The 122,948-nt window shown below is 43.8% G+C and overlaps 3 protein-coding genes across 22 annotated transcripts; 2 read left to right on the top strand and 1 right to left on the bottom strand.

Annotated features, from left to right (window-relative positions):
* The first annotated feature begins 23,209 nt into the window (after positions 1-23,209).
* Positions 23,210-57,537, top strand: TMC4 (transmembrane channel like 4). Its single transcript, XM_077259608.1, has 16 exons — positions 23,210-23,528; positions 30,173-30,368; positions 31,670-31,818; positions 32,233-32,394; positions 36,966-37,048; positions 39,701-39,846; positions 41,794-41,941; positions 45,948-46,121; positions 47,114-47,271; positions 48,493-48,619; positions 49,656-49,753; positions 51,355-51,538; positions 51,630-51,760; positions 53,442-53,597; positions 53,688-53,766; positions 56,850-57,537. The coding sequence occupies exons 1-16, from the start codon at positions 23,474-23,476 to the stop codon at positions 56,889-56,891; spliced, it is 2,088 nt and encodes a 695-aa protein (XP_077115723.1). The 5' UTR covers positions 23,210-23,473; the 3' UTR covers positions 56,892-57,537.
* Positions 57,538-61,479: 3,942 nt separating this feature from the next.
* LENG1 (leukocyte receptor cluster member 1) lies at positions 61,480-65,381 on the top strand. The gene is made up of 4 exons (XM_077259607.1): positions 61,480-61,786; positions 62,547-62,732; positions 62,809-63,059; positions 64,132-65,381. Exons 1-4 carry the CDS (start codon positions 61,655-61,657, stop codon positions 64,334-64,336), a joined length of 774 nt encoding a protein of 257 aa, XP_077115722.1. The 5' UTR covers positions 61,480-61,654; the 3' UTR covers positions 64,337-65,381.
* A 1,643-nt stretch (positions 65,382-67,024) lies between these two features.
* On the bottom strand, positions 67,025-121,657 carry CNOT3 (CCR4-NOT transcription complex subunit 3). Of its 20 annotated transcripts, none has more exons than XM_077259587.1 (22): positions 121,255-121,657; positions 120,094-120,215; positions 110,561-110,623; positions 96,263-96,292; positions 96,084-96,150; positions 95,771-95,845; positions 94,815-94,882; positions 92,434-92,508; positions 92,109-92,198; positions 84,635-84,763; positions 81,869-81,964; positions 79,801-80,023; positions 77,102-77,235; positions 76,963-77,022; positions 74,297-74,627; positions 72,473-72,578; positions 71,588-71,768; positions 70,608-70,713; positions 70,297-70,495; positions 69,962-70,094; positions 69,057-69,182; positions 67,025-67,856 (listed from the first exon to the last, which is right to left on the bottom strand). In XM_077259587.1, the coding sequence occupies exons 6-22, from the start codon at positions 95,793-95,795 to the stop codon at positions 67,758-67,760; spliced, it is 2,181 nt and encodes a 726-aa protein (XP_077115702.1). In that variant the 5' UTR covers positions 95,796-95,845; positions 96,084-96,150; positions 96,263-96,292; positions 110,561-110,623; positions 120,094-120,215; positions 121,255-121,657; the 3' UTR covers positions 67,025-67,757. The 20 variants fall into 20 exon arrangements, with proteins under 20 accessions (XP_077115702.1, XP_077115703.1, XP_077115707.1 ...); XM_077259588.1 differs by having other exon boundaries at positions 120,094-120,212; positions 121,255-121,601; XM_077259592.1 differs by lacking the exon at positions 96,263-96,292 and adding an exon at positions 117,022-117,118 and having other exon boundaries at positions 120,094-120,212; positions 121,255-121,560.
* Between the last annotated feature and the right edge of the window lie 1,291 nt (positions 121,658-122,948).

The following is a 122,948-nucleotide window of genomic DNA, read 5'->3' as shown; positions in this document are numbered from 1 at the left end:
AAAAAAAAAAAAGCTGGCCTCTTCACGTAAGAAGACATTATGCAACGAGTGCATTAAGAAAGTCATCAGGGAAGAGCAACAATTCTTGATGGAAGAAATTAAGTTTATAATCCAACAGGAGATAAAAACCTCCCTGGCCGCTTTTTCCCAGTCCGCACCCTCTCCCAGTGTCCCTCCAGAAGCTAAAAGGAGAAAGCTTAAAATGCTGTATTCTGTCAAGGTGGCTCTTTTAGTTCGGGTCCCTGCCAACGCTGAAATGATCATTTTTAGAATTTGCCCCTCATACCTGCAGTTTGTCAGGGGGGCATGTCTTTTCCCCCCTGACACAAACGCCTCCCAGCCATCACTCAGGGCCTCTGTGTGCCGCCTCCATTTCCTTCCTGAACGTCCCCGACGCCTGCGCTGTAAGTTTTTTTTCTGGCATGGGCAGTTTGCGCTGCCCTTCGACTCCCATCACATGATGGGAACTTACAGCGCAGGCGCCGGGGATTTTCAGGAAGGAAATGGAGGCGGCGCACGGAGGCCCTGAGTGACGGCTGGGAGGTGTTTGTGTCAGGGGGGAAAAGACATGCCCCCTGACAAACTGCAGGTATGGGGTAGATTTCAGCTTTGGCAGGGACCGAACTAAAAGCTGCAGCGCCCCAGAGTCCTGGTCGTTGCAGTATTGTCGCTCTTCCACAAGGGGGAGTGATGGTACGTCTGATGGCACTAAAGGAGTTCACCTGACCAGGTATCAGTCACACACTACCCTTCACACTCCGGCCACCAGGGGGAGCAAAAGGTTCTATGTATTAGGCCACTCCTCACACTCTGGTAAAACTGGGAGTCGGATAGGAAGTTAGGGACAAGCTGACTGCGTTTTGCCCAGGTAACATCTAGTGAGAGAGAGAGTTGCTTGGGAAGACTCAGGGAGGTCCCTGTCAGGGGTGGGAACCTGACAGTGGCCTAGCACGAGACAGATCGTTACGGAGCCATGCCTGCACCTCATTGCGGTGGCATCCTAAGAAAGGACACGAAGCGAAGTATAGTATTCTAGGAATTTAGGACCCGAGAATGACGTCGCGGCTTGTGATTGGTCGCGTGGTGGTCACATGAGCGGCACGCGACCAATCAGAAGCCGTGACGTCATGGAAGGCCCTAAAGAGCTCATTTTAAGCAAAGAAGGCTGCCGGTTAACAGCAGTAAGGTGCAGGGGTCTCCGGAGAGGTGAGTATATCAATATTTTTTATTTTAATTCTTTATTTTACACATTAATATGGATCCCAGGGCCTGAAGGAGAGTTTCCTCTCCTTCAGACCCTGGGAACCATCAGGATACCTTCCGATACTTGGTGTCCCATTGACTTGTATTGGTATCGGGTATCGGTATCGGCGATATCCGATACTTTTCGGGTATCGGCCGATACTATCCGATACCGATACTTTCAAGTATCGGACGGTATCGCTCAACACTACATGGGCAGCTCCATTAGTCCTTGTTAGGAAGAAAGATGGAACAATGAGAATGTGTGTTGATTATAGGCAGCTAAATCGCATTACACGTAAGGATGCAAACCCACTGCCCAGGATAGAGGAGTCCTTGGCTGCTTTAAAATCTAACTACTTCTCCACCTTGGATCTCACCAGTGGGTACTGGCAGGTTCCCGTGGCAGAGGCGGACAAGGAAAAGACGGCCTTCACGACGCCGATGGGTCTCTGCGAGTTCAACTACATGCCCTTCGGACTGTGCAATGCCCCGGGAACGTTCCAGAGGATGATGGAGTGCTGTCTGGGACACAAGAATTTTGAAACCGTGTTGCTCTATCTGGACGATGTAATTGTCTTCTCCAAGACTTATGAGGACCATCTGAAGCACCTGGCCGAGGTGTTCAAAGCCCTGTCCAACTTTGGCTTTAAGGTAAAACCATCCAAATGCCATCTGCTAAAACCCAAGGTGCAGTACCTGGGCCATGTAGTGAGTGCCGAAGGGGTGGCCCCAGACCCTGACAAGGTCACTGTGATCAAAGACTGGCCGAAGCCTGGCAACCTCCATGAAGTCCGGCAGTTCCTCGGGTTGGTAGGCTACTACAGGAGGTTTATCAAGGACTTCACCAAGAAAGCCGCGCCACTGCAAGACCTGTTGGTGGGCCAATCCAAGAAAACCAAGGGTAAGAATACCCCATTTGATTGGAACGATGGACTGGAGGGATCCTTCACTTGCTTAAAGTTGGCGCTGACGGGAGAAGAGTTACTGGCCTACCCTGAATATGACCAACCGTTTGTGCTGTATACGGATGCCAGCAACATGGGACTGGGAGCCGTGTTGTCCCAGGTCCAGAAAGGCAAGGAGAGGGTAATTGCTTACGCCAGCAGGAAACTTCGTCCCACTGAAAGGAACCCGGACAACTACAGTTCCTTTAAGCTGGAATTCCTCGCCATCGTTTGGGCAGTGACGGAGAGGTTCAAGCACTACCTGGCCTCAGCAAAATTCACCATCTTCACGGATAATAATCCCCAACACACTTGGATACAGCAAAACTTGGTGCCTTGGAACAGCGGTGGATGGCCCGGTTGTCCAATTACGACTTCACCATTAAGTACCGGGCAGGGCACAAGAATGCGAATGCCGATGCATTGTCCAGGATGCCCAACTTGCCAGAAACGGGAGAAGACCCGGAAGCATTTGAAGAGATAGAGTTGCCCGCTTTCCATCGCCCCAAGACCACCCAGTGTTCCCATCATGTGGAGAGCAGGCGCAAGAACAAGCAGGACGCCATGCCGAATCCCCTGCCCCACCACGGATGGGCAGAGACCCAGGATGGTGACCCCGCGGTCCGTCGGGTGAAAGAGCTCCTGACGCAGGCAGGTTCGCATCCCGGTCCGGATGATCCAGAAGAGACACAACAACTGTGAAAGGGGAGAGGCAAACTGTTTATCCACGATGGTAAGCTGTGCCGAAGAAGCATCGACCCACGCGCTCATGAGTTGGTATGGCAGATAGTAGTCCCAAGGCAAGATGTGCCAATTGTTCTGGGAGCGTACCACGATAGGGCAGGACACTTCGGATGAAGGAAGTTGGAGAGTCTACTCCGTGGGAGGTTCTACTGGGTTGGCATGAAGAAAGCCATCGAAAAGTGGTGTCGAGAGTGTGGCCCATGTAGCCTGCGCAGGAAGGACCGTGACAGCCACAGGGCTCCCCTGCAGCCTATCATCACCAAACGGCCGCTTGAACTGGTCGCGCTAGATCATGTAAAGCTAACACCCAGGTGGTCAGGCTAAGTCTACGCACTCACCATCGTGGACCACTACTCTAGATTTCTGGTAGTTGTGCCTGTCAAAGATCTGACAGCCAGGACAGCCGCCAAAACCTTCCAGCAGTACTTCTGTAGACCACATGGGTACCCGGAGAAGGTACTGACCGATCAAGGGCCAGCATTTGAAGCGGAGGTGTTCCAGGAGTTCTGTAATTTATACGGGTGTAAGAAGATCAGAAAAACACCATATCACCCACAAACTAACGGGATGTGCGAGAAGATGAACCAAGTGGTAATCGACTTACTGAAGACCTTGCCTGTGGAGGAACGGAACTTGTGGCCAACAAAGTTGCCTGACTTGGTAGACATGTACAACCACATGCCAGTGAATTCCACCAACTGCACTCCAGCAAATCTGATGCGAGGGAGATCTAGTAAGTTACCTGTTGATCTAGACATGGGGGTCCTAACCCCCGAAGATACCTCGTCAGATGCAGATTGGGATACAGAAAGGCAGCAAAGGTACCGCAAAATGCAGGAATGCGTGGAAAGAAGTCTAGCCCAAGCCAGACAAATACAAGAAAGGGACTACAACCAGCATGCTCCTGCAATTCCCTTGTCGCCAGGTGAACAAGTACTCAAACGGAAGAGGAGACTACACAAACTTGACGACTAATGGGAAGCGGAACCCTATACCATCCTGCCATCCGACTTCGACAATACGAAGGTCTGTCTCATCAGCAAAGATGGTGGAGAAACTTCGACAGCAATATCCAGAGACCACCTCAAAATATGCCCTGATAAGTTGAAAGATAGGGAAACATATCCAGGAACATCTCCACCCGTAGAAGAGGAGATAATAATAATAATAATAATAATTTTATTTATATAGCGCCAACATATTCCGCAGCGCTTTACAACTTATAGAGGGGACTTATACAGACAACAGACATTACAGCATAACAGAAATCACAGTTCAAAACAGATACCAGGAGGAATGAGGGCCCTGCTGCTCGCAAGCTTACAATCTATGAGGAAAAGGGGAGACACAAGAGGAGATGATGATACACACTGTTCTTGGCAATTTCCCCCAGTCTTGGACTCGAATAAATCAGGCCATCGTGGTACCTGTCTTAACATTTCGTCAGCCGAAGCCGCCAGAACCAAATGTGATGCCAGATCATCTGGAGCCAAAAGAGACTCTGCACCAACAGATTCCCATAGCCGACGTGATTCCGGCTGTAACTCAACCACAGCAGATTCCAACAGAGGATGCCGTGCCAACGGTTGAATTGGCAAGTCCTCCCTCTGCTATCGGTGAATCTGCCATGCCCACAATTAGTAGCAGCGGTCCTGAGATCTCCAGCATACCAGTGCTACCCAGACTCACTAGAAGTGTAGGTAGAAGACAGTGCACTACACCAGCGATAGCAAGCACAGCGGGTCCTGTTAGGTCACTAGCAACCCCGGCACTGCGGAGGTCTACACGTAGCACCAAGAATCAAACCCCAATTCGCTGCAAAACTTGGAAATATTAACGGGTGCTGCTGTTTGGTTAAAAATGTTTGTATATATATCTTTGTTACAGATTTAAAATGGACAATGGAGTAATGGACAGTGAATTGCTCCAAAACTTTCAAAAGGGATCCCTTTGTTTACCCGGGATCCCTGCTGTTTCAAGTTGCACTCACTGAACTGAGTCATGAACTGTGCATGACCAAGATTTTCGCAACGTTAAAGTGTTCTCACCTCCCATAAAGGGAAGCACTGTTAAATTTACTTGTTTACAGCATTCCAAAAATTTTGTATGTCTTTTGCTAACATGTATTGTTGTTCTTCTTTTCCCAGTCCGGGAGTACTGGATTTAACGGGGGAAAGTGCAGCGCCCCAGAGTCCTGGTCGTTGCAGTATTGTCGCTCTTCCACAAGGGGAAGTGATGGTACATCTGATGGCACTAAAGGAGTTCACCTGACCAGGTATCACAGTCACACACTACACTTCACACTCCGGCCACCAGGGGGAGCAAAAGGTTCTATGTAGTAGGCCACTCCTCACACTCTGGTAAAACTGGGAGTCGGATAGGAAGTTAGGGAGAAGCTGACTGGGTTTTGCCCAGGTAACATCTAGTGAGAGAGAGAGTTGCTTAGGAAGACTCAGGGAGGTCCCTGTCAGGGGTGGGATCCTGACAGTGGCCTAGCACGAGACAGATCGTTACGGAGCCGTGCCTGCACCTCATTGCGGCGGCATCCTAAGAAAGGACACGAAGCGACGTATATTGTGGAGAAGTGAGAAACGAGATCACAGCACAAAGGAGATAGAACCAGGAGGAGTCGTGCCCCAAGATCGGCAACATCCTTCTGAGGCGCGTAGCCGGGGGCCGGAACGTCGAGGAAGTAATAGGCTCTACACCTAATGAAGACAACGGAGGCAATTGTGGGAGAGGGGCATCTCTAGGGTCCCTATAAAATAACTCCAGGCCTACCCCGTCATACGGGTGCGTCCTATCCATACCATCTGGGGGACGGAGAGAGAACAGAAACATACACGACAGTTGTGAGGACTATCCCGTGGTGCTCAGCAGGGAAGTACTACAACACACAGGCACTAGTAGGAAGGCTACTGATTTCCACCTGCAAAGGGAACTCTGGATGTGCCTTCGGACCGGCCGGTCTCAGCCAGCCCTGTTAGCAGTGCTCTGGATCGTGGATGCTGAAGCCTTCAGTAAAAAGGTAAAGAGACTGCAACCCTGTGTCGTCATTTACTGCGACCTACACCATTACCATCTACTCATCAAGGGAAGCCCTGGGGACATACTTCACCTGTGGGAAGTTACACCATCTAGCTGCCATTCCATCACCCCAGCGGACCCCTAGCAGCGTCGGTCACCCTGACCAAATACCACAGGTGGCGTCACGAACACTTGACAAACTCTCACCTACATCTTTATTTGGGCGCCCCTTAGCAGGGCCACAGACCGGATCGGGCCACCGTGACACCCCTCGAACCGAGACCGAGGGACCCGGTACCGAGTACCCCGCTGCCCTGCGTTTGGGGGCCGCTCCAGAGCCACCTTGACAGAATGCAGCATTAGTGCTGCACAAAGTGGCTCTTTTAGTTAAAAACACCTGGGGGAGGGGTGACAGGTTCCCTTTAAAGGGATTCTATCGCCCCAAAAATCGTATATGAGCTAAGGCCACCGGCATCAGGGGCTTCTCTACAGCATTCTGTAATGCTGTACATAAGCCCCCAATGTAACCTGAAAGGTAAGAAAAACAGGTTATATTATACTCACCCAGAGGCGGTCCCACTGCGGTCCAGTCCGATGGGCGTCGCGGTCCGGGTCCGGCACCTCCCATCTTCATACGATGATGTCCTCTTCTTGTCTTCCTGCTCCGGCGCAGGCGTACTTTGCCCTGTTGAAAGCAGAGCAAAGTACTGCAGTGCGCAGGCGCCGGGAAAGGTTAGAGAGACCCGATAAAGTACGCCTGCGCCGGACCTGAGGCAGGAAGACAAGAGGACGTCATCATATGAAGATAGGAGGCCCCGGACCGCGACGCCCATCGGACCCGAAATGAACCGGGACCGCCCCTGTGTGAGTATAATATAACCTGTTTTTCTTACCTTTCAGGTTACATCGGGGGCTTAGCTACAGCATTACAGAATGCCGTGGATAAGCCCCTGATGCCGGTGGCCTTAGCTCATATACAATTTTTGGGGTGACAGATTCCCTTTAATTTAGAGGAGGAAAGGGATGATGATTAGTGTTGAGCGATACCGTCCGATACTTGAAAGTATCGGTATCGGAAAGTATCGGCCGATACCGGCAAAGTATCGTATCCAATCCGATACCGATACCCGATACCAATACAAGTCAATGGGACTCAAGTATCGGACGGTATTCCTGATGGTTCCCAGGGTCTGAAGGAGAGGAAACTCTCCTTCAGGCCCTGGGATCCATATAAATGTGTAAAAGAAAGAATTAAAATAAAAAATATCGCTATACTCACCTCACCGACGCAGCCTGGACCTCAGCGAGGGAACCGGCAGCGTTGTTTGTTTAAAATTCGCGCTTTTACTTGGTTACGTGAAGTCCCGGCTTGTGATTGGTCAGGGCGGCCATGTTGCCGGGACGCGGACCAATCACAGCAAGCCGTGACGAAATTACGTCACGGCTTGCTGTGATTGGTCCGCGTCCCGGCAACATGGCCGCCATTAACCAATCACAAGCCGTGACGTCACGGGAGGCTGGACACGCGCGCTTTTTAAAAAGCGCGCGTGTCCAGCCTCCAGTGACGTCCCGGCTTATGATTGGTCACGGCGCCATGTTGCCGGGACGCGGACCAATCACAGCAAGCCGTGACGAAATTACGTCACGGCTTGCTGTGATTGGTCCGCGTCCCGGCAACATGGCCGCCATTAACCAATCACAAGCCGTGACGTCACGGGAGGCTGGACACGCGCGCTTTTTAAAATGGGCGCGTGTCCAGCCTCCCGTGACGTCCCGGCTTGTGATTGGTTGCGCCGCGGTCAACCAATCACAAGCCGGGAGGCTTGTATAATACATCAGCTGAGAGGTGATACATGGGAATGTGAGACACATCCTGCAAATTCGACCAAACTTATTATGCAACAATTGATGTTTTGACAACATTGGCAGTTTCCCCTTGTTTGGTTTAGTTCATCCTCACTCATTTTGTGCGCCGCGGTCAACCAATCACAAGCCGTGACGTCACGGGAGGCTGGACACGCGCGCTTTTTAAAATGGGCGCGTGTCCAGCCTCCCGTGACGTCCCGGCTTGTGATTGGTTGCGCCGCGGTCAACCAATCACAAGCCGGGAGGCTGGACACGCGCGCATTTTAAAATTTTAAAATGCGCGCGTGTCCAGCCTCCCGGCTTGTGATTGGTTGATCGCGGCACAACCAATCACAAGCCGGGACGTCACGGGAGGCTGGACACGCGCCCATTTTAAAATGCGCGCGTGTCCAGCCTCCCGTGACGTCACGGCTTGTGATTGGTTGCGTCTCCCATGTGACTGCGACGCAACCAATCACAAAGCCGGGACGTAATTTTAAAATCCTTAAGGACCTGAAATTACGTCACGGCTTGCTGTGATTGGTTGCGTCGCCCATGTGACTGCGACGCAACCAATCACAACGCCGGAACGTAATTTTAAAATCCTGAAGGACCTGAAATTACGTCACGGCTTGCTGTGATTGGTTGCGTCCCGGTCACATGGGCGGCACGCAACCAATCACAAGCCGGGACTCACGTAAAGGAAAGAAAAGCGCGAATTTTAAACAAAGAACGCTGCCGCTTCCCTCGGTAAGGTGCAGGCTGCGTCGGAGAGGTGAGTATAGCAATATTTTTTATTTTAATTCTCTCTTTTACACATTTTTACATTAATGTTGTTTCGATACCGATACCCGATATCACAAAAATATCGGATCTCGGTATCGGAATTCCGATACAGCAAGTATCGGCCGATACCCGATACTTGCAGTATCGGAATGCTCAACACTAATGATGATTCTTAGGAGGAAAAACGCCGATCCTACACGAACCTCTGGAAGAAGGCGAATTAATCCTGGACTTAGAGGTCTCCCAACAGGAGAGATATTATTTCTCCTCAGGTGATATAGACGAACTCCTCACGGCAGTAAGGAGGACCATGGAGATTGAGGAGAGAAGGCTGCCCAGACGGTACAGGAAGAAATGTTAGGGGGTCTGCGGTATTTCTCATTCATAAAAACATCCGGAACCTGGTCCTAGAAGAGTGGGAATCCCTAGAAAAGAGGCTGACCATTCTAGCGGAGATGAAGGACAGGTTCCCTGTGGACGACGAGACGGCATCATGCTGGTCAGAGATTCCAAAGGTCGACGTCCAGATTGCTCAGGTAGCTAAGAAGACCACACTACCATTTGAGGATGCCTCACAGTTGAAGGACCCTCTGGAACGCAAGATGGATAGGCTACTGAGGAAATCATGGGAAACCTCGGCATCTTTACTGAATACCAACGCCGTATCTACCTGTGTGGCCCGATCAATGTATCGTTGGCTGGGGCAGCTGGAGGAATACCTGTCCACATGTACTCCCAGAGAAGACATCCTGTTTTCTCTACCTCTCCTCCACAAGGCAACAGGGTCCCTAGCGGATGCCACTGCAGAATCCGGGAGAGTGGCAGCAAGATCGTCAGGGTCATCAAACTCTATGAGACCAGCGCTCTGGCTGAGATCTTGGAGCAGGGACATGACTTCAAAAATGAAGCTGTGTTCTATCCCCTTCAAAGGGAAATATATGTTTGGTCCTGCCCTCGAGCTGTTGGAGAAGGCTTCAGACAAAAAGACCTTACAGGAACCTAGGAATACAAAGAAAAGACCCTTTCGCCTCCAGCAAGAGGATACACCTCAGTATAAGGGGAAGGGCAAGTCAGGTCGCTGGAGCTAGCCGAAAGGAGGAAAAGACAGAAATCTTTTTCTTCCCCATTCCCAGAGACAAAAGAAACCATGACAGCAAAACACGGTAGGCGGTCGCATCTCAAACTTCCTTCCACAGTGGCACAAGATCTGTTCAGACCAATGGAGTCTAACATCAGTTAGGAAAGGAATAAAGATAGTTTGCCTCATATCCTCCAGAAATGATAGACAACACGACTCTCCTCTCCAGAGCTACAGCCCACCTTGATAGTGGGAGTAAAAGGCCTATTATCCACAAAGGTAGTCTCCATAGTCCCGGAAAGGGAAAGATTCGGGACATTATTCAAACCTGTTCCTCATAAAGAAACCAAATGGGTCCCATCGGTTTATAATCAATCTGAAACCCCTGAATCATTATATACGATACAGAAGATTCAAGATGGAATCTGTCAGGTCAACAGTAACTCTGATTGGACAGGATTTCGTCATAGCGACAATAGACCTACATGATGTATATTATCACATCCCAATCCATCCAACTTATTGGAGATTCTTAAGATTTGCAATTGCCCAGGGAGCACACATGCCATTATCAGTTCAATGTTCTCCCATTCGATCTATCCTCGGCCCCACGGATCTTCATAAAGATGTCTGAGGTCATGACATACATCAGAGGTCAGCACATATGCAAAGTTCCATACCTTGATGACCTCTTATTGGTGGCTCCTTCAGTTCCCATGCTACAGGAACATCTATAATAGATGAATGTGGATAAAATCCGCGCTGCTGCGACAAATGATGGATCCAGATATAGTTATAAGATGTTCGGGTGGTTTATTCAACGCGTTTCGAAGCTCATGGCTTGTGGAAAATGGAAATGTGTGCGAACTGACAGAAAAAAAATGGAAATGTGTTCTTGTCCCATCAGTTCGCACACATTTCCATTTTCCACAAGCCATGAGCTTCGAAACGCGTTAAATAAACCACCTGAACATCTTATAACTATATCTGGATCCATCATTTGTCGCAGCAGCGCGGATTTTATCCACATTCATCTATTATAACGGTTCTAAGAAGTCACAGTGCCGACCTGTGGATCTGCAGCAGCTGACAACTACACGCTTTTACTGTGTACCACCAGGTGAGCAGTTTTCTGATAATTGATTGGAAACAATCCTGGGGATAAGGCCCTATTTGCGCTTTTTTTTTGTCTCCTACCTTTCTATACTAACAGGAACATCTATAGATGACTATACAGATCTTATCGTCTCTAGGCTGGATAGTAAACCCAAAAAACATTCTTAGGAATCCTACTAGACTCACACAGCCAAGCATCTTTCTTGCCCAAACAAAAATAGATGTTGTTAAAATCAAAGCTAAAGATACTACAGAGCAAGAAAGTGGAGTTATTAACATAGGCCATGTCAGTTCTCGGATCCATGACATCCTGTATCCAGATGGTAGCATGGGCACAAGCACACACCAGAACACTTCAGACGCACATACCGGCAAACTAAGATTGATCTCCAGAATCCTTGGACAAGAAGATCTGGATACCGCCTCGTGGAAAGACCTCATTGACATGGTGGCTAAACTAAAAGGAACTTGAGCAGAGGAGTTCCCTGGACACAAGACCCAGCTATCACTATAAAAGTGGACACCAGCGGGAAAGGATGGGGAGCCATGGTGTCCCAATACGTATTCCAGGGATTCTGGTCAGACGAGATAAGCAGTCGATCCTCAAACTTCAGAGAACTGAAAGCGGTAGAGGAGGTCCTCAAGGCCCCAGTAACCCTAGTCCAGGATACCCATGTCAAAATATACTCATACAACATGACAACAGTTGCCCACCTTCGTCATCAAGGAAGTACAAGGCACGAGGACCTGAAGGCAATATCAGCCAGAATATTCTCGTGGTCCGAAGAACATCTCTCCCTTTCCGCTCTGCACATAAATGGTGCGGTAAACATACAAGCCAATTTTCTGAGCAGAACAGAAATCCATCCAGGGGAATGGAGTCTAGATCCCGAAGTCTTTCAGATACTGACCAGAAAGTGGGACCATCCAGAAGTAGATCTATTTGCAAGTGGACAGAACGCAAAAGATAGATATATGGATAGATCTGTAGATGGATAGATTTTTTGTCTTTATTTAACTCTTTATGTACCATTTTATTATGTTTATTACTAAAAATGGGGCTTGGTATTTATCTATCTATAGATCTATCTATCAATATAACTATATATTGATATATCTATCGATTATATATCTATATGTGAAGAAAAACAGCAGCACAACAAGCAGAAAGAGAGTCCGGGTGCAAAAAAGCTCCCAAAGGCAAAGACCAAACCTTGAATGCAGGAGTCCCAAAAATAGGAGCAGCACACTGTTGTTAGTGAAAAAGGAGCTGAAAAAGGTTCACTTTCTTGGACCAAAACGTCGCTGTCATGGGCTAAATAAAAGCAGCTCCTTTTTCACCAGCAATGGTGTGCTGCTCCTGTTTTTTGGATTCCTATCAATACATCTATCTATAGATCTATATCGATATATCTGTAATCTATAGATAGATATATCGATATAGATAGGTAGATTTATTGATAGATAGATCTATCGATAGATCTATAGATAGATAGTTATATCGATAGATCTATAGATAATAGTTAGATAATACCAAGTCTGATGTTTAGTAATAAACATAATGAAATGGTACATAGAGAGTTTAAAGACACACACAAAATCTGCGTTAGGCCGGGGTCACACTTGCGAGAAACTCGTACAAGTCTCGCACCTCAATTCCCGGCACTGCCGTCGGCACTCGGACCAGAGCGTTCAGCTGCATAGAAATACATGCAGCCGCACACTCTGGTCCCGAGTGCCGGCGGCAGTGCCGGGTATTGAGGTGGAAGTTTCTCGTAAGTCTGACCCCGGCCTTAAATGCAATATCTGTTTAATTTTTTTTTTAAATAATTTTGAAAAAAATGGAGTGGACTCCCGCTCAATTTTCTGCACCAGGGCTAATGTTTATAGCTTTGGAAGGGGTTAATACCTATGGATCTTCCCAAGCTATGACTATCAGTCCGCAGCTCTATATTTAGCCTTTACTGGCTATTAAAATAGGGGGACCCCCCTATAATTAATAGCCAGAAAAGGTTATGCAGACAGCTGCGGGCTGATTTTAATAGCCTAGGAAGGGGCCATGGATATTGCCCCCTCCGGCTACAAACACCAGCTCTCAGCCATCCCAGAAATGGCGCATCTCTAGGATGCACCAATTCCGGTACTTAGTCTCTCTCTTCCCACTGCCCTGTAACGGTGGCATATGGGGCAATATTTGTGGGGTTGATGTCACCATTGTTTTGTAAGGTGACATCAAGCCAGTTTAGTAATGGAGAGATGTCAATAAGACACTTATCCATTACTAATCCTATAGTTGGTAAAGGGTTGAATAAACACACAGCCAGAATGAAGTATTTTAATGAAATCAAACACAACACAGTTTGCCATCTTTATTGTTACTGCTAACACTGGTCAACAGCATTTTTGGTGCCAAAGATATTTCATCGAATTTAGGGTATTTTTGGGGTCCTGATTCTGAATATGTCATCAGTTTTGCCAGATTGGCTCAAGTTTTTGAGATTTTTGGTATCTTATTTATAGCACTTGTTGGTAAATGCGACGCATCATCTCATTAATTTCTTTGGATTAGTACTTGAACTGAGCAGTTCTCAATATAGTTTTGTGTTAATTAGTGTTCTAAAAGTTTGTTCATAGCTTGATTTTTGCACTAACTTTATGTTGTTGTCTGTTTTCCAGTGAAAAGCATGAACTCATCAAGAAGAAGTTGTCTTAACGATCCAGACTCATTCTGTTACATTTGTGGTGAATACACACTGCCAAAACATAGAAGAAACATAACAGACTTTGTAAAAAAAGTGTATTTTGCCTATTTTGGGGTTATGCTTGGGGACCAAGACAAGTTTTGGGCACCACACATAGTGTGCAAAGCATGTATCGAATTATTACGAAAATGGAGCAAAGGACAAAGAAAAAGCTTCAAATTTGGTGTTCCAATGGTGTGGAGAGAGCCAAAAAATCATCATGATGACTGTTATTTATGGTAAACACAGGTACAGGCACATCTTCACAATGAGGGACAGGCCTTCTTGCAGATTCCATGTTACTCCCATTTTCGTTTCTTATGCTTATTGAATCCTTGCACTTGCACTGCACAGAAATAACAGTCATCATGATGATTTTTTGGCTCTCTCCACACCATTGGAACACCAAATTTGAAGCTTTTTCTTTGTCCTTTGCTCCATTTTCGTAATAATTCGATACATGCTTTGCACACTATGTGTGGTGCTCAAAACTTGTCTTGGTCCCCAAGCATAACCCCAAAATAGGCAAAATACACTTTTTTTACGAAGTCTGTTATGTTTCTTCTATGTTTTGGCAGTGTGTATTCACCACAAATGTAACAGAATGAGTCTGGATCGTTAAGACAACTTCTTCTTGAAGAGTTCATGCTTTTCACTGGAAAACAGACAACAACATAAAGTTAGTGCAAAAATCAAGCTATGAACAAACTTTTAGAACACTAATTAACACAAAACTATATTGAGAACTGCTCAGTTTAAGTACTAATCCAAAGAAATTAATGAGATGATGCGTCGCATTTACCAACAAGTGCTATAAATAAGATACCAAAAATCTCAAAAACTTGAGCCAATCTGGCAAAACTGATAGCATATTCAGAATCAGCACCCCAAAAATACCCCAAATTCATTAAAATATTTTGGACACCAGAAAAAAAAATTTTTTTTGTTGACCTGTGTAATCTATGCAACACCCTCGATCACCTGTAAAAAAATAAATGAAAACACCAAGACAAATACTCCCTGGTCCGACATAATCCATTTAATAATGAATGTCACACGACAATCTCCCCTATAGAGCTGTCACATCACAAGATGTGACCGCTCTACTGGGCCTCCAGTGATACACTAACAGGAGATAATGGCTCCTGCAGTGTTATCACTGAGGGTTCACTGGAGTTCATGCTCTCACTTTACGGCACTGCTGCGTGAGAATTTTCCCATGCAGCGGTGCCACAAGTGACAGCTTGAACTCCAGTGACCTGACAGCGGAGTGATCCACTGCGAGAGGATCACCTCCGGTCATTGTATCACCGGAGCTCCTGGAGAGCGGTCACATCTCCTGATGTGACAGCTCTATACGGGAGATCGTCATGGGACAATCATTATTAAATGGATTACATCGGAACAGGGAGTATACTGTTGGTTTATTATTTTTTTTTTTTTACAGGTGATCGAGGGCGTCGGGGATTAGCTGTGTGGTGAGTATGTACTGTATATATGTGTATGTGTTTTTTTTTTACACAGCAGCCAGATGATGGGACTACTACTGTCCCATCATCGGCTAGCTGTCATTGTAGCAGGCATAGCCGGATTGGACTAGTAGTACCATCGGACGATGCCTGCCTACACACAGACCCCCCCCCCACAAACACACATGCATGCAGATACACATAGACACCTGCACATCTCCGCTCACACAGTCTCCGACCACATACACAGAGTCTCCGCCCACACACTCTTCCTCCTCCTGATCTGCAGCATTTCTCGCAGGCAACTGCAGCAAAACCGCAGATCTTTTTAAACCTGCGGTTTTGCTGCGTATTTGCCTGACTCAATGGTAGTCAATGGGTGCAGGAATGCTGCAGATCCGCAAAAAGAATTGACATGCTGCAAAAATAAAAAGCTGCAAATCCGCTCGTATTTTTCCTCAGCATGTGCACACCAATTCTCATTTTCCCTTTGACTAACATTGCTTGTGCACTACACTGCAGATTTGATGCATTCCGCAGCGTCCAAAAATGCTGCGGAAGCGCATCAAAATCCACAACGTGTGTACATAGCCTCAAGGTATGTCACTTATTCTGCTTAAAAAAATAAATTCAGATCTACTGCTGATTACTAACCCTCATTCTCTCCAAAAAGGTAAATACCTAAAATCATGGCATTAAAAAAAATATATAAAAACAAGCCCTACATCAGCAGAAAAGTAAAAATTTTGACTTTCACAATATGGAAATGAATAAAAAAAAAATACTGTTAAAAAAACAACAAAAAGCCTAAAACATGGCTGCATCCTTCGCAGGTTATAGAGCGTCTGCTTCCGCATCTGATCGATCTGCTTTAATGAATTCTTGTTTTCTTCCCTGCGCAGTCGGACACACAGGTCAGTATATAACCTTATACCCTCCGAGTCGTAATATGACGCCATCATCTCGGCGGCCTTCTGCACACGTCTCTATGGTCATTATACGGTATGTAGCCAGTGATGCTAAAATGTTGTTTTCTCATGGATTATTTTATTTTTGTGAGCTGATGATTGTATACATGTGTAGTTGTATTTTATAACTTTATATCTGTATATCTTTATTTATTATCTGTCGTGGCAAGCAGTCAGTCCTCACTACTAATCCTCATGATAACTATACTCTCTGGGATCAATGGCTGCCTTACAGACGGCCACCAGTAGTCACTAACTTCATGATCATGGGCTGTCAATGGGTATTAGTGATGAGCCAACGCGCTGGGATAAGGTGTTATCTGAGCATGCTCGGGTGCTAACCAAGTGTCTTCGGCGCTTTCGATTAACATGTTTGAGTCTCCGCTGCTGCATGTCTTGCAGCTGTTCGACAGCCACAACACATGCAGGGATTGTCTAACAAACATTTATTAAACCCTATTTTGTCCCATTAAATAATAAAAATAAATACACATTTGGTAACTAAGAGTCCGATCTATAAAAATATAAAGTAAAGTAATCCAATTGGTAAACGGTGTAACGAGAGAAAAAAAGTCAAAACGTCAGAATTTTTTTTTTTTTTTATACGCTGTAACCATGCAATAATATGCAGTGAGAAGAGATCAAAATATCATATTTGTCCCAAAATAGTATCCGTAAAAACATCAGCTCAAAGTGCAAGAAATAAGCCCCCCACACAGCCCCATATCCAGAAAAATGGTAACACAAGCAAAGTTGTTTCTTTTTTTTGTGTGTTTTTTTTCTTTTACAAGTGTCCGAATTTTTTTCACTATGTAAATAAAAAACTATACATGTTTGGTATGTGCGTACTCATACGGACCTGGAGAATCATATCGCCGAGTCAATTTTACTGTATAGTGAACATGATAAATTAAAAAAAAAAAATTGTGAAATTGCAATTTCAACACACTTGGAATTTTTTTCCCGCTTTTCACAGCAGCATATGATAAAACGAACGATGTCATTCAAAAGTACAAATCGTCCCGCAAAAAACAAGCCCTCATACCGCTATGTGGACAGAAAAATAAGAAAAAGTTACGGCTCTTGAAAGTAGGGGAAAGAAATATGAGAATGGAAAAAAAAAGGAAATTGCTCAGGAGCAAAGGGGTTAAAAGTAAAATAAGCATATTTGATGTTGCTGAATATGTAAAAATCTGATCGATTAAAAGATGATCTACAACTATTTATATTCAATAAATAATTCTTTGTTACATTAGAGACATAATGGTCAAAGGAAAAAACTGCACAAAAAAATACATTAAAAACACATGATGCGAGGATGTCTCATGATTACATCATTTCTGATATCTGGCGATAAGGCTTCACTCATCCGAGCGTATTAAAAATCGCTCCAATATTCATCCCAAAAAGTTGTCCGGCAAGTGTCATGCGTATATCATTCCGTGCGACATGTGTGTTTTTAAATTTGTCCCCTATTTTATGAATCCAGCAAAGATAAAGCAGACAGCTGAGAGCTGATATTATCAGACTGGGAAGGTCCCTGGTTATTGGGCACTTCTCAGTCTAAAGATGCTAGCCTGCAGATGCACCAATTTGCTTTGCCTTCGATCTTCCCAATTGCCTTGGTCCAGTGGCAATCGGGGTAATGGTAGTTGGGGTTGATAATCGCTGTGATTTGTCAAAAATCATAGCTGGCATCAAGTCCTGGGGTTAGTCATAGAGAGATGTCTATAAGACACCCTGATTACTAACCCAGTAATATAAAAAAACACACACACCAAAAAATACTGTACTTTTGAATAAACACCCCCAACACTTTCCCTGGTTAGCTAATTTATTTAAGCAAAACATGCAGGTCTGACGTCCAGGGAATCCGACAAAGTCCAGAAATGGAAACCTGAAAAACATAAAAAGAGAGACATGAAAACAAGACACTGTCCCTTGCTCACCAATTTATTAGAAAACAAGATCACACACAGGTCCAATGTAGTCCAGTGCTTCCCACAACGTTCCAGGAATCCGTTGATAAAAGCCTATTGAGACTCGCTCTCCGGCTATCACTGCTCTCCTCGAGATCCGGCCGCTCTGAAAAATGGTGACGTCAGTAACTATACCGCTCATCAAATCACAGCTGACATCAAACCTAAGCCCCATTATTCTGTTTGCTAACACACCAGGGCAATCGGGAAGAAACGAGCAAAGAGGCAGAATTGGCGCAACTAATGTGATACGCCACTTCTAGTGTGGCTGGGGGATGGTATTTTTAGGCTGGGAAGGGTCCAATAACCAGGGACGTTCTCAGCTTGATAATATCAGCTCAGAACTGTCTGCTTTACCTGTGCTGGTTTCATAAAATAGGTGGGTGGGGACCCCACAGCATTTTTTAAATGTATTTATTTAATCGGTTAAACCAAGCTAAACACTCTATAGTGCCACATGAATGGCACTGAAGGGTGCAAGTTTATTATATGTATGGGGCTTGTTAAATTATATGTCTACAGGATATATACTGTATATCTATACTATTTATCTGTTTATTCTGAGGGTTTTGCCTGTGAATTGACTGTACTTGGCTTATCCAAATAAATTTACAGATCAGCGCAAAATAGGGTCTTATCCGAGAAATATAGTGATCTTTACGCTCAGATTAAACTCACTTGTTTAATCCGTAAAAACAGCATATAGTGCAATATCAGCTGCAGCAGATCCACAGGTCAGCTAGTGACCATAAGACAGCAATAGGTTAGAAGGGGTTTGTGGATAGTCTCTGCGCTGCCGACAGGATTTAAAAGATACATCCCAGTGTAATAAAAATGATTGATTTATTTTGACGCGTTTCGAAGTACAAATCTACATCCAAACCAACAAGTAAAGATGAATTCAACACACATAAAGTATTTAATTTAATTTCACTTTAATTTAATTTATAGGAAAATAATACATTTTTAAAAGAATAATTTTTTTTCATTCATTTTCATCACAAAAGCTCTACCATGTGAGCTATTAATTAATAGAAATTCTTCTTCAGATGAGATAGCGTAATGGTCAATTACACTTTTTTAGCTGTCCAGTCTTCCTCAGAGTTCATCGTACATGGGTTCCCTTGGAAATCTCCTTTTGTTATATACGCAACACTTTCTTTTTTTCCTCTTTTTGTTGTTCCAACTATGATTCCTATTAACAAAATACATTTTAATATTACTGTATGGTTTTAAATAACATGTTTGTATTATAATGAATTACATAAAGGTCTGTCATTTGTCATGTGTCACATCATGTGGGACCCGTCTAAACTATGACATGTGGCTCACATTTGAAATTTCAACCTATATAAGTGATACCTCTGCTGTCTTGTTATACATTTGGTTTTCCTGAAGAAGTAGATTTGTACTTCGAAACGCGTCAAAATAAACCAATCGTTTTTATTACACTGGGATATATGTTTTAAATCCTGTCGGCAGCGCGGAGACTATCCACAAACCCCTTCTAATCTATTGATGTACTTGGTTTATGCAAGTCGCGACTGCGATGTCATTTCCGGTCTCTGCGCAATGCATCCTTGAGAACGGAGGCCGCCACTTGCACCGCTGAGAGCTGGGGGCCTTCGGAGGGTAAGTATATCCATATTTTTAATTTGTATTCTTTTTTTTTTTAACATAAATATGGATCCCAGGGCCTGAAAGAGAGTCTCCTCTCCTCCAGACCCTGGGAACCATCCAGGACAGCTCCCTGCACACGCAGTACCCAGCGTATAAGACGACCCCTGACTTTTGAGACGATTTTCAGGGGTTAAAAAGTAATCTTATACGCTGGAAAATACAGTACATAGAATAGCCATGATACTGTATATATTCTGATAACACCTAAGTGATGGAGTAAAGTGACATGTGAATACCAATGAATAAATAAATAAAAATTAAATCAGTTGCAGCCTATATGTCTATTAAGTTCATCAAGTAAACATATAGGTAAGCTCGGCATTATCAGTGATTAGAAAAACATGGTAAGTATAGACCCTACACCATGGGTGTTCAACCCCGACGCGCGTTTAGCCAGGGGGCTTTAAGAAGGGAATACGGGAGAGAGCTAACAATGGGTATTTAAACCCAAACCAACCAAGCGCTAGCAACTTAATAATAGATAAAATATATCAGCTGCTGTACCATGCACCACGTCCCCATGCATGGGTAGAACGCGCCGATGTCGCATCCTCCCTGGATAGCTCCCATGGTAAATGCTGTAAAGAGAAGAATATCCAAACTTCAGAGCTGCGTCACACGTATCCCAAGAAAAATTTCAACCTGCCTTACCAAAAAAAAAACAACCTCACCCTGCTTTATATGTAGAAGAATATTAAATAAACATAACATTTATGGATTTCGTCAAAAATGGCGACGCAAACCAAATTGTTTATTATTATTTTTCTTTCCCAAAAAATTTTCACCGCTTACCACATATTTATTTATTTTTTTTTAAATTGGTCTTAAACTTACTGACCCAGAGAATCATGTTGCCGGGTCATTTTTACTACACAATGAATGCGTAAAAAATAAAACACCAATAGTGGAGTTGTATTTTTTTTTTCACCCTGGATTTTTTCTCTCTTCCATGTTTTTCAGTACAGTATATTGAAAAATGAATAATATTAAATAATAATAATCTTTATTTTTATATAGCACTAGCATATTCTGCTGCGCTTTACAGTTTTAGGCTGCTTTCACACTAGCGTCGGTACGGGCCCGTCGCAGTGCGTCGGGCCGACATACCAACGCATGCTGTGAAAGAAAAGCACAACGGGGGCAGCGGAAGCAGTCTTACGACGCTTCCGCTGCCCCATTGTAAGGTCCGGGGAGGAGGGGGCGGAGTTTTGGATGCGCATGCGCGGTCGAAAATGGCGGACTAGACACACAAAAAAAGTTACATGTAACGTTTTTTTTGTGCCGGCGGACCGCCAAAACACGACGCAACCGTCTCACGACGGTTGCGATGTGTGGCAATACGTCGCAATGTGTCGGTAATGTAAGTCTATGGGGAAAAAACGCATCCTGCAGACAACTTTGCAGGATGCGTTTTTTCTCCTAAACAACGCATTGCAACGTCCGCCAAAAAACGCTAGTGTGAAAGTAGCCTTACACACATTACACAGGTCTGCGACTAAAAAAAAAGCTGTTTGATTATTTTCATCTAATTTCCATGTATTTTTGTGTGCTGAAAACGAAAAAAATATTGAAAAAAATCCTGGACGTCAGGATTTGCCACAAAATGCAAAATTCTCTTAAATTTAGTATATTTTTCTAAATTTTTGGTATTTTTTTTATCTTAGGGTTTTTAAAGTCAAAATTACTATTAATTAATTCGTATCAATGCATTGAAGATATACAAGACCCTGACTACAAAAAAATCGTCGGACGAATGCTGAAAGCATTTCAAGCTTTAGGTTGCCTGATGAGTTTGAAAGTGCATTTCCTCCATTCCCATAGTTACTTAAATTGTCAGAAAACGTGATGTCCTATGACAAAACGGAGGTCATTTTCAGATTCAGCGCACTTAAAAGCATAAAGATTACGTGGAATAACCAAAACAGCTCTTGAAAAAATTTTTTTTTGCAGACCTGTGCATCGCTGTCCCTATTAAGGCTGCCGTCACACGCTCAGTATTTTACATCAGTATTTTACCTCAGTATTTGTAAGCCAAAACCAGGAGTGGGTGATAAATGCAGAAGTGGTGCATATATTTATTATACTTTTCCTCTGATTGTTCCACTCCTGGTTTTGGCTTACAAATACTGAGGTAAAATACTGACCAAATACTGCTAGTGTGGCGGCAGCCTAAAAGGTACCTTCACACTAAACGACTTTGCAACGATAACGATAGCGATCCGTGACGTTGCAGCGTCCTGGATAGCGATATCGTTGAGTTTGACACGCAGCAGCGATCTGGATCCTGCTGTGATATCGCTGGTCGTTGCTGAAAGTCCAGAACTTTATTTGGTCGTCAGATCGGCGTGTATCGTCGTGTTTGACAGCAAAAGCAACGATGCCAGCAATGTTTTACAATGGTAACCAGGGTAAACATCGGGTTACTAAGCGCAGGGCCGTGCTTAGTAACCCGATGTTTACCCTGGTTACCATTGTAAATGTAAAAAAAAAAACAGTACATACTCACCTTCTGATGTCCGTCAGGTCCCTGGCCGTCTGCTTCCCGCACTGACTGTGAGCGCCGGCCGGCCGTAAAGCACAGCACAGCGGTGACGTCACCGCTGTGCTCTGCTTTTACTTTACGGCCGGCGCTCACAGTCAGTGCGGGAAGCAGACGGCCAGGGACCTGACGGACATCAGAAGGTGAGTATGTACTGTTTTTTTTTTTACATTTACAATGGTAACCAGGGTAAACATCGGGTTACTAAGCGCGGCCCTGCGCTTAGTAACCCGATGTTTACCCTGGTTACCCGGGGACTTCGGCATCGTTGGTCGCTGGAGAGCTGTCTGTGTGACAGCTCTCCAGCGACCACACAACGAGGAAACAGCGACGCTGCAGCGATCGGCATCGTTGTCGATATCGCTGCAGCGTCGCTTAATGTGACGGCAGCCTATGACTCACAATCTAGATTTCCTCTCAGTATGTCTTTGGAATGTGGGGGAAACTGGAGAACACGCATGCAAACACGGGGAGAACATACAAACTCCTTGCAGATGTCGTCCTTGGCGGGATTTGAACCCAGGACTCCAGTGCTGCAAGGCTGCAGTGCTAACCACTGAGCCACATAACCTAACTATTTCCATGCGGGCAGTGAAAAATTGCTGCCATGAAAGGTTCAGAAGGAAGCATTGATACATGAGTGAGACAGACTGGCCATTCAGGGGTGTGGAAAAAGCTGTCTGAGAATCCTGAGTAGTAATTACAGCAGCATTTTTTGTCAGTCAGTTTTCCAGAGAGCACATTGTCATCAAATTGTCCTCAATTTGAGGAAAGTAGATGACTCCAGGATGTTTAGAGCCGTCTGTGCAGTTGGTTGTGTTTGACTTCGTCTCTAGGTCACTTGTTGGCACCCTGGTACAATTACATTGTATCACGCCTAATCCTGATTCTCGCCCGACCACTTTTTTTTTTCCTCCATCTCCTCCAATAACTGTTAGTCAGTCTTCTCCGCTGCCCTGTCCTGAGGATGTCACTCAGGGGCCAACCCTGTTTTATAAGCTTTATAAATACCAACAAGAAATCATTAACCCACCACTATCACTGAGGTGACACATTGACTCCGGCACAGCTTCCTTATTTGTGACTTTACTGAACTATACAAGGAACTGAGGGAATTACCAGAATACTTTCTGAGCCTACGGACACAGCTGGATATTTCCTGACCCTACGGACACAGCTGGATATTTCCTGACCCTACGGCCACAGCTGGATAATTCCTGACCCTACGGACACAGCTGGATATTTCCTGACCCTACGGACACAGCTGGATATTTCCTGACCTTACGGCCACAGCTGGATAATTCCTTGCAAGATGGATCGTATTGAAGATGGGAATTCGGACTACAATTCACATCCATTTGGAACAGGTAGGAAAGGAGTTATTTGTCTGAGGATATACAGTACCTTTTTCCAGCCAGATCAGCAATCTCCAACCTGTGGCTCTCTAGTAGTGATGAGCGAACGAGCTCTGGCGCTAACAAAGTGACTTCGGCATGCTCGAAAACTATGGTCAAGGCCCCACGACTGCATGTTTCCTGGCTGTTCAATAGCTGCAACACATGCAGGAATTACCTAACAACAAACAGGAGATCCCTGCATGTGTTACGGCTGTCAAACAGACGTGGGGACTCGAATATGTTATTCGAGCACACCGGAGTCATTTGGTTAGCACCCGAGCATGGAGGATAACACCTTTTCCGATCACGTTCACTCATCACTACTCTCTAGGCATTGTGCAACGACAACACCAAGTGTGACCTGACAGAGCATGCTGAAAGTTATAGTTTTACAAAATTTGGAAGTTGGAGACCTTCGGTAGTCGCATAATTTGTTGGCTGGAAGCTGGATTAATGGGTCAAGTCATTGAGTTGGCGTTAGTTGGGGTTATGGTTGGTGTTGCTTCCCATTGTTTCATATGAAAATCAAGTGGTGAGTAAAGCTGGCCATATAAAATGCAAGTCCCGGGATTCATAGCTGCAGATGAGACCAGTTCAATGTTGGCTCAGGCCGGCTATTCCCAGCACCGCTGCAGTAGACTGACAGATGTTTTAAATTGTGCAGGGAGGGTACTGGACTACTCTCATCTGTCATTAATCTAGATTTTCTAACTGCATTTTCCCTGAAAATCCAAAGTGTTTAATTGACTGTAATCGTGTAGCCAGGCTCTGATTGATGCTGCCACGATGTGGACAATAGAAATTGACTGACACGTTCCCTTTTAATTTTTGCGATTTTGATTTTTTCCTTAACTTTTGAAGAGAGCCATAACTTTTTTATTTTTCCCCTGATATAGATGCATGATGGCTTGTTCTTTTGCAGGACGAGTTGTAGTTTTGAATAACACCATTCATTTTGCCATACAGAGTAAGGCCGGCCTCACACTCAGCGTATCAAAATACGGTCCGTATTTTACGGCCGTAATACGCAGAAAAGTCCCCAAAATAGTGATCCGTATGTCATCCGTAGGCAGGGTGTGTCAGCGTATTTTGCGCATGGCAACCTCCGTATGTAATCCGTATGGCATCCGTACTGCGATATTTTCTCGCAGGCTTGCAAAACCGACATCTAATGGATTTATGTGCTCAAATGTTCGTTAAAACATATATACAATATATATATATAATGTCATTGAGACACACATATATATATTCTGTATTTATATTTAATTCAGCGCGATATATGTGAAAAGCCGGTAATTCAATTGCCGGCTTTTCATTTCTCCTTCCCAAACCCGACAGGATATGAGACATGGTTTACATACAGTAAACTATCTCATATCCCCTTTTTTTTGCATATTCCACACTACTGTTAGTAGTGTGTATGTGCAAAATTTGGGCGCTGTAGCTGCTAAAATAAAGGGTTAAATGGCGGAAAAAATTGGCGTGGGCTCCCGCGCAATTTTCTCCGCCAGAGTGGTAAAGCCAGTGACTGAGGGCAGATATTAATAGCCTAGAGAGGGTCCATGGTTATTGCCCCCCCCCTGGCTACAAACATCTGCCCCCAGCCACCCCAGCAAAGGCACATCTGGAAGATGCGCTATTCTGGCACTTGGCCACTCTCTTCCCACTCCCGTGTAGCAGTGGGATATGGGGTAATGAAGGGTTAATGTTACCTTGCTATTGTAAGGTGACATTAAGCCAGATTAATAATGGAGAGGCGTCAATTATGACACCTATCCATTATTAATCCAATTGTATGAAAGGGTTAAAAAAACACACACACATTATTAAAAAGTATTTTAATGAAATAAACACACAGGTTGTTTTAATATTTTATTGCTCTCTCAATCCACCTGAAGACCCTCGCTCTGAAAAATAATAAACCAACAATATACATACCTTCAGATGATCTGTCATGTCCCACGAAGTAAATCCATCTGAAGGGGTTAAATCATTTTACAGCCAGGAGCTGTGCTAATGCACTCGCTGGTGCCTGTAAACCCCCGGGTACTGAAAGGAAAGCAGGATGATCTGTACTTACTTTGAGTTGCGGTGAGGCGCCCTCTGCTGGATGTCCTCATATGAACTCGAGCGTGGGAACTTTTCCAAGGCTCCAGTTCATGAGGACATCCAGCAGAGGGCACCTCACCGCAACTCAAGGTAAGTACAGATCATCCTGCTTTCCTTTCAGTACCCGCACGAGCGAGTGCATTAGCACAGCTCCTGGCTGTAAAATGATTTAACCCCTTCAGATGGATTTACTTCGTGGGACATGACAGATCATCTGAAGGTATGTATATTGTTGGTTTATTATTTTTCAGAGCGAGGGTCTTCAGGTGGATTGAGAGAGCAATAAAATATTAAAACAACCTGTGTGTTTATTTCATTAAAATACTTTTTAATAATGTGTGTGTGTTTTTTAACCCTTTCATACAATTGGATTAATAATGGATAGGTGTCATAATTGACGACTCTCCATTATTAATCTGGCTTAATGTCACCTTACAATAGCAAGGTGATATTAACCCTTCATTACCCCATATCCCACCGCTACACAGGAGTGGGAAGAGAGTGGCCAAGTGCCAGAATAGGCGCATCTTCCAGATGTGCCTTTTCTGGGGTGGCTGGGGGCAGATGTTTGTAGCCGGGGGGGGGGGGCAATAACCATGGACCCTCTCTAGGCTATTAATATCTGTCCTCAGTCACTGGCTTTACCACTCTGGCGGAGAAAATTGCTCGGGAGCCCACGCCAATTTTTTCCACCATTTAACCCTTTATTTTAGCAGCTACAGCGCCCAAATTTTGCATATAAACACTACTAACATTAGTAGTGTGGAATATGCAAAAAAAAAAAGGGATATGAGATGGTTTACTGTATGTAAACCATGTCTCATATCATGTCGGGTTTGTGAAGGAGAAATGAAAAGCCGGCAATTGAATTACCGGCTTTTCACTAACACTGCTGCGTATTTCTCGCAAGTCACACTGCTGGTCCGTGTGGAATCCGTATTTTTCTCGCCCTCATAGACTTTCATTGGCGATTTTCTTTGCGCAATACGGTGACAAACGCAGCATGCTGTGATTTTCTACGGCCGTACAATACCGTATATTACGGATGCGTAATATACGGCAGATAGGAGCTGGGCCATAGAGAATCATTGGGCCGTGTGTAATGCGTATTTTACGGACGTAGTTTATGCGCTCATACGTCCGTAAAACTCACTAGTGTGAGGCCAGCCTAAGAGAAAATGGCAAAAAAAAAAAAATCCAAGTGCAATGAAATTGTGAAAAATGCAATTCCGCCAATTTTTTTTTTTTGGGGGGGGTTGTGTTTTTAGGGCAGTAGAACTGACCTGACTGTATGATTATAGTGATACCAAACATATATACTAATTTGTTACTAATTTAGTGGCTTATAAAAATAATGGCATTCTGCCACCATTTTCCAAGACCCATAACTTTTTTTTCCCCAATCAATGGGCTTTGGTTTTTTTCTTGAAGAAAGTGTTTTTACTTATACCATTTTGGAGTACATGCAATGTTTTGATCTATTTATATTGCATTTTTATGGGAGTTGCAGCAACATAACATAAATTTTGCCGTTTTCAAATTTTTCGATTATTTTTGTGTAATATTTACCATGCGGATTAAACAACTTTAGATTTTCATAGATGAAACTTGGAACACCATGACGTCATACTAATATATAAAGAAGTGTAACGGGTCCTTTTCAAATATACTGCCCATGATGAGCACTGATCATTAATAGAGGAGGTTGATGGGAGCTTGTATTCTTCGGGTTTTCAATGATAGTGGGGGCTTAATCCCCCCTCACGTTCATTATTGCCGTCCAATACACCAACCAGCTATAATTTTAATGGACACATATAGAAGCGAGCTTATTGTCACTTTTTTTGTTTGATCGTAGAGCGGAATGTTTACACTGAGCAATGATCGGGAACAACAACGTTTGTAAATACAGTAGTTTGTAAGAGGATCTTAATGGAATCAATCCTAACTGGATAACAATCGGGGGATTTATTTACAGTTGCAAAACTTTGTTTTATTTGGATTTTTTTTTTTTTTTTTTTAAATCTTCTCATTTTTTTTACCAAACTTGCTTCTTTTTTAAGCGCCTCAGGTAATACAGCAGGACAATCCCAAGGTAAATGCTTATTCCATGGCTACTATCTATTCAAAACATCATCAACAGTAGCCTCTGTTGTCTTTCTATTGACATTATGTGCTGGCAGTGGGGAAAGGAGTACTGATATTTGATACTATCTTCTATCAAGGCCCATATACACACATGTACAGTACTGTGCAAAAGTTTTAGGCAGGTGCTGGGAAAAATGCTGCAAAGTAGGAATGGTTTAAAAAAAAATAGAAGGGTTAACAGTTTATTTTTATCAATTAACTAAATGTAAAGTGAATGAATGAAAGAGAAATCTAAATCAGATCAATATTTGCTGTGACTGTCTTTTCCCTTCAAAATGGCATAAATTTTGCTAGGTCCACTTGCACAAAGTCTTGGATTTTGTAAGACTATAGTCGGGTGCATGAGTAATCAATTATATCAAATGTGTGATAAAGATCATCATTTTCATATGTTAATAGAAACAGCTGTCTAGGAGGCTAAAAACTGGGCGAGGAACAGTTATACTCTGCTACAAAGGTGAGGTTGTAGAAGACGATCACAGGTCATACACCCGGGTTCGACTGAGCACAGCAATAAGACACAAGGTAGTTGTACTGTATCAGCAAGGTCTCTCTGAGGCAAAGATTTCAAAGCACTGAAGTTTCCAGCACCTTGTGTTGCCACATTAGTGTAACATATAATTAGGGGAATGCTGTACACTAAGCTGTATAGAGTCTCTGTAAATATCTACACACTCTATACAAATAGTTTTGTCACATACAAGAGGCCTAATACACTCACTTCTTCAAAAAAAGAGCAATCTGACAAAAAATGTTGGTTTGTACTTACCTGGTGAGATGGATTCTGTAAGCTGTAGGTCAGGGTGAGCAGTATGGACTGGAGGGGATGATGCAGCAGTGAACTTGCCGGACAGCACATGAATAAGCGAGGAGGAAGACAGCGGGGTATGCTGGACTGCAGATGGGCAAGCAAACGCATGGCTGCCTGGTCTGACTTTAAAAAACTTTGGGTGATGACATCTGAGATGCTTGTTGGGTTACCAGAGGGAGCTGACAATAAGAGAAAGGAGCAAAGCCTGGCACTGGAGCCAGGACAGGTGAGTGACAGTTTGTATATTTGGCAATGCCTCATATCTCCTTTCCTTCCCCAAAAAAATCTATTTAACCATGCATCCTCCATTTTATCATATGAAATGGATATCATTAGTGCACCCAGTCCAGAAAATCCAAAGATCATCGAGCCGGACTGCCCAAGTTGGGTAACATTTTGGCTTGTGGACCAAAACAATCCTGGCCCTGCTGTATAATATCCCTCAAATAAATGTAGACCTTATTTATGCAGATAGAGAATGGGGCACAAATTAGAACAAAGAAGGGCATGAGATGCCGGAGTCACAGAGGTTGGACCCCACTGATCAAAATTTGATGGGTTTCTTTAAATTGGATCGGTAGACAATATCATTCTTTATAATTCTATATAATCCTTTTTGAAAGTCCTCCACAATATCAAAAAGAGTATTTTAAAAGAATAAGCTGATAAAATCCTCAGTTTAACATCCAGTCTGACAGATCTTCAAACTAGGTACTTAGAGCATGCTATGGAGGCACACTGGGGTCAGCCCTGCCCCGCACGCGAGGCTAGATACAATCCACTTTCTGGAAATAGGAAAATTTGCAGAAAATTTTACAGTTTTCATTGGACTTCATGGGTTTTCTTGTAATATTTTTCTTTTTTTTTTTTATCATTAAAGATTTATTTTCGTCTTCTGTCTTCAGGAGCGCATTGCTCCCTAGCCTCCAGACTTACTGCTTGGTGGGAGTGGTGTGCTCCTGAAAATTAATAGTTCTGGCATGGTTGAGCAGCCGGCACAAATTGTGTGTTCTGTAGTGCTCCTTACAGTGGCAGCTTTACCTCTGTAGCATTCGAAAAAAGTAGTTACACTGAAGCTGGCTGGAGGCAGAGATCCGTCCAGCTTCAGAGCAGCACTTGCAAGCTCTATAGCAAAGAGCTTGTAAGCACTGCGCTCCTTGCCTGGAAAACCAGCCACCAATGATAGAAGGAGAGGTAGACGGTAATCTACAAGCTGTAAACAATAGGATTAAAAATTCTTCTCTTCTTGATTTTTTAATAAGAGGTAAATTCCAAAGTTGTCAGTCTTTATAAGAACATTGGAATTCTACACATTGACCAACATTTAAAAAAAAAAAAAAATTAGAAATGGTTTTATTAAAATATGGTCTTTAAATAAAAGTCAACTTAAGACTACAGAAAGTTAAAAAATGTATATCTGAGACCCACAGAACTGATTTGTCAGCCATTTTTTTTTCTCATTGATGACATGTATTTTTTATATTCCGTTACTCACAGTTATGGGGATAAATATTAACCACAAATGTATTAATATAATCGGCAGATGTGATGTGGAAGACAGATGAGCTGCCAGAGTCATCACTACGTTACCGGGGTCCTGAACAGCAGACATGGGATGAAACCTTCCCGCCAACAAGGGAGAATGTTCTAGAAGACAAGTGGGTGGATCTGTGGCTAGAGGATGAAAACAAGCCCATAAAAGACCTTTACTGCTCTATGCAGAAGAAGAGAGAAATAAGGTAACTTTTCCACTCGTGTTTTTATTAACATGATTTTTTTTTTAAATTTAGCCAATAATTATGAAAAAATCTTCCATTTTGTGTCTACAGCTCCTATTCAGGCCTATGAGTCTCCATGGTAACAGACCATGAACTCTTCATGGCCTGAATTTGCGCACTCTTATTAATCTTTTAGATCTAATTTAGCAAAAAGTAGGGACTAGATGAAAGGTGGAAGAAGGTAACACTTGACTTTACCATTAAAATACACGACTTGTTAGTTGTAACCATGGAGACACAAATCCGCATAGGAAATGCAGTCTTCATTCCTAGGAGATTCATAATTAAGATTACTTGTAGTGTTGCTTTATTTTTATGCATTGGAGCATTAAAGGTAAGCCGTCATCAAAAATTAATAATTGTTTAAAATCCAGTTTGTGTTTAATATATTTTAAAATATTTTTGGCAATTTATTTATTTATTTATTATTTTACATATCACAATCTGTATTAAAAATATTTTTTTAATTATTTAATAAAAAATAACACAAAATCTTATACTTTCCTCAGTTGCCACTTAGGTTTTTTTTTTAGACTCAACTTCCTGTTGTTTCAGGAAACAACACATGTACATAGCTACAATGGTAAGATCCTGATCCTATGTTTAGTACTGAAGGGTCTAATTAGCGTGTGAAAATGGCATTATGAAGGAAGGGGGAGCAGGGTCAGATTTGACATTGCCTTTTGTGATTGGTGGATCCTGGGTATAGAGGTGTTACTTGTCATTGTAATCCTGCCTCTGCTGATAAGGAGCCTGCTGAAAACTCTTACTGAAACAACAGGACTTATGAGTCTAAAACAGCGACACCCGACACTTCCTATGACCAGCTGTTCCTGGCGTCAGAACTGCTCAGTTGCGGAGCTGCACGGCACTGCTACATCTACAGAATAGTGGCTGCGGCTGGGTACTGCACATTCAGCCATTATTGAATAGGTGGCAGATGTGCAGTACTTGGCGGTGGCCACTGTACAGTCGAGAGAGCTGTGATGTGCAGCTCTGCAGCCATAATTGAGCAGTTTCAACTGACAACGGAAAAAATTGACTATCGAGGGTACTGGATCGCTCCCCCACAGATCAGACATTGATGACCTATCCTAAGAATAGGCCATCAATGTTAAAGTCCCGGCATCCCCTTTAAGGTTGGCTGCTGTTCATAAGCACAAGCCCAATTACAAGCTCACTACCCAGTGCACTTAAGGCTAAATTCACACATCCATTTTTCACGATCCGATTTCTTGAATATACCCAATCCGCTTATACAGAAAGAAACAGGAAAGAAAAATTGCAAAGAAGACAGGATGGGAGTCCTGGAGAGAAGAACGGAGAAGATCCAGCAGAAAATTCAAGAGTGTAACATCAGGTGGTCTACAGTACCTGGTTCTCTGGAAAGGCACCCTGCAAACTATAGGAGGTATGTGGGTAATAAGAGGGTGTAACGAATCCAAATATTGAGGCTGATGATGGCTGTAATAGCACCAACATCCCCATACATATCACCTGATCCACCGGCACTAATGACACCCTCTCTGCACAGTGACCTCTGCATAGGGCTCAGAGCATGCACACACCACTCTTCTATACAAATGAATAGACATCTCAGGACGATGGACTACTGTGGCCCCGGCCTCTGTTGTGTTATATCTTAATGCTTAGGCAAGGTAGACCGCCTTACATCTACCATGTATGATTGAGAAAGCTGATGTCCTCCTAGGTGACAGACGGTGCGGGTTGTGACTGCAGCTTACATCCCCGTATAGACGGCAATTATATAAATGGATAAAAATTAAAAACAGTCTTCATAAATATATTTTTCTATCTTCTACAGGACAATTTGGCACCGGGATCCAATCATACTTCAGTTTCCTAAGGTTCTTGGTGCTAATGAACTTCGTGACTTTCCTCCTGGTGACCGGATTCATTGTGATTCCTAACATCGTCTTTAATGAATCGGGTTTAGACCAGACTGTTATCGTTTCTAACGGAAGCGGTGAGTTTCTGTAAAGTCTATGAATGCACTGACATGATAATGTGAAGACCTGATTACATAGTATGTTATGGAGCAGAGATCAGGCTGGGCAGTGTTATTCGTAACCACCAGAGTTCAGTGTTCACTTTGGTTTATTGGTCATTGTGGTTTAATCAAATGTTAGATGTGATTTGTTGCTATTTGCAAAAGGCATTGGTGTATCTTATAAGGTAACGTGGGTTGAAACTGCTAGATCCCACAGCCCCGGGGGTTCATCTCCACTCAGACATTAGGTGCAGTCACTAATGACTATAGATGATAGAAGTAACATCAGTGGATTCCCGTACTGTAACATCACTGTGTGCATTATCCAATTGTTGACATCACTGTGTGCATTATCCAACTGTGACATCACTGTGTGCATTATCCATCTGTGACATCACTGTGTGCATTATCCAACTGTGACATCACTGTGTGCATTATCCATCTGTGACATCACTGTGTGCATTATCCAACTGTGGCATCACTGTGTGCATTATCCAACTGTGACATCACTGTGTGCATTACCCAACTGTGACATCACTGTGTGCATTATCCGTGACATCACTGTGTGCATTATTAACTGTTGACATCACTGTGTGCATTATCCAACTGTGACATCACTGTGTGCATTATCCAACTGTGACATCACTGTGTATTATCCATCTGTGACATCACTGTGTTCATTATCCATCTGTGACCTCACTGTGTGCACTTTCCAACTGTAAAATAGCAGAACATGGTGCTCCTATGGATGGTGCTCAAGTAGGAATCTATACCATGCAATATAATGTAGATATCTTGGCACTCAGATAGTAAATGAAGTAATCAGTTTTTATTTAGTGCAGACAATTCAAATAAATGTTTCCCCCTCAGTGTTCTTTGCTTTACAACAGTGCTGCCGTGCACATTTAACCTCTTACAATCCGTGTTACTGATGAAGGTCAATACAACAGAAATTTGTGCTGGTTCAGGACAGCAAAGGGAAAGGGTGATGGCTGGTGTGCACCAAAGCGGGAGCCTTATCTCACCTGGGCCTTGCGGGCAGCACCGCCTGTACTTCCCTGGTTGCAACTTTTATAGTTTTATTTGCATTAATATTTCACATGCTGTAGGTACTGTACATACTATTCTAGTTGCATAAAGACTTGTTCCTAACTACTGGCACCAAGTCGGGGCTGACACAAAGGATCATTGTATCCAGGAACTAAACCATTTATTCCAGGCAAACAAGATATTATGCAAATCTGTTTACAATAAAGTGACATTAAGTCATTTGGAAGTTTAAGGAAAGAAACCCTGTGCAAAAACTGATACAGGTTCTCACAACATTAGAATATCATCAACATGTTAATTTATTTCAGTTCTTCAATACAAATAGTGAATCTCATATATTTTATAGAGTCATTACAAACAGAGTGATTGATCTATTTCACGTGTTTACTTCTGTTAATGTTGATGATTATGGCTTACAGCTAATGAAAACCCAAAAGTCATTATCTCACTAAATTAGAACACTTTATAACACCAGCTTGAAAAATTATTTTAAAATCTGAAATGTTGGCCTACTGAAATGTATGTTCAGTAAATGCACTCAATACTAGGTCGGGGCTCCTTTTTCATCAATTACTGCATCAATGCGGCGTGGCATGGAGGCGATCAGTCTGTGGCACTGCTGAGGGGTTATGGAAGCCCAGGTTGCTTTGATAGCAGCCTTCAGCTCGTCTGCATTGCTGGATCTGGTGTCTCTCATCTTCCCCTTGACAATACTCCATAGATTCTCTATGGGGTTAAGGTCAGGCGAGTTTGCTGCCAATCACGCAGAGTGATACTGTTGTTTGTAAACCAGGTATTGGTACTTTTGGCAGTGTGGACGGGTGCCAAGTCCTGCTGGAGAATGAAATTTCCATCTCCAAAAAGCTTGGTGGCAGAGGGAAGCATGAAGTGCTCTAAAATGTCCTGGTAGACGGCTGCGCTGACTTTGCTCTTGATAAAACACAGTGGACCTACACCAGCAGATGACATGGCTCCCCAAACCATCACTGATGTGGAAACTTCACACTAGACCTCCAGCAGCTTGGATTGTGGCCTCTCCACTCTTCCTCCAGACTCTGGGACCTTGATTTCCAAATGAAATGCAAACTTTACTTTCATCTGAAAACAACACCTTGTACCACTGACAACAGTCCAGTTCTTCTCCTTGGCCCAAGTAAGACGCTTCTGGCGTTGTCTATTGGTCATGAGTGACTTGACACAAGGAATGCGACACTTGTAGTCCATGTCCTGGATAAGTCTGTGTGTGGTGGCTCTTGAAGCAATGACTCCAGCAGCAGTCCACTCCTTTTAAATCTCCCCCAAGTAATTGAATGGCCTTTTCTGAATAATCCTTTTAAGGCTGCAGTTTCCTGGTTGCTTGTGCACCTTTTTCTACCACACTTTTTCTTTTAATTCAACTTTCCATTAATATGCTTGGATACAGCACTCTGTGAACAGCCAGCTTCTTTAGCAATGACCTTTTGTGGCTTACCCTCCTTGTGGAGTGTGTCAATGACTACCTTCTGGACATCTGTCAAGTCAGCAGTCTTCCCCATGATTGTGGAGCTACTGAAACAGACTTAGGGTACCGTCTCACTATACGATTTACCAACGATCACGACCTGCGATACGACCTGGCCGTGATCGTTGGTAAGTCGTTGTGTGGTCGCTGGGGAGCTGTCACACAGACCGCTCTCCAGCGACCAACGATGCCGAGGTTCGCTTGTAACCAGGGTAAACATCGGGTTACTAAGCGCAGGGCCGCGCTTAGTAACCCGATGTTTACCGTAGTTACCAGCGTAAAAGTAAAAAAAAACAAACCGTACATACTCACCATCTGATGTCCGTCAGGTCCCTTGCCGTCTGCTTCCCGCTGACTGAGTGCCGCCGTAAAGTGAAAGCAGATCACAGCGGCGACGTCACTGCTGTGCTCTGCTCTCACTTTACGGCCGGCAGACAGTCAGAGCGGGAAGCAGACGGCAAGGGACCTGAAGGACATCAGATGGTGAGTATGTACGTTTTTTTTTTTTTTACTTTTACGCTGGTAACCACGGTAAACATCGGGTTACTAAGCGTGGCCCTGCGCTTAGTAACCCGCTGTTTACCCTGGTTACAAGCGAACGCATCGCTGGATCGCTGTCACACACAACGATCCAGCGATGACAGCGGGAGATCCAGCGACGAAAGAAAGTTTCAAACGATCTGCTACGACGTACGATTCTCAGCAGGGTCCCTGATCGCTGCTGCGTGTCAGACACTGCGAGATCGTAACTATATCGCTAGAACGTCACGAATCGTGCCGTCGTAGCGATGAAAATACCACTGTGTGACAGTACCCTAAGGGACCTTTATAAATGCTTAGGAAGCCTTTGCGGGTGTTTTTTGTTAATTATTCTAATTTACTGAGATAATGACTTTTGTAAATTGTTTGTTTCTTTTGAAAATGTGCTGGAAAAGGCTGGAAGGGACCCAGCATGGGGGACTTTGTTTTAGTATCAGGCCCAGGATGGGACATTATTACTGGGAGAGGCCAGGATGGGCGGCATGGTGGCTCAGTGGTTAGCACTACTGCATTAGGGGAGGTCCTGGATTCAAATAGCACAAAGGACAACATCTACAATGAGTTTGTATGTTCTCCCCATGTTTGGGTAGGTTTCCTCCCACACTCCAAAGAGATCCTGATAGGGAATCTAGATTGTGAGCCCCAATGGGGGCAGCAATGATAATGTCTGTAAAGCGCTGTGGAATTAAAGGGGCTATATAAGCAAAGCATAATATATACGTAAAGGGTGGAGGACATAATTATAGGAAGAGGCCCTAAAATACAGTGCCTAGGACAGAGGACATTATTACATGATGGGAACATTACACCAGGAAGGGGACCAGGATGGGGGGCATTATTACTGGAAGGAGCCATGATGAGGACATTATTACTGGAAGGGGCCCAGGATGGGGGACATTATTACTGAAAAGAGCCATTATGAGGAAATTATTACTGGAAAGGGCGCAGAATGGGGGACATTATTACTGGAAAGAGCTATGAAGGGGACATTATTAGAAGCGGCCCAGGATTGGGGACATTATTACTGGAAAGAGCTATGAAGGGGACATTATTACTGGAAGGGACCCAGGATGGGGGACATGGTTATAGCATGGGGCCCAGGACAGGGGGCATTATTACTGGAAGGGGCCCATGATGGGAGACATTATTGCTGCAAGGAACCAGGATGGGGGAAATTATTACTGGAAAGAGCCAGGATGGAGGACATTATTACTGGAAGGGGCTCAGGATGGGGACATGATTACATGGGGTGCGGATCTAGAACATTACAAGAGCCCATACAACTGACCAATGTGCAGGTGGGGGCTCATCAGACTCTAGTTAACGCCACTGGCTATGGGATCTATTTAGTAATGCAGTGCAGTTTCTATAGTGAAATCTAGTGCTAGATACAGGCTTCTGTGCACATTATATTTGTATCTGATGTATTTACAAGCAAGTTATTTTTTCTTTTTAGATCTTTGCTTTTACAAGTACAATCCAAATCCACAAGGATTAGAGAGATTTTACATCTTCATTATGGACATCCTGATGGGAACGGTGAGAGTAAAAACAAATGATATTTAAAGTGCTTCATGTGACATGGTGTCTATTTTTTTTCTATGTCAATTTTTAACCTTTTCCTGACACAGACAATTTGCATTTTTTCTTCTCCTTCCTCCAAGAGCCATAACCATATTTTTATTTTTTTTGCGGGACAAATTGTATTTTTGAAAGACCCCATACATTTTACACTACAATGTACTGGAGAACAGGAAAAGCATTCCAAGCGCTGTGAAATGGCATAATTTTTTTATTTATTTTTTTTTTTTTTTGGGGGGGGGGGGGGTTCACAACACCGTCGACTATGTGGTAAATGTGACCTTGTATTACGATTCTCCAGGTCAGTGCGATTACGATCATACAAAGCGTGTCTAGTATTTTTTTTTTATATAATTTTAGTGAAACTTGTAAAAAATATATACCGTATATATTTTTATTGTTTGTTGTCATTTTCTGAGACCTGTAATTTTTTTCATTTTTACAACAATTGAGCCATTTCCAAACTTTGTTTTTTTGTTTTTGGGTGGGGGGGGGAGAACAAGCTACCATTTTTATTGATATCACCATGCCTTCCATTGATGTTTTGATAAGTTTTTATTGTACATTCTGTCATTTTGATTTTTTTTTTCAACACAGTATTTAAACATGAGGCTTAAATTATTTTAGGTTTTGATAGATCGGACTTTTACGGATGCGTCAATACTAAATATGTTAATATTTTTAACAGTCATATATGGGTTGACTGTTGGCAGATCTTCAAGTATTTCACGTGGGTTACTGAGTAGATCTATACGTATTTTATGTGGGTTGACTTGGTAGATCTTCAAGAATTTCACTTGGGTTAACTGGGTAGATCTTCAAGTATTTCACAAGGGTTGATTGGGTAGATCTTCAAGTTTCACATGGGTTAACTGGGTAGATCTGCAAGTATTTCACGTGGGGTGACTGGGTAGATCTTCAAATATTTCACGTGGGGTGACTGGGTAGATCTTCAAGTATTTCCCTTTCCAAGTACCAAGTTGTGTTATGGAAATGTGTTTTCATTTTCTTCTGGACCTTAGAGGCAGGATGGCTTTGAAACTTTCCCATGCGCTGAAGAACTTTTCCCAATAGATAGGAACCTGTGGTGGTGCATGAGGGGTATCCAAGTCTGGAGGAACCCTTATTTTGCAGCCACTGAGATTAAAGCCCCCCCCCCCCCCCCCCCCCGTACACTCACAGTATTTTGGCCAGCAGCTGTCTATCCCAAACTCCTCCATTTAAAGGAAGCTAACTCTGCCATGCACTCCTGTGCTCTCTGTGAGAGAGCTGTTGTTGGGCTCCTCCCGGGAATGCCTATCTCAATATTCATCATAATCAACATAGTAAATAAAGGACACAGACTTTGGTGTAACCAGTCGTATTCCTCCAGGCAACAGCTGCCATGTGGAAGCAAAAGAGGCAGAGACGCTGTGAGATGAACGGAGGTCTGCACATGCGGCAACCTTTTGGAGTACGCCCCCTTCCTCAGACTTTCTTTTTGTGTCTTTTTGGGCGTTTTCCAAGCATTTTTGCTTGAAAAACTCCTAGTAGTTTCTTCGTTGTTGAATGTAGTTAAAAAAAACAGCTGGAAAACCCAAGTAAAAGACAAAACAAAACACTCAAGACTAGAGTTGAGCAAATTTTTCAAAATTCAGTTCTGATTACGATCAGCGGCCAAATTTTGCCAAACACAGCCGAACGTCATTGGAGTCAATGGGAGTAGAAATTACCAAATATGTTCAAAACCGATCAAACATAAATTCCGCACAAATAGGGTACCAATATGGTGAGAATATGGCAAATTCAGATTCAGTGACCGATTCTGAAAGTATTTGCTCAACTCTACTCAAGACCACTGGTGGCCAAAAACATTAGAAGAAAAAATTCAGGAAACAATCAAAAAGTGCTAAAGACAATGTTTTTGGAAAAATATGCCAGAGTTTTTTTCTTTAAAAACCTTATGGGCTCACCTGCCTGGACATGACATTGCGTGCACCTACCATAAGGATAGGACAGGGTCTAGTTTTAGGCCTGCCATTGGATAATTAATAAAGGATTCTTATTTATGGATGGTGGAAGATCTCCCTATGGAGTGAGCGATAGATTGGGTAAAGAGTTAGGCTGGGGTCATACAACTGTAGATTCTATTATCAGAGAGAATCGGGTCAATTATGCTGATCAGAGTGTGATCAGAGTTTCTTGGATATGGAGAATATGGCAAAAAAATCTCCATCTTCTCCATTCTATCAGTCCATGAAAATCGTACCGCACTCAGATGACATCTGGGTGCAGTATGACTATTTCTACATACTTATTGACTTACATGGCTGAGAGCAATCCGAATATCAGATCAAACTCAGCGATTTTTCTTCCTCGCCCAGGCTGAGCCCAAGGAAAAAATTGGACACATGCATGGCCCCAATAGGATAACGTTGGTCTGACTGCGATCTGATGTTTTGTCGGATCGCACTCACACCAAAAACAGTTGTCTGCACCTGCCGAGTATTATGGATCCCGCCACCTGACAGTAAAATAATGCAGATTGATGGAAATTTTAAAAAATCTAGTAATTTGTGTCTTTCTGGAGTTTCCGTACTTGTCACTCTCCTTTATTTTTCTTTCCTCCAGGGTTTTATGGAGTTCACGTACATGTTTTATGGATACTACAAGAACACGTCTGTAAATCTGGTTGCGTTTTCCTATAATATTCCTCTGGCTTATCTCGTAACAACACTGATTTACTTTCTTCTCAGTCTGTTGTGGATTGTGATCAGGTAAGAAAAGAAGAGGCGGCACCAAGAACACATTTAATTACCACGCACTCAAGTGTATGGGGCTAAGCTGCCATAGCAGACAACCCATATACAAGGCACTGTGAGGAAAAAAACGAGCCTCGTTCCTGTAATCCTGGAGAACCCATTTAATTACACATATATAATAAGACACAAATCATTTTATAACGCTCGATTGACAAAGGATGGGCTGCCACATCCACTGACTAAAGTCTGCCGGTCAGTCACTGGACCATTAGTGGCAGATTTTTACTGAAACATGGTATCCCTGCTCCTCAGCACTCGGCCCCCCGCTCTTTAATGTTACGGGGTCTCCACTTCGTAGCTGAATTGCTGCAGTTCCTCCCGCTTCTCAATAATATCACTCACAGGCAGGTATGGACTGGGACTGAAATTCAGTCCTGGCATTTGAAATCACACAGGCTTATGTTGTCCCCGTCCCCAAGCACCGTTGGATATATTACTAATATTACCCTGGATGGAGGAAAGCAAGATTTACTACAAGACCAATATTTCTAATGATACCGGTGGCCTGCTGGGGTAAGTGACGGAGGCAGTGACTTTGTGCTCCATCACAACTCTTAACAGTATGGGTGTCTTGACAACACCGATTCTGTTAACAACAAAGCAGACATGGCAGCCCACGACCAGACAGGCCCTTCTGGCATTTGCCAGATGGCCAGTCTGGCCCTGCTCACAGGTGAAGGGGGAAGATCCAGGAGGAAGAAATGTCATGAATGGACTTGTTACCTCAGTGGCTCCTATTACAGGACCGCCCTGGTATCGGTGAACTCTACACCACCGGCCGGTCTGAAACCTGTTAGTAAAGGCAGATGGCATGGCGAAGGGCCACAGGTTATGCAGTGGGGGTAATGAGGAGCTGGATATTATACACTAGGGGGGTGAGGAGCCAGATGTTATACACCTGGGGGTGTGAGGGGCTGGATGTGATACATTGGGGGGATGCAAGTGACATGTTATACACTAGGGAGGTGAGGGGCAGGATGTTATACAGCAGGGGGCCAAATGATAAACACTGAGTAGGCGAGAAGCAGAATGTTATACACTGTGGGAAGGTCAAGCACCTGGATGTTAAATGCCAGGAGAGCAAGGGGCCAGATGTTATACACTGGGAAGCATAAGGCCGGATGTTATTCCCCCCCCTGGGGGCGAGGAGCCGGATGTTATATACTGGGGAGGCAAGGGGCTGGATGTTATACACCAGAGGGAGGTGGCGAGGGGTCGGATGTTATACACTGGGAGGCGAGAAGCCAGACGTGATACATTGAGGGGGGCGAGAGGCCGGATGATACACATCTGAGGGGGTGAGGGGCCAGATGTGATTCATTTGGGTCAGGTGCCAGATGTTATACACTTTTGGAGGCTAGATGTTATACAGTGGGGCGGTGAGGGGCCTGCTGTTATACACCTGGGGGATGAGGGACCGGATATGATACATTGGGGGGGCAGGTGCTGGATGTTGTACACGGGGGCGAGGGGCCAGATATTATTCCGTGGAGGCAATGGGACTGAATGTAATTCTGAATTCACTGATTACGGGATGTGTGACAGAACTTTTCTCTTTGGTTCCAGAGATGTTCTACTTAACCCTTTGTGACTTCTGAGACTTCTATAAGTCCATTATTTCATACCCTACATAAACACACAGATTTTGCGTGAATCGGTGAAATCATGAAAGGCTCCAGAGTTTGGTTTCTCCTATCGTTTTTTTTTTTTTGTGGCAGGATTTCTTTTGGGAATACAGTGTAACCCACAACAATATGATGACACAGATTGCACACAGGCCGGTAATAAGGACCCACCGGGACCCCAAGTGCCATCTAGAAGGGTCCATACAGGAGGCAATGCCTGGGGCAAGAGCCCTTATGCTAATACTAAGTCTTATGTTTAATGTTCTTCTTTCTTCAGATCAGTGCAAGGTTTCAAGCAGAGTTTGGTAACAGAAGATTCATCGATGACTAATTACACACATAAGGTGCTGGCCGGTTGGGATTTCTGCATTAAAGATGAGAAGATTATAAAGCTGAAGCAGAGAAGTATTCGATACGAGTTAAAGGTCAGCGCATCCTACGGTCGCCCCTGTGACTGATCTGTGCTGAGTTTTTTGTTTTTTTTTTTAAATGTTCTTTATTAAAAGAAAAACTAAAATATTAATTCTTCATTTTCACACTGGCCACTGCGGCAATTTTAAACTCACACTTCCAACTTTTTCAGGAAGGGTTTTCAGCTGTCTCCTTTGTCAAAAAATACAAAGAAAATACAATTAACACAAAGAAATCCTGATTAATACAATAGGTGGTAATTTTCTGATAACACATTTCGTTTAAAGGAGTAAAATACAAAGAGCTGAGGTCTTCCTCTAGATTTTATGTCGTTGGTTGCATCCATCCAATGGAAAGAATTTTATCAATGTCCTCAGATAAACTGAATTTAATACTATTCTTATTCTAATCCCATTAAATGTACTATGCCCCAGCTACATTCATCCCCTATCTACAGCAAGCCTGGGTCCACAAGAATGAATGTCATGGTCTGAATACAGGTCTCAATGCCCGGACTGACTCCAGACCTGAATTTATAGACACATATAAGATCTGTATGTTCGGGTCAGAAGACCTGCAGTCAGTCCGGGCATTGTGGTCCGTATATGTGAAATATTCTCATATGAGCCCAGCCTAAATGATGATATAGGCACGAATGTGGGGCTTCAACTGCAGAGAGTAAGTTTTATTTCTTTTAACATTTCTTTGATTCTTTTTCATATTTTTTTGTCCCTGTCATGAACTGGGGGTGTTTGGTTGCCCCCAGTTCGACAGGGGATTTATTATATCCCACTTTCCAGTTCCGGTTTGGAACTTGTAGCTCTCTGGCGCCCCCTTACCCTCACATCAGTCAGGGAACTACACCTGGGAGAAGTAGTTGCCAGAAGGGCCGCCTTGCTGTGTTCTTGCTATTGGACACTCTGCAGTGAGAGCTATATAACTATTCGCAGATTATAAATCTCTGTCGGTCACTGCCAGAGTCTCCCAAAAAGCCCAGAACACTTCGCCGCCACCAGCCCCTGACAAAACTGTGGTGGCAGCGATACACGTGGGGCCTTCACCTCACCCCTCCTCTATCCTTGGATCTTAAAGCCCACCTGGCTTTAAGTGACTATCTTTCTAGGAACTGGCATTATGGCTACAACTATTGACAGCTCCTAGGCTATTATAGCCTCTTCATACCTCTATGCATCACGCCAAGTGACTACTTGTCAGGTTGTATGCTTAGGCCTTATTTCCCAGGTTTGCTATATAATTGTCATCTTGGCATTTCTCCCTTGTGTCCATTTGTCTGTATGGGATCCTAAATTTGTGGGAACTGATTCCCATAGTAACAAGAGAAACATACCTGAGTGTTGGGACTCATTACATATCATTGTATGTCTCCCATATCAGGCCAGATATAATTTTATTGCCATACTATTGATAATAATCATTGGTTCTTATACCAATTTAATGCATTTTGCCGTGACTATACTATAATCTTGATGCAACATGGGTTGTCATTAGCACGTGTTTTTCAACACATACACTCACTGGCCACTTTATTAGGTACACCTGTCCAACTTCTTGTTAACACTTAATTTCTAATCAGCCAATCACATGGCGGCAACTCAGTGCATTTAAGCATGTAGACATGGTCAAGACAATCTCCTGCAGTTCAAACCGAGCATCAGTATGGGGAAGAAAGGTGATTTGAGTGCCTTTGAACGTGGCATGGTTGTTGGTGCCAGAAGGGCTGGTCTGAGTATTTCAGAAACTGCTGATCTACTGGGATTTTCACGCACAACCATCTCTAGGGTTTACAGAGAATGGTCCGAAAAAGAAAAAAAATCCAGTGAGCGGCAGTTCTGTGGGCGGAAATGCCTTGTTGATGCCAGAGGTCAGAGGAGAATGGGCAGACTGGTTCGAGCTGATAGAAAGGCAACAGTGACTCAAATCGCCACCCGTTACAACCAAGGTAGGCCTAAGAGCATCTCTGAACGCACAGTGCGTCGAACTTTGAGGCAGATGGGCTACAGCAGCAGAAGACCACACCGGGTACCACTCCTTTCAGCTAAGAACAGGAAACTGAGGCTACAATTTGTACAAGCTCATCGAAATTGGACAGTAGAAGATTGGAAAAACGTTGCTTGGTCTGATGAGTCTCGATTTCCGCTGCGACATTCGGATGGTAGGGTCAGAATTTGGCGTAAACAACATGAAAGCATGGATCCATCCTGCCTTGTATGGAGCATCTTTGGGATGTGCAGCCGACAAATCTGCGGCAACTGTGTGATGCCATCATGTCAATATGGACCAAAATCTCTGAGGAATGCTTCCAGCACCTTGTTGAATCTATGCCACGAAGAATTGAGGCAGTTCTGAAGGCAAAAGGGGGTCCAACCCGTTACTAGCATGGTGTACCTAATAAAGTGGCCGGTGAGTGTATGTGTTCAATTCACTAAGTTTTATGGGTTATAACCTAGCGTTGACATGTGCTTGTACCCATAGCCATTTTACTATCCTATTTCTATACTGTTTTATTCTATGGCTTTTTCAGCCCGGAGGGGTGTTGGTCTATTGGTCATGTTTGTGTGGTTTTAAATAGTTTTATCATTGCCTTGTTTGAGGTGCAATAAAGTTTTTTTCATTTTTTTCACCATATTGTGGCTGTGCATACCATCATTAGTCTATTCTTTTTGGTTTTTTTGTTCAACTTGATTCCCCTGGCAAAAGACACCCTCCTAATTGCACTTCATAATCTTATACCCTATGTTCATGACCTCACTGAGTGTGCGGAGCTACAGAAGGTACTCCCCTTGTCCAGAAGATACCAAAACTTTATTAATTCCATATCTCTGGCTGGAAACCTCGCAAAGCGACGTCGGGTCCATCATTACTCTTGTTCTGGAATTAGTTTTCTATTAAGCCTAAACATGAAGTGGCTGTATGACCCAGTTAAGTAGAAATCCATTTCTCGGATTTTGCTGGTTCTGGAGCTTAGAAAACTCACAGGTGGTGGTTTTACCGATGGAGATGCCGAAAATGTGAGATTCACACCTATACCAATAATGGGGGCCATTATATTTCATCTTTAGTAATCCAGTCTCCGACAAAGAACATCCCGTGTGCTTGGGTCTGCTTTCAACCAGTTTTGGGGTCGTAAAACTACTCTCACGTTACAGTTATGTAGCAGGGGAAAGGGAGGGGGGAGGAATTTTAGCAGGGAGAGAGAGGGGGGCTCACAGCCATGTGCCTGTAAAGGGGCTTTGTGAGCGTACTCTACAGAAACCTAGTGGGGGAAGGGAAGCATGTGTGTGCTGAGCTGGCATGTCATTTAAAAACCAAGAAGATGTAGCAGAGCTATGTGTGTGTGGCTAGCACAATAATGAAAAAATAGGTCATATTTCCTGACAGTTCCATTAGTGGAATTGACCACTGGTATAGTATATCATAATAAATCTGTCCTAAAAGGAGTACAAAGATGACTTTAATAGGCCCCCATCTTCTAGGGAAACCATTGGCACCCTGCAATGGCATCACAGAGTGCTGAATAAGGGTGTCAATGTGCATCTTATGATTTTAACTACATAGCACCAGTGCTGAAAATATTTGACAGATGACGTTCAGTGACTAAAGTTCACCTACGCTCAGTTATTCACTTTTGTCAGACAACTCAGGTTGTATGAAACTTTTGAAAGCCTCAATAAGACAGTCCACTTCTATTTTTATTATGAGGGCATATAGCTTTGGAACATCCTCTACAAGCCAGACTTTTGCCAGAACGGCTTGTCAGTGAATTGTCGATCATGTAATTCTTCTTTACCCCTACAGCAGATGTTGCCCAAAGAACCTCGGGGGGTTGGATCATAGAAGTTCTTTTAAAAGCCAGATGTTAGAAAGTATTTATAATATATGTTATGGGGTGTAATGAAAACAAGGCTCCTATATCATAACTTATACCATTGCGTTTTTAATTTCTGATACACAGCCATATGGTGCTTCTTTCTTCATTGACTATGGTTATGGTTGATCCAGGTTGATCTTGAAGAAGCAGAAATGAAACGTCTCCATGCCCAGCGCACCATGAAACAAAGAATCGGGATTTACTCTCTCCGAATTTTCATCAATTTCATTGTGGTTGCCCTCATATGTGGCGCTTTCTATTGCATCTACCGCTCTACGCAAGAATCTCAGAAACTTCTTGAATTGGTGAGAACTGACATGTAATACTCCCTCCGCTCTTATTGGTGACCAGACCAGGTGTACAGAGGAACCAGTGTGTCATTAGAGGACTCAGGCCACTGAAAATCCTATATTGTTGACCAGTACAAAAACAAAAAAGTATACAAATTTTTAATCCCCGTGGGATGAGATAAGCCATTGTATGGTAAATGTTTGGTGCATATGCACCTAGACATGATATGAGAAGCGAACAACTGACCGTCACCGCATAGGCTCCCTATTCACAGGAGGTGTCCCCGCCGCCCCTGCTGCTGGTCTCTAGGGGATGTCTATGCATGCTACAATGGTAGTTACCCCACTGTCACTCTAGTATTTATACAAATTGTGGTTTTCCTTTGTGACCCATTGACCTCACTGCCCCAAATTTTCTCAGCTGGAGATTCACTCTAAGTATATGTTCTCATGAAGATTTTGACTTGAATTTTTCATGAAGAAAAATCCCCTTTAAAAAGGAGAGATAAATATATAAATCTCAGTTCCTAAAGGGAACTTAAAAAAAAATGCAAATTATGAATTTGGGCTTAAGTAACTTTTCTTTTTTTTTTTTTCTCTTGAAATGTGTGTTGTCTTTATTTTTTGCACTAAATTCTTTAAAATGGTGCACATTGTTAATGAATTTTCCCCAAAATGCTTTTTATTTTTCTCTGCCATTGTTTTTGTCGACTAGTTATTCTTCTAAAAGAAAAAAAAATTTGAGAAAATTTTCAGACATAAATAAAGTCTCTAAAATCCTTGCCAAAAAAACCTCTTGCGTTTTTTAGGTGAGTGGTTGATATTGTAGACTTTCTGCACCATTTCTGCACCCAATAAGTAAAATATTGCATTTTTCTTAATTATGCTGCATAACAAACTCCCCAATAACTCATTGTGGGAACGTGGCCTTAAGGTGTTTTGATAGAACCTCTTTGGAAGGAATTTGTAGAAATGGTGGACTAATGCGGGCCTTGTATATTTTATAGAACACAGTGAAGGGTAACTTCGTCCTGGAGCTGCTGACTGGCTATCTGCCTTCGATGGTCATCACCGCCGCCAACTTCCTTCTGCCATTGTTTTTCAATATCAGCATTAAGTGGGAGAAGTACATCCTCAGTGTGGAGATCAGACTGACGCTATTCAGGTCTGTACAGGACAGATGTCATCCATTGCTGTGATCAGTGGAGGAAAATCTTTAACAAAAATCATCATATTGTGTGGATAAGTCATAAAGTGGTTCCCATTTCAGCTTCCTTTTAACCCATAGTCGTGTACTAAGAAAAAAACCAAGATGAGCTTTCCTTGCCCTTCCTGAGTCCAGCGATGCCTCTCTCCATTGCCGCGGTCTTTGTGATGATGTCACGTAGACAGTGCTGCAGCCCATCACTGTGCAACCCCATTCATTTCTGAAGGGGGGAGGCTCCTGCTGCAGCCGATTGTCTTACCAGAGCCGAGCCAGACACAGGACAGTGTGGAGAAACATAAGGGATTTCATCATCTTGGAAATTTTTTTAATATATTTCTCAGTTTTAATTCTAATATAAGACTGTATAGAATCAGAGGAGAGGAGGCAATTAAAGGGTTTGTTCAGGTCACAAAAGACAGTTTCATATTACTTTTAATATTACTTGTAATTAATAGTGATATTATTAAAGGCAAATCTGTCACAAGGTTTTTGCTCGCAGCATGATGTAGGGGAAGGGATCCTAATTTCAGCAATGTATCATCTACTGGGCTGCTTGCTGTACTTCTGATAAAATCACAATTTTCTCTGCTGCAGATCTAGCAGTTCTCTAAATGCTGAGCTCTGTATAACCCCGCCCACACCACTGATTGGTAGCCTTCTGCCTGTGTACACAGAAAGCAGCCAATCAGTGGTGGGGGCGGAGTTGGACTACATGGCAGCAGGTTTACTAGTCCTTTAGTGATCATTTCCTAAAATTGTGATTTTATCAAAACTACAGCAAGTATAGCCCAGTAAGTGATATATCGTTGGAATTCGGGGGTCTGTCTCTACATCATCCTGCTCTGAGATTAGGGGGCAAAAACCTGGTGATGGATTTCCTTTAATTGGTAATAAATATTTATTATTGATATAAATGTTGATATTTGAGAGTGGTCCTTCAGAGTGTGGAGCAGTTACAAAGAGCATCCATCACATCGGGTCCTATACTGTTTGCCCATACAACCCATTGCTCTAAATGGGAACCGTGAAATGGAAACTTAGCAGAAACTCCAAGATTTTGAAGAGGTTTCCTCTCAAAATTCAGCAAAAAAACCCTCAGTGTGAACACACCTTTATAAAGTGCAACACGCAGGGTCAACAGCTCGCATCAGAATTCTTGTTGACCTTCCTTCTTTCCAGGTGTGTATTTCTGCGGCTCGCCAGTCTGGGGATGTTACTATACTCGCTGTGGAACAACATCACTTGTGGAGACACAGAAAATAAAACCCCCTGTGACCGGTGCGGATACAACTATGTGGACAACAAAGTAAGTTATAAGGACAACTCAATTTGTAAGGAATGGTTTTTCAAGTGACAACTACTTAAGGAAAAAGTTTTTTTCTTTTTTTTTTTTTTAAGAGCTTTTGAAGCAGTTTTTCTTCTTCGTAGAATGGATTTGAAGAGTTTTACAAGAGTTTTCCCATAATTTTTTTTTGCAGCCTTTTGATTGAATAGTGTTTAGGATCTGCAATGTGTTTCCACCAGGAATTTTAAAAAAAATCTAATCAGGCAAAAAAAAAAAAGCCCAGAAAAGTCCTCATGTGAAAAGAAAAGTGGATTTCTCGTATAAATAATAAGGCTATGTGCACACTAAGTTTTCAGAACAGAAATTTGAGTTGAAACACAAAGTTTTTGAGGAGTTTTAGTGTACGTGCACACGTTGCATTTTTGTCACTTTTTTCTGAGCAGTTTTGTCACAAAACCTGAAGAATTTGCTATTACCAGCCAAGTGAATTAGATTCCTGAAGTCTCATTCACCTTGGTAATTTTTTTCCTTGCAGATTAGGTGCAGATTTAAATTTGCAGCATGTCACTTCTTTCAGCATTTTTGCTGCAGATTTCATTCAAACTAATGAGTGGGGGAAAAATGTGCAACAAAAAGCATGCAAAAAAAAATGCACCCAAAAAAAAAAAAAAAAAAAGTGCGGCGTGCAGAGTTTTCCTGCCAATACATCAGGATTTGAAGCAAATTTTTCTACTGCAATCCTGAACTTGTGCACATACCCCTTAAGATTTCAAGGAGGATTTGGGGAGTTTCCACTGCTCCAAAAACTCTTCGAAAAGCTCTGTGTGCACATAGCCTAAGGAAGAGTTTTCTGAGCAATTTTTTTTTTAAAAGAGGATTTTGTAACAGATCTGTAACTAAAACCTCTGTGTAAACTTAGCCATATAGGGAATGCAGAAGGAAATCCATTTAGTACTTTTTCACATGTGAATGTTTGGCAGTACCTGCAAAGTCACATCACATTGCAAGGGAATCGACTTTAAAAGCTATGCAATTCTTTCTTCTCCTGCATTTTCAGTGCTGGGAGACCCGGGTCGGTCAGGAGATGTATAAACTACTGATCTTCGATTTCCTCACTGTTTTGGTGATGATACTACTGGTGGACTTCCCTCGGAGGTAAGAATAACTAAAACATAATTATTTATTATATGTGATGGTCTGCCTGGTTCCTGCCCTTCTTTAAATTATTTTCCCGAATTCCATTATACTAGTGTTCCGTATTTTGCAGGTTTTCCACAAAGCATCATTATTATATTATCCAGAAAATGCAATGTTTTATCCCTCTACTTGTGTGTGAATCAGTGAAGTTGTTTGGTGAGGTCTTTACATAACAGATCTACCATAGAGGTGACATCGTGGGACATTGTCCTTTTCTTTCCCTAATTCATACAATAATATTTCAGTAGAGATAGCAATGCAACATTTGTAAGAAAAGTATAGGTGATTGCTGAGTATTTATCCAAATTAGAGGATCTAAACTGCCTTCAATATCTTAGCTAACTGCTCCCATCGTAGTACGACCATTGGAGATCCAACGATTTATTTTATCTTAAAGGCCTTCAGCTCTATTTCAAGTCATGACGATTTAATGGGTGAATGCTCTGTAGGAAGATCAATCTTGTGCAAGCCTAGATAGGTCCACCAGGGTCTTCTCCATCTTGATAGTGTAAAACCATCAGGTTGCAGATTGCTGGTTTTCCTCTTCGCCTTGCTCCTTCTATTCTTCCCACCATGATGTCCTTCTCCAGTGATTGCTCTCTTCGTATGATGTGTCCAAAGTAGACAACTCGTAGCTTGATGATCCTTGCTTGGAGTGACATGTCTGACTTGATTTGATCAAGAATATCTAGATTGAAAAGGTTTTCTCTGGAATCTCTCTTACCGTGGAATACAAGGGTTTCAGCAAAGTTCCAGAATTTCGTGGCTCTATAACATCAAGCTAGAAGAAAGTGTCACCACCATTTTATTGTCCAGGGGAAATACATTCCAAACTTGAGTTGCTTGGAATTTATTTCCGCTGGACAACACATGGTGGCACGTGTTGGACATCTCCAAACCTCGACACTTTTCTATATTTTGGATTTGAGATTTTATCTCATTGAGCAGTGATTCGACCAAAGCTAAAGGATTGATGCAGCACCATATACCTATCTGGATTCTTAGCGATGGTGCAGTGGTTTGTCCTTAAGGGGGGCTGTGCCTGGTACTGCAACACAATCCCATTCACTCCTTCAGCTTTCAAATATCGATGGTCTATCCTAAAAAAATACTTTATTTGCCAACTCTCCTGGAAAATGTATAAAGCTTCTGGAAAAAGAGACCACCCAGACATCTGGCAGGGTTTGCAAATTTCTCTGCAATGGGAAATCTGCTTCTGGACAATTTGTGGGGACGAAAAATGAGAATGTACTGAAAAATAGTGTTTGGTTGTTGGGAGACCATTTTTAGGAATACGGTTCGTGCTGTTATTCTGAAGTCACTTTTTTGAAAGTCAGCTAGATTGTCCTAAAGAATAGGAACTAAATGTTTTGTTCTCGGAAAAGTAAAAGAACCATCAAAGGTTGACTGAAATCATATTTTGAGAGCAGTTACGACTCCATAAGGCTACGTGCACATGTTGAGTATTTGCAGTAGATTCTTCTGCAGCAAAAACACAGAATGTTGGCAGGAAAAATGTTGACCAAAATACATTGTCTTCTCACCTGCTGTTGTTTCAGGATGATTGTTGACTGCTGCTCGTGTAAGCCTGTCCAGTTATGGGGCCAGCAGGAATTTGTGGTCCCACAGTTTGTGCTGGACATTATCTATGGGCAGACGGTTTGCTGGATCGGGACCTTCTTCTGCCCTTTCCTTCCTCTGCTCAACACAATAAAATATTTCATCATATTCTATATGAAAAAGGTAAGAGAAATATTCTATTAGTGGAAGGAGGCAATAAAAAGGAGGCCAGGAACCACTAGTGATACCCACAATATACCGTATGTCTTTACAGTTAACGCTATTCAGCAACTGCAAACCGGCCGATCGCACATTTCGGGCGTCCAGTGCAAACTTCTTTTTCCTGCTGCTGCTCCTCCTTGGTCTTGCCATTTCTTGGGTGCCAGTCTTATATAGCATGTTTGGGTAAGTATAAGAAAAATAAACACTTACGTCTTTGAAGTTACAGGACCCGATCCTGAAATTCCGCTTTTTCTGTGTCCCTATGATAACATTTATAGTTCTGTACTCTGACACCGTTATCACAGGCGTATTGCAAAGATCCAAACCATCACACAAAATTCACTCCCTAGATGTTACCAAAGGGCAAAATGTCATCTTTAATGGTCTGTGATCAAAATATTTTTCTGTCGTTTATTTTGTTTCCCAAATAAGAACAGGGGAGAGGTAAAGTGACCGGAGGATAATTAGGAGAGCAAATATTGGAGTGACAAAATGACCATATAGGTTTAAAGGGAGAGTGGGTAAAGCGGTAAAAAATGTGGCCTGAAGGGGATGTTTAATAACTTTTGTCAAACTTTTATTTTCTCCCAGAGACATCACCGCTATTGTCCACATGTTGTGTCTGATACAGATCCCCATTCACTTCAAAATAGCTGAACTGCAGTATCATCCACAATGCATACCTACTGGCATTGAAAGTCAGGAGGGGTCCAGTATAGCAATTTTTTTTTAATTATGAGATCTCCATCAGTGCCCCCACCCAGTATGACACCTCCACAACGCCTCCCACACAGTATGATACCTCCACAGTGCCCCCATCCAGTATGATACCTCCACAGTGCCCCCACACAATATTACACCTCCGCAGTGCCCCCACCCAGTATGACACCTCCACTGTGCCTCCCACACAGTATGATACCTCCACTGTGCCCCACACAATGACACCTCCACAGTGTCTCCCACACAGTATGATACCTCCACAGATCCCCCACACAATGATACCTCCACAGTGCCTCCCACACAGTATGATACCTCCACAGTGCCCAGACACAGACACCTCCACAGTGCCCCCATACAATGACACCTCCACAGTGCCCCCCCCCCCACACAGTATGACACCTCCACAGTGCCCCCACACAATATACCTCCACAGTGCCCCCACACAGTATGACACCTCCACAGTGCCCCCACAAAGTATGATGCCCCAGTGTCACCCACAGAGTACAATGCCCACAGTTTCCCCTCCCATCCCCATATTATAATGCCCCTGTTGGCCTCTCCTCCTCCAGCATGGTGGCCATCCACTTTACTGGAACATAAAAAACAAAACAAAAACACCTTAACCAGCTCTATTCCCATGATGAGAGACACAGATGTCCGACCTGTTCTGTGTCGTTGCAGTGACATCATTGCTTCCCTTGCACCGAGCTTAGACTGCACATGTTGATCATGAAGATGCGAGCTGACGACTCTCTGTTCCACCGTCATATTCAGCTGTATATAAATAGTTGAAAGTGAGACATGCTACCTACTTCTTAGGACGGCGCCACAAACCAGGGAGTGTCCCACTGGATCCAGGATGGTTGGGAGGCATGACAATAGACAAGAGTGGTGCTATCTCTAGAAATAAAAGAAGACTCTTTCTTCTAATTCTTGACAATCTCTACATCAGACTTATGAGTTATTAACCATAACAGTAAAATGTAAATATTATAATAAAAGATTTATTGTATTTATATCTACATAATCAGGGAAATCCTTCCAGGTCGGCCACTTCTCACCAAGTATTTTTTGGCAAGCGATATTCATAGTAGCCTTCATCCATTATGTAAAATGCCGACATTGTTACCTTTTCTTTTTCTAGTATGACTCCATCAAAAGTCTGTGGTCCCTTTAGAAACCAGGTGCACATCTGGGACACAATCTCGGCATCAGTGCAAACACTGCCGGAAGTGGCAAAGGAGTTCTTCCAGTTTATTGGCTCGCAGGCGTTTGTGATACCATTGTTCTTCCTTTCGTGGTGAGATAAAAAATATTTGACATTCAAGACGATATCAGATGTTTCTGGTGTAACATCTACCTAACAGAATCCATGTTTTCTGCCTTACAGCATTGTCTTGTTCTACCTCATGGCACTCGGAAGTTCATATGGGAAGTTAGTGAACAGGCTCAAAGAACAACTGCAAATGGTGAGATGAGAGATAAAACATATGTATATAGAGACTGCTATATATACATCACAAAAGGATACACTGAGACTACTGTATCTACATTACATAGAATACACCGAGACAACTGTATATACATCACATATAAGACACTGGGACTGGTATATTTGCATCATATAGAATACACTGAGACTGCTGTATACAAAACATAGTAGACACATAGGATAGACAGACTTCTGTGTAAGATACACTGAGACTGCTGTATAGGATACACTGAGACTGCTGTATAAACATCACATAGGATACACTGAGACAGTTGTATATACATCACATAAGATATACTGAGGCTGTTGTATATTCATCCCATAGGATACAACGAGACTGATGTGTACATCACATAGGATACACTGGGACTGCAGCAGTATATACATCACATAGGATACACTGGAACTTCTGTATATACATCATACAGGATACACAGAGACTGCTGTGTACAACACATAGGAGACACTGGGACTGTTGTATAAGCGTCACATAGGAGACACTGAGACTGATGTATATACATCAAAGAGGATACACAGTTTTCAGTCTATACACCACATGGGATACATAGGCTGCTGTATAAATATTACATGGGATACACAGGCTGTTGTATGCATTATGAACAAGACACTGCAACTGCTGTTTTCATCATCAGAACAGGACTGCAGAGTCTGCTAACTCTGCCCACAAAGGAAGTAATAGTGAACATTTTGTGCTCACAGTATAGGGAGGAATTAAAGGGGCGGCCAAACGATTCCGGCAGCCCAATCACTGCGACCCCTGGAAATCTGACTGGGGTTGGAAGAAATGACATATGTGGCCGGAGATACACCACCCCTGCTATAAGTGATATTTGTCCATTTGTTGGCGCTGTTTGTAGTATATTGTTAAAAATAATTTATTCTCACAAAATCTTTTCTGACTAGTGATGAGCGAATATACTCGTTACTCGAGATTTCTCGAGCATGCTCGGGGGTCCTCCGAGTATTTTTTAGTGCTCGGAAATTTAGCTTTTATTGCCGCAGCTGAATGATTTACATCTGTTAGCCAGCATAAGTACATGTGGGGATTCCCTAGCAACCAGGCAACCCCCACATGTACTTATGTTGGCTATCAGATTTAAATCATTCAGCTGCGGCAAGAAAAACGAAATCTCCGAGCACTAAAAAATATTCGGAGGACCCCCGAGCGTGCTCGAGAACTCTTGAGTAACGAGTATATTCGCTCATCACTATTTCTGACCTTTTGGAAGACATATTATTAAAAAAAATGAAGCAAAAAAACCTAAATAAAAACATAAATAAACCCCTGGCAGTGGAATGTGTAGCTTGGCCCTGATATGAGCATGTTATATTTAAAATAAAAAATGAACCCCTTCATGGCATGGCAATTTTCCAATTTTTTTTCCTCCCATTCTTCACCGGAGCCATAACTATTTTATTTTTCCATCCCCATAGCTGTATCAAGGCTTGTTTTTTTACAGGACAACTTGTACTTTTGAATAACGCCATTGATTTTACCATATGGTGTACTGGAAAACGGGGAAAAAATCCAATTGCGTTTAAAATAAAAAGCGCAATTCCACAATTGTTTTTTGGGCTTTTATTTATAATATTCATAGTACGATAAAAATGACCTGGTAATATAATTCTCCAGGTCAGTATGAGAACGCCTATACCAAACATGTATAGTTTTTTTGTTATTTAAGTAGTGAAAATAAATTTGGAAATTTTGAAAAAAAAAAAAATGTATTTGCTTGTGTCGTCATTTTTCGAAACCCATAGCGTTTTCATTTTTGATTTTCTGAGGCTGGGTGAGGGCTCTTATATTCTGAACTGAGCTGACATTTTTACTGATAACATTTTGGGGTAGATACGATCTTTTGATCATCTCTTATTGTATTTTTTTGCACTGTTGCGGTGGCCAAAAAATGAAATTTTGGCTTTTTGATTTTTGTTCTCGTTACCCCGTTTACCGATCTGATTAATTTACTTTATATTTTGATAGTTTGGACATTTCTGAATGCAGCGATACCAAATATGTGAATTTTTCTATTGTTTTACTTTTAATAGAGCAAAAGGGGGGGTGATGTGAACTTGTCTTTTTTTTCGTATTTTAAAATACTTTTATTTTTCACTTTATACTGTTTCTGTTAGTTCCCTCATGAGACTTGAAGCTGCAATCTTTACTCCTTCCTTCTGTCATTTCACTCCCTGATATGCAGTTTGCCGCCTGATCCAAGTTTCAGATTTTTTACTTGCGGGAGTGTCTCTCTCAGTAATACAGGCTGGATGTGAGCTCTGTGTGTATCCTGGATACTGCTGTGCTTTCATGTATTAGCACGGCTCCAGAACTGAAGTAATAGCCTGTCCTCCTTGTCTATAGCATGTTTTCTGCCCCTTTGATGAGAACTCTTCTCCCCATCCATGGCATATCTGTATACTATACCCTCCATCCTGCTATCTTTTACCTCATTCAGGTATCTATTTTTTCCTGTTTTTCATGGATAGAACATATCTCCATTATATCCCAATTATAGACTGTGGAGCTGGGCACACATCTGTTTCTTTACTGACAGAATGTGCCCCCCAAAAACAGAGACATGGATCAATCTCAACATTGTAAATCAATGGGTCAGTGAAAAGCTCAGCTTCTACCCTGATAGCATCTAAGTGATCTCCATTTCTTACTGACTATTCATTACGAAAAGTTTTAGAAAGCTCCATTAAATATCACACACAAATATGGATGAGAAATCCTGAGGTTTTTTAATGAAAAACAGCCAATTTTTCAGACACTGAACATTGCTTTACACTGAGAGCGGGGGAGGGGGAGCAGACAGCTGAAGATTTCTGCTAGATAAAGGACTTAAAGCAGCAAAACGGCAGAAAAAAAAATAATGAAGGACTATTTAGAAAGTTGCTTAACTTTGCATTTACGAAGAACGTGAACAATAAAAATAATTCTGTCTAAAGGTGCAAGACAGTCCACATAATACACTTTCCGCACTTTTACAAAAATAATATAATTATTGTCTGTCCTTTTTTTTTTTTTTCTTCTAGGAAAGAAGCAGAACGATATTTCTGAATCAGGCGTACCAGTAAACAGCCATTTAGGATCTTCAGTGAGGACATTTTACAAGTTTCGACAATTAGAAATGGATGTTATTTTCCTGCAAGCCTTCATATATAGAACAGAAACTGGAAGCTATATGTTTGATATCAGAATAACCACAATGCACTCACAGCGAATAAGAATGTAAGAGGCTGTGATAGTCCCGCCCCTGAGGAGCCAACCTTGATTCTTGTACATTAAGTAACAATCGCCAATCACAATGACAACTGAATTATCTATTCTCCAGTGCCGTTGTAAATAGTAATCTTCTATATGTGATACTAGGGTCTAAGCCGATACACTCCCAAATATCTAGCCTTGAAAGGGGGTCTGTGTTGTTCTAATTTCCTAAATAGGTGACACTTTCATGGACATGAATGAGGCAGTAATGTGCAGGACTGGGAAGTGTCAGCCCCATAGACATGGAAATCTCTGAACCAATCCAGGGTTCACTCTGTGAGGGGGCTCAGTATGTGGCCCCCAACGTTATTATTTGTGAGAAGACATCTGAATCTTTACTTAATATTGAGAATGACATAATCCTTTCTACTGCTACATTTTCATGTGACAGAAAAGTGTATTGGATGTGATTTCGATTGATTCATACATTCATCACTCATTTTTGTAAAAAATTTTAAATAAATAAAAAAAATTAAAGGATTCGTAAAGTTTATTAAACGAAGCAAAGAAATCTTAAAACTAAGGTTGGTGCGAAGAGGATCGCGGGACCCGGTCCATCGACCACGGAAAACTACCTTGTACCTGATGCCATCCGCGGCTCTTCTCTTTCTTAGCGTGATGTCACATGTTCATTACGCCAGGCTGGTTAATTAAGAGAAGAGCCGCGAATGGCATCAGGTAAGTGGTGGTTCCCAGGGCTTGGCCAACAGTTATCTCGCCTGACTTCCTTATGCCCATGAAAGCTCAGCTCAGACAAATATTTGTGTTTTTGTGGGAGAATGAAGCGGCTTATCTACATTAACAATGAATGCATCAGGAGTAGTGATGAGCGAACATGCTGGGATAAGGTGTTATCTGAGCATGCTCGGGTGCTAACAGAGGGTCTTCGGCATGCTTGAAAAATATGATCAACAGCCGCAACACATGCAGGGATTGTCTGTTTGTTAGGTAATCACTGCATGGGTTGCAGCGGTCGAACAGCCCTGAGACATGCAGCCGCGTGGACTCGGACATATTATTTAAGCAGGCCGAAGACACTCTGTTAGCACCTGAGCATGCTCAGATATCACGTTATCAGAGCACATTCACTCTTCACTAATCAGAAACTTTAAGCAAACCACCACCTCAGGGCTGAAAAGTGACTATATACAGTACGGGTCAGAAATATTTGGTCAGAGACAAGGTTTGGCATATTAGCTGTTTACTAAGACACATACAAGGTACAGTTATGTAATCATTATGGGTTTAAAGTGCAGACTTAGCTTTAATTTGAGGGTTTTCACATCCTAATTGGAGTAAGGGTTTAGGACTTAAATCTTTTTATATGTAGACACCTATTTTTCAAGGGACCAAAGGTAATTGGATCTCAAAATCTCTTCAGTGGGCTGCATGGGCTACTCCTTCATTATTCCTGCAGGCAAAAGGTATGATGCTGATTCCAGGTGTGGCAGTAGCATTTGGAAGCTGCTGCTGTGAACCCACAACATGCGGTCAAAGGAGTTCTTAATGGAAAAGAATCAAATCATCAAGAGGCTGAAAAAAAATAAGAACTCCATCAGAGAGAGAGCAGAAATATCAGGAGTGGCCAAATCAACAGTTTAGTACATTCTGCAAAAAAAGAGCTCACTGAGGAGCATGGGAATCCAAAAAAGCCAGTGCGTCCATGGAAGCCACAGAAGGGAGGCGAATAGAAGGCACCAGGTAAGCTGACCATACAGGAAAGATGTGTAGTCACTTAACAGTCCTAGGTTCTGTTACTGTCCAAAGCTCTGCTGCTATGTAGACAGCGCTGCAGACAATCGGTGAGCTCAGGGGCTCTGAGCAACTTGTGCTGTCAACTTTGGCCGAACCTTTGAGCTCACTCATTGCAGCTCTAAGGGCATGTGCACACGCTGCGGATTTTGCTGTGGATCCGCAGCGGATTGGCCACTGCGGATTCGCAGCAGCTTTCCATGCGTTTACGGTAGAATGTAAACCTATGGAAAACAAAATCCGCAGTGCACATGCTGCGGAAAAAAATGCGGAAACATAGCGTTGTTTATGCCGCAGCATGTCAATTCTTTGTGCGGCTTCCGCAGCGGTTTACACCTGCTCGATAATAGGAATCCGCAGGTGTAAAACCGCACAAAATACGCGGTAATTCCGCAGGTAATCCGCAGTGCGGTTTACCTGCGGATTTACCAAAACAGGTGCAGAAAAATCTGCAGAGGTTCCATCTACGTGTGCACTTACCCTAACACCGTGAGCAATAGCAGAGACTCAGTGCTGGACCGGGGAAGGGTGAGTACAGCTCAGTTTGTTTATTAAAAATGAACTGCATATGGGGAACCAAGATGCCAACTTCTGATGGTTTACATCTGGGATGTGGTGGTTTTGTGATGTTAAGCAGATGGCTGCAAAGTGTGACGAATAGCTGCTCCCCCTGGTGTAACGCCCTCTATATGTAGTATATAATGTGGCAGGAAGAGACGTGTATTTATATTTCTGTGCATATCTCTGACGTTTGCCATCAGTCTATGAACATCTTTGTGATCACGTCACGTTTTCTTCCTAGTAACAGAGCACTGACATCCACCATTAATAGGAAAATTATCCTGCGCTTTTGCTTCCATTCTAAAAATGGACTCATAACAGAACCAAGACGGACTCTAGGATAGTCAAGGTGTGTGCAGAGGGCATTGGTTATCTATATCTCCGTTCTCTCCCCATTCAGGGACTGCATGTATTCAGGGATCTGCATAAGGCAGTATTTTTCCTGGGGTATTTGTGAAGGAGGGCGAGGGTTACGATGCTGAAGTCGGATTCTTAGGTCTTTTTTTTTTTTTTTTTTTTTTTTAAGGTTTAACATAAAAAAAAAATCACAAAATTCAATGAAAGAAGCTACAAAAATGCAGGGGGCAGTGCCCACCTTGATGCCCATTTTTGTGCCAGTTTTACAATTTTTCTAGTTGCTCTTTAGTGTATTCAAATTAGGCCCCCTTGCTGCATTGTCATTGTATTTTATTAGTGTGATTTTTGCTGTTAAACGTGTAAAAAAAATAAATTAAAAAAAGTTGAATAAAAAAAACAAATTCAGATAAAATTGGATGAATAAGAAACCAACCTCAGCATCGTGCGAGTGTCTGCATACTAAGTGTCTTGCAATTTCTGATATTGCTTCGACTCCAAAGGGCAAAACTCCCAATAACTGAATGGTGCAAATTCTATACCCTAGAAGTGAATGGGACACAGCTTGCAGTACCTGCCACGGCCACAGCACTGTGCAATTCTACATGGCTTGCAGTACCGGTCACGGCCACAGCATGGCGCTGGGCAATTCTAAACGGCTTGCAGTACAGATCACGTCCAGAGCACGGCGCTGTGCAATTCTACACGGCTTTCAGCACCTGTGATGGCCACAGCATGGCGCTGTGCAATTCTAAACGGCTAGCAGTACAGATCACGTCCACAGCACGGCACTGTGAAATTCTACAAAGTTTGCAGTACCGGTCACGGGCACAGCACGGCGCTGTGCAGTTTTACATGGCTTGCAGTACTGGTCACGGCCACAGCATGGCGCTGCACAATTCTACACGGCTTGCAGTTCCGGGCACAGCCACAGCATGGTGCTGTGCAGTTTTACACGGCTTGCAGTACCGGACACGGCCTCAGCGTGGCGCTGTGCAATTCTACACGGCTTGCAGTACCGGTCACGGCCACAGCATGGCACTGTACAATTCTACAAAGTTTGCAGTACCGGTCAAGGGCACAGCACGGCGCTGTGCAGTTTTACATGGCTTGCAGTACCGGTCACAGCCACAGCATGGCGCTGTGCAATTCTACACGGCCTGCAGTACAGGTCACGGCCACGGCATGGCGCTGCGCAGTTCTACGCGGCTTGCAGTACCGATCACGGCCACAGCACGGCCCTGTGCAGTTCTACACAGCTTGCAGTACTGGTCCCAGCCACAGCACGGCGCTATGCAATTTTACACGGCTTGCAGTACAGGTCACAGCCACAGCACGGCGCTGTGCAACTTTACATAGCAGTACAAGTTACGGCCACAGCACGGCGCTGTGCAACTTTACATAGGTTGCAGTACAAGTTACGGCCACAGCACGGCGCTGTGCAATTGAACTGTACCTTTGCTAAGAGTCAGATCCGCCCTGCACTGCTTCCCAGCATCCTCCATATTTCCCAGTCGGCATTTCATCGTTACGCCCAGTTCATGCTTTGTGTACCACGCTGAGAATTGCATTTATCCCAGGACTTCCGCCATTAATTCCGAAAACAAATATGGCCGACACAGGAAAACGCTATTTCAACCCACGTGACACACTGCCTCCACGTGACTTTTTTAATCAGCCAATGATAAAGAGGCGCGTTATTATGACGTAGTTGCTGCTTAGCCAATCGTTGCTATATCGCGCTGCTAAGTACGCGACGACCATGTAAACAAGAACCGGATTTACTGCAGCAGCAGAACAGAGAGAAGCGTGAGACTACGGAGACACCGGGAAGAAAGCGTCCGTCACTGTGTGAGGAAGGAGGACAGGGGCGGGGCCTACAGATCGGCAGCCACGTGACTTCAGGATGAATATTCTGCCGAAAAAGAGCTGGCACGTGCGCAATAAGGACAACGTTGCGCGGGTGCGGAGGGATGAAGCCCAGGCCGCGGAGGAGGAGCGACAGCGCAGGAAGAGGGCGGAGCTAGCAGAGCAGGAGGTGCGCAAGAGGCAGGCTGACTGGGATTATCTAGTTCTCCTAATTGTCCATAGCGGAGCTTTTTTTATTTAGCTCCTCATTAACTAATACTAGTCCTGCCCCAGAGCAGTCGGGGAGGGCCCTGTAAGCAGCATAGTGGTTGTGCTCCATGCTGGCGGTTCTCAGGGCTCACTGACCTGGCTGCGGGACCTACTCTATTGGGACCCCTGCTCTAGTGGATGGATGGAGGTCCCCCACAGTCATACATGTAATACCCATCCTGTCCTGTAGGATCCCGGCCACTTACTGATACCCGTGGGTTCTCTATAATGTCTCGTTTTCCCTGTGGGGATAAAAAACTTTGTGTCTAGCAGCAGTGGTCGGTGTCCAAGGCAACGAGATGTAATCAAAGGTTTTAATGTCAAGAAAAGCTGAAAATGTTAATGCTTGTATGTGCACCCTCTATCCCACAATGCCTAATTATGGGATTAACCCTTTACGCCAGTTTCTCCCACTGCTGTGGGTTCAGTATCTCAGTGCCCACATTGGCATCGGTCCTTGACCACAGATGAACCCAGGGTCAGGGGTAATGGGATGGCGGCTTCCGGTGCACCACCACTGCTGCTCCGTGCTCAGAAACCTGCATGGAATGAAGCTGGATTCCCGCTTTCCGAAATATTAGGCCTGATTGTAAGCCATGGCGGTAATAATAACATAGGTGATGATGTAGAAAGTGGAAGAGTCGCACTGTCCCATAATTTGTCTCCATTTCCCATTTTAGGCTCGTACTGATTTTCTGCGTAAAAAATCCCGCCTGTCCTTACCAGAGGCGTCATCCACCGAGGGGTCAGCAGTGGTGGAGCTGAGCGAGGAGTCCGGCCACATCAATTTCTTTCAAGATGTGGACGAGGGAAAGGGAACCACCCGCGGAAACAAGGAGTACGAGGAGGAGAAGCGCAGAGAGAAGGTAAGTTATTCTGCTCCATTACACTACGCTCATCATGGACAGGAAATCCCACCATGGTCACTATCGATTGTCATAGGAACGTCAAGAAAAAGCTTTGGGGATTCTGACCTATTTGGGACAAAGTGCAGCTGAAGCCCAGACGTCTCGTCCCTGGTACCAGGAGGTTCCTGCCCGGCCCAAGGAAAAAGAGGAAACGGCAAAGGATGAAAAGCTGAAGGGGATTCTGGACCCGATGAATGAAATGGAGAAATACCTTCGTAAGAAAACCGGCGAGAAAAAGAGGCACAAGGAGCATAAGAAAGCAAAGGAGAAAGGAAATGAGAAGGGGTGAGTGAGGAGCCATAGCGCACCTTGTACGTGTGTCCACTTCCTTTACACGTCAAGGAGTTACTTGCTCCTGTCAGGTTAGCGATGAAGTCATGTTCCCCTTTATTGTCCTTCCATAATGCATGTGTATAGAATAAGTAGTGACTAGAACTATCCAGCTTAGATCTGCACAGCAGAGAAGTTCCAATCCTACTCCTTAGTTACTGGTTTCATATCTCGCACTGGTGAGGGCTGAGAAGTCAGAATGTAAACAGCTTTTCCTGTTGTATATGCCTAAGGGGTTAACCCACTGCTCTTCTTTAATCCACTGCCAAGGGTATAGCTAGAAAATTATGTATACAATTTCCTAAAAGGGGGTGTTCACATTTACCTTAGTGCTGTTCCAGCGGTGTCAGTACTGTTCCCAGGGATCGCGTGACATTACGTCACGCAATCACTGCTGCCAATCAGCACTGGCTTCAGTCTCCTCCTATGGATGTAATGGAGACCTGGAGGAAGTGGGATTTGTGGCTGCTCTCTCCAGATACTTTGATTTAGTCTGAGAGAAGAGTGAAGCCAGCACTGACTTGCCGCAGAGATCCAGTGACAATGTCACGTGAGCCCCGGGAGAGCCAGTGCTGACACGGCTGGAATATCGCCCTCATCGAAGGGGAGTAGAGGTGATTATTTTACTGGGTGGAAACATAGGGATTGAGAAGGGGTTGTCAGAGTAGTGGACAACTCCTTCAAAATAAAAGTTGCTAGAAACCTTTTGGCAAGGAAGGTCCCTCTCTTAAGAGTAACAAAAAGAAAAGAGAACCATTCTGTACAGGGAGAGTATTTGGTGGAGACCCCCGGGCCACGTGCCCACCCTGTACTCCAACCCTGGGAATATGTTTCTTGTGGATGTATTCAGCTTGGAACAAATATGACTAAATGCCTGGCAGAAAAAAAATAAAGAGACAAATGTAGGAAATAAAGGGTGTTCTGGATAAGACGCCCCCTTCCATCTATCGGTAACCAAACTAAGGACTCATCGGGGGTACCTGCTAGTATCACTCAGATGTCTAACGTCCCGTCTTCCTCCGTGTAGGGCGTCCAAGCCGTCAATCGAGCAGCTGCGACAGGAGCGGCTGAAGAGAGAGGCTGCAGAGAGGGTGCGCGCTGCCGCTCTGATGGCTGGTAAAAAGGAGCAGTCCGCTCCAGAGCAGGAGATGGATGACAGAAAGAGACGATATAACTCCCAATTCAACCCTCAGTTGGCGCGAAAACCGAAAGTGCGGGAAGAACAATGGTGAAATGTGAACAGAGATACAGAAACTGGGTTCTGTGCCACTCCTGCTGCTAATCAGGGGGCCGGATTAGCAGGTGGATTGACCACATGGAAGAGATATGTATACTTGGGGTGATGCGAGATGGGTTTGGCTGCTCACAATCCACCTGTGTATCCAGCGAATGATCGGGAGTATGCAAGTCATATACAGGCGGTCACACTGGGGAACATGTGAGTGTACGGTGTGTAAATCCTCATTTATGGGTGTCAAACATGGACATGGTTTACTTTTAGCCAGTAGTCGCTTTGTTTAAAAGGGACTCAGTTTAAACAGTCATTCTGTGCTGTCAAAGTACAGGCGCTTGGTTCATCATGGCGAGGCCAACCATTTAAAGAGGTAGTCATGGTCCAATATGTGGTAGGTGTAATATTAGGAAATACCTCCAAATAGAAATGTAGTATAGTTCTTCTGATGTGCTACGTTGCTTGCCCCATGTGCACGGCATTGCAGTAGCTTAGGTTTCCATGGTTATGACCACTCAGTGACAGCTGTTAGTGGTCGCAACCATGGAAATCTAAACACAGCAATGCCCTGCACATGGGGTAAGCGACATGGTGAATCAGAAGAACTATTGACATTTCTAATATTACACCTACTACAAATTGGGATAGGATCTTGGAATACCCCTTTAACTGCACCTTCCCACCTGCTTGGTTTCCATCTATCTCCAGCCTTCTCTGGCTCTATGAAGCTAAAGCTGTCAAAGAAGAGGGTGGAGGTGGAGATAGATGTGCACTTCAATGTTGGCCCATGCCATGATGCACTGAGCGCTTGTGCTTTGTTTGAACAGTTATTGTGTGCTGACAAGAGTGTCTTTAATATGTCTGCCAGGTTTGGGGGGGGGCCCTCTGCTCTGAAGATAGATCGGGAACCTGCACCCGGTTAGACATGTACGGCCTGTCCTTTTGCATATGTTGTAACTCAGAGACAATCCATTTAATGTAAAATTAAAACAGGACACTGACCAAGATATACGCTGTACTAAGCTATTAAAGTGTCTTTTCAAATCATTGTAGTCCAGGTCTTTTATGGTGGGGATCTTAGGGTAGTAGAGGACCTTTCACCAAGTGTGTCATGCTCAGCTGGACACTTAAGTAACAGCAGCTGCAAAGCAGACTATTATTTTTTGCCTCGAGGTATTAGCAATCAAGTATTTGGCACCTAATGAGTTAACTAAAGCCAATTCCAAGTGCTATATTGTTCACCGTGGGCGTGTACTTCTACCTCCTCTATGACATTGACCTATCTATCATAAGCAAGAAGCAACATAGAGGTGTAGAAGGTCATGTGACGAAGTCATCATGGGTCACATAACCAGCGTCTACAGCTCCTGCCAGCCAGAATGTGCAGCCTACATAAGCACTGAAGAGATTACACAGCAAAGAGATAGTCTACCTGATAAGCAAATGCTCACAAACACCTGAATCTGAGGGTATGTGCACACGTCCGGATTACTTGCAGAAATTTCCTGAAGAAAAACGGAAATTTTCTGCAAGAAATCCGCATTTTTTTTTTTTTGCGTTTTTTTAGCATTCTGCAAGCGTAATTAGCTTGCAGAATGCTAAAGTTTTCCAAGCGATCTGTAGCATCGCTTGGAAAACTGACTGACAGGTTGGTCACACTTGTCAAACAGTGTTTGACAAGTGTGACCATCTTTTTACTATAGATGCTGCTTATGCAGCATCTACAGTAAAAGATAGAATGTTTAAAAAAAATAAAAAAAAAATGTTTATACTCACCTGCAGGCGTCCGTTCCTATAGATGCTGTGTGTGTTCAGGACCTTCCATGACGTCGCGGTCACATGACCGGTCTCGACCAATCACAAGACCGCGACGTCATCGCAGGTCCTTCACCGCACACCAGCTATAGAAACCGAAGCGGCAGCATGCAGCGGAGAGGCAGGAAGACTCCGGAGGCCATCGAAGGCGAGTATATGACTTTTTTAATTCTTTTTTTTTGACCAATTATATGGTGCCCAGTGCGTGGAGGAGAGTCTCCTCTCCTCCACCCTGGGTACCAACCGCACATAATCTGCTTACTTCCCGCATGGTGTGAACAGCCCCGTGCGGGAAGTAAGCAGATCAATGCACTCCTAGGTGTGCGGAATCCCCGCAATTCCGCATTTTAATGAACATGTTGCTTTTTTTTCCGCGATGCGATTTTTTTCGCGGAAAAAATTTTTCGCGGAAAAAAAGGCTACATTTGCACAAAAAATGCGGAATACACTGAAAATAATGGGAGGCATATGTTAGCGTTTTTATAGCGAAAAATACTGAACGTGTGCACATGGCCTGAGACTAGATAGGAGGAGGGGTTTATTTTTTTTGTATACTTTTCTAACAAAAGCTTCTGTGCCGTTTGCCCTATCATCTTGGGGTTATAGTCCCCAAACACCCCCCCCCCCCCCATTCAGCAGGCTGGACCCATGTTTGTTTGTTTTTTGCACGTGTCAGCTTCTACAATCTAGTGTTCCTTTATTTAAAAAAAAAAAAAAAAAGTGTCCTAGCTCTTCAAACCCATTAAACTAGGGCTATGTTAAATGTAGTGCCTAAATGATGGATTGTGCGTTTTTTAGTCTTCTGGACACATATTCCCTTTGCAAAAAAACAGAAAGAACTGGAGCCACATTAATATTCTTGCATGAGAAGACATCATATAAAACTATTTATTCATAAATATTTTCCAAAATGAAAATAGGTTACGAAAAATATTTTAAACCAGCTTTCCATACCATTAATTCCATCGGTACAGATACGTGTATCGAGGATGGGAGGGGGAGGGTAAGTGGCAAAGGGAGGGTGGAAAATAAAAAATAAAACACTTTAAATTTTGATGTACTTGTTATCAAAAACAAAAAGATCCAGTATCTGCCAAAAAAAAGGACAAAATGATAGAAAACAAGTGTTTTTTTTTTGTTATTTAAAGAGGAAAAAAACGGATGGCAGCCAGTAGAAACCCGTCTGGGTAGAGAGACAAGAACTTCCCACCTGCAGCAATATCCAGGAGGGGAAGAATAGCTTTTCCTTCCTCTTTTCAAAAGACTTTTATGCAATTTGTTCATTTAGTTTGTTTTTTTTTACATTTCAACCAAATACGTTAAAAATGTTTTACTCTACTTCTTGTCCTTTAATTCTTCTGAAAAGTCAAGAGGGTGTTGAGATGTTGGGTGTTGATCACGTTGTTCTCCTGTCTCCACCACCACGCACAATCTAATCCCATTTAATAGATTTTTTTTTTGTAACTGCATGCATTAAAGTGTTTGTCCGAATTTCCCCTCCTCCCAACTCTTCTTGGGAATGAGACTTGAAGTCTTCTGCCCTCCCCTCTATTTCCCCGGTCACGGATTGCCCATGTGAAACTGGAAGGCTGAGCGTGTTCAAGAGGTCACTGTAAGTCACGGTCTTCCAGGTAGCGGTATTCGAACGTGAACCCTTCCTTCTTCCTCTGGCCCCATTTTTCATAGTCAAAGTAAATATATGTCCCCTGTAGGAAAGGAAAAAAAATAAAAAATTTAGAACATTATTGGAGCAGTGCTGTAGATATTTTCAGACTAAAGTTGAGAAATGCTGACCAAGGCCTACTATAGAAATTATCTCCAAATGGATCATGGTTTTACCCCTACATAGAGCACAAACTAATAAAGGGCGCCAATGAGGGGGGACACGTCCTGTCAAACTTCCTCAGGGCCGTTGTTGTGACCGATGGCAACTAAGCATCTAAAAGGCAGGGACCAGAGTCATGCCTGACCCCCCCCAGAGTCATGCCTGACCCACACCACTGCAACGGGAACCTGACAGATCAGTGATGGTCACGCAGGACATTTTGCAGAGAGCAGATCGTCCTCCACATAGAAATCACTTAGTGTTCTCCAGTTTGAAAAATTATCCACAGCTTAGGGAATAATTTTTCGACCACCATGGCTCCTGGCAATCCCAGTGCATATGATCGATGTCCACTTTGGTTCTCATGGCAGTCAGAAAATTATCCCCTTATTCATAGGAGAGGGGATGCCTTTCAAAATAACCCTTTAAGGGGTTAACAGTTTTTTTTCCCCTTCTCCCATGGGGCAGGAAAATTTAGCATTTAAAAACTCTGCAGCCTTTGTTTATTCTGAAAGGCTCACTATTGTGAAGGAAAGTCCTTCTGCACGACAAGCCTGGTCATGGATGGTCATGTGAACATACGACCAGGGCATATGTGCTGCGACTACAGGAGGAGCCACCGAAACTGGTAGGCACACTGCCGTAAGTTCAGCCACCATCATTCCGGACAATCATGAGCACATGCAGCACAAGATCGGTGGGGAGAAGGTACAGACTAGTGATGAGCGAGTATACTCATTGCTGGGGTTTTCCAGAGAACGCTCGGGTGATCTCCGAGTATGTTAGTGTTCAGAGATTTCGTTTTCCTTGCCGCAGCTAGATGATGTGACTACTAGCCAGCTTGATTACATGTGGGGATTCCCTAGCAACCAGGCAACCCCCACGTGTAATTAGGCTGGCTAGCAGCTGAAACAAAAACTAAATCTCCGAACACAAATACTCGAGACCACCCGAGGGCCCAGGGGAAAACTCGAGCCATGAGTACACGCGCTCATCACTAGTACAAACCTATACTGTGCTATCCCAACACCAACTATAGTCCTAAGCATTGACTGTCAAGGAGCACAATAATGTCACAAACCTGCTCGAATTCATCAGTTATTGTCTTGGGCTCCTCGTGTCTTTGGAACCACATCATGTATTTGGTGTGAAACCTCCACGACTGCTTTTTCAAAGCTTTAGCAGCTAAATACTGTGCTTTAGTGCCCTGGAAAACAAACAGGAAACACTGACCCGAGATTCTGCCGCATTTGTGGTACATGACCATATCTGAAATTAAACCGGCTGGTTGTCAAGTCAGCCAAAATGTGTAAATGAACAAGACAGAACTTTACAGCTGACTTCCCCAGTGCTCCTCCGTTCACTCCTCGGCAGGAATCACATCCATCATCTCAGCAGAAAGACACCATTAAGCAGTTTTACTTCATGGTCTTTGCTTCATTGTTCTTGTCCTTGGAATTTAGCAACTAGGGAGCTAATGACCAAAAATTCTCAGCGAACAATTACATAGCTTTAACCCCTTTCCGACATCGGGAGTAACAGTACACTAATGTCAGACCAACTCCATTTGACATGGGCTTCGGCGCTGAGCCCACATCTTTTCCGGCACGTCAGCTGTTTCACCTGCGGCTGTTAACTAGTTAAATGCCACTGTCAAACTTTGACAGCAGCATTTAACATGTGCTTCCTTCAAACGCACCATTCAAAAAACATTAAAATGTCCAGAGATCACGCAAAAAGGCACAAGGGGCGAACAGATCAGAGGGCGCTCATCATAATATGGAGTTATAATTAAGATGGTATGTCATCACTATCAGATCAGTAGGGGTCTGACATCCGGCAGCCCCACCGATCGGCAGTCATCACATCTAGCAACGGAGTAGAACACACTGTGTAAATGCGGTGATTATTTGACGCTCTAGCCTCTGAAATTTATATAAAAAAATATATCGGATAACGTAGGCAAAGTGAACAAATGGATCATACCTCCAAATAGTAAAAGATAAAGAAGAGTGTCTCTGTGGAAAGTCGCTGGTAGAATTCTACTGTGTCCGAATGAGGCGGTGGCATCTGGTGGTGATACTGCGGCGTCGGGCATGGATTCCGGGGGAGGTATTGCCTTTTAAAGATTAGCAGACAAAGTTCTAATACACGACTAAACAAATTGCCGCAGCTATAAAAAGTAAAGATGTAAATACAGTCATTAATGCACATTTAATATTTATGGCATCGTCACCAAAATTCTTAAGCCAGTTACAAAATACAGATCTTAGTCTTCTAAAAAGGCAACATTTTTTTCCCATATAAACATGAAGACGCACCGTATCCTTTCTGAATCTGAGGGGTGAGGCATGTGATGCCACGCTGCATCTTCCATTGCTTGCTGGTAAAGCTGATCTGTTGTAAGGGGAACAGGACCCAACGGGCACACACCCAGTGAAAGAGGGATGTTTACTTCTGAAACCTGGGTTGAAGGCTGAGTTGCGGGAGGCTGCGTTGTGGTTGTAGTGAGAAGAATTTCTGGGGGAAAAAAAATATATAAAAATCTACCTGTTCATGGGTTTTTATTTTGAAATATTATGTTTTTACTTTGGAATACTATATTTATTAGCAGTAAATATCAGACATTAACCTTTAGCTCGATCACCCATAAGGATAGTAGGCACTGGATCTTCCAAGTTCGTTCCAATAGCTGCACGTTCTGCCATGGATTTAAGTGTACTTAAAGGCTCAGGTGCCTAAAGGAGGGAGAAAAATAAATGAATAAGTTTAATCTCTCTTATTTTTTAAATTAGAATAAATAAGTCCACGGTCACAAAATGAATGAGTGTTTCACAAGTGTGAGTATATACATATATTTATGGATTACAGCCCAAATACCACTTATAGATATATAGAGTCATGGGAAAACGAGGGTTAGGCAGGGCTTAGTTTCTCATAGCTAGCACGCTCCGAGTGTGCTCTCCAGCAGTGAGAAGACAGTGGGTATGCTGTGTTGCAGTACCGCCATATCACTGGAAGGACAACGTAAAAGTCATTTTCCTCAAGGGTATGTTTAAAAGGAATCTGTCAGAATGACTCATCCAGTGTTGAGGCTTGGGAAGTACTTTGATGAACCCCAGCGCACTTAAAGGAGTTTTCCAACCTTAGGCTACAAGTTTGCAGCTGCTATGTGACTGCAGATTTGTGAATCCTTACATGTAGGTGATTTGCATACATGCGGTCATGTGCTGACTAGACTAGCTCAATGCAAGTGTATTTAGTGAGGCCAGACACGTCTAGTCGGAATATGGCCAGAAGTATGCAAATCACATACAGTACTTGCCGAGAGCCATGTGACCCTCAAGTCTGCAGTCAGATAGTGACTCCAAACTTGTAGCCCAAGGCTGGACAACCCCTTTACAGTTTTATTTGAATATAAATTAAGAACATTGATATTTTAGTCATGGAGCAAAAGATTACAACAGTAAAAGGTGTGAACATCTTTCAGAGAGAACACCATATAAACAGTTTTTCAGGAGTGTAGATTGTGCTACAAATTACCTCTAAGGGCGTATGTAATTGGTAGAAGCACGTTCCCTTTAGTTTTGTCAGCTTGGCTGATTGTTTTACCTTGATTTCTGGTGTGGAGCTGAACTGAGGAGGCCCGTTTAGTAGTGGCTGGCTGGGTTTGGGGTCACTGAAGCTCGGTGTTGGCGAACTAGGAGGGTTTACATTTAAGGGTAATAGTAAGCTGGGCCCAGTGCTGGTACTACTGCTGCTGGCTGGGAGCGATACACTGTTCGTCTCTTTTCTAAAGCAAAAAAAAAAGTACAACTTATAGACAAGACAGTGACATCATTACTACAGACATCGCTCATTTCCCCTTCAAATGGTGCATTAACAATTTGAGCTCTACAGGCCTCTCTGACTTTACGACAGCCAGTTAAAACAATTAAGGCTTTGTTCACACTACACCCCATTGGGAAGATTCCCCAGTGTTAACCTCTGACACATATCGCTCAACGGGCATTCGCATTCCTCCACTAGAAAACCTATGGATTCATTCAGCATTTGCTCATACAACCAAAAAAAAAAAAAAAAAAAAAAAAAAAGGAAAAGGGGTGCAGCGAACAAGGACTATATTCACACAGACCGGAGCCAAGTACTAAAATCTGCATCAAAACAGGCCAGTTTAATGAAGCCATGAAATACTAAGTTTACAACATGCGGCAAGTGCATAAAGGAGCCTTAATACTTGGCAGATCACAAGGATTCTGATTCCAGATTGATTGTTCCAAGAAATCTGCTCAGTCCTCAGGATCTGAAGTCTAAAGCTGGGGCTTTTAAAGGCATTAAAAATCCTGCCCGTAGACTGCAATCATAACACATATATAATACAACGCATATATAACATGACAAATGCACACGCCAAAAATATAAGGGTCACAAGCACATATACAATACGACGAATACACACAGGAAACATAAGGGTCACAAGCACTTTTTGGTACTCACGCAGTGCTGGTCGGTGGGTTGTGAATCACAGACTGGCTGGATTGTGACTGACTGCTATTACTTAGTGCAGTATCCGCTGAATTTTCTGCTACAACCGAGCTATAACCTGGAGAAAAAAAAAAACAAAATGGCAAACTTTGTAAGTGGCAAAACTATTTTCTTCCACTTGTTAAGCCTGAAGGTTACATTTTTCCCTCCTACACATGGACAGCCGGATACTGAACCAGGAACACTGACAATTTACAAGTCTCCTCTGCTCATTAGGCAGACTAGCTCAACCTGTGATTGAAGGGCGGGACCCCCTAATCACAGGTCAGGCTGAGCTAGATGGAGGCAGATCCTACACTGATATTTGTAGGTTACAAACTGCATGGCAGGAGGTTTACTTTCTATAGGGATAGTCCCCCACTGATAAAATATCTGTTTTAGGCTATGTTCACACGATGCGGTTTTCGCTGCGGATCTGCAGCGGATTTGCAGCTGCGGATCCGCAGACGTTTTCCATGCAGGGTACAGTACAATGTTACCCTATGGAAAACGAAATCCGCTGTGCCCACTATCCTTTTTTCGGCTTGAAAATCAGCGCGGATTTTCAGCGGGAAAAAAAGAAGTAGCATGTCAATTCTTTCTGCGGATTCCGCAGCGGGTTTCCACCTGCACCAATAGGAAAATGCAGCTGGAAACCCGCAGTGGAATCCGCAGTAGAAAAAGGACTGAAAACCGCAGTGAAAACCACCGCAGGTTTTGCACTGCGGTTTTCACAAATCAGGACCTGAAAAATCCGCAGCGAAAAAAGGATCGTGTGAACAAGCCCTTAGGGTATGTGCACACGCTGCAGATTACTCTGCGGATTTTGCCAGACTGATTTTGGTAAATCCGCACTGCAGATTTACTGCGGATTTAGGCTTTTCACACTAGCGTCGGTACGGGGCCGTCGCCATGCGTCGGCCCGACGGACGTTGTGAAAGAAATGAACAACGGGGGCAGCGGATGCAGTTTTTCAACGCATCCGCTGTCCCATTGTAATGTCCGGGGAGGAGTTCCTGCCGCGCATGCACGGTCGGAAATGGCAGCCACGACGCACAAAAAAAAGTTACATGTAGCGTTTTTTTTGTGCCGACGGTCCGCCAAAACACGACGCATCCGTCGCACGACAGATGCGACGTGTGGCCATACGTCGCTAATGCAAGTCTAAAAAAAAAACGCATCCTGGGGGCAACTTTGCAGGGTGCATTTTTTTCTCAAACGATGCATTGCGATGTACGTCACACAACGCAAGTGTGAAAGTAGCCTTACTGCGATTTTTTGGCGGATTCCCATTATGGAGCAGGTGTAAAAAGCTGCGGAATCCGCACAAAGAATTCACATGCTGCGGAATAAACGCTACGTTTCCGCGCACTTTTTTCCGCAGCATGTCCACTGCGGATTTTGGTTTCCATAGGTTTACATGGTACTGCAAACTCATGGAAAACTGCTGCAGATCCCCAGCAAAATCCGCAACGTGTGGACATAGCCTTGTCAGAACTACAGCAAGCAGGCCATGCATAGACTTGCATCATCTGAACCCACTGATCACTGCTAGTGTAGGGAGCGGCAAGTTTATTAAGTGTACATTCTGAATTTTCAAAAAAATTTGCACCACATGGTGCAGATCTTTCTGGATTTGAAGAAGAACCCATTCAACAATCCGTTATATTATACACACATTTAAATTTTTTTGTTGTGTGTTATTACAGATTGTTGAGTAGGAGGAATGAATGGTTCCGATTTTTGGCACATAATGGCAGATCTACACTGAATACATGCGGGGGGACTGAGCCTTACTTGTTGCTCCATTTTGCTTGCTTGTGTTTTGCTGGGTGCTGGGGGGCCTCGGCTGGGAGGTATTTGTACTAGATGGAGGAGGAGCCACCGCCTGCGCGTACGGTGTGGGTGTACCAGCCGTGTGTCCACTGGACGGGTTGTTTTTGCTGTTGGTGCTGCTGTTGCTGCTCGTACTGCTGCTGTTTGATACCGCTCCGTTGCTGTTTGTACCCGGCCCGTTTCCCAGAGATGACGTGCTGGAACTGCTTCCTATTTGGTAACTTGGTGTCACTGCGGGGGACTGCGGATGATGGTTGTTATGGAGACTTTTAGAACCGTTCTTCGCTGGTGACTAAAAAGAAAAGGAAAAACCCCGCTACACTTTAAAGGAAATACATATATACGCCGTAATGCTAGGAGGACGACAAAACTCCCTGCATGAACTGAAATGCAGTTCTGCAAAAGAAAACCACAAGAGAATATAGACTTAGTGGCACAATAAACCTTTTACAGAGGAAAAAAGGTCCTGGAAGTAACTTGTTCAGACATTGTTGATATTCTGCGCAGCTTTCCGGATGGAAAGTCTACAGCAGCAGTAAAGTGTACGGCCTTTTTTGCAATCTACTGCTTTGATTTTCAGTATGGAAACGGACCAGTTTTCACAGTATGCAAATTAGATATCACCATAGAAGCCTAGAATAAGAGGAATCACCAGCAGAGGTGCGCATTATGTTTTCTTGTTAAAAAAAAAAAAAAACGCCAAAGTAAAGTCTGCAAAATCGTGTGTGTGTCGCCGTGCACTATGAAGTGGTTTAAGGCATGTGGAAATAATAAAATGGATAGATCAAGCCAGGACATGTACAGATCCATTTATATAACCTATAAAATTGTCCACATGGCCAGGTGGGACACACCGCTAGGCCAAAACATCAAAACCAAATAAAATTATGATCTCTAGGTCAATAGTCTCAAGCATGATAACTGATAAATTCTAAAAGATAACGTATAAGAAAAGGGTTCTTTTGCACAGAAATGTTGTTTTATTATACATAAATAACAGACAGATTGGGAATCAGACTGGTTGACCTCTGACAAGCTGCTGTTCTCATCTTATTTATGGACCCTTCAATTAGTTATCGCCATCAATCTCTCTGCTGCCAAACAGGATTTTTGTGGACGTCTAATACCGCATTGTATGGCTGATTTATTCCTTATGGCATTAATTACTTACATCAACTATTGCATATTCTTATTATTGCATATTTAATTTAATTATAATTTCTTTTGTATAATTATACTTTGGTTACATTAGCATGTTATTTATATTTTTATTCTAATGTACGTATATGGGTATATACATTTTTCGTGTGCTCTCAGATCCACTATTGACTGTAGGATATATTTACTTTATACTTTTCTCCCCGGGTGATTACATCATCAGCACCCTTTTTCATCATACAGTCACCTTGATACATTTGGCAGCATGTAATGTCATATACTTTCTCCAATTTGCAAGTGTAATTCTTTTAGACACTTTATGCTGCGATGCACATGATTCTTTGATATTTCTTGCCACCTAATGGTCATTTCATCAACGATAGCCACAGACCTATCCACATACCAGTTTTTGCTTTTTGCATGTTTAGGACACAGATTCATCTAAATTACTTACGGAAATACTAGCATGCTTCTTCTATACTTTGCGCAGACGCACCTCACGCATGCGCTGCACCTCTGCTGTAGCATCGCGGGTCGAGCACGATGCCATGGAGATGGGAGAGGGATGACGCACATTCTCCTTCCCATCATTCGTGGCACACGCCAACCAGCCCCGGCACGGGGGAGGAGCATCATGCTGGGCTGAACATCGAATCGCTAAGGGTCCCTACTTCCATACATAAATATTCCCTGCCCTTTTATTTAACCATGCCTCCTAATGAAGCCAAGGCGGTGAAACGCGCGTCGAGACTCCTGGGTGCCCCATCTGCACTCCCGCACTTTGAATACGACATGTCTCAAGGTAATGTCACTTCATATTATCTCTGCATCTAGAGAACCTCTTACCCTAGGGCATCCATGCCGGTGTCCTGACATTCAGCCAGTAACCACAGGCAGATATAGCACCTTATTCACATTGTCCCGTATTAGGGAAACATCAGGCTATTATGCCTGAACCTGTTGCCCAGATTATCAACAATACTCATTGGCCAACTCATTTATTTTTGCATTTTGTATATACCGGCTTAATCTTTTACATATGTGCGGTTGTTGCTAAGGGACACGTGTTTCTCTTTCCAGTGTTTTTCATATTTTCTTGCATCGGTTTCCTTTAGCTGTTATTTCCTCACCTGATTACCCATCTTTGACAGCTGCATATTTTGCGAATATTTGCTCTTTTTCTGGTTGAAAACTTCATAAAGGATTTATTTTAAAGTCTTGATGTACCAGTAAAAGGTTAAAAAGCTCAGTTTACACACTTGAAATGGAGCAAGGCCAAATCCAAACATCTGTGTATGGACCATGGTGCACACACTGTCCGCCGGTCTCCTAACTTACACCTGACAGCCTTATATATGCTTAGGGGGCCACCCCAGCCAGACTAGGCATCGGGGACTGTACTTCACGTAAGACAATCAACAGATATGGGAGATGACATGACAAGCGAGAAATGTGAGGCTCCCACTCACCTGGCTGACCTCGCTGTCTGTAGACCGGCCTCGGATTTTCTTGTCATCTTCAGAGTTTTCCTGCAATATTTAGACATTATAAAAAATGGTAGAAAACACAGCGATTTGTGGTACGATCAGTACTGGTGAAGGAACTTACTGTGGTGCAATTGGCAGGACTGGGTGGAATTGGGGAACTTGATGTGGTGGAGGTGGGAGTGCTGCTAGACTGGTTGAAGATCTCATCCTCCATGTGACTGTGGGTTGGTGGGGAAGTAGCTGCCAGCGCCTGTGCTGGAAGTGTAGAAAAACAAGTCACGTGAGAATTCGGCATAAGGATGACCCATGTGTTTCTACAGGACGAAAGCCTGCCTGGAGACTCCGGCTGCCCTGCACATGGCAATATGCTCAGGGATTAACGAGGATGCATGGTGTCCACCAACGAGCACAGCTGTGGAGACTCAATCACAATCCTGCTCATCTACATTCAGTCGCTAATTAGATTTTTTTTTTCTACAAAAGACCTGAAGAGCTTTATTAACGCTTCGCATCCATGATGCTTTTTCAGCTGCAGTTTAAAAAAAAAAAAAAAAAAAAAAAAAAAAAGATTGCAGCAAAGCCTAAGGCTACGTTCACACGTTCAGTTTTTTCATCAGTTTTTTTTCCTGTCCTGTTTTGAAAATCCGCAGCTAAAATTCAGCGCTGATTTTAGCTGCGGATTTTGATCCTTTTTCTTCTGCGGATTCCACTGCGGGTTTCCAAATGCAGTTTCCTATTGGTGCTGCTGGAAACCCGCAGCGGAATCCGGAGAAAGAATTGACATGGTACTTCTTTTTTCCGCAGGCAAATCCGCGCGGATTTTCCTGGGGAAAAAAGGATCGTCGGCACAGCGGATTTTGTTTTCCATTGGGTTACATTGTACTGTAACCTACATGGAAAACGGATGCGGATCCGCAGCTGAAATTCCACTCCGGATCCGCACCAAAAAACGCACCGTGTGAACATAGCCTTAGGCCACGTACCCACGTGTGAAAACACTGCACGCTTAGGGTATGTGCACAAGTTGCGGATTTTGCTGCGGATCTGCAGCGGATTGGCCGCTGCGGATTAGCAGCAGTTTTCCCTGAATTTACAGTACCATGTAAACCTATGGAAAACAAAATCCGCAGTGCACGTATTGTGGAAAAAACGCACGGAAACGTAATAGGAATTCCTATTACGCGGTAATAAAAACGCGCGGAATAATAGGAATCCGCAGTTGTAAAACCGCAGGTGGAATCCGCACAAAAATCACGGTAAATCCGCAGTAATTCCACAGTGCGGTTTACCTGCGGATTTACCATCATTCCTGAGGGTTTCCTCACCAGCAATCTTTTCTGATTATTGCAGAGTTTTTCTTTTTTTATGCAGTATTTTTTTTTTTTAAGTACATCACATGCATTTTTTCAGACTTCCCATAGAAGCGTATAAGGAGACTGTGCACACACTGGAAATGTTAGGGTATGTTTCCACGTTCAGGAAACGCTGCGTGAAACGCTGCGTGTTTGACGCGTCCAAAGCGCCGGCCATCCTGAACGTGGACACGTACCCTTAAAGTTTCAATGCAAGTAATAATGATTTTACCACTTTTTTCCCCTACTGACATTCAGAAATCTCATCCACACACAGTGTTAAGATATCCAAGCAGAAACTGACTCGTGGTGCAAATTTCAAATTTGCGGCTTTTTTTTCTTCTACCTAAATTTCCGTCCAGTGTGAACAGAAGCCAAAAGCTGTATAAGGCCGGTTTCACACGTCAGTGGCTCCGGTACGTGAGGTGACAGTTTCCTCACGTACCGGAGCCACTGACACACGTAGACACATTAAAATCAATGCATCTGTGCAGATGTCATTGATTTTTTGCGGACCGTGTCTCCGTGTGCCAAACACATGTCAGTGTTCGTGGGAGCGCACGTATTACACGGACCCATTAAAGTCAATGGGTCCGTGTAAAACACGTACCGCACACGGACGTTCTCCGTGTGCCGTGCAGGAGACAGCGCTCCAGTAAGCGCTGTCCCCCCCCATTTGGTGCTGAAGCCGCGATTCATATCTTCTGTGCAGCAGCGTTTGCTGTAAAGAAGATATGAATAATCCATTTTTTTAGTGGTATTTCGTGTTTAAAATAAAGCTCCATGTCCCCACCCCGTGCGCCCCCCCCCGCTGTTCTGAAAATACTCACCCGGCTCCCTCGTTGGCTGTCGCTGCTTCCTGTCCTGGCCGCAGCTTCTACTGTATGCGGTCACGTGGGGCTGCCGATTACAGTCATGAATATGCGGCTCCAACTCCCATAGGGGTGGAGCCGCATATTCATTACTGTAAATGAGCGGCCCCACGTGACCGCATACAGTAGAAGGTGCGGCCAGGACAGGAAGCAGCGACAGCCAACGAGGGAGCCGGGTGAGTATTTTCAGAACAGCGGGGGGGCGCACAGGGGGTGGGGACATGGAGCTTTATTTTAAACACGAAATACCACTAAAAAAATGGATTATTCATATCTTCTTTACAGCAAACGCTGCTGCACAGAAGATATGAATCGCGGCTTCAGCACGATGCAGGGGACAGCGCTAAACTTTAGCGCTGTCTCCTGCACGGTGCGTGTGGTACCCAGTGGGCACACGGGAGGCACACGTGTGCCACACTGATGTGCCACAGAAACGCAGGGGCACACGGACACGGATAACTCCGGTACCGATTTTTTCCGGTACCGGAATTATCTGGACGTGTGGGACAGGCCTTAGGCTAAATTGAGCCTCCATTGGTTAAAACGAGCAGCTGAACTAGACGAGCACAAGTCTGCCATCTATTCAAGCCACTTACGAATGTCTTCTAAATCAAGGTCGTCATACAGGAACTCGTTCTCTTCAAAGTCTGGATCTTGCGAAGAGTCCACGTAGTATTCTACGTCATCTTTAATCTTCCTGATGGCATCCACATTGATCGAATCGTTGTCCAACATTCGCAGAATGGTTTCCAGCATTCGGATGTGGTACCGATGTTTTTCTATGTGCTTTTTCAGTCCCTCGATCCTGTCCTGCTTCTGCTACAGGTCACAGACGGTGCCACAGAAATAAAAAAAAAAAAAAAAAGTGCACACAACAGACGTAAATACCCTTCCTCTACTTTTCATAAGAGAGATTATATATATATATTTCTATTAAAAATAAATACAGGCCTCATTCAGAAGTCTGTCTCTAAGGCCGGTTTCACACGTCAGTGATTCCGGTACGTGAGGTGACAGTTTCCTCACGTACCGGAGATACTGACACACGTAGACCCATAAAAATCAATGCATCTGTTCAGATGTCATTGATTTTTTGCGGACCGTGTCTCCGTGTGCCAAACACGGAGACATGTCAGTGTTCGTGGGAGCGCACGTTTTACACGGACCCAATAGAGTCAATGGGTCCGCATAAAACACGGACCTCACACGGACATTCTCCGTCTGGTGTCCGTGTGCGTGCAGGAGACAGCGCTACAGTAAGCGCTGTCCCCCCCACATGGTGCTGAAGCCGGTATTCATATCCTCTCTGCAGCAGCGTTTGCTGTAGAGAAAATATGAAGAATAGTGTTAAAAATAAAGATTTAGGTGTCCGCCGCCCTCCCACCCCCTGTGCGCCCCCCCGCTGGTCAGAAAATACTTACCCGCTCCCTCGCTCCTTCCTGGTCTGGCCACGCCTCCTACTGTATGCGGTCACGTGGGGCCAATCATTTACAATCATGAATAGTCGGCTCCGCCCCTATGGGAGGTGGAGCCACATATTCATGACTGTAAATGATCGGCCCCACGTGACCGCATGCAGGAGAAGCCGCGGCCAGACCAGGAAGCAGCGAGGGAGGCGGGTAAGTATTTTCTGACCAGCGGGGGGGGGGCGCACAGGGGGTGGGGGGGCGGCGGACACATGGATCTTTATTTTTAACACTATTCTTCATATTTTCTCTGCAGCAAACGCTGCTGGAGAGAAGATATGAATCGCGGCTTCAGCATGATGCAGAGTGGGTACCACACGCTCCGTGTGGTACCCACTCGCCATACGGGCGGCACACGTGTGCCGCACGTATGGCCTCCGTGAGTTCCCAGGCACACGGACACGGATAACTCCGGTACCGATTTATTCCGGTACCGGAATTATCTGGACGTGTGGGACAGCCCTCACAGATAGAACACGCTCACCCATTATAATCTATGATGCTGGCCATTTGTCTGTATGCCCGCAAAAAAACACAAAAAAACTATATATATATTTAATAATAATAATTACAAAGTGTTAGGCCGGGATCACACACAGCGAGATACGGCCAAGTCTCACAGGTCAAAACCAAGCTCTGGCACCGGCACTCCAGAGCGGAGCGTGCGGCCGCATAGCAATACATGGAGCTGCACGCTCCGCTCTGGAGTGCTGGTGCCAGAGCTTGGTTTTAACCTGCGAGACTCGGCTGTATCTCGCTGTAGTGTGACTCCGGCCTTACAGATCAAAATGACCCATACAGGTCAATAGGTCTGTGAAAGCCATGGAGAGCACACGGGTGGGCATCCGTGTACGTACAGTCCCGTGTGATGTCTGATTAACATTGGAATTTATTTTTTCATCTGTGAAAAATCGCTGATGAAACATTGATGGTAAGAACTGACACACTGATGAAATTCTGATCCACAACATCCTTGTTTTTACATACAAGAAAATCAAGCACGTCTGAATGAAGCCTAAGGCCGCGTTCACTTGTTCAGTATTTGGTCAGTATTACATCAGTATTTGTAAGCCAAAGCCATGAGTGGGTGACATACAGAAGAGGTGACGTGTTTCTATCATACTTTTCCTCTGTGTGTGAACAGTCACAGAATCTGTAAAGAAACTCGTTTTTTTTTTGTTCCATGAAGTGAACTCACATCTTTGTCCCCTTTCTTTTTCCGCGTTTGTACCGACAAAGACTCCACCTCGCTTTCGAACTGATCCACGCCCATGTTCAAGGTGTCTATCGTATTCTGTGAAGGACAGAAAATAAAATGCTGCTTCAGACTTTAACCACTCGCCTATTCTATAGATGATTTTTACATCATATATTCGGTCTGAAGGATATATAATCAAACTATGGACCCAGAGTCATCTTTTGTGTTTTCTTTCTTCTTCTTTTTTTTTTTTTAAGTCCCCCATTCATTTACGTTTTTTGTGCCATATTCTTCAAAATGGAACAATGTGGTTCATGAATTGTGCACAGTATAAAACAAGGCTTGTTATTTCAGTATTGAACCATTTTTTTTTTGCTACTATGCAGATCAAAGAGTTTCAGGTTCTTCTAAAATAAAGCAGAATTTGAGCAAAAATTTGAGATGTACTCACTGATGTACATTTCTCATGTACCGCACCATGGAATTAATGGTGCTATATAAATAATAATAATGTACAGTAAAATCACGCCAAAAAGGGGACTGGAGTATATTTGTGTAAAAATGTTATGACTTTCTAAAAAGTTGCAATTGATTAATCAGCCGAAGACATTTGCTATTTGGGCAGGTTTGGGGTTTTCAAATAACAGTAGGATGAGAAAAGAATTCTCATTAAAGGGAACCTGTCACCCCGTTTTTTCCGTATGAGATAAAAATACTGTTAAATATGGCCTGAGCTGTGCATTACAATAGTGTATTTTGTGGACCCCAATTCCCCACCTATGCTGCCGAAATAAGTTACCAAAGTCACCGTTTTCGCCTGTCAATCAGGCTGGTCTGGTCAGATGGGCGTGGTGTCTTCCCCCAGATCTTGCTTATTTTTCCGTTGGTGGCGTAGTGGTTTGCGCATGCCCAAGTCCAGAATCCACTGCACAGGGGAGGGAAAAGAGCGCGATCTGCGCTATTCCCCTGGTGATCGGTGGGGGCGGCCATCTTCCTGTGGCCGCACGTGCGCAGATGGAGCGCTCTGCTGCCCGGGGCTTCAGGAAAATGGCTGCGGGATGCCGCGCGTGCGCAGATGGAGATCGCGGCGGCCATTTTCCTGAAGCCGAGATGCGAACTCTGCTTCAGGAAAATGGCCGCCGCGATCTCCATCTGCGCACGCGCGGCATCCCGCGGCCATTTTCCTGAAGCCCCGGGCAGCAGAGCGCTCCATCTGCGCACGCGCGGCCACAGGAAGATGGCCGCCCCCACCGATCACCAGGGGAATAGCGCAGATCTCGCTCTTTTCCCTCCCCTGTGCAGTGGATTCTGGACTTGGGCATGCGCAAACCACTACGCCACCAACGGAAAAATAAGCAAGATCTGGGGGAAGACACCACGCCCATCTGACCAGACCAGCCTGATTGACAGGCGAAAACGGCTGCTTTGGTAACGTATTTCGGCAGCATAGGTGGGGAATTGGGGTCCACAAAATACACTATTGTAATGCACAGCTCAGGCCCTATTTAACAGTATTTTTATCTCATACGGAAAAAACAGGGTGACAGGTTCCCTTTAAAGAGTTTTTCCCCGTCTCTAATGTCCTATCCCAATATGTAATAGGTGTAATAATAATATATTAGCAAATACCTCCAATTTGAAATGTAGTTTAGTTCTTCCGATTCACTGTTTCTTACCCCATGTGCATTGCAGTAGTTTAAGTATCCATGGTTGTGACCACTCATTCTGACAGTTGTTAGTGGTCATAATCATGAATACCTAAGCTACTGCAATGCCCTTAACATGGGGTAAGCGACGTAGCTAAATCAGAAGAACTATAGTAACATTTCTAATGGGAAGTATTTGCTAATATTATTATTACACCAACTACATATATTGGGATAGGATCTTGGGAAATGGGAATGTCCCTTTAAGTTTATGTAATCACAAACCTATTGCCCGCTATTAGGCTATGTGTACACGTAGGAAAAGAGGTGCAGAATTTTCTGCACAAAATCCGCATCTCCTGGCAGAATCCACAGAAGCGGATTTGCTGCGGTTTTTATGTGGATTTTGTGCGGTTTTTATGCGGAATTGATGCGGATTTTCTGCGTTTTTTGCCACTGCGGATTTTTAACATGGAGGGTTGCAGAAAAGATGCAGATCCGCACAAAAGAAGTGACATGCACTTCTTTGAAATCCGCAGCAACTCCGCACTGTTTTTCCATACCATCTACACAGCTTTTTTTTCCTATTGAAGAACATTGTACTGTACATCACAGTGCGGATCTGCAGCGTTTCTGAGCGGAAAAATCCGCTGCGGATCCGCAGCAAATCCGCACCGTGTGCACATAGCCTTAAAAGTGATAAAAAGCATGGCCAGCAATGCGCATGAGCAATATCAGAAATAGTGGTAATAAAAAAAATCATGTCATAAGTCACATTTGCATAAATATTTTACCATGCTCCTCCTTTAAGGGTCCAAGAAAACAAGTTTTAGATTGCTAGTTGAATCCGGGATACATTAAAAATGTGAATGGTTGTTTGAAAGATCTCACAATGTATCATCTCGTTGTAATATGATTTGCATAAACTATTCTCAAGGAAAGGGGCTCATGTTCACACAAATCTATTGAGCCACATTGCGCTGACTTTTTTTCCCTTAATGATGGCAATCAAGGCACGGCGCATCGGAGCCAATTGGGATATGGCGCTGTATGACAACTCCACATACAGGAGCTTTGGATGGCGCCATAGCGGGTCCATCACCACCCTGCAGAATCTTACCGTTAACCACTGTCCAACCTCCTCTTTCTCCTTCTGAGCTGGGTCAACCTTCTGTGCAAGGCCAAGACCTTCCTTAGAGTATGCCTTCGTTTTTGTTTCACGTTCTACCACTTTGAACCTCTCCATTTGCTATAAATAAGAAGAGCGCCCATATCAGCCACGTAACACAGTAATGAGGAATTTCAGAGCCTTTCAGGTTTTAGGGTAAGTTCACACAGGGCATTTTTGCTGCATTTTTTTTCTGCAGCAAAACCTGATCATCTTGGCAGGAAAGAAGCTGTGCCAAAAATGCAGGTTTTTTTGGTGCGTTTCTTTGCGCGTTTTTGGTGCGTTTTTTTTCTCTTTGCGCATGCCAATAAAGTTGAGTGCACGCAGAGAATTAAAAAAAAAACAACTTCCTGTAGATAGATAGAATGAATGAATGAATAGATAGATTGATAGAATAGATAATAGATTGATAGAATAGGTACATTACCTGCGGTATCCTCTTCCCGGCATTTTCCCACAGTGCAAAGGTTACCTCCGATCAGGCTGTGAGCGGGCGCAGGCTCGTTGACGTCACCGCTCGTGACTGAGCCTGCGCCCGCTGCATCTCATTCATTCCCCAGCAGCTTACAGCCGGGAGCGGTCGCACTAGCAGAGGTCGCATTAGCAGCGCTCCCGGTTGTAAGCTTTATCTCCCCCAGATACTGCGTGGGACACTCGTTATATTGGACGACAGATCAGGGAGTATACTTTTTTTATTTTATTTTTATTTCAGAAGATCGATGGCTTCGCTTTGGAATGGCAGAACAATAAAAAGATTGCAAAACTGTGTAGCGTTTTATTTAATTAAAAGACTTTTTTCTGCATGTGTGTGTGTTTATTTAACCCTTTAACTACTATAGGATTAGTAATGGATAGGTGTCTTATTGACGCCTCTCCATTACGAAGCAGGCTTATTGTCACCGGGAAATGCCGGGCAAAGCGCCAGAATTGGCGCATCTAATAAATGCGCCTTTTCCGGGTAGCTGCGGGCTGCTATTTTTAGGCTGGGGGGGCCTATATCAATGGCCCCTTACCAGGTTGAGAATACCAGCCCAAGATGTGAGCTTTAGCAAGGCTGGTTGTCAAAAATGGGGGGGACCCCACGCCGTTTTTTAAAATTATTTAAATAATTTTTCTTTTAACCCCTTCCTGACATCTGACGTACTATCCCGTCGAGGTGGGGTGGGCCCGTATGACCACCGACGGGATAGTACGTCATACGCGATCGGCCGCGCTCACGGGGGGAGAGCGCGGCCGATCGCGGCCGGGTGTCAGCTGCATATCGCAGCTGACATCCGGCACTATGTGCCAGGAGCGGTCACGGACCGCCCCCGGCACATTAACCCCCGGCACACCGTGATCAAACATGATCGCGGTGTACCGGCGGTATAGGGAAGCATCGCGCAGGGAGGGGGCTCCCTGCGGGCTTCCCTGAGACCCCCGGAGCAACGCGATGTGATCGCGTTGCTCCGAGGGTCTCCTACCTCCCTCCTCGCCGCAGATCCCGGATCCAAGATGGCCGCGGCATCCGGGTCCTGCAGGGAGGGAGGTGGCTTACCGAGTGTCTGCTCAGAGCAGACACTTGGTAAGCCTGCAGCCCTGCACAGCAGATCGCAGATCTGGCAGAGTGCTGTGCACACTGCCAGATCAATGATCTGTGATGTCCCCCCCTGGGACAAAGGAAAAAAGGTTAAAAAAAAATTCCCCACATGTGTAAAAAAATAAATAAAAAAAATATCCTAAATAAAGAAAAAAAAAAAATATATTATTCCCATAAATACATTTCTTTTGCTAAATAAAATAAAAAAAACAATAAGTACACATATTTAGTATCGCCGCGTCCGTAACGACCCAACCTATAAAACTGCCCCACTAGTTAACCCCTTCAGTAAACACCGTAAGAAAAAAAAAAAAAAAACGAGGCAAAAAACAACGCTTTATTATCATACCGCCGAACAAAAAGTGGAATAACACGCGATCAAAAAGACTGATATAAATAACCATGGTACCGATGAAAACGTCATCTTGTCCCGCAAAAAACGAGCCGCCATACAGCATCATCAGCAAAAAAATAAAAAAGTTATAGTCCTGAGAATAAAGCGATACCAAAATAATTATTTTTTCTATAAAATAGTTTTTATCGTATAAAAGCGCCAAAACATAAAAAAAATGATATAAATGAGATATCGCTGTAATCGTACTGACCCGACGAATAAAACTGCTTTATCAATTTTACCAAACGCAGAACGGTATAAACGCCTCCCCCAAAAGAAATTCATGAATAGCTGGTTTTTGATCACTCTGCCTCACAAAAATCGGAATAAAAAGCGATCAAAAAATGTCACGTGTCCGAAAATGTTACCAATAAAAACGTCAACTCGTCCCACAAAAAACAAGATCTCACATGACTCTGTGGACTCAAATATGGAAAAATTACAGCTCTCAAAATGTGGTAACGCAAAAAATATTTTTTGCAATGAAAAGCGTCTTTCAGTGTGTGACGGCTGCCAATCATAAAAATCCGCTAAAAAACCCGCTATAAAAGTAAATCAAACCCCCCTTCATCACCCCCTTAGTTAGGGAAAAATAAAAAAAATAAAAATGTATTTATTTCCATTTTCCCATTACGGCTAGAGTTAGGGCTAGAGTTAGGGCTAGAGTTAGGGCTAGAGTTAGGGCTAGAGTTAGGGCTAGAGTTAGGGCTAGAGTTAGGGCTAGAGTTAGGGCTAGAGTTAGGGCTAGAGTTAGGGCTAGAGTTAGGGCTAGAGTTGGGGCTAGAGTTGGGGCTAGAGTTGGGGCTAGAGTTGGGGCTAGAGTTGGGGCTAGAGTTGGGGCTAGGGTTGGGGCTAGGGTTGGGGCTACAGTTAGGGTTGGGGCTAAAGATAGGGTTAGGGTTTGGATTACATTTATGGTTGGGAATAGGGTTGGGTGTGTCTGGGTTAGAGGAGTGATTAGGGTTACTGTTGGGATTAGGGTAAGGGGTGTGTTTGGATTAGGGTTTCAGTTATAATTGGGGGGTTTCCACTGTTTAGGCACATCAGGGGCTCTCCAAACGGGACATGGCATCCGATCTGAATTCCAGCCAATTCTGCGTTGAAAAAGGAAAACAGTGCTCCTTCCCTTCAGAGCTCTCCCGTGTGCCCAAACAGGGGTTTACCCCAACATATGGGGTATCAGCGTACTCAGGACAAATTGGACATCATCTTTTGGGGTCCAAGTTCTCCTGCTACCCTTGGGAAAATACAAAACTGGGGGCCAAAAAATAAGTTTTGTGGGAAAAAAAAGATTTTTTATTTTCACGGCTCTGCGTTATAAACTGTAGTGAAACACTTGGGGGTTCAAAGCTCTCAAAACACATCTAGATAAGTTCCTTAGGGGGTCTACTTTCCAAAATGGTGTCACTTGTGGGGGTTTTTAATGTTTAGGCACATCAGGGGCTCTCCAAACGCAACATGGCATCCCATCTTAATTCCAGTCAATTTTGCATTGAAAAGTAAAATAGCGCTCCTTCCCTTCCGAGCTCTGCTATGCGCCCAAACAGTGGTTCCCCCCCACATATGGGGTATCAGCGTACTCAGGACAAATTGGACAACAACTTTTGGGGTCCAATTTATCCTGATACCCTTGTAAAAATACAAAACTGGGGGCTAAAAATCATTTTTGTGAAAAAAAAAAAAGAATTTTTATTTTCACGGCTCTGCGTTATAAACTGTAGTGAAACACTTGGGGGTTCAAAGCTCTCAAATCACATCTAGATAAGTTCCTTAGGGGGTCTACTTTCCAAAATGGTGTCACTTGTGGGGGTTTTTAATGTTTAGGCACATCAGGGGCTCTCCAAACGCAACATGGCATCCCATCTTAATTCCAGTCAATTTTGCATTGAAAAGTAAAATAGCGCTCCTTCCCTTCCGAGCTCTGCTATGCGCCCAAACAGTGGTTTACCCCCACATATGGGGTATCGTCATACTCAGGACAAATTGCACAACAACTTTTGTGGTCTAATTTCTTCTCTTACCCTTGGGGAAATAAAAAAATGGGGGCGAAAAGATCATTTTTGTGAAAAAATATGATTTTTTATTTTTACGGCTCTGCATTATAAACTTCTGTGAAGCACTTGTTGGGTCAAAGTGCTCACCACACATCTAGATAAGATCCTTAGGGGGTCTACTTTCCAAAATGGTGTCACTTGTAGGGGGTTTCAGTGTTTAGGCACATCAGGGGCTCTCCAAACGCAACATGGCGTCCCATCTCAATTCCAGTCAATTTTGCATTGAAAAGTCAAATGGCGCTCCTTCCCTTCCGAGCTCTGCCCTGTGCCCAAACAATGGTTTACACCCACATATGGGGTATCAGCGTACTCAGGACAAATTGCACAACAATTTTTCGGGTCCAATTTCTTCTCTTACCCTTGGGAAAATAAAAAATTGGGGGCGAAAAGATCATTTTTGTGAAAAAATATGATTTTTTATTTTTACAGCTCTGCATTATAAACTTCTGTGAAGCACTTGTTGGGTCAAAGTGCTCACCACACATCTAGATAAGATCCTTAGGGGGTCTACTTTCCAAAATGGTGTCACTTGTGGGGGGTTTCAATGTTTAGGCACATCAGGGGCTCTCCTAATGCAACATGGCATCCCATCTCAATTCCAGTCAATTTTGCATTGAAAAGTCAAATGGTGCTCCTTTCCTTCCGAGCTCTGCCATGCGCCCAAACAGTGGTTTACCCCCACATATGGAGTATCAGCGTACTCAGGACAAATTGTACAACAAATTTTGGGGTCTATTTTCTCCTGTTACCCTTGGTAAAATAAGACAAATTGGAGCTGAAATAAATTTTGTGTGAAAAAAAGTTAAATGTTTATTTTTATTTAAACATTCCAAAAATTCCTGTGAAACACCTGAAGGGTTAATAAACTTTTTGAAAGTGGTTTTGAGTACCTTGAGGGGTGCAGTTTTTAGAATGGTGTCACACTTGGGTATTTTCTATCATATAGACCCCTCAAAATGACTTCAAATGAGATGTGGTCCCTAAAAAAAAACGGTGTTGTAAAAATGAGAAATTGCTGGTCAACTTTTAACCCTTATAACTCTGTCAAAAAAAAAATTTTGGTTCCAAAATTGTGCTGATGTAAAGTAGACATGTGGGAAATGTTACTTATTAAGTATTTTGCGTGACATATGTCTGTGATTTAAGGGCATAAAAATTCAGTTGGAAAAAGTTGGAAAATTGCGAAATTTTCAAAATTTTCGCCAAATATTCGTTTTTTTCACAAATAAACGCAAGTTATATCGAAGAAATTTTACCACTATCATGAAGTACAATATGTCACGAGAAAACAATGTCTGAATCGCCAAGATCCGTTGAAGCGTTCTAGAGTTATAACCTCATAAAGGGACAGTGGTCAGAATTGTAAAAATTGGCCCGGTCATTAACGTGCAAACCACCCTTGGGGGTGAAGGGGTTAAAGCGCGAGGACCCCTCTATTCTTGACAACTAGCCTTGCTGAAGCTCACAGCTGGGGGCTGCAGTCCCTAGCTGTGAGTTTTGTCAGGCTGGCTATCAAAATTATAGGGGGACCCATGCTGTTTTTTTTTTATTATTATTTATTTATAGCGCAGGAGCGGAAGATGAATACTCCCATCCGCCGCTCCTGCTCTCACTGTAATTAGCGGCAGTATGTGTCAGATGATGGGATCAGTAGTACCATCAGCTGACACCAGTGATTGGAGGTGAAGTTTATACCTCCGATCACAGCTGGGCGCTCCCTGCTGTCTTCTGACAGCGGGGAGCCGCGGCTCTCTGACCGGCGGGGAGGATTTCCCCGCCGATCAGAAGCGGTGTTTGCCGCGCTGTCATGCATATGACAGCGTGTCAAACACTGTATTGTCGGATCCCCCATTCAAGTGAATGGGGATTGGGTCCGCTCTGCTGGATGACAGGCTGCATGGACGCATCATGCAGCCTGCCATCTAGATGTAGCAGAGCCGAGTGTGACATCACATCTGGCTGTCCTTGACTTTTCTGCAGCAAATACGCTGCAAGAAAGGTCAACCTGCATATTTGAAGATTTTTTCACCATCCATTCAAGTCAATGGGTGAAAAACGCTGAAAGAAGTGACATGCACCATGTCCAAAAAAACGCAGCAAGGCACAAAATACTGATCACACAAAAACCCAATGTGTGTGCATGAGATTTCTGAAATCTCATAGGCTTTGCTGGTACTGTAAAAAGCAGCTGAAAATTAGCATAAAAAAGCAGCAAAAACGCCCTGTGTGAACTTACCCTTACTGTACCAGAAACAAAACGCTAACAACCCATTGGAGCTCTTGACGTGTCTACCTTAGTAAATGTGTGTATTGCTCATAAAGCAACAATTCTGACACATCCTATCTTAGAACTCTACATTGTGCTTCAGAATTGTTACTTTGTGGAAATATAAAACCTTTTGAAAAGCTTTAAGATTACAATAAACTAAAAAAAACAGACTGACATTGGGCAGCGGACTGACATGGGGTATGCCCCAACGTGTTCCGTTCAATTTGATAGAGGTAGTTTAAGATCCACGGCACACCCTTTGTGGAGTATCTTTCAGAAAATGCAAATTTATTCAAATTACATACAAAGTCGATCAAATTAACACTGGATAACACAGATAACTATGCGACACAGATAATGGACGTTTCGACCCCTCCCGGGTCTTAATCATAGGTCGCTTAATCCAGGTGTAGTGTAGGACTCAAGATTAAAGAAGTGAAATCCCTGCAACATCCAGGGGCCCAGAGAAGTTTCTGATCCTGAGAAATAATAGGCTGCCTGATGAGGCTTGGAAACCTTAGTGGCTAGCGTGGACGAGCGGCGCTCCTGCGTCTTGCTCTGTGGTACCTGTGTGGCAGGAGCGCCGCTCGTCCACGCTAGCCACTAAGGTTTCCAAGCCTCATCAGGCAGCCTATTATTTCTCAGGATCAGAAACTTCTCTGGGCCCCTGGATATTACAGGGATTTCACTTCTTTAATCTTGAGTCCTACACTGCACCTGGATTAAGCGACCTATGACTAAGACCCCGGAGGGGTCGAAACATGAATATTTGTTTTGCAGCCAAGTTTTGAGCACCACTCCAGCATTTTTCTTTCTATTTTACCGCTGGAGTGGTGCTTCTAACCTAAGGTCTCTGACTTGACTCTCCTACTTACATGCCGCCATCCTTCCCTTCTATCGCCGCTGCTCACGTCATTCTCCTGCAGTTTGTGACCTGCTGGCAGCTCCAGTGTTTGATGGAGGATGCTTGGAGGTCACAATGCAATATGATTCTTTGACAGCCTCGTTCTGCCATGTCAGTAGACCCTCTACATTTCACTATGGCGCAACATATCTTAAAATACATCAAGAGGGTCACATAAGGTCTCGGACAGGTACAAATCTTAATTCACATCACAGCTTTTCTTTACCGTTTCTATTAATTTTCGATTTTCAATAAGCTGCCTCTTGTCTTTGATCTCGTTGGATGCCACCCACGTCTTTATTTGGTCCCGCAATCTCTGCAATAAAGGATTGAAACATCAGCAGTTTGTGATTTTGGAAAGGGGGTTTACAGTATGTAGGCAGCCATCTGACCAATACAGGGAAGCTCAAAGCTTTCACCTCGTATTAAAAAAAAACACAAAACAAAACATTTGATGGTCATTGACACGCCACATGGCACACCTCCAGTGCTGAACAGGAAACGTGTAGCCTGCTACAAAATCTGCAGTCTGCTCAGTGCAATAAACCAACCTGTAGCTTCTTGATCTCTTTCTTCAAGTCGGCTTCATACTTTTCCTTCTGATTGGCATTTGCAGCATTGTGTAACTATAAGAAAAAGGGAACAAAATTAAAATTCAACTTCCAAAAAGTTAACGAACCTGGAGTAAAAATTTCTAGGAGCTGCACAATAATGAGGTGACGTTTCAAATTTTTTACCCCAGAAGTCTGGTGAAAACTGTTGATGACTCGAGGCCTGGGTGACTGATGCATTATTCCCAAATTTCCACTAGCAAAAATTATTCCACCATTTGCCACGGTGGCAGCGGCATGTGGGGAAAAGTCAAAACCGTGCCTCCCCTGCAAGGTGGAAACAGCACAGTTGTCATCGGAACTGGTCCATCCCAAAGTAGAAAGTCAAGGTTCACCCCCCCAAGACTCTGCCGTGCCCAGATTGGAGATGAAGACGGGACATCAATTCGGAGACAATGGCAGCATGATGGAGTGTATTAGGTACAGTCTGTACATCAGAAATGTATAGTCAATTTTAGCTAACAGATTAATGGTTCGTTCACTTTTGGGAAGCTATTTTTTCCTTCACCTAAATATATGTATTTTTTACTAAAAATATTTTTTTGCAATTGGTTTTAAATTAAAAATGTTGCACGGTTTTCTTTCTATTGCCTCTGTGTTCCATGGTCTATTACTGGCTGCAGAATGAGTTAACTAAGAATCCAATAGTAAGCCTGTTTTGATCATTTTTACTGTAGGGGTCCAAAAACTAATTTGTGTCAACGTAGTTCAATGTATTTTTAATTTTATACTTTTAAAGGGCCACTGTCACCCCCCCCCCCAGCCGTTATAAACTAAAAGAGCCACCTTGTGCAGCAGTAATGCTGCAGTCTAACATGGTGGCTCTTTTAGTTTTTGATTCATTTATTACCTCAAGAAAGCGTTTTAAAAATTGGCCACACATACCAGATATTATACCTGGAGCGTCCTGTATGAAGCTCCCAACTGCCGTCACTCTTCTCTTCAGGGGCGATGGTACCCGCCCCCTGAGCGCTGTTATCTTCTGAAATCCGGCGCCTGCGCTGTGCGTGCCTGCCTGGGGCCTGCGCAGTGTTCATTGTCAGTGCGGCCACACTGTTGCTGAATCCCCCGCCCCGCACTGTTATTCATTATGCACAGTGCGGGGGCTGGGGTTCCTGGGCATGCGCACTGCGCTGTTTAGATGCTCCCCAGCACCGACGCTCCCCAGCTCCCCCGCCTTCCCAGGAACCCACGCACAGCGCAGGCGCCGGATTTCAGAAGATAACAGCGCTCAGGGGGCGGGGACCATCGGCCCTGAAGAGAAGAGTGACGGCAGTTGGGAGCTTCATACAGGACGCTTCGGACCGCCTCCAGGTACAATATCTGGTATGTGTGGCCAATTTTTAAAACGCTTTTTTGAGGTAATAAATGAATCAAAAACTAAAAGCCACCTTGTTAGACTGCAGCATTACTGCTGCACAAGGTGGCTCTTTTAGTTTATAACGGCTGGGGGGGGGGTGACAGTGGCCCTTTAATTTGTGTATGTATGTATGCGTGTGTATATAATAATATATATATATATATATATATATATATATATATATATATATATATATATATATATATATAATTTTTTATTTTTAAAGTTTCACATGGGGATTTTTCATCTTAATATTTCGATATTTCCAGTACGCTGGCATACACACGTCATTGTGTCGTGACCTACATTTTCTATGGTGGGACTGGAAAGTGTTTATTATATAACATTTAGTTACTGTAAAATGATCAGGATCAGGAGGTCTCCATTCCTGGTTGTTAGTGCAGATGTCAGTCAGAGCTGCTCTGCCGCTGGTGATGCGGTGGGGCCTCAACTGCTATGTACGACCAAATACCAGGGGCGTACATATACTGTGGAAATGGGTAAAAATGAAACTCCGGTAAGAAAACCATTTCCACTTGTATTTACATGACGTAGTTCAGTGCTTTTTTCGATAAACACGACTCTAATTACAGTGACATTAAAGGGAACCGGTCACCAGGTTTTCCCCATATAAAGTACGACCAGCACCTTTAAACCCTCTTACAGCATACTAGCATATATATCCCCAATCCACTCTGCAAGGAGCAAAAAAGCTTTTTTTTGTGCCTTGCAGAGGGGATAGGAGACATGCAGAAAGCATTCTAGTAGGCTGCATATAATAACAGAGGGCTTAAAGGTGCTGGCTGTACCTTATAGTAGGAAAACCCACCCATAACTGCCAGCTCTCCAATACATTATTACCATTTGTTATCCCCATCTGCAGCAGAAATATTGTAAAGTGCTACTATATGGAGATTAGGAAGCATATAACAATTTTTTTTTATTTTTATTTTTTTTATACCTTTTGCCAAATGTCTTCAAACTGCTCCACCCCTTCTGACACTTTTTTCAAACACCGATCAATCTCGCCTAAAATAAATAAAAAAAATAAAAAAAAGAGTGATATAGGATTTTGATTAAAACAATTTTCATGACTTCCCAAAGGCCGAAATTATACATCGCCGACAATCCCACCATGGAAATTCACATTTCTTACAGGTGGATTTGCTGTGGAATTTGCTGCAGATTTTACCTTTTACAACAGGTGAAATCCTCTGCATTTCCGTGGCAAATCTGCATCTAAAATGTGAGAAATGCAGATTTTATGGCATGTGTAGTCACCCTACTTTCTTCCAAGATGGGCCATCGTGGAACAGGAACTGCCCATAGAGGGAAAGGGGTCCCGATTCCCTCTTTTTCGGTAGTATTTTGATCCAGATCTCCATCGCAGGGGCCATAGTAAATCAAAACCACACCTCCCCTGCTTTTTCTGTCCCACAGCACAGGAAAGCCCGGGAAGGTGTGGTTTCCACTTACACCGCACTCCCTATGCAACTTAGGTGGATATCTTGGAAGCAGGAGGAACGGAATAGCAAACTGAGCAGAGGAGGCGCATGGAGTGCTCCAGGTAGGGAGGCTAAACAGGACTGCATTTTCCCATAGACTTGTATTGCTGACGGATCGCGACGTATGGCCACACGTTGCGTCCGTCGTGCACTGGATTGCCTCGGGTTTTGGCGGACCGTCGTCACAGAAAAACGTTCAAGGGAACTTTTTTCTGTATGTCGCATCCAGTTTTCCCGTCTGCGCATGCCCGGCAGGAAATGTCTCTCTGACTCTTTCCTGCTCGGCAATGCAGACGGAAATGTGAAAGCAAACACTTCCGTCGGTACGTTGCGCAGACGCTTTGTAACGGGCGACTACCGACGGAAGTGTGAAAGAAGCCTAATCCACCATCCATGAAACCAAGTGACTTACCCTGTAGTTTTCTCTTATCCGCCATGTTTCCTTCACTAGAGATGGGTTTTCTTCATACTTTATAAAGGCAGGATGCTGTAAATACAAGATAAGTCGGGATTAAAGGACAGCATCCAAGAAATATAAAAATAAATGAAAAAAAAATAAAATTTGTGTTCAGCAAACTTTCGAGTTATCTTTTGCACAGCCTTTGCAATGCTAATATTCACTTATTATTTACAGCGGGGCTACAATTTGCTTCTATTAATTTTGCAAATAGCTGACAAGTGACCAAATCTGAACGCCGGCTCATTATTGGCTGCTGGGCTTTTACCTTTCCACTTGCTCAGCAGAAGCCGGGTGACTTGATCACACAGACCTGAGAGATACACGATGATGGCCTAACAAAAAGAGAGAGACAAGGATCCTACTTAGCTTTTCCTTTCATAATAAGTGGATAGTGTTCATTGTGCAAGGTCTGGGGAGTAGAAGCACCTGCAGAGACATACCTACCTACTTAGCAGGCAGATCCTACACTTGAAGCTGCAAGCAAGAGAAAATAGCTATCAGCTGCGTTCATTTCTGGTTACTAGGTTTCTGGAAAAGTACTGGTTAATCGGTAATGAGCAGGCATGCTCGGGTGCTAATTGAGTGTCTTCAGCGTGCTCAAAAACTATGTTCGAGTTTTCGCGGCTGCATGTCTTGAGGCTGTTCGACAGACGCAACACATACAGATATCGTCTAACAAACAGACAATCCCTGCATGTGTTGCAGCTGTCTAACAGCCGCGAGACATACAACATTTTTTGAGCATGCCGAAGACACTCGGTAAGCACCCAAGCATGGAGGATAACACCTTATCCCAGCACGTTCACTCATCACTAATAATGATGCTACTGCCATAGATGAGATGTAGGTCAGAGGTGTCAAACTGCATTCCTCGAGGGCCGCCAACAGGTCATGTTTTCAGGATTTCCTTAGCATTCCACAAGGTGCTGGAATCATTCTGTGCAGGTGATTAAATTATCACCTGTGCAATACAAGGAAATCCTGAAAACATGACCTGTTGGCGGCCCTCGAGAAATGCAGTTTGACACCTCTGATGTAGGTACACCTATTGGGAGCTAGCTGAATGTCACGCAGAAGAAATTTTAGGGTATGTGCACACGTTCAGGTTTTTTCGCAATAAAAAACGCTATAAAAACGCATACATTATGCATCCTATCATTTAGAATGCATTCTGCATGTTTCGTGCACATGGTGCGTTTTTTCCGCGAAAAAAACGCATCGCGGTAAAAAAAAAAAAGCAGCATGTTCATTAATTTTGCAGATTTTCCACATTTTTCCCGCAATTCTATGCATTTGGGAAAAAAAGCACAAAAAAACGCATGAAAAAACGCATGCGGATTTCTGGCAGAAATGTCCGGTTTTTGTCAGGAAAACTTCTGCAAGAAATCCTGACGTGTGCACATAGCCTTAAAGAGAAGGGGGAAAAAAATATCAAGATCACTTTATCTTAGGGTACCGTCACACAGTGCAATTTTGATCGCTACGACGGCACGATCCGTGACGTCGCAGCGATCGTATGATTATCGCTCCAGCGTCGTAGACTGCGGTCACACGTTGCAATCACGGCGCTGGAGCGATGCCGAAGTCCCCGGGTAACCAGGGTAAACATCGGGTTACTAAGCGCAGGGCCGCGCTTAGTAACCCGATGTTTACCGTAGTTACCAGCGTAAAAGTAAAAAAAAAAAAAAAACCATACATGCTCACCATCTGATGTCCGTCCGGTCCCTTGCCGTCCGCTTCCTGCTCTGACAGATCCGGCCGTACAGTGAGAGCAGAGTGCAGCGGTGACGTCACCGCTGTGATCTGCTCTCACTTTCCGGCCGGCAGACAGTCAGAGCGGGAAGCGGACGGCAAGGGACCGGACGGACATCAGATGGTGAGTATGTACGGTTTTTTTTTTTTTACTTTTACGCTGGTAACCACGGTAAACATCGGGTTACTAAGCGCGGCCCTGCGCTTAGTTACCCGATGTTTACCCTGGTTACCAGCGAACGCATCGCTGGATCGCTGTCACACACAACGATCCAGCGATGTCAGCGGGTGATCAAGCGACGAAAGAAAGTTCCAAACGATCTGCTACGACGTACGATTCTCAGCAGGATCCCTGATCGCTGCTGCGTGTCAGACACTGCGATATCGTAACGATATCGCTAGAACGTTACGAATCGTACCGTCGTAGCGATCAAAATTGCACTGTGTGACGGTACCCTTACAGAAGAGCTACAGATATTAAGATAAGGTTTACATAACGGAACTAAGAACCATGGATCGCAATACCGGCCCAACTGCGGGGTCTGCATATAGGAAGCAGCTAACGGAAGTAAGGAGGCCCAGCGGTCGGAGCAGGGTCCACGTTTCATTCTCCTTTCTTGAGCCCGTAGAAGACGTTTTAATGAGGTTATGTGCACACAACGGCCCAAATTCATCAAGGCTTTTATGCCACTACTCTGTCACAAAAAGCTTTGAAAAGTTGTAAAATCTTTGCATTGCGCAGATTTTGAGACTTGACTTTTTTGCGCCCCAAATCTACAGGTTCTAACTGGAGTAAGATTTATTATAAGGCGCACGCCATTTTGCACCTCGCCTGATTCATGAAGATTACAACCTGCCCCCTCATCAAGAAGGATACCGGACTTGATGAAGTGGGGCTGATGTTTTTTTAACCCCTTCACCCCCAAGGGTGGTTTGCACGTTAATGACCAGGCCAATTTTTACAATTCTGACCACTGTCCCTTTATGAGGTTATAACTCTGGAACGCTTCAACGGATCTTGGCGATTCTGACATTGTTTTCTCGTGACATATTGTACTTCATGATAGTGGTAAAATTTCTTCGATATAACTTGCGTTTATTTGTGAAAAAAACGAATATTTGGCGAAAATTTTGCGATTTTCCAACTTTTAATTTTTATGCCCTTAAATCACAGACATATGTCACGCAAAATACTTAATAAGTAACATTTCCCACACGTCTACTTTACATCAGCCCAATTTTGGAACCAAAATTTTTTTTTTGTTAGGGAGTTAAGGGTTAAAAGTTGACCAGAAATTTCTCATTTTTACACCATTTTTTTTTAGGGACCACATCTCATTTGAAGTCATTTTGAGGGGTCTATATGATAGAAAATACCCAAGTGTGACACCTTTCTAAAAACTGCACCCCTCAAGGTACTCAAAACCCAATTCAAGAAGTTTATTAACCCTTCAGGTGTTTCACAGGAATTTTTGGAATGTTTAAATAAAAATGAACATTTTACTTTTTTTCACACACAAACTTATTTCAGCTCCAATTTGTTTTATTTTACCAAGGGTAACAGGAGAAAATGGACCCCAAAAGTTGTTGTACAATTTGTCCTGAGTACGCTGATACCCCATATGTGGGTGTAAACCACTGTTTGGGCGCAGGGCAGAGCTCGGAAGGGAAGGAGCGCCATTTGACTTTTCAATGCAAAATTGACTGGAATTGAGATGGGACGCCATGTTGCGTTTGGAGAGCCCATGATGTGCCTAAACATTGAAACCCCCCACAAGTGACACCATTTTGGAAAGTAGACCCCTTAAGGAACTTATCTAGATGTGTGTTGAGCACTTTGACCCAACAAGTGCTTTACAAAAGTTTATAATGCAGAGCCGTAAAAATAAAAAAATCATATTTTTTCACAAAAATGATCTTTTCGCCCCCATTTTTTTTATTTCCCCAAGGGTAAGAGAAGAAATTGGACCACAAAAGTTGTTGTGCAATTTGTCCTGAGTACGAAGATACCCCATATGTGGGGGTAAACCACTGTTTGGGCGCATAGCAGAGCTCGGAAAGGAAGGAGCGCTATTTTACTTTTCAATGCAAAATTGACTGGAATTAAGATGGGACGCCATGTTGCGTTTGGAGAGCCCCTGATGTGCTAAACATTAAAAACCCCCACAAGTGACACCATTTTGGAAAGTAGACCCCCTAAGGAACTTATCTAGATGTGCTTTGAGAGCTTTGAACCCCCAAGTGTTTCACTACAGTTTATAACGCAGAGCCGTGAAAATAAAAATTATTTTTTTTCTTTCACAAAAATGATTTTTTAGCCCCCAGTTTTTTTTTTTCACAAGGGTATCAGGATAAATTGGACCCCAAAAGTTGTTGTCCAATTTGTCCTGAGTACGCTGATACCCCATATGTTGGGGTAAACCCCTGTTTGGGCACACGGGAGAGCTCTGAAGGGAAGGAGCACTGTTTTACTTTTTCAACGCAGAATTGGCTGGAATTGAGATCGGATGCCATGTCCCGTTTGGAGCCCCTGATGTGCCTGAACAGTGGAAACCCCCCAATTATAACTGATACCCTAATCCAAACACACCCCTTACCCTAATCCCAACAGTAACCCTAACCACACCTCTAACACAGACACGCCCAACCCTATTCCCAACCGTAAATGTAATCCTAACCCTAACTTTAGCCCCAACCCTAGCCCTAACCCTAGCAATAACCCTAGCCCTAACCCTAGCCCTAACCCTAGCAATAACCCTAGCCCTAACCCTAGCCCTAATGGGAAAATGGAAATAAATAATTTTTTTTTATTTTTCCCTAACTAAGGGGGTGATGAAGGGGGGTTTGATTTACTTTTATAGCGGGTTATTTAGCGGATTTTTATGATTGGCAGCCGTCACACACTGAAAGACGCTTTTTATTGCAAAAAATATTTTTTGCGTTACCACATTTTGAGAGCTATAATTTTTCCATATTTGAGTCCACAGAGTCATGTGAGGTCTTGTTTTCTGCGGGACGAGTTGACGATTTTATTGGTAACATTTTGGGGCACGTGACATTTTTTGATCGCTTTTTATTCCGATTTTTGTGAGGCAGAATGATCAAAAACCAGCTATTCATGAATTTCTTTTGGGGGAGGCGTTTATACCGTTCCGCGTTTGGTAAAATTGATAAAGCAGTTTTATTCTTCGGGTCAGTACGATTACAGCGATACATCATTTATATAATTTTTTTTATGTTTTGGCGCTTTTATACGATAAAAACTATTTTATAGAAAAAATAATTATTTTGGTATCGCTTTATTCTCAGGACTAACTTTTTTATTTTTTTGCTGATGATGCTGTATGGCGGCTTGTTCTTTGCGGGACAAGATAATGTTTTCAGCGGTACCATGGTTATTTAGATCTGTCTTTTTGATCAAGTGTTATTCCACTTTTTGTTTCGCGGTATGGTAATAAAGCGTTGTTTTTTGCCTCTTTTTTTTTTCTCTTACGGTGTTTACTGAAGGGGTTAACTAGTGGGGCAGTTTTATAGGTTGGGTCGTTACGGACGCGGCGATACTAAATATGTGTACTTTTATTGTTTTGGTTTTTTTTATTTAGATAAAGAAATGTATTTATGGGAATATTTTTTATTTTTTTTCTTTATTTAGGATTTTTTTTTTTTTTTTTTTACACGTGGGAATTTTTTTTTTAACTTTTTTACTTTGTCCCAGGGGGGGACATTACAGATCGGTGATCTGTCAGTGTGCACAGCACTCTGTCAGATCACCGATCTGCCTCACAGCACTGCAGGCTTACCAGCGCCTGCTCTGAGCAGGCACTTGGCAAGCCACCTCCCTTCCCTGCAGGACCCGGATGCCGCGGCCATCTTGGATCCGGGACCTGCAGCGAGGAAGGAGACCCTCGGAGCAACGCGATCACATCGCGTTGCTCCGGGGGTCTCAGGGAAGCCCGCAGGGAGCCCCCTCCCTGCGCGATGCTTCCCTATACCGCCGGCACACCGCAATCATGTTTGATCGCGGTGTGCCGGGGGTTAATGTGCCGGGGGCGGTCCGTGACCGCTCCTGGCATATAGTGCCGGATGTCAGCTGCGATATGCAGCTGACACCCGGCCGCGATCCCCCCGTGAGCTCGACCGATCGCGTATGACGTACTATCCCGTCGGTGGTCATACGGGCCCACCCCACCTCGACGCTTTTGTGGTGGCTGTGCTGCCAGCGTCACAATCATCTTCAGGTACATAACAGTCAAGGGTGGTCCAGTAACTTGCTTAACGCTGCTTCACTGCTTTCAAAGCTCAAAAAGACACATCTACATTATTTTTCTATAACCTACATTTTCACCAGTTTTCCCCTCTGCAGGATCTATCCGTAAGGCCGGAGTCACACAAGGGCGTAATACGGACGAGTGCTAGGCCATAAAAAAAAAAAAAAAAAAAAAAAAAATCGCATAGCACTCGGACCAATGTTAATCTATGGGGCAGCTCCTATCATCGGTTGTTTTCTCTGCCGTATTATACATGCGAGCGAAATCGTGGCATGCTGCGATTGTCACCGTATTACGCCCAAAATCCGCCAAGTCTATGGGTGCGAGAAAAACTCGCACACCACCAGCTAACGCTTGGCATGCTCATTGCTATCTAATTATCGCTGCTAGTGATAAAGTAAATAATGACAACATTCAATAGCGCTTACGTAGGTGGTAAATTAACTTAAAATGAAGTTAATAACAATAATAATAATTAAAAATCAGAATAATACTAATACATTTTATTCACAGTGTAAAATCAAAAACAAACTGGATTCGTGTGGTAATGTGGAGGGACGGAGCCTCGTGTGGTAATGTGGAGGGACGGAGCCTCGTGTGGTAATGTGGAGGGACGGAGCCTCGTGTGGTAATGTGGAGGGACGGAGCCTCGTGTGGTAATGTGGAGGGACGGAGCCTCGTGTGGTAATGTGGAGGGACGGAGCCTCGTGTGGTAATGTGGAGGGACGGAGCCTCGTGTGGTAATGTGGAGGGACGGAGCCTCGTGTGGTAATGTGGAGGGACGGAGCCTCGTGTGGTAATGTGGAGGGACGGAGCCTCGTGTGGTAATGTGGAGGGACGGAGCCTCGTGTGGTAATGTGTGGGGACGGAGCCTCGTGTGGTAATGTGTGGGGACGGAGCGTCATGTGGTAATGTGGGGGGGGGGCGGGATTATGTGTGGTAATGTGGTGGGGGGAGGGATTGTGTGGGGTAATTGTGGTGGGGGCCGGGATTGTGTGTGGTAATGTAGTGGGGGGAAGAGGTTGTGTGTGGTAATGGGGTGGGGGGCGGGATTGTGTGGTGATGTGTGGGGGGCGGTATTAGCGAATAATCACGATGCCTCATATGGAGATATATACATATACATAGAATATATATATATGAATGAGAGAGAGAGAGATATTTCATACAGAGCTAGATAGCAGAAGAGCCGGTAATTCAATTGTCGGCTTTTGCTAAATCATTACCGAACCCGACATGATAGGAGACATGGTTTGCATACAGTAAATCATTGCATAGCCGTTAAATTTTTATCCCTCCCTAATAATGTTAGTAGTGTGTGTGTGTGTGTGTGTGTGTGTGTGTGTGTGTGTGTGTGTGTGTGTGTGTGTGTGTGTGTGTGTGTGTGTGTGTGTAAAATTTAGGAGCTCTAGGTGTTAAATTAAAGAATTCATGGAAAAAACTGGTGTGGGAAATTTTCTCCGCCAGAGTGGAAAAGCCAGTGACTGAGGGCAGATCTTAGTAGCCTAGAGAGGGACCATGGTTATTGCTCCCCCCCCCCCCCCCCCCGGCTAAAAACATCTGCCCCCAGCCACCCCAGAAAAGGCACATCTGTAAGATGCCCCTATTCCGGCACTTAGCCACTCTTCCCACTGCCCTGTAGCATTGGCATATGGGGTAACAAAGGGTTAGTGTCACCTTGCTATTGTAAAGTGACATTAACCCCTTCATGACCTTGGGATTTTCCATTTTTCAGTGTTAGTTTTTCGCTCCCCTCCTTCCCAGAGCCATAACTTTTTTATTTTTCCATCAATTTGGCCATGTGAGAGCTTATTTTTTGCGGGACGAGTTGTACTTTTGAACGACATCATTGGTTTTACCATGTCACGATGCGCTCATTTCCGGCCGGTAGCACCGGTTAAATGCCGCTGTCTGTGTTTGACAGCGGCATTTAACTAGTTAATAGCGGTGGGTGAATCACGATTTCACCCGCCGCTATTGCGGGCACATGTCAGCTGTACAAAACAGCTGACGTGTCCCGGCTTTGATGCGGGCTCACCGGAGCCCTGCATCAAAGCAGGGGATCTGACCTCGGACATACTATCCCGTCCGAGGTCAGAAAGGGGTTAAGCCTGGTTAATAACGGAGAGGTGTCAATAATGGCGAAGAACAGGAATGTCTGAGGGGAAAATCGGAATATGGAGGAAAACATCCCGTTGTCGATGGATGCTAGAAACGCCCCTCTTATCGAGGAGTTTGCATAATCCTTGGTGGGATCCGGCGCTGCAAGGCTGTGGTGCTAACCACTGAACCAACGTGCTGCATTAGAGATGGAGGAATCATCCGAGTCAGGCTGGCGGAGACCCTGACTGATAGAGGAAGGATCATGAAGGGACTGTATCGCTGTGACCAGTGACGCCATGGGCTACGAAACCCACTCAGGGGGAGAGGGGGTATAGTGCAGTCCAGATCCCAGCCCCAGCAAAATGTGGCTGTACCACAGAATAACCCATGACACGCTGCGGAGGAAATTTGTTCTGAACCAGCTTCACTCTAAATAAACGGCCTCTGGTAAGGAAGAGATGTCAGAGACTTTATGCACATAGTCCGTTTTCTATTCACTGAGCCATAATGTCCTTCTGAACGTGATGGCATTTGCCGCTGATAGTGCAACGCAGCTAACCGCATCCAAAGAGGCATCCAGGAGACCATGGCTTTAGTTACCCTCGCCGCGGAAATCAATGGATAGTGCTGAACCAGAGGCCTCAAAGACGGAGCGAGTCAGATTCTCTGACGGTCCATGTGTGATGATCCATCCGGCCAGGATAGAAGGATTCTGAATACCGGACAAAATACTGGCAGGTTCACAGCAGGACATTCAGCTAAATCTTTCCACAGATCAGCTGATACAGGGGGGTACCTCGCACGAGAGGCTTCTGACCTGTGAGGCGTTTATCAAGACGCTCTCAGCGCCGGTTAAATATAACCCGGACCTCCGGGTGAATGGTAAATTCTGTATGAGAGTGATTTGTCCTCTTGAAGGGACTGTGTGTTCCGGGACAGAACCGGAATCCCTGTCAACCTTTAGAGTCCCCCATTTTCTGGAACTCTGCTGAGTGCAGATCCGGGGAAACATCCAATTCAAACTCAGTCTTGTTCTGCAAATCTCTGGTGAGGGAGAGCGAGAAACACAGCTCACAGACGCCAAGGCCCGAGATTGCTCGGGTAATCGTACCACGGATCCAATGGCTAGACGCCTGTACGTTTCTAGAATACTTGCGGCCCCTGCTAGCCGATGACTCCCGTGTAGGAGAGGATCTATTTATATCAGACCTGCTAACGCTCCGATCCACAGAGGAATCACGGAGGGATTCAATCTCTTTGGCCAGAGAAGCCATGGATTGCTACAGTGACGCAGCCCACTCAGGGGAACTAGGTACACTGGGGATGGGCGGTGGAGGGCTCCTGAATGCATTTGAGGTCGCTACTTTGCAAATTAAATAGGACTAATAGTCTTATTAGACCCTTTGGGAGCTTGGACCTTGACAAGGTGTCATGGCACCTTTAAGACCAGGAAATACTACAGGGGGAAACTGCAGGGGAAGAGAGCAGTGCTTCCTTACCCGGGCACTGATGTCCCTGGAGTTCGCATTGGATTAGCGCTATGTTTTTGCACTAAGAGTCGCCTGCGAGGTCCTGTGAAGAGTCGTTGTGCCCCTTTAATGCAAAGCCATCGCCCCTATGTGAGCCAGCCGGGTGGACCAAGATGGCCACCGGGATGTGCAGAGGCGGTGAAGTCGCGCAGAGAGCGAGAGGCACCACAGCCCTGATGTGTGTGTGGAGCCTCGTAACTTCCATGAATAGGCCCAAGCCGGGGCCTCAATTTCTGCAGCCGCTGGGAGCAATGCTAGGGGTAGAGGTGGGGGGGCCGACGAGAAAAGAGAGCACTCCCATCCTAGGAGGAGCCGCCTTAGCGCGGGCGTGGCTTCCGGGATGCGGCCTACACATTGGCCGAAGCCGGGGGACTAAATTTTTGCGGCCGGCCAGCGCGTTACCTCAGGGAGGTGGGACCACAGGGAAGCCATGGCTGAGGCTGCCTGTCAGCATGTGATTATCCCACTGCAGAGGCCCACCGCTGACTGGATCCACTCACCATCGGCGCACGCACTCTATTGTTATGCTGCAGGTCAGGTATTGCAGCGTGGACGGTGTATCGATAAAGGGGTAAACCTCAATCCACCATCCCTTTGTTAGGGAGGTGGAGAGGAACCGTCCGCCTACTTGTGCCATCCGCTTTAACAGTGGTGGGACAGTGGGGGCCGCTCGGACGCCAAAGAGAGGGGCCTCTGTACATCCACGGAATTCAGCCCCCGGGTGGACAGGGCCAGTTGTCCAGCAATAGGTCTGGCTGCAGAAGAGGGTACGTGGAGGCGACACTATGTTCAGGGTGCGGGGAGATCGGTGCCCTTAAAGGGACCCGTCGCCCCTAAGAATCAGCTCAGGTGTGGCACATCGCAGGAGAGGATACGGAGAGGCGACACACTCCATGCTCGCCTGTTGATGGTTCAGGGAGATCGGAACCTTGAAAGGATCCGTCGCCCCATTCGTCCATGGAAAGAATAAAAATCAAAAAGGTAAAGAGTCAAAATTGAAAAGTAAAATAATAAGAGTTTTGGGCCTGAATAGCAGACCCGTTCGTGTGCCTCCTACGGACACTAAGCAAGAACTGGTTAGCTGAGAGCCAGCAGGAGGGTGTATACTGCAGGGGAGGAGCGAACTTTCTTTATATCACTTAGTGTCAGCCACGAATATTTGAGCCCATGAATCCATTTTCCAAGCCGGCACGAAAATCTCGCGATACGGATGACACATGGATACTTTTTGGAGAAAAAAAAAAAAAAATCACATCCTCACATTGAATGCGGATCACTGTTCATGAACATTTCTGCGTATCTCGGTCGCTGCCTGCTCTTCGCTCACAGACACAAGCCTCAGGAACATAGGACGTTATACAGCAGAGCGGAGCTGTCTTGATCTGAATCAACCCCTGACACGAGGTAAAGCACTTGGTACATTAGGTTCAGTTCTTGTAGGTGGATACAAAATCATACTGCACCATGCTATCGAAACTAGAAAAGGTGGACTATGCTGAAAGAGGCCAGGTGGAGCACAAAGTGACTCAGTCTCATTATGGTGAAGAGCTCTGATGGGAGCATGGCCCAGTTTTTGGAGTTTCAGATGGAACTCAATGGAGTTACGACCATGAGGCACAAATATGATGTAAGCAGGGCCTAAAAATGTGGAACAGAAACGGCACTTGTTGTTCCAGCCTAAGGCTATGTTCACATGTTGCGTTTTTTTATGCAAATAAAAAAACTTTTTTACAGTACCAGTAAAAGCTAAGATTTCAGAAATCTCATGTACATGCTTTTTTCTTTTACAGATTGATATGGAAAAATAACTGTTTTTTTTTTTACCCATAAAAAGCAATGAGAAAGGGCAAAAATGCACAGCCTTGCATTTTTGCCAAATAAAACTAAACGTCATTTAACACATACTGTAGACAAACCACACATAAAATCCGCACTAAAAAAGACAGTCAATTAAAAAGCTGAAAAAACATAGCAAAATCTACTTTTTGGTAGCAGCTTCTTCACTGCAATGAGAGCAAGTTTCGACTGCAGAAAAAAAATCTGCATGAACATAATGTGTAAACATAGCCTGAGGGTATGTGCACACAACATCTTTTTCCTAGCAGATTCCGCCTGGAACTTGCAAGAGAGCAAAAAAAAGAAATCACAACGCACAGCAATGTGAAAATGACTTTTGTCCACATGTTTGGTTTTTTTGGTAAAGAGGTGAACAAAATACAGAAATTTTGGTATTCATTTTTGTATTTTTATTTTCTTTACGAAAAATTAGTGGTTGTTTTGTGGTATGGGTTGCTAAGGGTACTTTCACACATCAGGTTTTCAGTGTCAGGCTAAGGCCATGTTCACACGCTGCGGTTTTTACCGCGGAACCGCCGCGATTTTGATGCTGCGGGTCCGCAGCAGTTTCCATAGCTTTTACATTAACATGTAAACCCTATGGAAACCGCAAACCGCAGTGCACATGCTGCGGGAAAAACCGCGCAGAAACGCAGCGGTTTACAACCCGCAGCATGTCACTTCTTTGTGCAGAATCGCTGCGATTCTGCACCCATAGGAATGCATTGAACCGCTTACTTCCCGCATGGGGCTGTGCCCACGTTGCGGGAAGTAAGCGGATAATGTGCGGGTGGTACCCGGGGTGGAGGAGAGGAGACTCTCCTCCAGGCCCTGGGAACCATAAAATAGTGTAAAAAAAAGAATTAAAATAAAAAATGAAGCTATACTCACCTCTCAGCGCTGCCCGCAGCCGTCCGGTCTCAGTTGCTGTGCCGAACAGGACCTGTGGTGACGTCGCGGTCACATGACCGTGATGACGCCGCGGTCACATGACCGTGACGTCACGAAGGTCCTTGTCGGCACAGCCGCTTGCAGCGCCGGGGAGATCGCGACGTCAGAGGGTGAGTATAGCCAATTTTTATTATTTTTTACATTACTATTGATGCTGCATATTGCTGCATATGCAGCATCAATAGTACAGCAGTAATCCCGCAGCGGAAACCGCGGAACAAACCGCGATAAATCTGCAGGGATAACCACAGCGGTTTTGCCCTGCAGATTTTCAATTCCGCTGCGGGATTAACCCGCAGAGGAACCCGCAGCGTGTGAACATGGCCTAAATCCGGCGAATGTTGGAAAAACTGGATGCGGAGCAGATTGTGAAAAACTGATGCGACGGATCCGTTTTTTTTTTTTAAAGATCCAGCTAGCATATCTAGATTATTGGATTAAAAAAATTGGAGCATGCTCAGTTTAAAAAACCGGATCAGGCCGCTGGACCCACCTTTTTCCAGATCCGACACCTTTCGGCTCCCATATGCTTCCATTCTAGCAAACAGTCGGAAGCGCCGGATCCGGCGCTTCAGGCTTTTTCGCCGGAGACAAAAAACGTTGCTATGGACGTTTTTTCAAGAAACCGAAAGCGGCAGATTTGCCGAATCCGGCGAAAACCGGACGAAACGCAATGTCATCCGCTGCAATCCAGCACTAATACAAGTCTATGGGGAAAAAACCTGATCCGGCGGCAACATTCGCCTGATCCGGTTTTTTGAAAATTAGCCGGATTTAGCCTGACACTGAAAACCTGATGTGTGAAAGTAGCCTAAGGACAAGGAGATACCAAATACATGTCCTACTTTGACAAATGCCTTCTTTTTTCACATTTTCATTGTGAAAACTGGCCTCCTTTTTCCCTGTTGGGGTGAAGCTAGTATATGCTGAAGATTTTTTTTTATTTCAATATTTTGTGATTCTCCCCTCCCTATGCTCTATGCACTTGCCTTTCAGTTTACATTTTGATATAGTAAAGCTCGTGTGACCCCTCCATAATACTTGAATGCTTTTCTCCCTCTCCATACACTGATCTATCTTATACAATCTCACCCCTCCTCCTATATGAACTATTTTGCATACTCATCTGTTCCTGACCTTATAGATGAGAGTATACAAAATAGTTCCTTTTTCATCCAGAAAACCAGACTATTTTTCTTCTCTATTGTCATATGCAATACATTTATTTTTTTATTTTTACATCCATTAGATAAATAGTCAAAATACAGTTGCTTAATAACTATTGATGAGCGAACGTGCTCGGATAAGGTGTTAGCACTCGAGCTTGCTCGGATAACGAGTGTCTTTGGCGTGCTCGAATATCTTGGATTCCCCGCACCTGCAATACATGCAGGGATTGCCTGACAAACAGGAAATCCTTTCATGTGTTGCAGCTGTCGAACAGTCACGAGATATATAGCCGTGGGAACGTGAACATATTTTTCGAGACACGGTTAGCACCCGAGCATGCTCAGATAACACCTTATCCCAGCACGTTTGCTTCTCACTATTCATAACTGCAATGGATCCCTAAAAAAAGAAAAAAAAAAAACAGTATGTGATCTGGGTTTTTTTTACGCACCCATTGACTTATAAAAGAGCGAGTCTGATCCACAAAACAAAATAGTGCAGGCTGTGATTTTTGGCAGACTATGGTTTCATCGGTAAACAAACCACATCTACTCACATTGGTTAGTGTGCTGTCTTTATGCTTGAAATTTTGTATACAGACAGCACAAGGTCTGAATGAGCCCCAAAACTGACAGGAGAGAGATGGAGGGCAAGAGGGAGCTAGGAGCAGAGTACTGTTAGAAGTAGCAGGACAGCTAGCTATGTGAAGGAGTTACACAGACTATACAGAAGAAAAAAAGCTAGAATTTTTTAATGAAGACTATTCAAAAATTTGCATTCAGGAAACAAAAACAACTAAAAGTGAAGCCGTTACTGGGACTGAAGTCACTCACTAACCAGTGTGTCATTAAGCAGCTGGGGTTTAGCTTTCCAAACACAATGACTCTGAAACTGGTAGTTTTTGTATTAGGGTGTAAAAGAACTCAATCAATCACCTAAAATGAGTCCACGACTGTAGTCTAGCGCCATCAAGGGGTGGAAGGGGGTAGTGCATAAACATTGCTCAAATCAAATGGAAGAAGGTATGCCCCACCAGATGCACTGGCCAAAGGCTACTTGCATTTATTACAACAAAGTTCTCATTTATCAAAACTAAAATGGCAAACAGAGCAAAAATGAAACCGCAAACTCACCGTTTGTTGTGATTTTAGGCTCATGGACAACAATTCTCCCAAGTGCATTGGTACACCACCTGCCTACAGAAGAGAAACAGCATTATTGGACTTTACTTCGAAAAGCATGATATAACGCAACGCTGTGCAAAGAGGGTAGTAATCCAAGTAAAAAAGTAGTGACTAATCCCAAATCTAGTATTTAACGATTTACACACTCTCGATTGCAGCCAGCAATGGATATGAAGGACATTTTTATCCCGATTTCTAAGGGTACAACCAGGAACATGTAGTCTGATCATATATATTATCTGGCAATACTGTGAATCGATTTGCAGGACTCAGTCCATGTCCATTGGCCAGGTCAGTAACCTGTGTCTGGACGGCAGCCCTCTGCACCGCCTCTCACCTGACTCAATCCTCGGCTCTTCTATTGATTAGCTGGCCTGGTGAGATGCCACACTGCAACGATGGCCAACCAATCAAAGTAAGAGCCACGGATGCCGGGAGGTAGTTCTCAAGGGTCTTGTATGGCAGCCAAAGACTACTGACGCACCATACAAGTGCAATTAGAAAGTCTGCACTAAATACATAACTAATGAAAAAAATACCTTAGAAAGCAACTAAGCAAAATAGTAACTTATGGGAGGACAGCAGAAAAACTTCTTGAACTGACAACCCCTTCAAAATGTCGCAATATTGAGGATGGTGGGGGGGTGTTGCACTCCTGCCGACTATGACAGCGCTTTTAATGGTTGACTATTGACGGAAAAATGAAAGGATGTCTTTTTGTTTCCTTCTGGACCACAAAAAAGAAAGAAAGATGGAATAGCTTAGTAAAATACGCTTTTGCATCTTGCATGATCCAGTAAAAAACATCAGTTAAACAATATTTTTTTTATATGAAAGTCTATGGATGACCGATGCCATTGTTGGCATAAGTCAGAGCCTTAATTTACCAGGCAAGTCGGGAGCTTTTCCCGACATATACTGTACGTTATAAGGTAACCTTAAAATATGATGCGAAAATAGCCTTAAAAGGCATTCTCCAGGCTACATAAAAAACTGTAACCAAGAGACTGGATATGTAAAAAAATATATATAAAATCCCACTTGCATCCAGCGCAAGCGGCTTCATTTCCTGCACAGAGACCGCAAGCAGCGATATCACTATGCCACCAGCCATGGGACACCTGTGGCCTGTGAATCAGGTGATTGAGCAGAACATAAAACATCCAAAGTCACCTGACTGCTGCACACAATCACTGGCCACAATTTTCAGATAAAGTCAAGGTTTCCAATCTCTGCACAGATCAGAGCAGTTTGCGCTGGATCTAGGTGGGTGCTGATAGCTTAGTGTGGCGGAGTTTATTTTTTTACATATGGGCAGAGTTCTCGTTTGCCGGCACAACCCCTTTAAGATCCATGTGCACTGGGTTTTCTTAGTGGGAGTCCTGTGGATTCTTTAAATATCAGTAACCCCAGAAAAAAGGCCTTGAGTAAACTGGCACTTCCAATTCGATAACCAAACCTACACATAAACAGAAGTTTTTGCTATATATATATAATAAGAAAAAAGGAACAGCACAACATAGGTACTTATCTTCGGGTGCAAAGCCCCAGGTAATCAGTCCAACGATTACTGCAAATTCACAGAGACTCAAAAAAGAGGCAGCACTCCATACTCATGGTGAAACATGTGGCAGGTTTAATCGACCCACATAGCCGGGCGACGTTTCAGCTCAAACTGAGCCTTTATCAAGCTTGATAAAGGCTCAGTTTGAGCTGAAACGTAGCCCGGCTATGTGGGTCGATTAAACCTGCCACATGTTTCACCATGAGTATGGAGTGCTGCCTCTTTTTTGAGTATATATATATATATATATATATATATATATATATATATATATATATATATATATATATATATATATATATATATATATATATATATATATATATATATATATATATATATATTCCAGCATTATTTAAAAAAAAATAAAATACAAATGGGGAAAATAAATGCAGACAACAGCTGCAGGATATGTTATCACTCATAGATGTACTGTTTTCTCATACCCACAAAATTGTTACATTCTTGTATATTACAATACCTATGGGTTGAAAACAACAACATATGCAATAAATAAATAAATCAATCTTTCTAAATTTACATGCATCTCCCACATGAAAGTAACTATTTTTGGGGTATGAGAAAACAGTACATCTATGAGTGATAACATGTCCTGCAGGTGTTGTCTGCATTTATTTTCCCTATTTTTATTTGTTTTTTTAAATAATGTTTTTTTCTAAATAAAGCTGGAATATTTTTCTTAAATATTTGTGGCAAAAACTTCTGTTTAAATGTAGGTTTGGTCTTTAAATACCAGGCAGCAAAGCCAAATGAGATGCCAAAATGACAGAAGAACAACTCCTAATATATATTTCTGTATGCAATTCAACCAACCTGTGTGACCTCATTAAAAATTACTACAATTATAAGATTCTAGCTCTAAATAATTATTTCACCCTCATCTTTTATGGTTTAAATATACAAAATTGAGCATGCATGGCTTAGAAGTCTCCCCACTGTGACATGCCAGGCCTAGCTTGTCACTCTCCACAAGGAGAAACGTTACTCCTTAGACCCCATGATACAACTTTGTCATTCACCATGTCGGTCCATCTGTCATTCGGCTAAATTGTCAAACGCTTCCTTTCCTTCCTCCCTGATAGTTGCCAAAACAGATACTTGTCTGTGATCACATACGAATACGATGCAATACAGACGTTTACAGACTGTGCCCTGAGCCACTGCTCATTGTGGTGCTGCTATCAGACGTGTGTGTGGCCTCAGCCTGTTTCCCTCTCCATGCTTGCTCATTTCTAACATGCATATTTATGGGGAATCAAAGTCTGCACTCCCTCCGACAGCAATGACAAAATTCTACAATAGGGCCTCAAAACCCACACTCATTTTTATCTACACCTAAACAATAGGGTTTTCCAAAACAGAGGCCGAAAGTGGCCATTCATGCTTCTCATACCATGAATCTGGAGCCATAGAAAAGGAATGACATTTTCAGAGTAAAATATCATTTAGACACATGAGCGGAGAGAATACCATCGGGGCCAGGGCTGTGGAGTCGGTAAACCACCTGCTAGCTTCTCCTTCCCCAGCTTAGCTTGATTGACATGTCTCTTTCAACATAAAAAACGGACACCCTGATGGAAATACTGATGGTGTTTGTTTTGTTTAACTTTGTTTCAGGTGACAAGGGTCTTCAGGTGGATTACCAGTATAATAAAATATTAAAACACCCTGTGTCTTTATTTCATTAAAATACTTTTAAATAATGTGTGTGTGTGTTTTATTAACCATTTCGTACTATTGGATTAATAATGGATAGGTGTCATAATTGACGCCTCTCCATTATTAACCTGGCTTAATGTCATCTTACAATAGCAAGGTGACATTAACCCTTTATTACCCCATATCCCACCGTTACACGGGAGTGGGAAGAGAGAGGCCAAGTGCCAGAATAGGCGCATCTTCCAGATGTACCTTTTCTGGGGTGGCTGGGGGCAGATGTTTTTAGCCAGGGGGGGCCCATAACCATGGACCCTCTCTAGGCTATTAATATCTGCCCTCAGTCACTGACTTTACCACTCTGGCGGAGAAAATTGTGCGGGAGCCCACGCCAATTTTTTCCGCGATTTAACCCTTTACTTTACAAGCTACAGTACCCAAATTTTGCACATACACACTACTAACATCAGTAGTGTGGAATATGCAAAAAAAAAAAAAAGGGATATGAGATGGTTTACTGTATGTAAACCATGTCTCATATCATGTCGGGTTTGTGAAGGAGAAAGAAAAAGCCGGCAATTGAATTGCCGGCTTTTCTATTGAACACCGCTGCGTATTTCTCGCAAGTCACACTGCTGGTCCGTGTGTAATCCGTATTTTTCTCGCCCCCATAGACTTTCATTGGCGATTTTTTTGCGCAATACGGTGACAAACGCAGCATGCTGCGATTTTCTATGGCCGTACAAGACCGAATAATACGGATCAGTAAAATACGGCAGATAGGAGCTGGGCCATAGAGAATCATTGTACCGTATGCAATCCGTATTTTCTGCACCTCTCATACGTCCGTAAAACTTGCTAGTGTGACGCCGGCCTGAGGCTTACTTATAGTTTTTCTCATAAAAAAAATCACATGTAATCCACACATGTACATGACAGTATCAATAAAGTTTTGTCAAAGCCAAATTCCAGGAAGTGTATAAAAAAATTAAAAAAGCAGCTTAATTGAACATGACAACCCAAAAAGACTAGAAAAAAAAAAAGAACACGAGGGAAAAAAAAACTCCACAAGTGACATAATTTACTTAAAAGGTGCAGAAAATCTGCAACATCAAAAGGCCACTGTGAGAACACAGTCTTAGTGAATTCACCAGGACACCTTCGTCTGGCAGGGAGTTCAGACCAGCTCCATTCTTAGGGTAAGCGCACACGATCAGGAACTGCTGTGGGTTTGACGCTGAGCATTTATGCAGCATCCAATCAGCAGCGTCTTGATGTGACCGCATACAGGATGGGATTACAAGAAATCATATGTCCAGTATGAGTGCACAGAGGCTTGCGGATCATCTGCGGAGACTGACATGCGGCACATTTTTCCAGACTGCAGCATGTCAATGTCTCCGCAAGAGCAATGTCACCAATACAATGTATTGGACGCGGTGAATCCGAACGGTTCAGTGATCACATGCGGATTCACTTGCGTTAAATAGACGGCAGCGCTTTTGTACGCAACGAACAACGCTACGTCCAAAGTTCCGGATCATGGGCACCCGGCCTTGATGTAAAGAATCTCATTTTGTGCGGGTGAAGAAACTGCTTTCCTCTTGATGTAGAAGAAGCCTCTGTTATAATTTAAGTCCTTAATATAAGAAGGTGATGAGAGAAGTCTGTGTACTAACCCTTGGTGTAATTAGTTACTAGGGTCACTCCCTATCCATCTTTGTCTAAGCTATCCCCAATACTGCAGACCCCCATTCTATAGCTCTCTTTAGTTTCCTGCCTTTGAACTCACTCTCTTTTCTAAGAAAAATCCTATTTGAAACAGCTGGATCAGTCTCAGCCAAGATATATATGAACACACCCTGGGAATAAAGACTATCAGGAAGGTGCAAGTTATTTATCAGCTATGTTAGGACACATTCACTCTTCCCCCCCCCCCCCGATCCTTCATCCATTTTTAAAAGAAACAAAAAAGGAACAATCTGTCCATTGCTTTACAATAGCAAAGCACAAAACACACTGCATGGTGTCCGTTTTTCTCGGATGAGAAACAAACTAAGGCCACGTTCACACGTTCATTATTTTACAGTACATCGGTATTTGTAAGCCAAAACTAGCAGTGGGTGACGTGTTTCTATTTTACTTTTCTTCTGATTGTTCCACTCCTGGTTTTGGGTTACAAATACTGACCATGGCCTCCTAGGTAGGAGTGCTATGCACATAAAATGATTGGATAGTACTACCAAAATGGGGGCCTTAACAATCAGTGGGGGTCATTGATGGACAAAAAGAACTGCGCACCTCTAAGGGAGATTTTGATGATGGGGGGTCTCAGGACCATCACAAATGTGCTTGCAATTAATAAAATGACAGATGTTTGGTTTACAATTTTCTCCCAATTTTTACAAAACTGGTGGTAAAAGAAATCTTTTTTTTTATTACATGCCTGTTTGCATTCAGCTCCAGTCTCCTATTTCTCCTGCCAGTCATAAGTCTGGTATTAACAAGGGCCCGGGCTGCAAAATACTGACATGGGGTTAGGTACTAATGTGAGGGTAGATTACAGTGTGTCACTTTACAATAATCATGTTCGTGCTGTTCGCAGAGGCCAAGTTGTCACACAAAGTATTAGCACTTAATGATACTTTGTGACACATTTACACACAGGACAACTGTTGCATTAAAGTTACAGAATCAGAGCAAAAATATGAACAATGTGTACAAATATAAATGTTATAAAAGTAACAGCAAGAAAGCGATGCCAATTAAAGGGTTGTCAGAACATGACCCTGCTTAAATCAGGTTATGTTGCCAAACACATGTGATCATTTTCGACACCACTGAAAAAATAAGGGTTGTTTTTAACACCATTTTCACACCACCGTATTTTACAGTCTGTATTCGGGCTGCAATGCCTGACTCATGAGTCTCCTGAACTGACATATACCTCCTGACCATCGGTATTTAGCCTAATATGTGCCAATGAAGCAGTTGGGTCAGGAGACCTCCATTCAGACCTGGAAAAGCAGCCCGAAATTACAGTAAAATAAAAGGGTGCATTCACATGACTTTAAAGCTTGTTCAGTAGCGATCACTTCTCAGTAGTCATCAAAGACAAGATTATATTGACAGAATCCATCACAGTTTACTATAGGTGGTCACAGCTCACCTCCTCTCCCTCTCTGTAAAATGACCTCTGCAGAGCATGCCTAGAGAACCCTGCCACAGACGTCAATCAACATCTCCAGTCTAAGTCCACATGGCAACTAAAATCGACATTTCAATGCAGTTAACACAAGGCCAGGCAAGAATATGGCTTCACAAATAATAACGGACCAATCATAGAATGAAAAATAAAATCTACAATAAGAACACAAACACATTAGAAAATAGTACATGTTCTCTAATATATAAAAAGTGATCAGTTCATTTTAATATATACAAACGTTTTGGTTTGGTTTTTTTTAAAGTCCCTGACCTGACATCAGCAATGTTCAGTAATTCAGCACGGATGCCTGTGTTGTGGTTTAATGATGACTCCTCTCAAAATGTTTATCTACCCATTCCATCAGAAGACATCATCTGGGTACAGGGAGGGGTGAACCATCAGGTGGTTTTCTAACCTCATCCAAATGAACCCACAGCCGTGTTATTTAGGGACAGACATTGTGGGATACAGTTACAAGAAAGATTAGGCAGATTTTCCCTGAATCTCTGCCATTTTGCTCTGTACTTGTCTGTTTTTACAGGTCAGACCTGCATGATAACGGTGTCTCACCCACATGACCACTAGCTGTATCACAAAAAGGGGCAAATTGCAGTTATACCACAAGTGGTTTTTCATACATGTGAAAGCACCCAACTTGCATTTGTTACAAACTTTATAAAACGTGTAAAGCCGGTTTCACACGTCTGTAAAATACAGACCGATCTTACATCGCCTCATTCGGGTCGACCACCTAATCCAAGCTGATTTACTCGTATGCCTATTATGGGGGTTGTCCAGGCTGGGGGCTCAAGTCTGCACTCATTCTATGTGACTGCAGACTTGTGAATCCTCACAGAGCACAGCGCGCGCAGTCAGGATTCTCCAGTGCTGAGAGCAAATTGTCATGTGACCATTGCATACTTCCAGCCACATTCCAACTAGACGTGTCCAACTCACTTGCATTAAGCGAGGATGCGCACCTCTAGTTGGCAGGTGACTGCATGAATGCAAACTGCATACTCACAGTCACACGCCCTCCCGCTCCAAGAATTCTGACAGCATGCACACTGGGCATTGTGAGGAGTCAAATCTGAGGTCACATAGGGTGACTGCAGATATGAACCCCAAGCGGGGACAACTCCTTTAAGCATATGTGCCCATGATGAGTTTTTGATGCTGTGTATTTTACACTTATACCTCCAGCAAGGTGGATGGGAATTATAGAAATCTCCTGCCCACAAAGTTTTTTTTATATGCAGCGTAAACTGACTTGCGGTGCAGGTTTCAAATCTGCCACATGTCAATTTTTCATGCAGATAAACTGAGCTTTATGTGCAGAAAAACATCAAAAACTCATGTAATCAGCACATCACTACACAAATAAAGTTTTGTCAAAACCAAATACTAGGAAGCATCAAAAAGAAAGCAGCTTCGTTTAATACACAACACACCACCAAGAGACAAAAAACACGAAAAAATTACTTAAAATACAAAAAAAAAATCACTGAAAAACAGAATGAAAAAACAAGTGACCTAATTTACACAATAGGTGCAGAAATTCTGCATCATCAAAAGCTCATCGTGGGAACGTAGACTAAGGCAATTAGGTGAGGAAACCCAGCTTTGGGTCTTGGTGTTGTATGTTTCCTGAACATATGAAACCGGCCTGATGTATATATTTGGGGTTTAAAAAAAAGCATTTTTGCAATTGGGTTTCATTACATATTGTGCACCGATTGGCTTTTACGGTCTCTTATTTTCCAGTTTAGACAAGCCGACAGCTTCCAGAACGATCTGTAGTAGATTGCCATTGCTCTCGCAAGCACGTCTTTGCACAGGACGCTGTGCTGCAGAGACTGATGATTAAAAAGTAATTTCACCTGACGAACAAGCATATTATTCGTTCGTGGCGTGATCGGCAGCCAATTTACACTGGCCAATTATCACAAAACTAGCGTTCCACCCTTTATCTTAATGAGAAGAGATGGAGTGGGAAATTGGGGTGATCTACACCCACCCACACCTGCATGTTGAAGTTTCCTCCATATCACACACCTATAGATTCAGAGTGGTAATAATAAGTACATGATAGTCTATAAAAACCGTAGACTTCCCCATAATATTGCAGTTAAGGACCAAATTGCATCTGGCGCCGCGCTTACTTTGGAGTTTATGGAAGGGTCACTTACATTCTTGTGTAGTACGGCACAATCCCTAAAGGATAACGAACCTCTAATGGCTTGAAACGCGTAAGGGTGGTTTTGTGGACAAGTGTTTTTCAACAAAATTAATTCTCCTTTCTTCATTCAAACATATTAGTCCATGACCAAACCATCCTCCAGAAACCTGCGGTACTCCAGCTGCTGGGGACTACACAATGGAGCATGCTGAGAGTTGCAGTTCCTCAGCAGCAGGCGCGCCGCAGGATGCTCTATTCTGTCTGTTGGCTCCATAGTGTGAGACACTGATGGCTTTTTCTGGGCCGAAATTGCAAATCTGCGACAATAAGAGAATGTGTATTTTAAGAAGCCTCGCTATAAAATTAGTAGAGCACATCATAAGGATTCCTACTAGCGATACAAGTGACGTACCCAATCACAACAGCACTGGGGTATAAAGAGAAATCATATGGCGCCTGCGGGTGAGGTCACAAAGGTTAATTAGACTAATTGCCCAGCCGGTGATAATGGCCCGGGAGGAGTCAACCTGGTCTTGTGGGAGGAGTCAGAGAGGTATAAATGGCTGCCCATCAGTGGCCTGGTGGCTTTACGCCCAGACAATAACGTAAGTGGAGCTGGCATGACTACTCATCAAGAAGAAAAACCTCCTGGAAAGAAGTTCTTCCTGCCATACTGAGCTGTCCGGCACATCTGAGGACTGTAAGATTTGGGGTCATTTTGCACTGGATTGGGGTAAAAAAAAAAAAAATAAAAGCTATGAATCCCTAACCAATATGCCCTAAAATGCAAAAAGTCCCAGGATCAGGACAGGCAACGTCTGGCACTCCCAGCTGCTGCAAATCCCCAACATTACCTGATGGCTTGTGTTTCGTGTTGGATGATGGGAGTTGTAGTTTCACAGCAGCTCGGAGCGCCAGAGGTCGCTGATCCCTACTTATGCGACTTGCTTTCCCTTCCTTCTCATCTCCAGTCCTGCTAATGGTCAAAAAAAGCACAGAAGAAAATGCGATATTAGATTTTTTTTTTTCCCCCCCCACAACCAATGAATGGTGCAGCAAACCCTATGTGAACTATTAAACTAGATCATAAGACGACTGCCCCTGTGGATGGGGGAATCTTTCCAGCTGTTGCATCAACTCAGTCCTTCTGCTGCTGCCACAGCTGGGGAATTCTCCATGTAAGTATCAAAGCGATATGCAGACACAGGTAGGACTGCGAGGGCCACCATGTGCAAGCGACGGGTCCTTAATATCATATATATGCATGGCAATAGGCGGGCTAACACTCGCCACCTGCACCCTCTTTGTGCAGCAATTTCCCTTAGATCCCACGTTGGGAATGACCGTCCTATGGGCTAAAATTATTGATGAACTATGGTGGCCCATAGCATTCAAAATCCAATTTCTAACTATACAACGGTGGCCCATAGGGCTCAGTATCAGATTCATAAGTACATACAGTAGTACAGTAGTCCATAGGGCTTTATATCACTCATAACTATAGTACGGTGGCCCACAGGGTTCAATATCCAAATTCATAAACTGTACTACGGTGGCTCATAGGACTCAATATCCAATACATAACTACACTACGGCGGCCCATAGGACTCAATATCAGAATTCCCCCCCATTATTGAGAACGATTACAGCCGGCAATCATACACATCCCCGGCATAACCTGCCCGTTACATAGGCCTGAGTGCAGAGGAGGCAGCAATTTCACACTTTTTGGGATTTTTCACCTTGCGTTGGCCATTAGGTGGCGACATTTCATACAAGTGATGGATCTACATAGGAAATGGCATGTCGGTGACCAGGGGAAGCACGAAGAGCGCGCTCTAGCGCCATGTCTGCCATATTGGAGCGCGCACAGCTCTGCCCCCTGCCCCAGCTCTGCCCTCTGCCCCCTGCCCTGTGCCCCCTCAGCCACAGCTCAGGCCTATGGAGTGAGCAGCAGACAACACACACACACACACACACACACACAAGCAAAGTGCTGAAGGAGAAGCTCTCACCGCCCCCGGGAGGATGCACAAAGGTGGGGGACGCCGCTTCCGGTTTGAGGGTTGTTTGGGGTCTATTTTTTATCCAACGTTACTGGGTTTGTACCAAGGCTATTGTAAAAAAAAAATAAAAAAATAAAAAACAAAACCCAAAGGCGCTCGTCACCCGAAAGCCGGGCCGAGAACTCGGCTTATTTTCGTCACACAGGCTTCCGGAGCTTATTTATTGCCTCTTTCGCTCTCCGTCCACAGCTCGGTGGGACCCAAAATGGCGGCGACGGGCTCGGCCTCCCCCCTTCTCTCGCTCGTTTGCTCTCTTCCCCTGTCTTTCACTCTCCTCCGCGGTGGAACCCAACGACACGCCCCCTCCACACGTGTTTTGAGATGCTATTAGACAGTACGAGTGTCAGTCAACGAAACGCAGCGCTTTGATTGGACGATTTTAAGGTCATTCAAGAGCGCCCGCCCTATGTTTGGCTTCTATTGGGCCAGACGGAAGGCGAGGGAGGCGGTGACTGTGATCCTGTTGGGCATTGGTCTGTCAATCACGATGACGCTAGGATGAAGGGCTGTCTGGGAGGTGGGACTTGTGAGGGAGACTATGATTGGATATTGGGAGGAGGGGATGTCAGTCGGTGCCGGGACTGACAGGAAGAGTTGCTGGTTTGTACACTCGTCTGTCAATCCCGACCAGCAGAAAAAGGAAGAGGAGTGATTGGCGAGAGCTGCGTATAGGAGCACCGGGCACACCGAGCAGTGTGCAGGCAGGCGGTACGAAAGCAATGGCGGGAATGTTCGGCGATCAGATCTGGGCGATGTCATCTTCTGCGATATTATAGCACAAATTAAACCTTACATTAATGTGCTGTCCTTTCCTTGAAGAAGTGAAAACTGTTGTCAACTACAACTGCAGACCAATCTCACCGCCATATAGTAATAATAATAATAATAATAATAATTTTATTTATATAGCGCCAACATATTCCGCAGCGCTTTACAACTTATAGAGGGGACTTATACAGACAACAGACATTACAGCATAACAGAAATCACAGTTCAAAACAGATACCAGGAGGAATGAGGGCCCTGCTCGCAAGCTTACAAACTATGAGGAAAAGGGGAGACACGAGAGGTGGATGGTATCAATATAGTGGTAGAACAGCTATGCAGACCAATCTCACCGCCATATAGTGGTAGAATAGCTCTGCAGACCAATATCACCGCTATATAGTGGTAGAACAGCTATGCAGACCAATATCATCGCCATATAGTGGTAGAACAGCTATGCAGACCAATATCACCGCCATATAGTGGTAGAACAGCTATGCAGACCAATATCACCGCCATATAGTGGTAGAACAGCTCTGCAGACCAATATCACCGCCATATAGTGGTAGAACTGCTCTGCAGACCAATATCACCGCCATATAGTGGTAGAACTGCTCTGCAGACCAATATCACCGCTATATAGTGGTAGAACAGCTATGCAGACCAATATCACCGCCATATAGTGGTAGAACAGCTCTGCAGACCAATATCACCGCTATAGTGGTAGAACAGCTCTGCAGACCAATATCACCGCCATATAGTGGTAGAACTGCTCTGCAGACCAATATCCCGGCCATATAGTGGTAGAACAGCTCTGCAGACCAATATCACCGCCATATAGTGGTAGAACAGCTATGCAGACCAATATCACCGCCATA

This window comes from Ranitomeya variabilis, chromosome 4 (assembly GCF_051348905.1).
Source record: "Ranitomeya variabilis isolate aRanVar5 chromosome 4, aRanVar5.hap1, whole genome shotgun sequence".
NCBI classification, from domain to species: domain Eukaryota; kingdom Metazoa; phylum Chordata; class Amphibia; order Anura; family Dendrobatidae; genus Ranitomeya; species Ranitomeya variabilis.
This window is presented reverse-complemented; position numbering and strand designations above follow the sequence as displayed.

What these genes read in the sequence shown, in the direction of transcription:
- TMC4 (XM_077259608.1), top strand. Translation starts at nt 23,474, where the DNA reads ATGGATCGTATTGAAGATGGGAATTCGGACTACAATTCACATCCATTT. An exon ending in ACAACTATGTGGACAACAAA is followed by an intron (nt 48,620 to 49,655) that starts GTAAGTTATAAG and finishes CTGCATTTTCAG; the next exon opens with TGCTGGGAGACCCGGGTCGG. An exon ending in TCAAAGAACAACTGCAAATG is followed by an intron (nt 53,767 to 56,849) that starts GTGAGATGAGAG and finishes TTTTTCTTCTAG; the next exon opens with GAAAGAAGCAGAACGATATT.
- LENG1 (XM_077259607.1), top strand. Translation starts at nt 61,655, where the DNA reads ATGAATATTCTGCCGAAAAAGAGCTGGCACGTGCGCAATAAGGACAAC. An exon ending in CGGAGCTAGCAGAGCAGGAG is followed by an intron (nt 61,787 to 62,546) that starts GTGCGCAAGAGG and finishes TTCCCATTTTAG; the next exon opens with GCTCGTACTGATTTTCTGCG. An exon ending in AGGAGAAGCGCAGAGAGAAG is followed by an intron (nt 62,733 to 62,808) that starts GTAAGTTATTCT and finishes CGATTGTCATAG; the next exon opens with GAACGTCAAGAAAAAGCTTT.
- CNOT3 (XM_077259587.1), bottom strand. Translation starts at nt 95,795, where the DNA reads ATGGCGGATAAGAGAAAACTACAGG. An exon ending in TTGAAGACATTTGGCAAAAG is followed by an intron (nt 92,509 to 94,814) that starts GTATAAAAAAAA and finishes TTTTTCTTATAG; the next exon opens with TTACACAATGCTGCAAATGC. An exon ending in AAAAGAAAGGGGACAAAGAT is followed by an intron (nt 80,024 to 81,868) that starts GTGAGTTCACTT and finishes TGTGACCTGTAG; the next exon opens with CAGAAGCAGGACAGGATCGA.